Source organism: Corvus moneduloides, chromosome 25, assembly GCF_009650955.1.
Source record: "Corvus moneduloides isolate bCorMon1 chromosome 25, bCorMon1.pri, whole genome shotgun sequence".
NCBI classification, from domain to species: domain Eukaryota; kingdom Metazoa; phylum Chordata; class Aves; order Passeriformes; family Corvidae; genus Corvus; species Corvus moneduloides.
Window position 1 is genome coordinate 3,697,557 of NC_045500.1, and position 139,895 is coordinate 3,837,451.

The window sequence follows — 139,895 nt, forward strand, 5'->3', positions numbered from 1 at the left end:
CTTTCATTGTCTGCCTTGAGAAAACGCTCAGGGTTCTCAGATAATGAGGCAGATTTTCAGTGCAGAGATAAAATTCTGGATTTGGGAATGAACCTGCTGAGCCCACCCGTGGACAGCTGAGTTTGGGAGCTGTGTAAGGAAGTTACAGTTGTTTTACGCTTTCAGTTCTACTTTGCCTGTCAGTGATGCCACATCTCTTTTTATCCTCAAGATTCCTGCAGTTCTCGGTGGGATAGAAGCCTCAAAAGTGCCTTCCTGTCTCAAAACCTTCTCCCATCAGCAGCACTTCCATCCCCCTGTGCTTTTCACCGGGCACTTTAGCCCTGCAATTGCTGTGCTTTTCTGCGTAGGTTCAGTGATTCTGTCGGAATTACACAGAGCTGGCTTTTAACCTGAGTGTTTATTGTCTGGGGATAAAATCACCAGGCTGATTTCCCCTCTAGTTCTCATTCTGCCTTTCTTCCTCTCAGCACAGATGAAGGACAGTGCCAGACTGGGGATTGACAGGGGTTTGGGGCAGCAGAAGCCAAGGGGTGGTTGCATTATGATCCTTGGAAAACCTGGGTGGATCTTCCACTGCCACCAGCCCTGGTTAGGAGGCAAACTCCTCCTTGAAGCTTCATTTCCCCTCTCTCAGCCCTGAGACAGCCTCAAACCCATCCTCTGAGCTCTCCTCGAGCTGCTGCCAGGGCAGAGCAGAGCCTTTCTAGGATTAAATATTCTCAGAATCACCAACTATCCCAAGCTGGAAGGGACCCACGAGGAGTTCAGCTCCTGCTTCTCTGTGGCAATGTTGAAATCCCAGCAAAGTTTCCAGTGCAGACCCAACCTGGTACTCCAGGTATTCCCACTTTATCTCAGCTGAGCTGAATTGATAAAATCCCTCATCACCAACACATCCATCCCACTCCCGGATTTTCCACGGAGCTGGGTGCCAGCTGAATCTGGGCTTGCAGACCTGTGGAGAAATGGCAGATTTAGGCACAGGCAGACAGGATGAAGATGGGGAGAGGGGCTGGAGTGTTTTTTCCTCTCGCCAGTGGCAGAGGCACTGTGGAATGGGAAGTGGCTCAGCGTGAAGCACCATGCAAGGAACATTCTCCATTAAGCCAAGCTTTGTGTTCAAAAGCCCTGTCTCCGTGTTACGTGTGTGGCTTGCCAGCCTGGGCTCTTCAGCCCTCTCTGCTGCAGCCAGGCTCCCATTTTGAGCCTATCAAGGCTGTCTGTTTTTAATTTAACCCTTCCTTTTGGAGTGGATTGGTCTTGAAAGGCATGAAAAGGCTGAGCTCCCGAGCTACCTTACCTCCTCAAGAGCCACGGCAAGGTAAGTGGCTGTATTTTTAAACCGCACCAAATTTATCCCTAATGCAGCACGCTGAAATAAAACTGCCAGCATCAGTGTAGCTGCACTGACCTTTGGAATGACCCCCGAGGTTTTAAGTCAAATACATTTCTGTTTTCCTGGGCAAAATTCTCCCTGTGATATCTTCAAATGATCTTAAGTGTGCAAGTGATGATGGGCTGGTGTTTATCTAAGCAAAGCACGTGGGTTATTAAATCAGAAACAGGGCGTGCATCACTTCCACCAAGTTTATAAAGCTCTTGGAGCCTGTAGAAATCATTTTTATTTCATGGAAGGAGCAAGAGACCAACTCCACAGCAGTGTGGCTGTGGTTAGGTGTCAGTCATGAGCTCTGAGGTGTTTGGGCTGCCAGGCTGAGATTTACAGAGTCCCCCAACGTGTTCAGAGGGGGATGGAAAAGTGCAGCATCGAGGGGTAATTCTGGCCCTCCCCCCTGGTTCCTCCCAAACGGGGAGGGAAACACCCAGTGAGTAAAACAGCTCAAGCTGCAGCTTCTCCCTGCCTTGTCCTGATCCCGATCCCTCTGCTTTTCCCTCCTGGATGTGCCCCTCAGCCCAGCAGGAGCTCAGCTTCTGCCCAGGTTTGGGGCAGTTTCTGCTGTGGGACCACCTCCACAGGGCCTGTTCTGCTGGAGTTTGGCAGCAAAAGGAATGGGGTGTGGAGGGAAAAACCTCTGCTCGTGTCCATGTGTCTGTCCAGCCCGGAGAAAGGGCTAATCCAGGATCCAGGGGCTGGTCCTAGGGAGGGCACAGCCAGGGCTGGGAGTGTTTGGGGGTCTCTGGATGAGATCCATAATCCTGGCTCCCCGTCAGCCCAGGGACCTGCAGAAGAGGGACAAAAGGGGAAAAAGAGGTAAAAGAATTTTGGGGCAAAGAGGGACCCTGCCAGCCACACCTGGCACACCATTTCTGTCACAAAAAGCTGTGAAACGTTAAATTTAAAAAAACGCCCTGGAGGTGAGGACTGCAGTGGAGAGGTCCCCCCTTTCTGGAGTTGCCCTCCTGTCCTTTCTCCACAGATGGGGTTTATCCCTCTGCTTCTTGCCCCAAATTACCAGCAGGGAGAGGCTGTCGTGCCTGAAGTGCCACTGCACAGTTTGGGGACGGGTTTTGCTGCGAATTAACACCAAGACACAGCCTCTTTCCCCTCTGCCTCATTTATCTGTCCCCTAAATAAAGAGGAACTCCAAAAATCAGCCCCTGTCCATGTTCTTGCCTGAGTCCTAACGCTGTGACCCAACCTGGCTGAAGTGACACAGCTTTAATCTTCCAGCTCTGCCTTAAATACCCACATCTACATTCCATCCCCCCCGCCCCGAGTGCCGGGTAAAGCCCCAGCCCCCCCCCACCCCCCGGCAGAGCCATCTCAGCTGATGAAATGGCCCCTGAAGCAGCTTAGACACTCCTCATTAACAGGGGGGCATTAGCCCCGTTTCATCACTCTTAATTCATTGACTCATTGGCTCCATCAGAGAAAGTTGGATTTTTAAATCCTTCAGCCAAAAACTCCTAATGGTCATTTCAGGAGGGGCCACTGCAACAGAATTATTGCGTTTATCCATTTTTTTTTTTAATCTATCTATTTATTTATTTATCTAATTAATTATTTTTTTATTTTTTTCCTAGGGAAAAAAAAAGGGAGAGGAGAGGACAGGAGGGAGAGAAGAGCTTTTCCCCCAGTCCTGGGGGGGCTCCTCCTGCTTTCCTGCATCGGGGTAGCTGATCCATACTCGGCAGGCGAGGATCCGTATGGATAAATATATATATATATATAAAAATACATATTATATATTAGTATAACGCACTATGTAAATACAAATATAACGCAAGAAATATAAAAATGCTTATATATTTAATATACAGAAATAATACGCTGCTGAAGTGTGTGAGGACAGGCGCTACGGCACAAAACAAAGTGTGGGTGTGGCTGCAACAGGGCACAAAACGCTCCCGTGGCTTTTCCTGGTGGCACGGGGAGCTCTCTGTCCCCCTCTTCCCGAATTTTGGCAGCTGCTGAAGGAGCCACCTCTGTCCCCCGCCCCCTTGGCTGTGGCCGGCGCTGGCGGGGAAGAGCCGGCACGGCTGGAGAACTCGCGGGCCGCCCACTCATTAAAGCCCGACGGTTGCCGTTTCTATTCTTTTAAAGCTTTTTCCTCATCTATTTACCATTTACCAGCTCATCCATATGGAAGGCATGGCTTGCACTTCCCTGAGAACTGTACTTTTAGGACTAATTGATTCGGGTAATTAATTTGTTCTACCTGCTGGATCAGATGGAAACGCTGTCCGTGTGCCCAAGGATTAGCACTTGTCTTTCTAACATCTTTCTTAATTATCTAATAGCATGGGTTGTGCGAATTCTGGCTCTATTAGAACACTTTTACTATTAACGGTAGTGATTGGAATTGTGATGACAACTCGATTTCAACAAATTAGAGCTTAAAATCAGGAGATGAAGGAGAAGCGCCTTCTTTTAATTTCCCTGAGTTTAACACCAATAATTAGAGCAATTTTCCGAGATGCGAACCGAAATTATCTCAGCTATGATGTGGTGTATCACCCTCATTTGAGCAAATTGACTCCGGGGAAATGAATGGTGCAGATTAAGGGGGTGAGGAAGGGGGGGAAAAAAAAAAAAAGACAAAACAGAGGAAAGACCCCCAAATTAAAATTGTTGGCGCAACAGAGAGCGGGGAAGGGATGGGAACAAAACCGTGACGGGATGAGAGCCTGAGCGCGAAGGGCGAAGCTGCGTGCGCGGGGACAGGCTGGGAGCGGAGCGTGGGAAAGAGCCGCTGGTTTATTTTTGCCCCAAGTTTTTTGGTTTTGTTGGTTTTTTTTGGTTTTTTTTTAAGGGGAAAAAAAGGAGATACTCCCCGTGTTTGGGAAAACGCTCCAAGCGCCGCGCTCGGTGCGGAGCGGTGCGCGGGGGAGGCTGCGCGGCTGCGGCGCTCCTCCGGAGAGGCTCCTCGCCCCCTCCTCGCCCCCGGGGTGGTTTGGGTGGCCCGGCAGGCCCGTCCCCCCCCCGCTCGCCATTGGCTCAGCGCGCATCCCCCTTCCCACCGCGCCTCAAAGGCGCGCAGCGCCCCGCGCATCCCCGACCCGCCCGCCTCGCCTCCCCCGGCTCCACCAGCTTATTTCTGGCTGGGGGATTGATGTGGTTTTTTTTTTTTTTTTTAAATATTATCTTTATTTATTTTGACTGCGGATTTAAAAAACCAATTGTATTTATTTATTTTCATCATTACTTTCATTTCTTCTCTGGCGGCCCGGGGGTGCAGCCGGCCGCCCCCTCTCTGTCCTCCGGCAGCTCGGCGCGGCTCCCTCCCTTCCCCGCTGCCCGAGGGGCACAGAGCCGCCATGAACCTCAACTTCACGTCGCCCGTGCACCCCGTCTCGACGGCCAGGCCCACCTCGTTCTTCATCGAGGACATCCTGCTGCACAAGCCCAAACCCCTGCGGGAGGTGCCCCCCGAGCACTTCCCCGGCTCCTTGGCCTCCCGCGTGCCCCTCTTGGACTATGGGTACCCCCTGATGCCCACCCCGACCCTGCTGGCGCCTCACCCGCACCCCGCCCTGCACAAGCCGGAGCATCACCACCACCACCCCTATTTCCTCACCACCTCGGGTAAGTGCGGCAGCGCCTGCCGAGTTTGGGGCGTCCAGGTGGGGACTGGGGTGAGGACAAGAGTGACAGAGCCGCTCTGGGACGGCCAGGCATCTTTCTACATCCCCCGCCACCACCCTGGCTGCACCCCCCGGGGCAGGAGCCCCTCGCCCCGGGGCAGCCACTTCGTTAGCGGGTGCCCGAAACCTTGAGGGTTTCCCTCTCTTTGCCTTTAATTTTATTTATTTTTTTTTTAATCACTTTTTTTGGGGGACCGATAACGTCGCTTTTTCCTCGCGTTGTCCAGCCGGGTTTCGCTTTTCCGCTTCCAGCAGCAGCGCTGGGGCTGTGCCTCTCCTCTTCCTCATCCTGGGGCTCTTCCCGTCCCGGGGCCCGTTCTTTGCTCTGCAAGGAGAAAACCCCCGAAGTTTCCCAAGCCATGTATCAGCGGGGCCGTGCAGGATCGCTTTCCCCTTCCCAACCTTTTCCAGGGCTCCCCCGGTTTTTTCCATGCCCATTTCGTTGTGGTTTCGTCGCCGGGAGGGTTCAGGTGTCCCCGCCAGCCTCGAGTCCCCTCCGGTGGCAGCGCTGCCCGGGCTCTCTTCACCTTCCCAGGGTGGGCTCGGCAGGGGCGAAGCGCTTGGGAAATCCTCCTGTTTTCAGCACCAAAAAAACCCCCAAATCCCCAAACCCAAACCAATAAATCGACCTCAAAAACGAAATAAACGAAAAAAATATCAAAAAATTAAAAGAGGCAGGGGGAGAGCCCACCCCGAGCCGCCGCAGGAAAGCTCCGACATTCCTGGGGGTTCCCCCGGATCCATCTCCCTGCCCCACCGCAGCGCGGGTCTCCGCCGTGTGTCCCCCCAGGAATGCCGGTGCCAGCCCTTTTCCAGCACCACGCTCACGCCGAGCTGCCCGGGAAGCACTGCCGCCGCCGCAAAGCCCGCACCGTGTTCTCCGACTCGCAGCTCTCCGGCCTGGAGAAGAGGTTTGAGATCCAGCGGTACCTCTCCACGCCCGAGCGGGTGGAGCTGGCCACGGCCCTCAGCCTCTCCGAGACCCAGGTACGGGCAGCAGGGACTGGCTCTGGCACCTGTCCCCACCCCTCATCCCGTCCAGCGTCCTCACATCCCGAGGAGCGTCCCCACATCCCATCCATTCAGCATCCCCCGGATCACTTCCAGCATCCCCACATCCATCCCCTCCAGCATCCCCACATCCCCTCCAGCATCCCCACATCCCCTCCAGCATCCCCACAGCCCCTCCAACATCCTCACATCCCCTCCGGCATTCCCACATCCATCCCCTCCAGCATCCCCACATCCCCTCCAGCATCCCCACATCCATCCCATCCAGTCTCTTTCTCCCTTTAATTTTTATTACTTTTTCCCCCCCTTCTTTTTCCAATCTTTCTCCCCCTTTCCCTCCTCTTCTCCAGGTGAAAACCTGGTTCCAGAACCGCCGCATGAAGCACAAAAAGCAGCTGCGGAAGACGCAGGACGACCCGAAGCAGGCGGGCGGGGAGGAGAGCCGGGAGCAGAGCTCCCCCGAGCCCGAGCTGCCCGAGCCGGCCGGCGCCGAGCCCCGCAAGGGCCCCCCCTGCCCCTTCCTGCTGCAGGACCCCGAGGACGAGGTGGACATCCTGGAGGAGGGGGACATCAGCGCCGGCCCCCACCGCCTCTAGGAGAGCCGGGGCTCTCCTGCCTCTCCTTGGCTCTGCCCCGGCCCCGCGGGGCGCCCCCGCCTCCCCAGCCTTGGGAACGCGCACAGGGAAGGGGGGCACGGCTCGGGAAGGGGGTGTGGGTGCGGGGGGAGCCCACTCCCCTCCCCGGGGCGAAGGTGGCGGTGCCCCCGAGGGGGCCGGGACCCCGCGGTGCCGCCGGTGCTCCCCAGCATCACCCCAAGCCTGGGCTGTGCTCGGAAATCTGGTGCGGGGAGAGTAAAACCGAGTTTGCTTTAGGTTCCCCCTTTCCTCCGAAAAGTGTCGGACTTTTCCTCGTTCCCCGAACTTTCCTCGGGTTTAAAATAAATGTATACTCGTGGCAGCATGTTGTGGTTCCTGGGAGCGGCAGGCAGGGCGACTTGCACCCTTTATTCCCCAAATCCCTAAATCCTCGCCGCTCTTTCCACGCTCGCCGTTTCCATCCCCAGTGCGGGAGGTCGGGCAGAGCTTCCGAGACGTGCATAAGTAAAAAGAATGGTAAGAAAAGCCCTCGAAGAAACAGGTAAGGCAAAAATTCCGGTTTATTTCATTCCGCTGTGGGGAAGGGGAAGGGGAGCATCACCAATAACTCGATCCTGCCACGGCTGCACGGAGCAAACGGCGCTCCCAGCCAGAAAAAAGGGATTTTCTACAGCTTGCAGAAGTGTCGGCAGCCTGATTCCTGCCCGGCTTCCAGGTGTGGATCCCAGATAATTCCCTTTTGCTCTGAAACAGCCCCGGAGCGGGTCCCGCGTTTGGCTCCTGTTCCCCCGCCTGCATCTCCCCCCTTCTCCCTGCGCTCCGTGTCGCGCTCAGCTGGAGCAGCCCCCGGCCGCGCTTGCTTTGCCTTTACCTTCCTGCCAGGGAAATGGGGCTCATTTCCAGGTAAATTCAGATTTTTATAATTTATTTTTGGTTTTGGGCTGAGCTGCTGGCTGGGAAATGCGCCGGGAGCGCGGCGGAGGCTCCGCATCTCCGGGGAGGAGATGGTGGGATTGGGAATTTCCCCCGTAAAAACCTGGAGCGGGGGCTGTGCTGGCTCAGATATTCCCTGGCAGCCCCCGCTGCAGCAGCAACACGGCGGCGTGGCGGTGTCTCGTTAGGTTATTTAATTTATTACCTTGTTTTTTGGTTTTTATCGGGAATTTCATTTGGTTGTCTGGCGTTATTAGCACTTTCAGGGCGTTTTGGATCATGGGACATGTCGTTTTGTGAGGAGAAAAACGTTTAATTTTCCTGTTTAATATATAAAATATAGACGATTGAAATGTGTGCGTTTGCTTCCTTTTTGTGAGTCTGCCCTTCTGTTTTTCACATGCAAAATAATAAAGACCACGCGTTGCGTGTAGAGGAAATCCCCATCCATCTATCCAGGAAAAGCTGCTCGGCTTTAAAAATCCTTTCAGGACAATAATTTCCACCAAAAAAATGCCACCCATCTCCCTAAAAATTAGGATTCAGAAGGCAAAGCAACCGCTCTTCTCCTGAAACCTCGGCGTGGTTTGAAGCAGAGCCGGCTGGAAATGCCGCTCCCAGCTCCGGGGCTCTTCCCTTCTCCCAGCTCCCGTGGGCAGGGATGCGATGGGAACTGGAAAACCTGGAAATTTGACACTTTCCCTGTGTCGCCCCCGGAGTATTTTGCTCTGTGCTCGTTGTCAGCCTCCCCTGAGCGTGTGTTTGAGCGGGAATCACTAAAAATGATAGCAGAGAAAAGCTCTGCACGAGATTTATGGGGTAACAATTTTTTGACCACGTCTGCCACTGCTGTTGCCAGGGTGGAGAGTGGCTCGGGGCTGGCCTGGCTCTGCTCTAGGGTGCCAGATCTATAAGAAAAGGTCAAAAATATGACTCAAAGAACCCTCAAATCTCTGCTGTGTCTCCCCTGCCACTCCAGGAGCTCCCTTCCCAAAGTATTCCTGCTGATCAATAAACCAAACCCCGCCACCATCTTCACCTCTGGACGGTTTTAGGCACCTTGGCTGACAGTTAAAGCTACAAATCGTATTAAAAACTGCACCCGCTGATCCCTCAGGGACAAACACAGGCAGAGCGGGAATGTTCCCAGCCCAGGGATGTCCCCATCCCTGAGCCTTGCAAGGGAACAGGAAGATTTGGGAACAGGCTGCTTATCCCACAAAGCTTAGTGCTCAAAACTCCGAAACTGAGACAGCTGAAGGAAAGAGTCACTGCCAGAGAAATTCCCTGTGTCACCAGCCAGCTCCTGCCCAGCTGGGAGCAGTGCTGGAGGTGGAAAAGCGTAATTTCCAGACTCAGCAATGTTTTGGGAAGAGGCTATTGGAGAATGGAGATGGTCCTGGGAGAAAGGAAGGGCTGGGCAGGCGGTTTTTTTCCTTCTTTCAGAGATTTTTCTCTTGGAATAGATGAAATGAGGTTCTATTCGTGCATCCTGAGTTATTCTGTGACAGCAGCCGAATTTTTCCTGCTCTTTCCAAGAAGGTTGAGGAGTAGGGGAGAGACTTAGAGCTGCTCTCTCTCTCTTTTTATTTTTAAAAAATATTTAATGTGCTAATTTGGGAAATGCTGGGGTGGAAGTGGTTTGCAGGGAATAATTGCTGGAAACAGGAAATATCTGTGGATTTCCTATTTTTCAAGAAGATTGATTTTGATTAAAATTCTTCAGTGAATTTTTCTGAAATGAAATTGTTTTCTGGTGATTAATTTAACACTTAATTAGTTAATGGTTTTTTTGGTTGTTGTCATTATAGAAAATCAAAGCCCAGTCGGTAAAATCCTGCCATGAACCTTCGCTTTCTGTTTTGATTTTGAGAGTTTTCCCGCGTGCTGCCTTCAACATTTTGAACTTTTATGAGTCTGGAAAACAGTTCCAACCCCAATTCTTTCATTCTGTGGCCAGAGCTCCATAAAAGCAGATCAGATATGGGTTGTAAGGACAGTTGTAGAGCAAGTAATTTGCAGTTTCTTGCTGTTAAACATGTGGGGGGGCTCAGCCCCGGGGGGAAGGTGTAAATAACCCACGGCCAAGCCCAGCAACGACCTGGGCATGATGTGAAATCCTTTCTAATCTTCTTCTCCTCATTTCTCTCTGCCGACTGATGGATTCAGTGCATTTTTGTTTTTATCACTGATGTCCTGAAGCGAAGCTTCTGCGGGTGTGGGCCATGCTGAGGAGCTTTTCCTCTCTTCTAGTCACAACAACAAACAGCATCACCTTAATTAGCTGCAAACTCCTGCTTGGATGGTCTTGGCTTAAAAAGTGGCTGATGTTGGTCTTGGATTTATCTTGTTTCTAGAGCTTGGATGAGACGCTGGTGGCGTGCCCTGGGGTTGGGACAGCTGCTCTCAGCATTAACGCAGGGGCAGCGGTGCTTGGGAAAGGCAGGAGGGTGTAAATGTGCGATCCTGACCCCACAGGTGGCTTTTCTACCCGTGAGGGCACATTTTTGTCAAGGCAGAAGTTGGGTTTAAGGTTTTGTGATCCAGGTTTGTGCTGCCAGGAGCAAGCTGGCCACGTTTCAGCTATTCCAGAGACCACTGCAGGTGCTTCCCTGGGCTGCCATTCCCTGGTGATGTGCACTCTGTCGGCTTTGTTGGGGCTGCAGAACAAACCCTGCAGCGCTCCCAGGACACAAACCCAGCTCTGAGCATCACCTGCAGCTCCCCACTCCGCCCTTGGGATTGTGCAAAGCTGAAGATGCTCCTTTAGCTCCAGGATTTTGGCTCAGCATCACTTCTGATCCACCAGGATGTTCTGCTTCAGCTGCCCGCCTTTACCCCTCACTGGGGTTCCGTGTCTCCAGCTCCTCCTCACACCAGAGTTGCTCCTTTGCTCACATTCCTGCTTTTTCTCACATGGAAAACACTTAGGTTTGGGCAACAAGGAAAAGAATGGATCCCTGGCAGGAAACAACAACAATCAGGCGCTTGGCTGGCGACAGCAGAGCTCGTTCATGGCTGTTTGAGGCGTTCAGTGACTGCTGGAGTTGGGCAAAACCTCATCTGGTTTTAGTCCTCACCTTTTTTTAGAGCTGTAATGATGGCTGTGAGGTTTCCCTTTATTTCATGTTCTTAACTGATAAACATTAATATTTTTGTGAGGTCAGCAGCCTGCTCATGCCCTTTGTGAGGTGCTGGGAAGCCAGCTTTGGTTATTTTTGGAAGGAACACAATGGGGCTGATATTGCAGCAGCACTTTGTGGGTAGGACTGAAGCAGACCTCAGCTGCGACACTTCCAGAACCTAAAATATTAAGAAATGATGGCATTGGAAAGGTGTTGCTAGGAAAAGGTCGGGAATTTCCATGGATGGAGCACACAGACCCCTCTCTGTGCTCAGTGACACCACGGGACCACGGCAGGTTCTGCTCCCACTCAACTCCTCCCTCAATATTTAACTCAACATTCAAGGCCGATTTCTTATTTAAATATTTTGCCTTCCATTAAATTATGGCCTTTGCTTTTAAGCAGGTGGGTGCTCACTGGTCCCCTTTCTGTGCCACCATGTCTGTGAAGTGCAGGGAAAATCTGAATTTGTATTGAGGTAGATCAAAAGATTTTCTTTCCATGCAAAAACGCCTTTTTCTGGGATTTAAAACACCCAAAACACCAGGACTAACAGAATTCCTAAACAGTTTGTGAGATGTTCATCAGTGTTTATAAAACAAAAAAATTATTGTGTGCTGCTCTAGTTGCAGCATTGTACCCAAGTGTAGCACAGGTTTTGTATTTAAATGCTTCCTAAAAATTCACTGTTTTTTTTTTTTTTTAAAAAAACCTCAAACCCCCCCAGAAATCCCCCTAATTTATGGGAGGAGGATGCCAGCGAGGGAGGAAGGTGATCAATTAAGACATTAAGCATTTTGCACCACATGGACACATCTGCATGGCAGCCAAATAATGCAGCCATCAGCTCATTTTCAGGGGGCTGTTGCCTACTTCAACTCAGTGCTCAGATCAAAGAGAAAATGTCTGCTTGCATTTTCTAATCAGAAAAGGGATGCTAATTTAGGTTCCTTAATGTGTGGCGATAAGAGACTTCTTCAATTAACTGAATTCTATAGCCCAGAAAATAAAAAAAAAGGGGGGATACAAAGGGAGTCAGGCTGGAAAGGCAGAAGTTCTCATTAAATCAAAGGTCCAATATTCATTACCTCCAGCATCTGGGGCTAAACACTAAACATGGAGCTCATCAAAGGGGGTTTAATGGGTTAAATTGAGAATATAATCTAATTAAAATATTAGATACGAGTAAATAGCTCTTTGATATTCATCTGAAGGTTTCATTAAAACAGGCACTTGAGGTTTGGATTAAGGGGGGATTATCACTTTTAAGCAGGAACAACAAGTTGAGGTGCCCTGATCAGAAATGCTTCAAAGTGTTACCATTTGGTTTGAAAAATAAAAGTAGGAAAGCAGAGCCTGGAACTATTTCCCAGCCTGGCAGTGCCCAAAGGAGTGGGGAAAGAGGCTGAGGAAGAGGAAGGTTCTGTTCCAGAAGCTGGAATTGGATGTTGAACGCGACAAAAATATCATGGAAAACATTCCCCCTGCAGCCTGCCCCACGTTCCCACACGGGATGATGATTCTCCCACCAAGGCTTCCCAAAATAGTCTCAGTATTTCTCAACATTCCCAAAAAATGCCCTCAACTTCCAGCTGTGAGCCCAAGCGGCTGATTCAGGAGGTGGAGGGGAGGTTCCTGCCCTCAGGGGTGTCAGGAGGGGTTTAAAGCAAGGCCCTGCCCCTTTGCCATGAAGAAGGGCAGGGTGGGGAATCACTTCTCCCTATGTTAAATTGGGAGCCTCCCATAAAAAAAGAGACCAAATAAACGGGACAAAGCAATTCCACACCATCTCAAGGTGGTTGGGGCTTTTTTTTTTTTCCCTTTTACCCAGCCTCTTTTCCAGATTTTAACTAACTCAAATTCCCTTGCTGTGTGCTCTAATCACATTTCATATGCTGGCTTAATTCATAATTTACTAAGTTAAAGAAATGGAAGCATCCTAAGAAACCCATCTGTTTGTTGCTATTTTTACAGCCTTAATCTGTTAAAAGCTCTTTCCTCTCAAACATGCAGCTCTCAATTATCCTTAGTTACCCAATATATTTTCCAACTGCTCCTGGTTAATCCCAGATTCTCTGCATGCTCAGCCAGGACTTGTTTGGAATTTTCCTGTCCCAGATGAAGCTTCAACATTTTGGGCTTGATGTGGAAAGTCTTCACTGAGAGGTAACAGAGTAACAGTTCAATAATTAACATTGTGTCATTACCAGCTGCTGCGTTTGGTGCATAATTTTGTTCTCTTTTTTAGTAGCAATGGGGTTTTTTTTGCCTTTATTTCTGGCCAAAAGTCTCATCTGCACTTCAGAAAGAGAAATACTGCCTGGGTTAAGATGATCAGATGAAACAGAAGTTTATTTTTAATGTTTTGTAGCTATGTCTGTATGCTTATATGTTTAAAAATGATCCAGCTGTGACAAGGCAGGAGCTGATTGCTCTGAAAGATGCAATTTCTGGATTATTTAGTTCAAAGAAAAAGAACAGAGGACCAGATTTAAAGTGCTATAAATGCAAATGGTCAATTTATTAAACAAAATAGGTACAGGTAGAACCAATTCTAACATTTAAAAATGGTTAGGCTTAAGGCAGTTTAAATTTCAGTGGGCTGGGAAATCAAGATGTGATGGTCATAATGGCTCAAAATAAAACAATTCAGGCATTTTTGCCTTGAAGAGATCGCTAAGATTTCCCAAACACCTATAAAATATGAAGGGCTTTGAAAGCAGCCACAACTTCCTTCTCCTTCTCATGCCTGTTCCACAAAGATTCCAGGGATGGGATTTGGGGTAAACTGGTTCCAGCTGGAGCCTGGGGCAGAGCCCTTTCCTCTTTCACCTCTTGGTCTGGTTGCTTCGTAACGAAGGTCTTTGGTCTTGGAATCTTCTTGGCATATTCCAGAGCCTAAAACCAGGAAAATTGGGGTAACTGATTAAGAGAAAACCTGGCCAACATTTCCAAGAATATTTAGGTGGGTCGAGTAAGGTTTCTCTGAATTCCTGATCTTGTTTCTGACAGAATTCCATCCCAGATTGCTTCAGTGGTGACTGCAAAATAACCCAGGCTGAGATTTGCTTCCTGACACCACTGAAGGCCACCTTCGACACTGAAGAAATGTTTTTATTTTAAAAAAGGAAGAGCAACAAAAATCTAATAAATTTATAAACATTTTTCCCCAGTCTCATTAAGCTCTGGTCCTCAGGCAGGAGTTTTGCAGGTGAACAGGACAAGCTCAGGCTCTACTGCACTGAACTATCAAAACTAAAAAGCAAAGTGATGCCTGGAACATGGAAGGCTGTCCTGGACAGGGAATGGAAGGAGTATGACAGAAATCCCAGAAGTGGCAGAGCCCTGGTTTAACCTGGGATGGGGTTTGGGATCTGTGTTTGTTGTGTGGATTTGGAAGCACCTCTTAAGTCTCCAGGGGGAGTTGCATTATCTCATGTTCCTGGTGGGAGAGTGTCTGGGAAGTCTCCTAAAAGAACCCAAACAATGCAGTTTTGTCTCCTTGTGGTTTAGGTTTGAGAACAAATGCAAGGAACTGAGGAATTCTGATACTGAACTCCACAGCTTTGTTCCTGGAGCCTGTGGCTGTCACTTGCCACCTTGCAGAAATACCCTTTAAAGGGACCCAGTTCTCACCTTCTGTCTGGACACCGATGACACCTGGGGTTTTGCAGGAAACCTCTGAACCACAGTAATATTTTTCATGTTATATTCATTAATCTGCCTGGAATATTCCTTTTGCAGCTTTAGCTTCTGTTTCTGAGAAAAGCAGAAAAGGGCTATGGAATTAAATGGCTCAGGGATCCATCAATGAAACCCTTTTCCCACCAATATTCCGTTCCCACCTCTGCTGCTGTTCAACCTGGCTTTGCCATTGATCCCTCAGCAGAACACAACAGGAAGCCCTGATAAATGGCACAGCTTTTTTTAGTTGCTTTTCCCTCTTAAGAGCTTTTCCCTGGACTGAATGGAGGATGGAGCTCAGCAGAAATGTGACAGGTCCATCTTTATTCTGAATGTCCTGAGCAATCTGTCTCCATTTCACCAGAGTGCAGCCAGATATTTTCTTGTGCTTACACAACTTTTACTTCCACTTTGAACATCTGATGCATCTTTACACTGGGAATGGCAACTCAGCCACAGGAGCGTGTCCTTTCCTGATGAGCAATTAGCCCTGATTAATTCCTATTTCTGGATTTTAAAAAATTAGAAGGTTAAAGTTATCCCCAGGACACTTGTCTTTCCTTCTATCTGAATTTTCCTTTAGGATCTCCAGCTAGCCAAGGATATAAAGTCCCAGATAATCATAAATTGCTTCTCAGCAGTGATTTCTTTGCCATTCTCCCCTGCTTGAATTCACTTTTGGGTCACTCACTTTCTCTTTGATTGCTTCATAGTCAGGTCCGAGGCCTCCAAGCTTCATATTCAGGTTGATGTAGAATTTTGAGCTACACACCTGAAAAACAAACAGCAAACAGATTTTCCTTGATGTGATTTCACAGAGAGATTCATTAAAGAAAGTCTTGTAGTGGAAACTCCAGGATTTAATTTGCAATCTCAGCCTTACCCCTGGCACGTCTCATTTAAAGTAAGTGGCCAACAGGACTGAGTTAATGGCACAAGTCAAACGACACAGAATTTCCTTTGGATCCAGGTGGGAAATTGCCAATTATCCAAAGCACAAACTGATATTTTCTCAATCAAGAATGACCTTTTGTGAGCTTTATTTTGAAACAGCTCAAAGCCACCCATTTGATGGGATTAGAAAGAGACTCCAAAGAAACTCTTGTAAGAGAAAAAGATAAAATTACCCGATTTTGGTGGCAAAAATTATCAAGTGATGTTGGTGACAGTAACCTTTCCTTGTTCTCAAAGCTGCACTGGAAAGTTGTCCACAGACAGCTGAAAAATCCATGTTTTGCTGCACAGCAAAGCTTGACAAGTGAAGGCAGGAGTGATGGGTGATGCCATTCCAATCCTTCAGGACATTACACAAAGGCCCCAGTATCTCCCTAATATTTTTATTCTCTTTCAAGGCCACTAGATTATTTTTGGAAGGGAATTATGTTTTAAATGCTTGTCAGTGAAGCTCATGGTGATCAGCTCTGCAGTAATTTCACCCACAGAATAATGCAGCAACACCAACTGCTGTATGCAAATAAAGTGGGCATTTCTTCAAAACACAGGTTCAAGCCGAACTCAACTGCAGAGAAATGAATTCTAAGCACTAAATTTCCTATTTGAGGGTTCTTTGTGTCAGCTATCCCTACTCTTACATGCTACAACTCACTAATTTTTGATTTTAGCCACTCTGAGGAGTACATTTAGCTGTGTCCCACAAAACCCGGGTTTTCTTGCTTTTGCAATGAGCATGAGTGCATTTGTTTATGAGGAAAAGCTGGATTTTCCTGGGAGACACAAACAGATTCTCTGTGCATTCCTCACATGTGAAGCGTGAGAAAACTGCCACAAACACAGGACAAGAAACAAAGGTTTGAACAGAAAGGGAAGGAAATCTGCCCTTCAGTTACCATCATAATCCTGATAATTCTTCTTAGAGGCACTCAGGCAGCAATACCCAAACTGCCTCCTGGATGAAACACAGGAATAATTATTCCAGCTTAGTTTGTCTGCCCTGAGACTTGAAGCAAACTTCTTAAACATTTAATTGGTCATGGACAGCTCTCTGGTGTCCCCCTGCAGCTGTGTTAAGTGCTGACACCAGGAAAAGTGGACACACAGAGGAGACAAAGAGATCCGAGTTTTAATAAGGACCCAAATGGGATCATCAGGACGCTTGGAATAATGTTTATGCTGTTAGCTTTACAAATCCTCCAAGTTTGGGGTTGGAATCCCTTGGAAAGCAGGAGATTTGAGCTGGCCAGCAAATGAGCATGAGCAGGATAATGGATGGCTCAGATCTGAGGCCAGGCTGCCTGCTGCTCCAGCCTGATCCTAAATAATTTTATCTGTGGATAACTTATGGGACAAACACAGCTCTGTGTGTCCCCGGAGCTAATCCAGACTGACCCAGGGAGAGCTGGTGGATCCATTTGCTCTTTGGACTAAAATGATTTCAGTGTCTGTTTCTACCTTTGTTCCATGACTTTTATTTCTCTGCTGGGTGTCCATGTGCTTCCTGTAACAATGAAATATTTCTCTGTTCTCATCACTTTTTTTTCACAAAGAACTTTGGATTATTAAGGAAAAATGTTAGAGGAGGCATAGAAATCTTAAACCACCCAACCCACATCTATTTTCTCACCTTCTTGCTGGCTCTGGGCTGGTTTTGCTTTTCCATTGGCAGGAGAGATCCTTCTGAGTTGCTTCGTCTCATTTTCCTCAGATTTCCTTCAGCTCTTCCTGAATCTCCCTGTGAACCCCCCTGTACCTGGGACAGGGCAGGTGGGAGCAAACTCCACAACCACTTGTCAGCAAAATCATCTCTTAAACCAGAAATTCCTGGCTGATGTTGCTCCATTTCTGTAAAGTGGGAGGTTCCACAAGAGGCTGTTGGCGAACTGTGAACAAAACATGGAAAAAGCCTTAAAAATGAGGGGGAAAGAGTAAAAAACCTTAATTTACACACAGCAGGGAGTTCAACAAACAACCTGAACATGGAATATGGGAACATGGAGATGGGAAGACAGGGATTTCCCAATAAATGACTTTGCTTGCACCCAAGTGTATGGAAAATAAATGGAAAAACTTGAAATTTCAACCTGATGCAAAAGTAGCTGAAGCCAACGAAAGGCTTTGGATCAGGCCTGCTGAGTACTGAAAGAATTATTTGTTTATGTGAAATAAAAACTTCATTTTTTTAAATCAAGACAGGTGAAATTCTACATGACTCAGGATTTTCCTGCTCTCCCCTTTAGGGACAGGATGGACCCTGGATATTCACCCTGAAAAGCCAATTTTGCTACAAACTCTCAATTTATGCACAATGCCCTTTCCTATCTGTATTTTAAACTTTTCCTCCCGGCCTCCTAGAAGGAAAATTTCAACTGGGGAAAATTCCATGTCTGGAGGACAGAACTGTCCTTTTCCCATGCCACATTTAAAAAGCAGTAGCTACAATGAATCTTCAATTAGTAGCAAATCATAACGGCAGGTTTGTAGCAAGATAACTTTATACTTCAGACTTTAAAGCATTTTCTTGTCCATTTGTTCATTTTTTGGGCATCACAGCGTTATGATAACATCATTTTATCACTTATATCCTTACCACCAACTGTGCTGATACCTGTTATCCTCATGAATATGATTTTTGAAATCTTGAAGTGGTGCTTGATCCTTCGCCCTTTCTTGAAAACTTGCATTAAAAATAGACGAAATACTCCTGAATTTTGGATGTGCCTGGCCACCAGTGCTGTTATCCCTGGAAAAATGCTGCCCAGGGATGTGGCTGGTTGAGTGTTGCCGTGGAATTCCATGTGGAGAGTCATGCTGGTGTTTCTTGCTCTCCTTGCTGGGATATTCTGGGTATAAATCCTCTGCTGGGTTAAAATTACGGAATATTGGGAGAAAACGATAGGTAGATGTGGTAAAATCTGGGTGAGTTGCATTTGGGAAATTATTTAAGCCAGTTTTGGATTTTTCTGCTGGGCCAGGGCCAACAGAAGAGCTTGGATTCAGACATTCCTGCAGCGCTGTGCTGCTGTCCTGCTCCACTGCACTGGGAGCAGCCTGAAATCCTGGGATTTGCTGGTGCCAAGACTTTGCTTCTGCTGCTCCTCCTGGGAGTTGCTGGCTGTCGTTCCTTGGAAAAGCTCTTCCATTGAGAGTCTGGTTGGATTCTGTTTTACTTGTCTGGGAGAACTTGTGCTGCTCCTGAAACAAGTTACCAACAGCTGGGTGAATTTCAGATTTCAGATATTCCTTAAGAAGTTTCATTACACACATCAAAATCCCTCCATGCTGCTTGCATCTAACCCTGCTCATGGCTGGACTTAACCCAAAATTCAAATCTGGAGGAACCCTCAGTCCAGAACAGAAGCAGAGACGTTATTCAGGTGCTGCACCGTGAATAATTCTGCATCAAGACTTTGCTTAATGGATAAAAACAGGTCCCTGCAGATGCAAACCAGATGTGGTAAATGTGGATTGAGGGAGTTTTATCTGCATGAGGTGCAAAAATAGGTGCCCTGAAGTGCCCAGGTCTAACCTTGTGGACTGGTGGTAGCTCCCTGTCAACCACTTGGAAAAAATGCTCCAAAAATCAAATCAGTTCTTGCTTTTTATGTACCAAATTTCAGGGAAAAATGGCTTTGTACACACTGTGAGACTGGCCCATGGTAGAACAGACTGATGCCAATGATATCAATAATTTTACTTCTAAACCAAGCACTCCTCCCTGATAAATATAACCCAGATGATAAAAATTCAAGAACTTAAGCACACCAGGACTACTGTTTAGAGCCAAACTGCCACACTCTAAACGCAAAATTCATTAAAATTCATCACTTTCCAATTACAGCATCAGGTGTTGCCCACTTGGAGGAAAGACTTGGATTCCACAAATCCATTCTCAGCCCATTAAATCTCTGTCAGGGCTGAAATCCTCCTCCCCACCCTCCTGTCCCTCTGGGGTTCTTTTGTGAGCAACCCTTGCAGTCAGCACGGGGCAAATGCACTCAGAATAACTGGTTAATGGTTGATGTGAAATCCACACAACTCCAGGAGGTTTTGGGAAGAGCTTTAGCCCTTGGAATCCTGACTCCTGGAGCTTCATGTCCTGGCACACTGTGGAATTATCTATTTTGGCCTGCTCCCAGTTTGGCTCCTGCCAAAATTATTATCTATTTAGGAGATTATATGGTTGATAATCTAAAATTACAAACTAGTACATGGTTGTGTTTGATGGTTTGGGAGGATTCTGAGCCAGAACTTCACTGTTTGTGCCTTATTTGTCCCCTAAAATTAAGGTGGAGTTAATTAATTGCCATAAACCAGAAAATGCAACCAAATAATCTCCTAAATAGATAATAATTTTGGCCAGAGCCCAACTGGGAGCAGGCCAATGTTTCCCCATTTAAACAATGAAATAAATAAATACCTACTTCATTCTGAAATGCCATGGAGAAAGCAAATCTTTCCCAGTGAACAGCAGCATAAAATCCTGTTTGTATTTTATAGCACTGCAAATCCCAGTCTTGAAATTCCAGAATTTAAACAGTGCCTGATCACTTCAGATCCTTGCAGCACACAGAGACTAACTGGGTTTGCCAATAATAACCCTGGGTTTTTTATCAGTGATGATAACCTGGTCCCTTTATTGCTCCAAAGACTGGATGACTGCATTGGTTTGAAGGCCAGTATAAATCAGATTTATAGATTGAGGAGTGTGGAGGAAGCGAGTGCAACTTCTGCTTGGAACATTTTCTGGTTTCTGGTAATTAATTAATTAACTCCCCCTTAATTTTAGGGGACAAATAAGGCACAAACAGTGAAGTTCTGGCTCAGAACCCTCCCGAGCCATCAAACACAACCACGTACTAGTTTGTAATTTTAGATTATCAACCAAATAATCTCCTAAAAAGATAATAATAGATAATAATAGATGCTGTGAGCTCAGAATTTCTTGGCATTTTGCTTTAAATGCATTCAGTATATAAAGCACACATGCATTAAATGATAGTGATTACCTATTGAGGTATATTTAAGGATTTCTTGTCAGTAATAGGGACTTTAAAAGCAACAAGATGACAGTTTTAAACATTCAAATTCAGTGCTTTTATAGATATATTTCAATTATTAAATTCTATTGAATTTCAGTTATCAACTTCTCTTGAAAAGGAACCTTGAGCTGCTGTCCTTTTGGGTACCCATTGTCTTCAGGCTTCATCTTCCCAGTCTGGAATGCTGGGACGCCCTGGAGTGGTTCTTCATCAGCTGGTGTAGGATCTGTAACCTAAAAACCAAGAATGTTCATGGTCACAGCACAACCAGATGAAAGGATTTCAAAATCTTGGGGGAAATGATGAGAAATGATTTGCATCCTATTAAAATGAAAATGCTACAGTTTGGCTCTGTAGAATGGGTAACAAGGAGAGAAACGGCCAAAAGAGAAAAAGAAGCAAAACCCAACTCACAGCTGGGAGGGAGGATTCCTTCTACTTTTAAGAGGAAGAAAGGAAAGGAAAATTGCAAGAAGTGTGCAGCACAGAAACCTTCTTGTACCTCTCAAATGCCTGGGCTCCTCCATTTCTATGAGAGCCACTGGATGCACCTAATAACAGAAAAACAACCAGAAACCATCCCTGGCCAGGCAATCAGACACATCCCAGGCCTCAACAAGAGAGGCTTGCAGGAAAAGCTGGCAAAACACAGTAATGGGGGGTGAAAAGCACAACGAGGAGCTGCAGAAATAAAGCATGGAATGCACAGAGCTCGGCAAAACAAGCTCGCAAACAAGGATATCTTCACGTGGCCACAGTTGTGGGATAACCACGGCTGGAAATTGAACTGGAGCAAGTTTTTGAGGGTGGTTGGTGGCACTGCACAAAGCCAGGTGACACCCTTGTAAATATAGCAATAATTAAAAATTTTCTTGAAATACTTAAATTTTTTTTTAATCTATAACAGTGCCGGAAATACAATTTTTAACGTTTTTTTAATTTAATTTTTTGTCCCAAACTATCTTGCCGAGTATTGTAGTTGATGAAGTGTGTTGGGCAGTGTCACTGTGATAGGGGACTGTGGCACAGGAACCTCTGCTCCCCTGCAGAGTAGCCCCACAGGAAAACCTGCACTGAGAACATATTTATGACCAAGAGAATTATCAACTGCAAATCATCAGTGGGAAGAAAATGTGGGAAGCTGAACCTCTCACTTTGGGCCTAAGAGATTAGGCCAGCTAAGAAAAGGTGGGCAGGGTTTATTGCTGAGTTTATGGGTGACCTCATAGCTCCAAATACATTGCAAATCCCATTAGTTGTGACTGGAAAAATTCACAAGAAAATTAAAAAATACCACAGAGGTTTTCCTGAGCTGTGGACAGACAGAGCTTTGCAGTGAATAAGATGTTTTTGGTGGAACCAACTGACTCAGTGCATGGATGGAGTGCTGGGCAGGTAAAACACACTTCTACGTTATCTCTTTGAAAGAGGAACAGGACACAACCTCTGCCAGCATTTTTTTTTTTTTTTTTTGTGAACCATTCTATTAATACCAATCAAATTGAGAAAATGATCAAATGAAATTGCATTTTGAGAATCATAAGCTGTGTAATGCCTATTCTGTTAAATTGAGGCCCATAATTGCTTCTCCACTGAAAAGATACAACAAAGACAGCAATCATGGCATGTCATTATCCCAGACTGGCAAACCAGCCTTTGCAGGGAGGACTTCAAAGGCTTGTGGTTCTCGAATTGCATTTGGCTGCTATTGTTGAAGCACAGGCAATCTTGATTAGGTGTTTACACCGAGGGAAGGCTCAGTGCACACAGAGTCTGAGTGCCTTGGTCTAGAGCCATTAAAAAATTGTACATTATGTTCCTGGCTTTGAAGTAAGGGGCTTGGAGGTAGGAAAGCAACTCAGATTGAGCACAGCTGAGCTAGATTGGGCCACTACTTCTCTTTTTGCCTCTCTCTCTCTCTCTCTCTCTCAGAGAAGCTCATCATGGGGTTCGTTAAGAACCAGGCAACACTGCAAAGAACTTGGTGCTATATAAAATGCTACAGAAATTAGTAAATATACAGATCAGCACGGGTTTCTGGTGTGTTTTGGTACATCCAGCACAGCTGTAAATCTTGCAGAGCGAGGCTGCAAATATTTTAACTCGTGTTATGTCAGCTGTGCACCAAGTCCTGCCCTCACAGTAAACACTCCCTCATCACCCCAGCCCCTGGCAGCCAGCAGTGAGCAAATCAATAAATCCAGCTTCAACCCCCTGCAAAGCTCAAAATAATCCAGTCTAGGAAACAACAGTTTGACTGGTGACATGTGGCTCATTTATTTCTGCACATACTTGGTGGTTTTGCACTTTGGATGCAGTTTTCCAGGTGAGGTGACCAAAGTTGGCACCTGGATTTTCATTTTAATAGGATGCTCCCCTCAGGCCTTTTTTCACCCCTCCCAACAAGACTGAGCCATGGATATCCTGGTTAGGGATAAGTAAATACTTCTGCCTGTGCTGCAGCAAATCCAAAGGTGGCTGACAGCAGGTGGTGATGCTGCTCGTGGAATCACACAATTATGGAATGCTTGGGTGGGAAAGGACCTTAAAGCTCCTCTTGTTCCACCCCCTGCCATGGGCAGGGACACCTTCCACTAGCCCAGGTTGCTCCAAGCCTGGTCCTGGAACACTTCCAGGGATGGGAAGTCCACAACTTTGCTGGAAAACAAGCAGTTGCAGCTGTATTGACTTGTCCAGGTAAGGAACTCACTTCCCTACCCACTGCCCGGCCCTTGCTGTGTCACACCTCTGCTGTCCCCATGGCCACTGCAGCAAGACAATCTCATAGCCCTGATTTTAACAGATTCCTTTGCCTATTTCATATTTTTGAACAGTGTCTGCACAATGAAGTCCTTATCCCTGTCTCCAGCACTTGGATAGGCAAGATTTCCAGAATTCCCTGAATAGAAAATATAATCATATCAACATAGCTCTAATCAGCATCCATCTACATTCATTATTTTTACCATCATTCAAATTAGAACTGAAAAAACCAAGTGCTCTTAATAGCTCTGCTAGAAAAAAAATCTTGTCCATCATTCCTGCCACTGGAATGTAGTCAGAAAATTCCCTCTAATGTTGTGTCAACTCTTCATTAGCCTTGGCAGAGGTGTCACTTGAAGCACAGAGTCCCTGGAGCTTTCCAAGGTAAGAATTTTCTGTGTGGAGTGATTCAGTGATCCCCCCCTTCCCATTCTGCATAATAAGTAGCAAGGGAAAGCAATAAACTCGTTTATAATGGTTCATTAGGAACTGTAATTACATTTCCACTCGAACCTTCCCACAAGTTGGCTGACACTGTGCAGCCGGTCAGGACTTCCAGACACAAGTGCTGATGTCCAATATCAGATTTGGTCTGGGATCGTGACAGGCTTGGGATATCAGCCCATGGAAATCTCATTGAGTTCAAGGCAAGCATGGTCCAGAGGAAATCATGGAGCTGCTCCATGGGCTGGAGCCCCTCTGGAGCCAGGCTGGGAGAGCTGGGGGTGCTCACCTGGAGAGGAGAAGGCTCCAGGGAGAGCTCCGAGCCCCTTGCAGGGCCTAAAGGGGCTCCAGGAGAGCTGGAGAGGGACTGGGGACAGGGGCTGGAGGGACAGGACCCAGGGAATGGCTTCCCAGTGCCAGAGGGCAGGGCTGGATGGGATATTGGGAAGGAATTGTTCCCTGGGAGGGTGGGCAGGCCCTGGCACCCTGTGGGGTGCCCCTGGATCCCTGGCAGTGTCCAAGGCCAGGTTGGATGGGGCTGGGAGCAGCCTGGGATGGTGGGAGGTGTCCCTGCCCATGGCAGGGGGTAGGATGGGATGGGCTTTAGGGATCTTTCCAACCCAATTTTGCATTTTCTCCACTGACCAAAACCTGGAATAAGCCATTAGCATTAGAGAGAATCATTATCAAACTCATGTTGGCCAAGCAGAAAAAATGAGAGGCAGCATAAAAAGAACCACTGCTGAGGGCCAAGGCAGATGCCAGGAAAGGAAGACAGAATTTCCTAAGCATCAAGATTAAAAACTAGTGTGAGATCTGTGCCACTTTCCTGGCCAGCAACAGGCAGCTGGAATGTGGCCATCACTGGGCTTGGGAGTAACTGGAGATTTGTCAATTATTCCATAAAGGGTGAAAAAGATTCTCCCTGGAAATCAGAAGTTGCCACTTGCATGGTGGATTTCAAATCTGCTTCTCTCCTCTGCACAGCTGAGAGTTTAACTCCAGACAAACCTTAGCCCATACAAATTAGGGAATATATAAATTTACCCACCTGCCTGTGAAGAACTTGCTGCTTCTTATTGTGCAGCTCAAGGTAGGAATTGCTCTTCTCTGACTTTAACCCTAAAGTCCGTTTATTTTTCTTCACAAAGTTTTTTCTTGCTCTTTGGGGTGGATCTTGTTGAATTTCAGGAGGAAAAGCACGGCCAGGATTATCTCTGGAATGAAATCCTTCTGCAGGTTCCCTCCTTTTGGCTTGTGGCCCATCAGGTTCATTGCTGGCCACAACATTTGCTCCATGAAAGCTGAATAATTCTGAGAGTGAATCCTGGGTCTTTGCCTCCTGTTGATTATTTTCTGAGGAGCCATCAGAATGGAGGTAAAATGAATCCAGTGAGAAGTCCTCACTGCTTCCTCCAGAAGCTTGGGATGCTTTCTCTGCCTTAAAAAATTCTGCTCCCTTTTTTGTTCTCTTCCAGTGAGGTTTGTACCTCAGGTTGGAATATTTGTCCACAGGCTGTTTTTTCCTAATTAAAAAACAAACACCAAATTATTTCTGCATAAATTGTACAAATTCTGTATTATTTCAGTGTGTAAACAGAGGTCCTGCTGTGGCCAAATGAATTATTTCAGTGTGTTCAGTATGGGATCAGGATCAGAACAGTTTTATGAAGTATTTTTTAGGAGAAAATTTAGGCAAGGCTTCCTCTTCCTTTTTAATCTTCATCATCAGTGAATGATAAATTGATCTCCCATTCAGATCACAGTGGATTACAATCATTATCCCAAATTTGGCATAGAAATTGTAAATCTTAGCAGAATCAGCTAAAAGGTGAAACGATAAATTGCATTATTTTGTTGTTTCCTTAAAATTATACAGTCTGCAAAAGGTAGCTTGTGTTGTTCCTTCTTCAAAGACTCTGCTGAGTGAAATAAAAGTGAAATTCCTGGTAAAATCAGTCTCTCAAGTGTCCCTTTGAGGCTGTCCAAGCAAGAATAGCCTCCAGCTCTGTATTCTTATTTTCTCTTCTCATTCCCATGAAACACCATGATGCTTTGATAAAAAACTCCGTCTATAAAAGACTTAATACCACTTTTTATTATAAAGCAAGCTGTGATTGAGATAAGAGTAGGAAAACACAAATCAGAGAGATCTGTGAGTTTGCCTATTTTTTTAAGGAGTTGCCAAATTCTTGCTCTGAATCACATTTGTCATAAAGCAAAGCCAGATGCTCTGCCTTAAAAAACCCCACAACTGATCCAATTTCTGATTTCAGATCTGATCCAATGGGAGGAAAACCAACTACAGGAGTCAAATACATCCAAATAGGCTTCCAAGAGATGTGCAGGCAGTGGCAAGAGGAAGGAATGAGGGAGAAAAAAGCTTTTAACACTGTTTTTCTCTTCCCTGGACCTGCAGCACAGCCCTGGTTTCTTGGTGAATCTGCCAGAGGGACATTTACAGGCACTGAAATCTGGTTGATTCTTCAGCTCCTATTAAAGAAATCTGCTGGATTCCCCATAGTGTGGCCTAGTTAATGATATTAACATTTCCCTAAATCATTTATTCCCCCTTTCTCAGTGAGTTCCATGCCTCTGCCTATGTTTCAAGTGGCTCCTAATAACAAAATAATCTGTTTGTTTTTGCTTTCCAGGTGAGCATTGGTGCCACGGTATCCTGGAGCTGATTTCCAGCAGGGAAAACATCATTATTCCCAGCTGGCAGGCACTGTAGGTAAACAGAACGAGGTGAGGCTGTTTTGAAGTGAGTACAGAAATATGTGAGCTAATTGCAATGATTGAAATGGCAGAGGATAATGCTAAAGAGCCCCTTTGTGCTGAAATGTGTGCACAGAACCCAATTGTGGGACTCAGCCCAGGTCACCGCGCGGAGACAAAATGAGTGTGAAGAGCTCCTTCATCCCTAATCATCCCCAGACAAAAAGGGCACCTTTTATTCCTGCCCCCAGCTCGATGGGGAGGTTAGATGGACTCTGTGCTCCTCAACAAAAGTGTGGTGAGCAGACAGCAGATGCAGCATTTCCTCTTCAAATTCCGAGGTTGGTAATGGATGTAGAGAGGGGGTTTCATATGTATATGCTGTGATATTTGCTCTGCTTAATGGACTGCACTGGAGTACTTACTGGGCTAAGTTCAAACAAAATAAAATCAAATTTCCATCTAATGAAGAGCCTCGCATTCAGCACAGTATTCAGTCCAAAAAAATTACTAAAAATTAGAGCATGTTTCTAGTACAATTAACATCATTTGCACTCACAATAAAATATTCAATAACTGGCCATTTTGCTTGTTGAGGAGGTGAATAAAAGCATGCTATTAATCATTTAGCCTTCATTTGTTTGTCATTTTATTTTAAGTAGACTATTAAATGGAAACTGCACATTGTTATTACTTCGGGTTTAATGTAATCCCTTTAAACTCCAGAATTATTCCCAATTTATCCAGGGTTAAACCTTCCACGCATATGACAGGATATTCAATTTTATTTTACGTACCGAGTTAATGCTTTCTGAAGAATGTTTAAATGTGGCATTGAGGAACACAGGGTTTTAAAGTGTCAGAATTATTCTACTCCACTGAAGTTTAAACCTTACCTTCCACTGCCATAATTCTTTTGTTTTCCTTTATAATTTGTGTCATGCTCAGCTCCTTTCTCTCCCGAACTCATCTCCTCCAAGCTGTCCTCTTCCAAGCTGTCATCCTCCAGGATGTCATCAGGATCCAGCCCTACCAGCCCCTCGTTTTCCAGGATCCTCTGTTGGAGTCCCAGCTGGTACTGCCTCTCCTCTGCCAGGCTCTTGGAGTCGGATTCCTGGGAATCATCCGAACTGGAGGCAGAGCTCCCATCCCTTCCAGACGCCCTTTCCCAACTCGCAGGTTGGAAAACGGGTGGCATGAGGACTTTTGGAGGGACATGGATGTTATTCATGTTGTAAGTGTGTGGGGAAGAGACTGAAATGTGTTTCACATTTGAAGAATTCATCCCGAGTTTGGCTCACACCAGCTCTGTGTTTGGAGAACACACAAACATAAAACATTGTTACCTTGTCATAATATTTAAAAGCTGAGTTTTGGGTACTGCCATTGGCTTAGGCTCAGAATTTGACCTTCTGTTGTTCAGACAACTCTTTCTTCTCATCTGTCCCACTGATTTTCCTTTAAGCAGTACTATCAAGGTCTCTACATATCAAATACAGGATTTATTGCTACGAAATCTCCACTATTGATGGCAATAAAGAACGCAGAACCAGCTTGCGACAAAGAAAATGAAGCTGAGGCAAAGCATCTGTTATCTGTGAACTTTTGAGAGTTAAAATGAATTTTGTTTGTTCTCTTTATGCAACTTTATACCCCCTGGACACGTAAAAGCAGCAAGAAGGTGTGACAGGGAACACATTGAGAACTGGAGCTCTTTCTGAATTAGGATGAGAGTTTTCTTTACACTCGGCTGAAGCGCTCAGCAGTCATTTGCACTGCCAGACATTCCCAAGGTGAAGTGGGAGGGAGGAAAAGGAATGTTTTGTGCTGAAATGTGCCTTAGTCACAGTCCCCTCTCCCGTGTCCCTGTCCCTCTCCCCTCCTGTTCCCCTGTCCCGTCTCCCTGTCCCCTCTCCCCTGTCCCTGTCCCTCTCACCCCTCTGTTCCCGGCTCATTCCCGGCTCATTCCCGGTCCCTGTCCCTCTCACCCGTCTGTTCCCGGCTCATTCCCGGCTCATTCCCGGTCCCTGTCCCTCTCACCCCTCTGTTCCCGGCTCATTCCCGGCTCATTCCCGGTCCCTGTCCCTCTCACCCGTCTGTTCCCGGCTCATTCCCGGCTCATTCCCGGTCCCTGTCCCTCTCACCCCTCTGTTCCCGGCTCATTCCCGGTCCCTGTCCCTCTCACCCGTCTGTTCCCGGCTCATTCCCTGTCCCTGTCCCTCTCACCCGTCTGTTCCCGGATCATTCCCGGCTCATTCCCTGTCCCTGTCCCTCTCACCCCTCTGTTCCCGGATCATTCCCTGCTCATTCCCTGTCCCTGTCCCTCTCACCCGTCTGTTCCCGGCTCATTCCCTGTCCCTGTCCCTCTCACCCCTCTGTTCCCGGCTCGTTCCCGGCTCATTCCCTGTCCCTCTCACCCGTCTGTTCCCGGCTCATTCCCTGTCCCTCTCACCCCTCTGTTCCCGGATCATTCCCTGCTCATTCCCTGTCCCTGTCCCTCTCACCCGTCTGTTCCCGGCTCATTCCCTGTCCCTGTCCCTCTCACCCCTCTGTTCCCGGCTCGTTCCCGGCTCATTCCCTGTCCCTGTCCCTCTCACCCGTTTGTTCCCGGCTCATTCCCTGTCCCTGTCCCTCTCACCCCTCTGTTCCCGGCTCGTTCCCGGCTCATTCCCTGTCCCTGTCCCTCTCACCCGTCTGTTCCCGGCTCATTCCCGGTCCCGGGCCCATTCCCGGACGTGTCGCACCCCCCCCCCCCCCCCCCCCCCCCCCGTTGCCACGGCAACCGCGAAGGACGCCGGCCGCACCTACCAAGCGCGGGGCCGGCGGGGGGAGAACGGTCCCGCCCCCCCGCGGGGACTGTGGTAGCGCCCGGGAGCAGCCACTTTCCCCTGAAAAATGGAATTGTTTCCATTGAGATATGGAATCATTTCCATTGAAAAACGGAAAACGCAGGGGATTTTATCTCATTCGATATTCAAACCCCATTTTTCACCAGTTTTTTGTACTTCCAGTGAGAAATAATAGGCTCGAATGTGATTTATTTAATGAGATTCATGAGATTTACAGTGTCCAGTTCTGGGCTTCTCGGTGCAGGGAGGTGCTGGAGGGGATCCAGTGGAAGCCAAAGGGATGATGAGGGGTCTGGAGCATCTGTCTTATGAGGAGAGACTGTCTGGGGAAGACAAGACTGAAAGAGGGTCTCATCAACCCATACCAATATATCCAAGGGGTGCCAGAGAATGGTCCCAGACTCTTTAGTGGTGCCAGTGACAGGATGAGGAGCAACGGCCATAAAATAAAACACAAGTTACACCTCAACACGAGGAAGAACTTTTTTCCATGAGGGTGGCAGAGCCCTGGAGCAGCTGCCCAGGGAGGCTTTGGATTCTCCCTGTCTGGAGCCATCTGGACACATCTGGATGTGTCCCTGTGTCACCTGCTCCAGGTGAGCCTGCCTGGGCACGGGGGTTGGACTGGGTGATCTCCAGAGCTCCCTTCCCACCCCAGCTGTTCTGTGAGTCTGCAAATGATAAAAATCATTGTGCTCCACATTTCCTTTATTTTAGGGATCTGCTTTTACCCTTCTGGAACAGGAAAGGTTCCCTGGGATGGTGTGGCAGAGCTCTGTGGCTGTCAGGTCCTGGGGAACTCGCAGCTCTGCTGCTGACCTCATTCCAGGATTTGGGCAGTCCCACGTGGAACATCCTCTGCACATCTGAAGACTTCACAGAATCATAAAATCATTCACTAATTTGGGTTGGACTTCTGGTTTTTATAAGCCTTTGGACATCAGGCAGCTTCCCAGCTGGGTTAAATCCAGCTGGAAGTCCAGGTTTGGGGTCACAGGAAGGAAATAAAAGCCACAGTTGGTTTGTAGGATTCCCTGCTCAGTCCCGTGATCACAGAGGAGGCGACCAAAGCAACACATAAATATCTTCATTTGGGCCTGGATGTCTTCACAGGACCCTGATTGCCGTGGGGTTGGTGAGCTGTTTCTGGCAGTGGTTGTAAAATCCCCTGAGGGTTACAGGTGAACCAGTCCAGGTTTCCAGGAGCACCAGTCCCATCTGCCTGTCCTGCTGGGTAACCAAACCAGCCCCAGGTGGCTTTGGGCTGGAGGGCAGCTCTTTGTCCTTCTGCTCCTTGAAATCAAGATCCCTGAAAACTTGAACACAAATATCAGGAAACTGCAGTTTCCTGCACGTTTTCCATTGTTAGATATCTGTCTCTCTTCCACACCTGAACATTTTCTCACTTATTGCCATGTTTTTGTCGCCTGGATTCTTCTCTGTGGTCTCCAGATTCTTCTCTGTGGTTTCCAGATTCTTCTCTGGGGTTTCCACATATCCTTCTGTTACATATTGCGTGTTGGATTTGGGACTGACAGCTAAAACAAAGCAATTATTTATTATTTATTATTTATTATTTATTATTTATTGTTATAATTTATTATTTATTATTTATGGTTGCCACCTGCTCTGGCCATGGTCAGCAGCACTTAATTAAAACAAGGATTAATTTATGTTGATTAAAGCTTTTTACCTTGCCCGTTCTTCTCATGGCCCGGACTGTCTTCGTTAGATCTGGATTTATAACTCTCAAGTGTCTGCTCTGAAACATCATTTTCTGTAGAAAAACCAAATTTAATTATGAGAACGAGATTTTTTCCCCTCATGATTCTTTCTCACCCTCTGCTTTGAGCATAAAAATCCTGAGAGAATGGTTATAAAGTGGGGGTTCTACCAGCCTGACCACCTCAGAGATGGGCTTGGGACAACAATTCCAAGGTCAGGCTTGGACAGGGCCATCCCTCACCTCTCTTCCACACTCCGTGGGCTTTCTTCAGCTTCACCATGAAAAGCAGGACAATGATGAGCAGCACGAAAATCAGGGCAGCCACCAGGACTGGCAGCAGGAGATTCTTCTCCTTCTTTAGGATGCCTTTGGATTTGGGATTTTGCTCTGTAACAGAGGTTTGTGTTGTTAAACGTCCTGGTGATTAAGACAAGAATGATATCACCTGGATGAACATGGTGAGACAGCAGAATTCACCTTTTTGGACTTCATTTTAGGATGTGAGGTCAAGTTTTTTATGGCATGAACAAGAAAAACTGATTGAACTCAGCAGCCTTGTGCTCTGGCACAGGAAACAGTAAAATTTAGCTTTTATTTTTTAGATGATACAAATGGTTGTGTCTCTGTGGTCTCCCCCAGGATCAGAGGATTAACCTGTCACAAGATTTGGAGGGGGTTTGTGGCCAGAGAGACCCAGGAAGCTCATGGCAGGTTTGGAAGCTCATGAAAGTGTTTGTACCGAGGGTGAGGGTGGAAATCGCAGTCACGTTTTCACATGGTGCTGGCACCTCTGTCCTGGGAGGTTCCTCTTCTGTGGCATTTCCACTGGCTGCTGTTTCAGTCCCTGGAGGAAGGGAATGGAGAACAATATTTCTCTGGAGGGATGTTCAAGAAGTGCTCATTTCCCCAGCAGCTTCAGGCCGCCAGGTGCTGCCCCTGACTCCAGGTCTGTGCTCACTTCCCTGACTCTGTGTTTAACTCTATTCTGAAGCTCACCCAAGCTTTATGAAGAGCAAATCCTCAGTCTTGAACACATTGTTAGAGAAACAATTAAAACCAAGCTGAGCTTGGTCATTTGGGGCTTTCCCTGGGCATCGGTTTGTTCCTCTTGCCTGAAAAACCAGCCACGAGCAGAAATCCTTCTGCTTAAAGCAAATATTTTGGTATTCATGTCCTTGACTACTCCTTTACTAACAAGCCCTGTCCCTTGCCACCACCCCCTGTGTCTGATGAGGTAAATTCTTACCACTGAAACCCCCAGAACTCGATGAACCTCCCAATTCTTCTGCTGTTGTCGTTTCTTCAGGCCCTGTGCAGACAAAGAGGTGAGCTCAGGTTTCTTATGGACACAGACAATACATCCTTCTGTGTAATTATATACATAACATATATAGAGTATAATTAGCTTGTGATTTGCAAAGCTGAGATGCTGGGGTGTGCTGTGTGTACCAAACCTTTGCATTAATAAGAGATTTTCCTTTCCTTTTTGCACGTGGTAAAAGCCACAGAATTCCAGGCTGGTTTGGGTTGGAAGGGACCTTAAAACCCCTCTGGTTCCATCCTCTCTGGAAAGATTCAGGCTCCCTTTCCATGCATGTTCATCAACACACGTGTCAGGATTTATCAGCCGAGGGTTTATCAGGATGGATTCATTCTGTGCTGTTTGTAACCACTGAAATATCACTTTCAAACCAATATAAACAAAGAGTTTGTGCATTTCTAAAGCAGCAGTTGATTTGTCACTGCAGGGCCTGTCGTGCTAAGCAGGTGCAAAACTCTTGGTGGGGTTTTGGCCAATTTATTTGGACTGTGGAGCTTTTAATTGTGCTGGAAAAAAACTCCCGAGTTCAGGAAGTACAGCCTGGTGCAAGCAGGGATGAAGAATTGTTGCACAGTGCCATCTAGTGCAGCCTACCCAGAGCATCCCAGCTTGGCTCCCACCCTGCTGCTGATCCTGATCCTCATCCTGATCCTCATCCTGTCCTTCTTCCTCCAAGGAGGGAGATTTTGGCTTCTTGCACGGCTGGGAAGCTGAAGGAACAAGCGGGAAGTGCTGTGCTCTGTGTCCCACACTTTTCTGGGGCGAGGGATGTAACTCCGTGCCTGGCAGCTTGTCTGTGTTTGTCATTTTGGGTTTGATAAATTCGGGTAGCTGAGACCAAACTCACCATTCGATGTGACATCTGTGGGGGTTTGCTGGGCTGGTGGTGCTGAGCTGGGAACTGCTGGATCCTCTGGGGCTGCAGAAGGGCTGGGAACTGCTGGAACTTCTGGGGATGCAGAAGGGCTGGGAACTGCTGGAACTTCTGGGGATGCAGAAGGGCTGGGAACTGCTGGAACTTCTGGGGATGCAGAAGGGCTGGGAACTGCTGGAACTTCTGGGGATGCAGAAGGACTGGGAACTGCTGGAACTTCTGGGGATGCAGAAGGACTGGGAACTGCTGGAACTTCTGGGGATGCAGAAGGGCTGGGAACTGCTGGATCCTCTGGGGATGCAGAAGGGCTGGGAACTGCTGGATCCTCTGGGGAACTGGAAGCTCCTGGGTTCTCTGAAGGGCTGGGAACTTCTGCGTCCTCTGAAAGTCTGGTTGGTTGTTTGGATCCTAAAGAACCCCCCACAAACATGACAAAAAATCAGAAGAGGCTTTGCCACTGAGCAGATCCTTGAAAAATGACCCCGCCCCGCTCCGTGCTCTGGGTTGTTTGGGTTCTCTGTCTGATCAGGGGTCACATTTACAGTCCCATCCTCCCACCCTCAGCTTTCCTGTCCTTGGAATGTATTCGATGCTCTGAAATGAGCAGTACAATGAAACACTTTGCTCTGGGGAGCTTGGGGCAGGTGCTGCTGCTCAGATCTGCCACCGAGGAACAACTCCAAACTCATTTTGCCCCAGGTTCCTCATTTAAAAGCAGATCCCACACACGGGGCAGCAGACTCTGGGCTTCTGTGTGTATCTGCCTAATTTTTACCACCTCAGGGCAGTAAAATGGGACAGGCAGAGCTGGAGGAGCTGCAGTACCCGTGCTGGGCAGGTCCTGGAAGTGGAGAGATGCTATCAGCCTCTCTCCCCTCAGTGCAGGGTGCTGGATGATGCAGCTGGCTGTCACTTTGGGGCTGTAGCTGAGGACTCTCAGGGTGCTGCTTGTGCTCCATTTCTTCCCATCAGCTCCCAGCTGGTGCCTGGTGTCACCTGCACACCCGTTGGGAGAAACAATGTGAGGACTTTCTAGTCCAGAGCAAGAAATAAAAGCATTTATGTAACCCTGAAATCCTGTTCTCCATCCTTGCTGCAGTGCAGGTTTGACTCTTCCCCTTTTCCAGCTGGGGGAAGTTGAACACGAGGATTCCCTGCCTTGCCACAAGGAGTTAGGGAGAGTCTGGTGTGATTCCCAGTCCTCCAGGTAATACTGATGATATGGGAAAATAAAATTGTATTTCATGTGACCAGAGATGTGTTTGAACAGCTCTGGTGGAGAGGGAGGTGTTTTGGATTTACCTGAAGTGCACAAATATTTCTGTTTATAATGCAGAGGTTCTGATGCTTCCCCTTGCTCTGTTACCCTTTAAATGAAAGAAACCCCTGATTTCCAAATGAACCTTTACAGATCAGCATTTCTCAGCCCTCTTTTCCACCCCCAGCAGGGCCCTGAAACAGCTCCAAAAGGATTTCAGAGTGGTTTTGCTGGGAAGGAAATCATCTTTGTCAGCACCAGCTCAGTAATTACAGCTGGTTTGCCCCTGCTGAGCCCTGGTGGAACTGAGGTGTTGCCAGTAATTAAGATTTATTAGCTGTTTTCTGATTAGTGTAAATATTTGCAGCAAGTGATTAAAGCTGGGAATGGAAGGGAGAGGAAGGAGAGTTACTCCAGGCCTTCCAAAAATGGAGAAAAACACATGCAGAAAGTTTGAGAAATAGTGCATTAGGACAATTATTTTTTATCTTTCAAACAATTAAATCTGTGTCGGCCACCTCTTCATGCAAACATTGCTGCTCTGAAAGCCAGCCCCAGATAAACCAACCCAGCAGACACAGCTCAGGCCCTGTGGGGCTTTCCTGCGGGGTGTGAGGCGACAGCTCAGGTATTTTCTCAGCTCCAAAGGCAAGGAGGAGATAAAGGTAAGGAGAGGTTTTTGTTAAAATGTTGGAGAAATGCGTTGCTGGCCTGAAGGAGGTGTTCAGTGTCTGAACTGTGCGTTGTGATGTTGCAAATAATTCACTTTATCAGGGTGCTTTCAGGCTTGGGGAATGCCCTGGATTTAGAAAAACGCCGTGAGAAACAGATATAAAAAATCAGGGGGGACACACTGAGGTTTTTACAACTTCCCAGCTGGTATTCCCCAGGCCCTCACCCTCACACACAGCCCAGCCCTTCCCAAGCACAGGCAGGAGCTCAGGACCTGCTTTTCCAACACCTGTGCACTGCTCTAGAGCACCTTTTCTGCACTAATACCCGTGTGTCTGCCAACCTGATTTCTTTTTATTACTAACTCTAATTTCTATCTATATTCAGGCCAGAAAACACAACTCTCTGTTGTTTTCTAGAGCTCTTATTTAAAAATAAACCATCTTGGGGCAGGGGAAGTTACAGGTTCAGCTTTAAATATGTTGCTTGGTGATGCAAAACACAAGTAAGAGCTTGTTGATGTGTGAAAGAAAGGACATTTGCATCTGGGAGTGTTTTTCTCACATTTTGATACAGACGTGCACTGGAGCTGATAAGGCAGTGATTTTTAGAATAATGCTATTTATAGCACTATTAGAATGGCAGTTTTTGGTGTATCAGGTTAAAGGAGAAGAAAGGCAGCTGGGGCTTTGAAAATTGTGGTTACAGGATTTGGGGTTTATTTTATCTCACTGAAATTTCGTGCTGAGGTTCCAGGATTTTGGGTTCATTTCATCCCAGTGGAATTCAGCGCTGAGGTTCCAGGGGTTTGGGGTTCATTTTATCCCACTGGAATTTCATGCTGAGATTCCAGGGGTTTGGGGTTCATTTTATCCCACTGGAATTAATGCTGTTCCCCAGACCTGCACCAAGTTGTAGGGACGAGGGGCAGACCCAGCTGAGGTTTCACCCCCCCCCGTATTTTTAAACACCCCAAAACTGATAAAAACAAATTTTAGTGCTCAATCCCTGGGCCTTGAACTCTTACCTGGGAGCTCTATCCCATTGTCCAACAGCCAGGAAATCTGGGGCTGGGGTTTGCATCCCCAGGTGTAGCAAGACAGTTTGACACCTCCTCCTGCATCCTGGGACACTTCCAGTACTGGATGGGAAGGAGCAGCTGCAGCAGGAAGGTTTAGGATCAGTTTAGGGCATTTTCTGCTCATTTTTATGAGCGTTATTGGAGGGGACTGAGCTAAGAGGAGGATGATGTGTTAAGCACCATAAATTTGCATGGGAAAATGCAGGTGTGGATTTGAGGAGCTGGCTCTGTCTGTCCTGCTCCTCTGGAAAACAAATGCAGCAGGTGGGGGAACTTACCCAAAATCTCAACATTCTGGCTCTTCCTTTTGAAGTGCCTGCTGTAGTAGAAGCATCTGTAAACGCCTTCATCCTGCACTGTCACGTTGGACAGCTGGATGGATAATTCATCCCTGGAATAACGGAGCAGTTTGTACCTCTGGTCTCTTAAAACTGCGAGGAAAAGAAAAGCCAGCATGCCATGGGTGTGGGTACAGGAGAGGGAATCAAAGCATGAGGAGAGGTTTTATTTTAGAGCATTTAAAAATTTTTAGTTTTTACTGAAAACATCTCCTAGGACATGTCTGCTCTCCTTTCTCCCTCTTGAATTTCTAGTCTTTATTTCTTTCCTCCTGCTGGATGATTTACAGGAGCCCTCAGGGTCAGCCCAACAAGTCCATGAACTTTTCCCACAACTGCAGCACAGAAAATGCAACTTTCTGCCCTTAAATTGAACTGAAACTGGGGGTTTGTACAACCATCAGGGAGAAAGAGACCTCAAAAACCCAGACCTCAAAAACTCTTTTTATTTTCATTTTTTTTTTGGCTGGGGTTTTGTGAAATACAGAGCTGGAAGGAAATCACAGCAATTTATGGATTAAATATGAAAGGATTTTGAGACCACCATGATGTAAGGCTCATAACTGCCTTGTCATATTTGTAGGCAAGACTGGAGGGAACTGATTCCCAAAGTGGTTCATTGGAGAAGCAACGTGACAGAGGCTCCCAGTGGTGACTCAGATGAAGAATGAAAACCTCCATGTGCAGGGTCAGGTTTGGTTTCTCCCTAAACACAGTTGTTTTTCTTTTGTATTGCGAAAGAGTATCCAGAGAGCCTGAACTTCTCCAGGATCCAAATGATTTGGGAACTCCAGTCCTTGTGGGTGTTGCTCCTATGGATCCCCAGTTCCTTCCCTACCCCTAATAAATTGCCTCCCTCTATGGCGTAAAATACTGGGAACATAAATATGTGTGAAAAAAGAGACATAACTGATGGAGAGGTGATTTCCTCCAAGGTCTTGTTAGTAAATAATCAGATTATTTGGCTGCAACAGGGGAGAGGAACTCCTCCCACAGCCTGCTGTGGATTTTGGGAGCTTGGATGTCCCAGCAGCACAGGGTGGGTTGCAGTAGCCCCATTTCCCACATGGGTTAGCCCCATTCCCCACAGGGGCTCAGCACTGCGTCGTTTTGGATCCCATCTGAACCGAATTCCCGTGCATTGCACCGGGAGTGCTGAATTTGGGATCCTGGATTGCACAGGCCCCGTTACACACAGGGCTGAGCTATTTCACGTTGCTAATGAGCACTCAGCCCATTTATTCTTGTAACTAAGTAGGAAAAGAGCTCCTCATGACATTTTCTGTTTAGAAATATTGGCAATATTTATGGGAAACACCATAAATTGGGCTGGTTTGGTGTGGGTGGCAAGAGCTGCTGGCTGTGATTCCTGCAGCAGCCTCAGAGGACCCTCAGCTCCTGAGCAGTTTCCATGGGAGCTGGGTACCCAATTTGGTACTTTATTATTATTATCATTAAAATCTAAAGGATTTCACAAGGAATATTGATTAGATGCAAAGGGGGAAGGCCAAGGCACTCCTCATCCTGCAGAGCTGTCGAATTTGGACCAAGAGGAGGAGACAGGACAGAGACATGAGGTGGAGGGAAGAGGAGGGGAATGCAGAAATTGCAACTTTGGCTGTGCCAGCACATCTTAAAATCACTGCTTTTTCCCCAAAATCTCCTCCTGATGCACTGCATCGAATTCCCTGAGTGGAAGAGTGCCCAGGGCTGTGAGGAACATCCCCTCTCGTCTCCCTTAAAGCCACAAGTGCCTTCTGTGCTGATCTCTGGGTGCTGCTGCGAACTCCAGCTCTTTCCTGGGAGCTCTGCTGCCAGACCCCTCCTGGGAGTTTCCATTTCAGCAGGAAATGATTTACCAGGACTTCTCTTGTGCTGGGAAGGGGCTGGAGCTCAAACCACCCCCTGAGGGAAGGAGTCACCCTGGCCAGGGTGGCAGCGGGGACAGCCCAGTGCCCCCAGCCCCAGTGGAAAGTGGCACCACGCTGGGGTTTCACACTTACCCTGCTGAGCGTTGAGGAAAATGGTGAAACCGTGAGGGTTTAACCACTGCAGGGTAGAGTTGCTGTCGCTGAGGGTGCTGAAGGTGCAATGTAGGTTTAGGTTTTCTCCCTCCTTCAGAGACACAGTGTCACTGGCAGCCCCTGGAAACCCCCCTGCCATTCACCGGGGGAAAAACAAGTGGGAAATTGTGACATGGAGCAAAGCACCGATGCTTGGCACAGAGTAATGTGCCGATTTTCCTTTTTTTCAAGGGTTTTTCTCTAGTTGTACATTGCCAGGATGGTTGTAGGGATATAAGCAAATCACTGTCATTGGACAGGTCTGTGTGGCAAAGGTTTGGGATTGTCACCTGCCAGCATGACCAGTTTTAGTTATTAAACCAGTTTTAGTTATTAGCCAATGAAATATTTCATTATTAGCCAGTAAAGAACTGATAGCAGACCCGTTTCATGCACTCCCTCCCTGTATTTAAACACAAACATTCAATTTTCAATTATTCCATTATTATAACTAAATAATATTTAAGGTCCCTTCCAACCCAAACCATTCTCTGATTTTATGTCCAATTCTGGAGCTGTTGACCCTGACTTGCTCAGTGTGTGACTGAGCAGTGAATGCTTTTCCAGCACCTCTAAAAATGAGGCTTTTTTAATTCAGAAACCATAATGCTACAGCTGCTTGGGAACTTCTTTTGAAAAAAACCAAACCTGGCCCAGCACAGGTTACTAAAATGAAATTTCATTCTCTCTTCTCCCAGTTCATTTCACAGGCAGGCAGTAAAATGTGTTTTTTCTCTCCAGACATTCTGAGACAGATAAAACACTTTGTGAAAACATTTGATGCCCTGGCATGAATTGCCTTCTCCAGACAAAATCCATGCCCTGGAGAATACTAAAAGTGGTGCCCGGGTTGGAGTTCAGTAAATGGACAGCAGGAGAGTTTTGTTTTTCACCCCTGTTCTGTGTGTTTTCATTTGATTTTCCAGGTAGCTGTCAGCTGCCAGTTCCCACTGCAGGTTGGGGAAATGAATCTTTCTGGGCTTCGGGGAAGATTTTCACATTCTTAAAATTTTAAATCCCTCAGAAATGAAGTTTTTTTCGGGCATTTTGCTGATTTTTTTTACTGCTCGAATCAGACTTAGCTCCCTGTAGGACTGCAGCTCCTCATGGGGATTGTGGCTGTGCCTGTCCTTGAGAGGACCTGTGGCAGGAGGTGAGAGTTGTTTGAGAGTTGTTTGAGAGTTGTCTGTGGTTTTCCACAGGCCCCTCGGGTATTTCTGTCCCCGTGATGGTTTCCTGTCACCAACACCAGCGTGGGGTCTGGCAAATCACACCTTTGGAGGTGAGAGCGGCGGGGCTGAGCAAGAAGAGGTGGGGGTGTTGCTTGCTTTTCCAAACCAGCACAGAAATGTAATTTCCGTGGGAGACCACTGGAAAATGGGCTTCATTCAGAGCATGACTCACAGGGCAGTTCTTCCTGCACGGGGGCTCTGCTCTGCAGCCACTGTGGCCCACGCCAGGATGGTCACTGAGCATGGGAGATGTCCCCCTGCCAGCTCCAGGGATGGGGGCTCTTGCACCATGCGGATCCCACCTGGAAAAGCCACTCTGGCATCAAGTACAGTGATAGATTCACTTTCTCAGCAGGGAAGGGCAACAATTTCGTGCTGGAAATTGCAGGTTGCACTGAGCAGAGTGGTTCTACTCTGGTTGCTATTAATGGAGCCCCCAGGAAGTGACAGAGCTCCTTGCACTGAACCTTGCACTCAGAGCATCGGTGCAGAGTTATCTGTGAGGCTGTAGCCCACAGAGCCACCCTGTTTAATGAGTTATTTTTGTCCTGGCTGCTGACCTGTGAATGGAGCTGAATTAATTCTGGCAGAGGCAGCAGCTACAAATTCATCCTGCAGGAGTCTGTGGCAAAACTGGGGGAGAGGGGTTGTTCTGAGAATTAGCAAATTGTCAGCAAGAACCCTGCAGTGGTTTCTGCTCCTGAGTCTGCCAAGGAGGGAGAGGGAATATTGCTCCAGCACCAGGATCGTGCACTCATTTCTCCTGCAAAGGTCAGGAGTGAAGCCTGCAGGGATCCTGAGTGTGGATTGCTTCTTTGCTCCTTCCCTCCTTGGATCCTTCCCTCTTTGACACAGTCAAATATGAATCTCTCACACTCCCCTGTGCATGAGAGGCAGAGGAGGTCGAAATAAGCTGCCTCCTCTAGCAGGAGTGAGGAGATTGAGCATCTAAAGTGCTTTTCTTTTCCAAAGTACTTTGCAAGTGCTCCCTAAATTACTCTGACTTCTATCAGCCTCTTTTTATGCAATGCATGAACAAAAGCACACTAAGCAGTGACACTCTGTCCAAATTTAAGGCAGAATCTTTTGATACCCCAATACTTTGCCACCTCAAGCGTGCCACCAGCTGCTGGAGGTGACTCGATCTCACTGATCCTGGGTTTAGGAGTCAGTGAGCTTTAGGAACGGGGTGCCAATATTTCCCTGTCACCCAGAGACCGACAGCACAGCCTTGTGCCCGGTGTGCTGGAGCTCCGGGAGCAGAGTTCTCCGAGCTGGGCTGGAAAGGGGAGCTGGGATGAGACAACCCCCATGGCTTACCTTGCCGCAGGAGCAGAGCCACGCTGAGCAGCACCCCGGGGACGCTCATGCTGTGCTGAGCTCGGGCTGGGCTTCCTCTCTCTGCGGGGCTGCTGCTGCCGCAGGTCCCTTTTCAGCACGGGGGGAGCACATTTACCGTGACTTCATCAGCACCGGGGTCTTGCCCCCTTCCCTCTCTCTCCTCTGTCCACACCTCGTGTTTGTTTCCTCCGTGTTGGCGACTGCTGAGAAACCAGAGACCTCACGGGTCCCTCAGACGGAACTGGTGGGCGACAGGACTGGTGGGCGGATTTTGTCTTGCACCCCTCCAGCTCTGCCTGCCTCAGCTCAGGGAGAGATGCACGGAGAGGGGAAAGGTAAAACATTCGAGAAATACGGGTTTGGGGTCACCCTGCTGCAGTGATGCCACAGGATTTAATCCCCCGTGGAGGTTTAATTGCCCGGAGGCACCCGGGAAGGGAGCACTCATATGGTGGATGTTGGCAAGGTTGCTTGAAAACCCATTTAAAATCCCTGGATTTAAACAACATCGCTCTTGTGCCACTCTGCTGCTGTCCCGGGAGGTTTTTGCCTGGCTCTGCCTGCGGGGATGCTGGAGAAAGCAGCAATGGGCGAAAGGGAATTTCTGCGAGCGGTTTGTGGCTCTGCAGGGAGGGCAGAGCTTGCTGAGGCGCTTGGGGACATCAGCAGCTCCCAGGGGGCACAGTTTGGGTTCCCCGTGTCCCCTTTGCAGGTCTGGTTATTCCAGTTTAGGGCCCCCCCGGGGTGTGATAACCACGGACATCACATTTATCCAAGTCTATTTTATGGTTTGTGATTTCCAGAAAAGAAGTTTTGGCAGATCCTCTTCTGGCCCTCCATTGCAGCTGCCCGAAGTTCGGTGTGGACAACTCTTACCATCAAAATGAACTGAGTTTAATGAGATAATTACGGTTTAAAACCCGTTTGCATTTGCAGGATGTGGGCTGGAGCAAAACGGACAAAATGGTTAATTATAAATCCATTGTGTGTTTGTGATTCATTCGGACCTGTTTCCATGAAACTTTCAGGTGCAGGGAAGGGCATCACTCAGTGGGCATTTGGTTGATAAAAGCTATGGTTTTATGCTCATCATCATTAATCAATTTTACTGGAAAACAGAGCTGTGGCTCACAAATTTAAAGCAGTTAGGTTGAAAGATAAAACTCTTGCTGGATTAAAAAAATCCAGATTAAGAAAAATGTGTTGGAAAAGTAGGTTTGGTTGGAAAGTTGTGCCTTCAGTTCCACACAACCAAACCTGAGACTGGAGTAACTCTGGGGAAAAACTGAATCCAGAGGGAAAACTCCATCCCTGAGCATGGAAAACCAGAGCCGAGAGAATTTTGTGCCATCTGCTGCCACGTGAATGAATTTCAGCCTCAGAAAAGGAAAAATTCTACCACGCTCCAGAGGAAATCTGAAATAGGAAGGGTGCTTGGCATCTTTATTAAATCACCTATGAGATACTTCTGTCTGACTTCCAAGAATTCCATTTAATGTGAGAAGCAAATTAAAATGCAGTGGTTGTTTTAACAGTTGTTAGCACTTGAAACTGAGATTAAAAACAACCACCCACCCTCCCTGCCTGCCCCACCCCCAAAATAAAAAAATACAGATGTCACAGGTAATCACAGCTATTTTTGGCAATACAATTATTGGGGTGTTTTTAACAGCAAACATTTTTTTTCCTCAAATAAATACAATCTGCTCACACTAAAAAAAACCCCCAACATAATAAACAGAATGATACAACAGGTTGAAAATGAAACAAACAAACAAAAAGGAGCCGTTGATAAGATCAGGTCTGAAGAGATGTGACAGAGAGAAAGTTTGGAAAATACATTTTAATGGGAAATAACGAAGGAAGTGGCTATTTTCTGTTGTGGGTCATGAGGATTCCCTAGGGAATGCATTTGAGGAAGTGGGGAGCAGCAAGAAGCGATTTAGAGCCTTTGCAGCCACTCGCAGCCACTGTTAATTGCATTTATTTTGTTCCTTGATCGCCATCCCAAGCTCGTCTGCTCCCCCGGCCCTTCCATTTGTGACTGAAAAATCATTCCTTCTGTGCCGCTTTTTAAAGAGACGAACCCAAACCACAAACCAAAGCCATCATTTGGGGATAAAAATGATCACTTTCGTTAAATTCACTGGAATTTAATAGCAGAAGGAGCTGCTCTCCGCCAGCTTCTGTCTGAAACTGTTCAGTTGGAGTGAAACGGGAAATAGCAATTTTTTTCTGAAGTTATTATGGTCTGGATCCTCATTTTGCATAAACAAGCAAAGCTCTGTTGATTTGGGTACAACGACAATTTAATTCTTGTCTTTTTCTAAGCCATAAATTGCAAATGATGAAAATGAAACATTAATTCTTGGCAGGTTTGCAGCTTTATTTCTTAATTGTGGAGAAAGGGAAAAATCTGGGAAATGCTGTTTGCCTCCTGGAGTAAAACCTGGGATGTGATGCAGCTCACAGTGAAGGAAAACACTCTGGAGGGATCAGGTTTAATGTTCTGGGACAAAACACTGGAGTGATGTTAAATCCACATTAATGAGCAGCAACGGAGTGAAAGTGAAGCAGCAATTCCTTTGTACTCTTGACTTCTCAATTAGACATTTAAAAGGAATACCTTTTTTCTCCTTTTTTCCCCCCAAAAAGCTTTTTCAACATGAGACTGCTTAACACAAAACCCCCAAGAAAACTCAAAATGCTGAAGAAAATAAGATTTTTCTCCCTGTGATTCTTGACACCTAATTGGAGACAAGACTACAGTTGTCAAAATATTTCCCAAACATCCAAAAATATATATATATATTTTAAAGAAGAGTATTTTAACATCTACCTCCTCAACCAGAACACTTTTTTCTCTATTACTATATGCAAAGAGCAGCTACCACCACTCAAATTGTGCATTCAGGTTTTGCTCCTTCTCTGTTTCACGCTTCTAAAAAAACTCCTTTTAATGTCACAACTCCAGCAGGATCTGAGCAGCCTCCACTCTTTCTACAGGCAATAAATATTAGAATATAACAACATTTATTGCCCCAATTTACACCTCACTGGCATGAAACAGAAAATCTGGAGAATTCATATGCCTCAGCAACCAATTTTTTTTTTTCTTTTTTGGTGTGATTGTCAAATATTTCATTTCAAACTTTTGGCATGGAGGAAAACAAGCCAGAAAATGCTCTTCAGAATGTCCGTACACAGCCAAAAATAGTTTAAATTACAACAAAGAATTAACCTGACAGCAATAAAACCACACAGGAGCAGGGTTTTTTTCCTGCCCTGTCCTAAACTTCCTTCCTGACTTTTCAGTTCCATCCCTGCTATAATAATGCCTAAGGTGTGTTACACAGTCCTCAAGGTATAAATAACAGAATATTCCTATGGATTGTGGGAATATCCGGGATACTGCCCAGGATGGGCTCTCTGCTGACTGTAAATATAGACAGGATGTGCTGTACCCTCCCTGGCGAGCTCAAACTTGAGCTCAACCCCTTGGGACTGGTTTGATCCCAATGGTTTTGCCTCGTTTGGGAAGAGGGAATTGCAGTTTGTCACTACTCAGTTGTTGTGGCAGCTTGGGGGAGGTGACACCAGCCCTGTGCAAGCGGAAAATCCACTCAAACACCACCCAAAATTTGACTTTTTAATGAATAATAAACATCAAATCTGGCCAGTGTTGACTCCTGTGCCTCTCACCCATTTCAAACGAGGGCATGCAGCACTTTGAGCAGAGGCAGAGCTGGGCAAGGACGGCAGAGAGTCTCTCCTGCCACATCTGAGCGGGCCTTGGATGCTGTTTTTTATTATTTCGTGTTTTTAATTCATTGCCCAGAGCAGCTGAGGCTGCCCCATCCCTGGAAGTGTCCAAGGGCAACCTGGTCTGGGAAAAGTGTCCCTGTCCATGGGACTGGACAAGCTTTAAGGTCTTTTCCAACCCAAACCAGTCTGGGATGATCCCATTTCTGTGAATACTCAGACTTGTGGCCCAAACGAAGAAAGGAGAGAGCCTAAATCTCTTTCATCCCATTTAAACACATCTTTAAGTACCTGCTGACAGCAAGTCTGCCCTGCTGAAGTGTCTGCAGCAACTTTTTGACCCAAGACTGGTAATTTTAGATAATTCTAATCCTAAAAATCCCTGCTCTGATGGCACTTTACGTTATAAATACCCACTGTGGTGTATTTTGTGGTGCAGCTGGTTTGAGCATCCTGCAGGCTCTGGCACCAAGAAGATCCCCCTTGTGATCCCAAACATTTTGGTTAGAGATGGAAACCCTCCTCTTCCACTTTTCCCCCGATCCCAACCCTTCCCCCAGTGGATAAATAGCATCTTAATAAGCCAAATGTTGTTCCTAAATTTAAGAGTGCTGGGTTTTTTTAGCTGCTTTGTCTTTATGACAGATGGCACTTGGGAATTAAGGGTAAGGAAGCAAAGCACTCTGCAGAGGCTGAATTCCAACAGTTTTTCATTCCATCATTCCTGGAGCAACCTGCTGGCTGCAGAATCCCACAAAGGGACACAAAGCCACCTCTGGGTTAATGGCCAGCACAAAAATCCCGGTATGAAAGGGGAAAACCCCTTTTCCAAAGCCTTCTGAAGGGAATTCAAGTGGCACAAACCTTTTAGGCTGTCTCTGGGCACAAGGGTGGATGTCAATAATCAAAGGAATAAAAACCCAAATCTGAACTTCCTAAATCTCTCAGGTTTGGTTGGAAAAGGCTTCTTTAATCTCCACTTCAAAGAAATTCCTCCCAGCTTTTGTTGTGCTGACTTTTGATGCTCCAACTTCACCTGGACCTGATGTGAAATCCAGAATTTTCCTCTGATGCAGATCAACACCAACCAAAGCACAACATCCAACAACATTCTGAGCACTCCCAACTCTGTCTGCTCAGGCAGAGCAGAGGAATAACCTGGTGCTGCCTGCAGAGGCAATGCTGGACTCTCATTTCCAGCGTTGGGGACACACTTTATTTTCATGGAAAGTGCTGAGGCTTTGGGGGCTGTGAGCAGAGCAAGCACGTGGTGCTGAACAAGCCTGCAGATGCTTTGCAAAAATAGCAGTGAGAAAACAGCCCCAGCATCCTGCCTGACCCAGGGCTCACTGTTCCTACCGTGGTGCAGTGAAAGTGTCACCAGAGCTCCCTTCAAGGTGGGGAAACCAACCTCGAGCTGACTCTGTGCTGTGCAAGAGCCTCAGGCTGGATTTTCATTTTTTTTCCCCCCTCAGATCAGCCCCTTTAGCTGAGAATGAGACTTTTTTTTATGGCTGTGGCTGTGTGAGATATGCTTGGAGTGACCCACTGGACAGATGATGAGGATTTTTCCCACTGTCAATAAAACACAAGGAAGAAGAGACATTCTCCAGCGCTTGGAAAGGCCATGGGTTGTCCTTGCTGGGCTTTCCCCTACTCCTGGAGCAGGGTTTCTCTCCAGTTAAAGCCTCCAGTTGGTCCATGTGTGAGAGGCAGGATGGGAGGGTCTGTGAGCTGCCAAACACCAGTGTCTCCCAGTTCTTCGCAGGAGCAAAACCCCAGGTAAGGAATCTGTGAGGAGAGAGATGGAATCAAGGCAGTGAGCAGGGACTGAGCTGGGCAATCCCAAGGGATGTAGCCCTGCTGTGCTACTCAAGGGTTTCACCCTTTTTTCTCTCTTTCCCTCTCCCAAAGTCCATTTTCAGGAAGTGACTGACTGACTGTGCACCACTGCTTGTGCAGAACACTGGGAAGAGGAGATTACACCCTTGGAATGCACTCTGAAAATGTAGTTTTAAATGGAATGTAGCTTTAAACTGAGCATAGTTTCAAATGGAATGTAGTTTCAAATGGAATGTAGTTTTTTAAATGGAATGTAGTTTAAAAAATGTAGTTTTAAATGGAATCTGGTTTTAAGTAGGGGCCACATCAAACTAAATGTGGTCCCAAACTAGCACAGCTTTGGAGGGAAATGTGGATGTTCCTGCAGCTCAGGTGTCCCCACATGAGCCCTGAATATGCGAGAGAGCCTCTAAAAGGCTGGCAGAGAGCAGGAAAGGAGAGAAAATATAAAAACCCATTATAACTTCCAGCTTTTGGATGGTTAACATCTCTTTAAATGAGAAGGGGAAGTGCTCTAGGGCTGAAGTGCCCTGCTCGCTGTGCTGAGGGGCTTTGGGGCACTCTGCACAGCTCCTGGTACCCACAAAGCACCAAACAATCGCTGCAAACCCATTCCAGGTGGGCACCTCACCCCAGAGAGCACCAAAAAATCCCTGCAAACCCATCCCAGGTGGGCACCTGACCCCAGAGAGCACAAAACAATCCCTGCAAACCCAGCCCAGGTGGGCACCTGACCCCAGAGAGCACCAAACAATCCCTGCAAACCCATCCCAGGTGGGCACCTGACCCCAGAGAGCACAAAACAATCCCTGCAAACCCAGCCCAGGTGGGCACCTGACCCCAGAGAGCACCAAACAATCCCTGCAAACCCATCCCAGGTGGGCACCTGACCCCAGAGAGCACAAAACAATCCCTGCAAACCCAGCCCAGGTGGGCACCTGACCCCAGAGAGCACCAAACAATCCCTGCAAACCCATCCCAGGTGGGCACTTGACCCCACACTCTGTCCCAGCCTCTCAAACCCTTCTCCTTCACCCTCCTGACAGGAGTAAAACTCACAACAAAGCCTGGTTCAGCAGATTGCAAATTGTTTTTCCTCTCTGCAAAGCCAGGGCTTTGCTCCTTGCTGGCAATTACCTTTCGGACCATCTGTACAAAATCCTTGGAGTTCTGAGGCGACAGCCCTTGGAGCTGGCAGGTACAGGCCTCCAGGGAGGATGCATGAGCCACTATCAGGATGTTATTTCCTGAAATAAAAGGAGAAACACAGGTTGAGGAGGGAGGCAAAGCCAGATTTAGGGGCTGGTGCTCAAGATCAAGCAGACATTTAAAGCACTTTATCATATAACAGCACATCATTAATGGGGAAAATGTGATTTGTTAACAGGTTTAGAGCGTTTCTTGGCTTTCAGGGTAATGGTTAAGCTGCTCCTACTTAGTTTAAAAATGCTTCCTGGAGATACCAAGAATTCCAGCAAGGTTTCAGCAGTGTTGGGAAGCAGATGCTTTCTGCCTGTGCAGAAATTAATTCCTATGACAACAAACACTTTAATTTCACTGGCTGGCTTTCCACAGTGGCAGCTTTATGTTGCCATTTCCATCCTCCTTTACAACCAATGCCCCACTGGGCTACTGAAGTCTGTGGGCAAAGCCTTAAAACCAAAGCTCAGAATGCAGAGGCAGGTCAGTGAAATGAAATCAGTGAAAACACCAGAATTTAGCAATTCCGAGAATGTTGTGAATGAAAGATAACAGCTGGGGATTTAAAAAAAATTTCAGTATTGTGTTTGGAGAAATGTTCTAAGGTCTCTTTGGAGGAGGAGCTCAGACAGGGGAGGGAAAATGCCCCATTTAATTCTGGGAACACATAGCAGAGGGCAAATAACTCATTTATGCCCTTGGGAAACAGCTGCCATTGGTAGGGATCCCTAAAAAAATTCTGCTATTTAACTTTATGGCCTTTTCTTGTAAGCTGAGTGTATCTAAACTCAGTTCTGATGAACACAGGGGTTCCCAGTGCTTCTGGGAGAGAGGATGAGAGATTCAGGTGTGGGAATTCATCCCCTAAACAGGGAAAAACTGGTCAGGAATATTAGAATCCACATCCCAGCCTGATTGGCTTGGTTTTCACCCCCTCTGCAGCACTCACCTTTGCCTTTACATTCACTGATGATTTCCTTTGTTACCTGGTAGCTTCTGCTTATGTAGGTATCATAAGACTCAGAAACCACCAACTTGCTGACAGGAATATGAGGTCTGTGAGCAGAAAAACGCATCCAGTGAATGGTAAAAATAAAGAATTCTAAGTGCAAGGTCTGTGAGCAGAAAAACACGTCCAGGTTGTTTTTCTTTTTCTTTACCTTTTCCTTCTTTTTTCAAAGTTTTAATGTTTCAATTGCTTATTCCACCTGAGGGTTCTTAAACACAGGGGTGCAACAGGACAAGGGAAAGACCAGGATTTCAGGTGATACCTAAAAGCAGATAAGGCCTGACACAAAATATCTGTCACCAAGGCCAAGGAGGTGGCACTCCTGTGTGTGTTAACTGAGCCCAAACTCTCGAGTTTTAGGAAAAGCATTAAAAATGCTTTGGGGGTTCCTTGGAAACACAAAAGATCCCAGGACAAGGAGTGCTGGAAAGAAAACCTCCATCATCAGGAATATGGCTGGAATTGCCAGGGATGAGGGAAATTTGGTTTATAATAGGCCTTTTTCAGGTCATGTTCAGCACAGCAGCCTCAAGCCTCCTCCAAGTTTATTTTGGGAGCCTCAGCAGCTCTTCCAGTCAGTGCCTAAACATCAAAACTCAGCAGAGTTTGGTGCTAAATCTTCAAATAGGCAACAGCAGACCCTCTCAGCCCCCTTTTGTGCTACCTGTAGGTTGTATCAACGCTTAGAGTAGCTGCAGCTAAATCCACAGGGGGTATCCAGGCTGGCAGAGTGCTCCCAGACACCCACTTGGTCCACTCAAACAAGCCTGGCTCTATCCGGATTTTCAGGTTGTTCTCCTGTTGCATACCTGGAAAAGAGGGAGAGGAGACCAGATATCAGTGGGAGTAGCTGGGGAGGAAGAAAGCAGCTTTAGTGCTTCAGTTTGACTGTTAATTTATTTATTTTCTATGGAAAATGAAGTACTGAGTGCATGTCTTTAATATATGCCAGGGAATGTCAGCCTCTGGCTGGCAGCTGGTGCAGTTAGAAAAGGATTCCTTATGGATTGTGCTAATATAAAATATATTCCTATGGAAATTATAGTTACCATCCACTTAGGCCGATGCTTTTTATCAGTTGGTCAGTGTTTCATGCAGAAAGTGAGGAGAATTCAGCCTCTCCCTCGTGGGTTCTTACCTTTCAGGATATTGTGAGCTGTCTGGACACACCGCAGGGATGGGGAGCTGTAGATGTAGTCTACAATGGTATTTGTTTCTAGCAAGGCTTCACCTGCAAGAAAGTTTTGATCTTTGTGAATAAATGCAAGTAAATGGCATTGCAAGGAGCTGCTTCTCATAGGTCTGGCCAAAAAAACACCCAGAAAAATTGTAAAGGTCTTGGATTTGATTTAATTTCATTTCATTTGTAAGCTGTAAATCAAATGATTCAACACAACTCAAAGCTAGCTTAATTCAACTGGCTGGATTCTCAGCTAGCATAAATCACCATTTCATTACACAGGTGGGAGATCACTGCAAACGAGATGAGAATCAACTCCACTGTCAGGGTTTTGAATATTCCTGCAGTGCCTCGGGGAACCAAAGGAGAGCAGGGATCTGCTCAGGCTTGTAGTGAGCAGCAGCCACATTTTTGTTCTGTTGGAAGAGCAGGACAAAGGAGGGGGAGCAAGGAGGGGACATTAACCCTGACAGTGGCTGTCACCATGGCAGGCTGACCTAGAAATCTCTTGGGAGAAGTGGGGTCATTTAGAAGGAGAGGGACATCTACCAGCCCTCTGTCACAGGGAAGCTGCTCACGGGCTTTGGTCATCACAGGAATTATGGCAGAAGCACCATCGAGGTCACACGGTGCCACCACAGCTGCAGCCGTGTCCTTGGACCCCTTCAATGCCACCAGCAAAGCATGTCCTTGGAACCTTTTAATGCCACACAAAGCCAGTCCTCAGACCCCTTTATTGGCACCAGCAAAGTTTGTCCTTGAACCCCTGAATGCTACCAGCAAAGTGTCCTCAGACCCCCTGAATGCCACACAAAGTGTGTCCACAGACCCCTCTAATGCCACCAGCAGTGTCCTTGGACCCCTGAATGCCCCACAAAGTGTGTCCTTGGACCCCTTTAATGCCCCACAAAGCGTGTCCTTAGACCCCTTTAATGCCCCACAAAGTGTGGTGTGACACTCCCAGCCGTCCTTCCGTCATGTGCAGATTGCAAACCCCGCTGCCATGTGGCCAGGAGTCTGAGCATCCTCCTCGTGCTGCTGCTGCTGCTGCTGCTGCTGCACAGTGATTTATTTGTGTTCAAAAAAGCCAGGATAATTTTAGCTGCCCTAGTTTGGATGTGACCAGCGAGGAGTGCTCGGAAGGATTTGAGCTGGAGAAAATGCTCAGTGCTGGAGCTCGTGTCTTTAAGGGGCTGGGCTCCCCTCATCATCACAGCTCTCAAGATGTGCTCTTTGAATGGCAAAGGATTTTCTGTCTGTACACAAACCAACAGGCTCAGCAGTCAGGGACAAGGATGGGGAGGGTGGGAGAACACTGGAAAAGATTTGGGCTGTGTTTATGACAATATAAAGCCAGGCAGATTGATAAACGTGTATTGGTGAGGCAAACTGGAGATGAAAAAAACGCATTTTGCATGAGGTGCCAGTCACACTGCTGCAGCTCTCCCCAGCATGGATAACAACAAAATCTTCCCAATGCACCCATCCTGCTGATGGCTCTGATTTCAGCCCATGTCCTACACGTCCTGCTTTGCCTTTTCCTCAGCTGCAGCAGCTGAAGGAAATGAGCTGAAGGAGATTTCCTTTGAAAGAGGGAAATTGCTGGGGAAGGTGAGGGGACTGCAAAGCTCCTTGAAACGTTTAAATCCCATTAGCTCAGGGCATCCAATCAATTTTTTCCTGCCTTGCACTTTACCTTTCTCTGATGGGGGGTGTGGGAGGAAGATTGTGAAGCTTCCTTGGGCAAGCTCTTTGTGGAATCATGGAATAATTTGGGTTGGAAAAAACCCCCATGGGCAGGGACACCTTCCACTATCCCAGGTTGCTCCAAACCCCATCCAGCCTGGTCTTGGACACTTCCAGGGATGGGCAACCTGTGCCAGGACCTCCCCACCCTCACAGGGAAGAATTCCTTCCCAAAATCCCACCCAAATCCCACCTCCTTCAGCTCAAAGCTTTGCCTGCTGAGCAGCACTTACCCACAAGCCTGGCCTGGGTGCAGCCCAGCACGGTGATGGGAGCATCTTTCTCGTAATCCCTGAAACCACCACTCCTCTGAGGTAAGTTGTGAGGCATATTCAGGTTACTGCGCATGTACCTTCCTGCAGGGACAGGTGCCAAGCTGGAATTATTCCCTCAGACAGAGGCAGAAACATCACACCTGATTTTCCCCTCTCCCACCACCTCGGCTGTGCTTTGCAGCTCCTGCCCAGGCCTGGCTCGTGAGCACTTTTTCCCATGTAAATCCATCAGGAATCTCACAGAATTAAATCAAACACCTTTCACCAGCTCAAAGTCAGCACAGAATGTTGTTAAGGTTTTAAAATTTTTCTTTAGAATCGATTCTCCCCAAGGCAAAGTCACTTCTCTCCCACAACAAATACACTTTTACAGGAGGCTGGAAATGTCAGAGCTCTTCAGGCACAGTTTAGAAAGAAGGGAGTTGTGAAATCATCCTTCAAGAAATTGGTGGTTTTGAACAGAAAAAAGACTTCTAGGACAAATTTCTGATCAGCTTTAAGGCCAACAGAGCCTGAAGTTATAATTTTTTCACTATAGTCTGAAACCCAAGCATAACACTGGGTTGAAAACACCAATTTGTGCCCCCAAAACCACTCTGAGCAGTGTTATTTTCATTCAGGACTGAGAGCCAGCAGTGCAAAATATTTTCTTGATGGTAGCAAATGTTTTCACTGAACACTGGCTACCAACATCATGCCTGCTTTGCTCTTTGGTGATGTAATTGTAGAGTGTACCGCAATATTTTCCCAAATATTGGCAAATGGAGTATTTCCTCCCTGGATTACTTTCTGCTGCTGACTGCCAGCACAAAAAGCATCATTTTATGCAAACAACCACAGCTTCCACCAGGCAGTGGCCACTCCTAGGAAACCCCCCGGGCTCACCTTTGGCATCGAAGCACTGGGACAGCCAGTACTTCCCAAAAACCACATCCATCCTCTCCCCGTGCCTGCAGACGAACAGGCAGCGCTTCTGAGGGCCCGGCTGGCTGCTGATTCTCAGCGGCTGCAAGGGAAACAAAAGCAGCTCTGACCTTCAGCAGAGACATCTGAGCGACCCACAGGAGCCAGCACCAGGCCCCTGCTGCTTTGCCCTTGTGCAAACACCACAGGGAAGGCTGCAGGATTTATGATTTTTATGGATTTATGGAGCTCTTTGGGTATTTATCATCCTGGTAAGTTTATGCTGCTGTAAAGCTGCTGAAGGGGGCAGAGGATGGGGCCCTAAAGGAGGGGGAATGATGCCTTAGGTTTTAACTTTTATATTTTTCAAATCTCGTGCTGCTCAGTGTGTGACTCTGGAGTTTCTTGTGGCCTGTTCATTTCTGCTCTCTCAGGCCAGGCAGACATAACAAAGCCTCTCCGGGCCTGCTCTCCAAGGACACCCAGACCGTCCTAGGCCAAAAATATAAACCAAAAGCCTCTGAGAGGGGGGCAAGCTGAAGGGAAATTACATCATTAACTGAAGCTTTAATTGGAGAATTAACCCTGGTATGCCAATGAACCAAACCTATAAGAGTGTGAAGAACTCGTGACCTGGGGTCCACCTCAGGGTCCATTTTGAGAACAGCCTCTGGCTCCCCAGGGGTACCTTTGAAGGCCTTTCAAATAAATTCCTACCTTTATTCCCTTACTCCTGTCTAGTCTCTGTTTTTAGGTGGCCTCTCAAGGCATCACTGCCACCCCATCCTCTGCTGAAGAGGCAGTTTGGGGACAGGGCTGATTGTGCCATTCAAAAACTTTGTAACTCGTGCTGCAGGCAGTGAAAAGAGCCCTGGGGATAAATTTTGGGGGAAAATCCATTCACTGGGAGCTTGTCCCTAATGATTTACGGCTGTGGGGTCCCTACCTGCACGTTCTGGCAGATGATGGTCAGTGGCCCTGCATCCCCTGGCCCTTGGTCTTCCTGCTGCCTTCTCTCCAGAGCTCCATCAGCGAAGGCTTGAAGGGATGGAGAAGATGTGGTGTTCAGAATGGAGTAGGACCTGCCAAAAATAGACAAATACTGGCTTTGGGAATGCTTTGTGTGCTCAGGCTGCTCTCAGGATGTTTCTGTAGCCTCCAGGAGCCGGTGGTAATTACTGTTGCGATGTTATTTCGTTATTATTTGGGTTTTAGTGCTGCCCAGAGAGCAGCTTGCCAGGTGATGCTCACACATGAGGAGGCAAATTCCATCTCCACAGGCTGTTTCCTTAGAAACAGGTTACAGAACAGTTCCCAAACTTTGGTCTGGGAAGCTCTCTCTGCCCTGGAATATTCTCATGGAAAATGCCAGGACCTTCCTGACGACCACAGGATGCTCACTAACATCACCTGGGCACCAGTTCATGTCACTCACCATGGGCGTGTGGTCCAAAGTTTGGGAATTAAAGGCTACAGGGAGTTTTCACTCACCTTTGTAGCACAAGCTGTGTCTTCAGCAGGAAGCTGGGGCCTCTCCCTGGGCATTTTTCAGGGTTCCTGTGCCCAGAACAGCTTCTACCCCCTGGCAGGGACCTGGCACACTCAGCCCTGTTGTTCCTGCATTATTCAGTGCTGCCTGTTCCCTTCCCCACCTCCTTGGGAATTTATTCCCCTCAGTGCTTCCTGTTAAGTGCAGCCAAAGGGATATTACAGACCCCATTCCCCCTCGAGGGCCTTGCCTAATGATGAATAAAGCTCTCACTCCCAGATCCTCAAGGACTTTGACCAAAACCCTGGGGACTAAACTGTGACAGGCAATTCCAGAAGCTGCAGCAACCCTCTGCTGACTCAGTTACCTCTGCTTAGTCATTAAAAAAAAAAGAACATTATCAGGTAATGGATGTGGTCATTTACTTTGACAGAAATAGTTGCCAGAGCTGGCCACTTTTCAGGGCCTTAAACATGTCAGGAGTTGCTTCCTGATAGCACGCAGTTAGGAGAAAATCTCAGAGGGGTTTCACAGCTGTTAAAATAACCTCGAGTGCCTCTGCCAGAGGGACAAAAATAGGTCACCTGCATGATTTATATGATTTAAAGGAGAAAAAAACCCACCATGCTGCTGGTCCTGATCTGTTATCTGGTGGAATTAGGGTGCAAGGGTGACACTGAGGTGCTGGATTATTCCTGAGTTCCCAACAAGGGCTGGCCCTGCCTCAAGGAATTGCCCCCCTCATTGCCCAAATGCAGGTGGTGCATTGGAGTCAGCACAGATCCCTCCTCACTGACCCCAAAACTTGAGTATCTCAATGTGAACAGAATCTCAATTCTTACTTAGGACCCATCTCTAGTTCAGTACAAAGTGAATTTCTTCCAGCTGTCAGCCCCTCCTCCCATTTCAGCCCTTTCCTGCCTTGCCCATACGACAATTTTTTAAGGACACTGGTCTGGAAAATAACAAGAAATTTTTTTGTTACCCCACTTCCCTTTGCCCCCAGGAGCTGTCACTCAATTTCTGAGTCTTTCTTTCTTTCTAAGCCTTTTAATAAAGGCCACGAGTGCTTCACCATCTATTTATAGATGGCTGGACTTGCTGGAATGATGCTGAGGCAAAGGCAAACTCTCTCAGAGTGCCTGGAGAAGAGCCACCAGCCTGTCTCCAGGGCTGCCTCCTTCCTGCTGCTGGAAAACAGAAACTGCCAGGCTGTTCCAGCTTAGTCATCTCCTAAGGACAGGTCATTGTTTGGAAGCTTTTCCCCAAGGCTCGTGGTTCCTCTGCTCAGCAAACAGGGACTGAAGGCAGACAACAACCTCTCCTGTCTTCTGGGTGGCGCCTTGTCTTCCCTGCTCTGCCAGGGATGAATGAGGGGTGAATGAGAGATCTCTCTCTGTGCCTGATGGGAGTTCTGGGCTGGGGAGGACTCAGGGCTGAGCTGGTTTCCAGAAGGGAGGAGGTGGTGGTGCCACATCTGGACATCAGAGCCGTGACTGCCCCGTGCCTGCTCTGTGTCTGTCCCTCACCACCTTGCTCATGTGAAGCCTGAAAATTCACAGCCAAGGAACAGCCTGGGGTGTCCTTTTTTGCTCTTTTGTTTCCTGCCTTTTGTTTAATTTGAGGAGGCTCAGTCTGCATTAAGTGCTGAGTTAGGTCAGTTCTGTCTGGCCTGTATCAGGGGTTACCAAATGCTTTTCCTTTCTGCTCAGACCCCTCCCCACAGGGCAGCTTTGCCCACTGAAATGTGAAATACAGACAGTCTGTGTTTTGTTCCATGCCCCATCCCTTCCCTGGGTATCTGACCTGCTGCCTGGTGTAATGTGACCAGATTTGTGTGATTTTATGGTGCTTGGAATGTGCCTCTCCCCCCTTTTTGTCACCTTTTCCTCTTCCATAGAAACAATTCCCTCTGCTCCAGGTTTGCCAAAGGTGTTTGGGTTGCTTAGATATCAACCCACCCCTCAAACAGAACTTTTTAAAACTGCTGTTTAACGAATTCCCACAAAAATCAAGAGGCATAACCTTATTCAAAGGTGAGGGCTGCATTCTCACTGAAGCCAGTGGCAGGCTTCTAAAAACCTTGCTGAATACCCTAAGAAATGTTGCTGATCCAAAGTCCTTTTCAGCAGGGTGTCAGGCACAGAAGATGCCTCTTCCCAAATTAACGCTCAAATTTACACCTCTCTGATCCCAGGCCCACCTCAGAGGTGCCTGCACAGCAGTGCCTACAGCAGCCATCTGCTCCAGCTCCATTAACCAGCAGCAGTCCTGGGAGTCATAAAGAGCTGCTGCAACATCTCAGCTAAAAAATCACCTTGTCCTCTAATCCCATGCTAAGGGAGAGCATCTGCTCCTCCTTGGCTGGTGAGACCGGGCTCTGTGTGCCAGCTCCTTCCCCTCAGTGCCCTTCTAAGCAGCCCTCCTCGCTTCCCAGGTGAAATCCCAGCTGCTGAGTCCCTTTTTGCAGCCATGGGAAGTGGGGTGAGCAGCTTTACCTACCCATGGAACACCCAGGTCCCACATTCATCCGCCTTGGTGATGTAGTTTTCAGGCAGCAGCCCCGAGCAGCCAGTTGCAAGGGAAATGCCGTAAATCCAGCCCTCACTTGTGCTGGTTTGCTCCACTGGAGACATGAAAATGAAATCCCCTGGGACCAGCTCCAGCTCGTCGTCGTTCTGGGGGGTGTAGGGGTAGATCACCTGCAGAGTCTGGGGGAGAAAAAGCACAAAAGGGTTGTTAATGGAAGGGAATCTTCAGCAGAGTGGGGCAGGAGCACTGCCAGCCTTTAACCTCAGCTCCTCTCCCAGTGCTTTATCCAGGAAAGCTTTCCTTCAGGGAATTCCTGCCACTCTTTTCTCTTGGAAAGCTTTTCTAGGCATTTAATTCTTCCCCGCTTGATTCCAGTTGTGGTTTTGGTAACCAGAAGGGCAAGGGGTAGATGATTTTTAAGAGCAAGCAAAGCCATGACTGTGTGTTTAAATCCAAACACCCCATTAAAAATGGAACTGAGCTCTGGAATTTAGACAGCTCTGGTGGTCACTGACCATTCTTGATCTCCCTACTCATGTTTGATCTCAAAGAGCAGTTCTGTTTGCTGTTGCCTTTGAAGACAGAGCAGAGACATTACTGGGGAGCCTAAAAGATTTGACATGCTGCCCTCAGAGCTTGGAATTCATGGGAATGCACAGCAAAAAGCACAGGTGATGAGAAATTCTGGGATGTGGCCACACTGTTTTCTTTGTGTCTCCTGACATGAACAGGATTAAGTTGAAAGGTGGGGGGAAATCAGTGAGTGTGATTCTGTAATTCACTTGAGCATGAGGAACCCACATGGATCGAACACCTGCAAGTAGCTTTCCTTGGAAGTGGCCACGGAAATCCTCCATTTAGGAGGAGAACTGACCTGTTCCCATCCCTGGACAAGCCTGACTTCTGTGGTGGCACCATGAAAGAAAAGCCACCATCTGCTGAGCAGCTTGGCTCTCCTGCTGGTGGCAGCCCTCACTAATCCTCCTGCACCATCTGTGGCATCTCCAAAGGAAGGTGGGAACCAGTCCCTGTCCCCTGATAGCTCAGGGCCACACCCTTCACACGGGGCTGCAGTGGGATCTGCAAAGCCGGGGGCTGGTTTCCATCCCAGCTCCCCGTGCCATCAGTGGAGCTTCTGAGGGACACGGCTCTCTGGGTGGAAAGGAGGCTGTCACACGTGGCAGCACAGCCTGGGCTGGCTCAGAGAGCTCTCCAGGAGCTTTGGCATTTCTGGTGTATCCTGTGCTGGGCTAAAAGAGCTTTTTTCCAGCTCGGCCACAGATTTTGTGTGTTGGTCCTGGGCAATGAACTTTGGGGAGTTAATTGAGTTGGGAGCCTGAGCCTGAGCAGGCATTTTCTGGAGGTTCCCTCCTCCAGACATTGATTCATCTCGTCCTGAGATGGACATCTGAGATGTCTCAGATGTCTCATATTCTGGAGGTGCCTGTTTTTCCACCCCAGGCCTCAGACTGGCTCAGACATGAGGTCAAACTTTGGGATATTTCCAGTGATGATGGATTTCACATGTGGCTTCTCTGTGCTCAATCTTCAAAACGAAATTAATATTTTATGTTGGAAAACAACATAATTAAAGAAACTATCTGATGAGGCTTAGATACTTCAGGTATAAGAATCCATATGAGTAATTGAAATATAAAGGCTGTGAGGGTGTTTCCTACATGATGAAACTAAATGCTGTGGTTAGGAATAAGGTCAAGACTGTACAGTAGAACTGGACTGGTCAGGTTAAAATGCTGGTCTGGTTCTGGAGAGATCAACCCAACTTATGCTGAGCTCACAGGAGAGTCAGTATTAGAATTAATTAATCAGCAGGACATTATTCCCACAAGAAGCAAGGAATGAGGTGGGTGAAGGACAAGTTTGGACAGTGTGAGTAAAAATCCCCAAAAAAAGGCAATAAGGTCTGTTTGTTGACTGGTTTGTTTGGAGTTTTGGGGTGTTTTTTGGGATGAAACTGATGCCTTTTCCTGGTCTTAAAATCAAGAGTCATACACGGTTAGAAGGGGAAAAGGGATTTTACCTCGGTATTTATTTTAAGGATCCTTAGGTGCACACGTCCAGGTCATATGCATCGAGATGCACCCCACCGAGCCTATCCCCTTCCCAACATTGGGTATATCATTATGGATGTTACTAATTAGCAGATCTATCAAAGATTCCCCAATGAGAGGCTCAAGTGAGCCCCCCTCCCCAAGGAACCTTCCCCTGGATGGTTCTATCTTGGTTTACAGAATGTGTTCTGGAGAGGACCTTGGGCTCTGGGGCACACTGATCCCAGGCTACGAAGCTTCTAAAATGTTGAGTCTCTCAGCTTAACAAACAAGTCCAAGAATGGAGGCAAAAAGCACTGGGAATACAGAAGCTGTAAAAAGGTATAAGAGGGGTATAAAAGAAAAGGCAAAAATCTTCATGGCATCAAAACAGCTCCAGGACTTTACCTCGTGGTTGACAAAGCGAATGTCCCGGGAGAAGATCGCGGCCACCCAGTCGCAGCCCAGCTTGACATCGATGCTCTGGGCCAGCTTCTCCAGCGTGGGCAGGTGGCTGCTCTGGAAGTGATAGGCCAGGGTCACGTGGAGCTGCTTCTTGTGGGGCTCCACGTGGACATCTGCGACGGGAAGAGGAGGGTTAAAAACCCCTTTGTGCTGGATTAGTGACTGTCGCCTCTAACGGGAGCTGGACTCCCAAAGGTGCTCAGGAGGAACAAATTGTAGTTCACTTGGGAAAGGCTGTGGGGTCTCTGATATTGCAAATGGATCAGAGGTTCGGGGTCTGATTCAGCCCTGAGTCACAGCAGGGTGCCCGACAAGGCATCCTTGCCAAGCAGCGGATGGTGTGACAGTAATTATTGCAGCTGTGAACACACTGCATCTCCTGCCAACAAAAAAGACGCTTCTCCAGATAGTGGGGAGGCTTTCATGAGCACCTGAGGATCTGTCCAAAATAAGCAGGTTAAAAAGCATAATTTTTACTCTCCCTCCATTGTTCTCTCTGCTGCACTAACAATTACAGATCCATGGAATTTGCAGGTTCGTGCAAGTTGATTAAATCGCTTCCCCTGACGTTAGCTGGATTATCAGTTTAGCCACTGAGGGTGAGCTATTCCCAAACTGTGGAAACATAATAACGATTCAAAATGGCCCAAAAAAAGAACCTGCATTAGGAAAAGATTCCAGGTGAAAGTATGTGAAATATTGGGGCTCTTCCAGCAGATGTGGAAATCACAGGATACATTGTTTGCGTGTAATTTATTCTTGCTTATTCAACCAAAAATTGCAATTAAATTCGACTGATTATTCAGTCACAATTGCAGCTATTCAGAGATTTGGCTCCAAGTGCCAGCCAGGGGTAGCTTTGCAAGCTCATCCATCTTTTTTTTGTTGTTGTTATTGTTGTTTTTGATCAGCAATAAAAAATATGTTCAGGATCTCTCAAAAAAACCCAGAGTCTTTAATGTGATAACCCACCCAAGCTGTGGCTGCAATGCAGCAATTGCCTTCCCCTAAAAACCCCCAATTTGGCCTGAATTGGAGCAGTCTCAGGGGCAGAAGATTGTTGGAAGCCACCAACGCTTCTTTATTCTGGGTCAGTGGGGGTTTTTTTGGGCAAAAATTGCACTTTTGGCTGTGCTGGTTTGGAGGGGAACACTGATCCTGCTCTCATGTGGCTGCAGTGTCCTTGGACCCACCCAATGTCGGCCTTCCAGAATCTTCTTTTGAAAGATAAAATTCCCTCCTTCTTCTAAAGGGAAGGGAAGTTCTGGGTCAGGTGAACGCAAAGCATTCCAGAGGTTCTGGACACTTCTGGATCCTTCCTCTGGAGCAGGGGCAGACTCACAGCATTCCTGCATGGTTGTGGGGTGCCTGTCCAGCATGGAAACACCCCAGGAATGCAGAATTTGCTGCCTCTTGATGCATTTAAACTCCAGGATAAGCCTGGAATAGCGAAGGACTAAACCAGTTGTGTTGTGGGCAGCCCGAGCTGAGCTCTCTGGTGATGGAGGGTGGGAGGATTAATCAGGGAGATGTTACAGTGCTCCTAGGCTGTCGTGACTTCCCAGTTTGGAGGTAACTGGGGGACACCCAGCGAGGTTGTTCAGCAGTGGAGACCATGGGAGGACGAGGTGTTCTGGTGATTTCTCCTTCCAGAAGCAGGAGAGGACCGTGGGGACAGCCCTGTGAGCACTGAGGTTGGAAAGGACACTTGGGGTCTTTTCTGGAGCCCTCTTTACACCTCAGACATGCAGTGAACAAACAAACACAGCCTTGAAATGGCCGGGGAAAGTTCCGTGGTGGTGGCTGGAGGCAGAGAGCAGGGCAGGAAACGCCGAGCCCCCTCAGAGCGGCTGTGTGAAAGGTTAAGGAACCACCAAATGTCAGCTTCCCTTTCAGAGACAGCACCGAAAACTGGGTGTGAGAGATAAAAGCACTGAAAGCCAAAGCACCGGGAGGGGTGTTCCCCTCACTTTTCACTTAAAGATCAGGGATTTGCTTTTGAGCTTTGCATCAGAGCTTTGGGCTTCTGAAAATGCCCAAACCGTGAGCTTTGGCAGCTGCTTTGCTCCTTCGTGGCATCAGAGCTTTGGGTTTCTGACAGTGCCCAACCAGGAGCTCCTGGCAGCTGCCAGAGCAGTCACTCACCTGCTTTGGAAGCCGCCTCTGCAGCGAAGTCTGCTGCAAACTTCTTGAGCACCTCAGCACTCTCCTCCTTGACGAAGAGCCCGATGAAGTTGGAGGACGTGTACAGCTCCAGGGGCAGCGGGGCCGGGAATTTGCATTTCCAGCGCATCACCGTGGCCTGCAGGGCTCCCGTGAGGGCATCGACCTTGCTGTCCTCGCACTGCCAAGGGAAGCAGGACAGGCATTGCTCAGGAAAGGAAGGGATGTGGGTGGGTGTCAAGGGTTCACCTTTCCCCTCATGCAGTGAGAAAAAGCACAGGGGCATGGAGAAAAGAAAAAAAAAAAAATCTATGTTTAGAAATGCTCAGCCCCTCCCTTGTCCTCAAAGCAGGATCAGCTATCCCCAAGTAACCTTCGCAAGCTCCCCCACCCATTCTCATGCTAAGGATCACTAGAGAGGATGAGAATTCGGTCTTCTGCTGCTGCTCTTCCCTGAAAACAACAGCTTAAAAAAACAATTACCTCCTCCAGAAGCCCAGGCATCAGCAAAACCTCCCCAGCCCCCCTCTAAACTGGGAGGAAGTCTCCAGGCTGAGCCTGGCAAGGGCTGCTCAGGAATGGCTAAAGGAGAGACAGGAGTCTCTCCATGTGCTTTACCATGAAGAACTGGCACAGGGTGATGTGTGGGAAGATGTTGTGAGCTTTGTTCTTGCCACAGATCTGCTTCGACTGCTGCCAGAACTCCGACAGCTTCTGTGCCAGGGGCCCGGTGGGGCGCAGGTACAGGACGTACTCCCGGGGCAGGGTGTCATCCAGGAACGGGTCACCCACGTGGGAGAAGAGCCTGGCAGGCAGAAAAAACTGTTCAATTGAGAGATAATGACAGATTTCTTTTCCCCAGCAAAAAAACCCCTTTTTCACCAGCTTCCCATGTGCTGGCTGTCATTCATTGTCCCTTTACGGGAAAAATCAGCTCTGGCGGGTCAGGCACTGCCTCGCTTGCAGCCCATTATCACTGCTAAGTAATACTGAAAATTGGGTTTGAGTTTCAGGCCGGCGCTCTGCAGGTCTAACCCAGGTCACTGCTTCTGCCTTTTCTGCCTTTCAGTGTGTGAAACACAGGGAGGAGAGCACCAGGAATGGCTCCACGCCTCTGGGAAGGCAGCTCTCAGCTTTCCTGCTCAGCTGCAGAGAGTGGGGGGGTTCCTTCTCTCACCTGTTCCTCTTCCACCAACTCTCTCAGGCCAGGCTCATTTCTGGATTGCTTATTTACAGCATCTCACTAATTCTGCAGGTGCTTTTCAGGCAATGCCCCTGTTTAAACATTCCACATTCTAATGGCTAAAATCCTGAATTCACCACTTCTTTTACTTTTTAACATTTATTACTTCATACCAACCAGTCGCATGCTGCTTGAACACTCCTTCCACCTGTCGATGCCAGCGCTTTTTGTCTGCAGAGAGAGCAAAATAAAGAGAATTTCAGTGCTGCTGGGTCCTGTGGCTCCTGCCACAGCTGCTGCTGTGTGTTTGGAAACTCGTGGGATGCCCTTTCCAATTCTCTCACCCCTGGGGCTTTTTTCTGGATGTGCCACCTGTCAAACCCCCATAAACTGTTTGAAGGGCAAAGTCACACAGCCAGGGCAAAATATGAAATATGGACCTCTGGGTTTTCCCACTTCCCCACTTTTTCCGGACAGAAAAACACCAGCATTTGATGGTCTCTTTGCTGGGAATTTCAGCATGAAACCCCAAAGGTTTGGGTCTGAAAGTGCAGGCATTGCACCGAGGACAAGAAAAATTCAACTGCCACGAGAGGGCACAAAGCAGAGATTTTCCAGGTTAGAAAAGTTCCCTTCACTCCTGGCTACACTCAAAGAGCTCTTTTGCTTCCCTCTCTTCAGGATGCCTCTAAATCCCTTTTCACTCCAGCTGGGAACACCCAGGTCTCCTGTTCAGCAAGTTTTCCAGAGCAGACCAGCACAGCTAACAGCTTTAGACATGGAATTGTGTTCTCCAAATGCTCGACACCAACACTGGAAAGCAGCTGTGGATCAGCTCAGCTCTGTGACACCAGGGACAGCCAAAAGGACGGATTCACCCAGAACCCAAATGGAGCAAGAACTGTGAGTGGAGGGGGCAGAAAAGGATGGAAATTTCATGGTCATGGGGCAGAGACAGGCTCCCAGCTGGGGAAGGTGCAGAATTCCCCATGAGTAGGTGATTTCAGAGCTTCCTACTTAAAGGAAAGGGGACAGACTGCAGGGTCCAGCCTGTAGCTCTGGGTTTAGAGCAGCTGGGACCCTCCAGGACTTGTGACCGTGCTTGTGTCACCCTTTCTGTCTGCAGTGACGACTTTCAAAGTGCTCTGACAACCACGGAGGATATTCCTGCAGCGTCACCCACCAGCGCCCAACCACGTGCTGTTGACTCAGCTGCGCTTCAGCTCTGCCCTTGCCGTCCCCACCCCTTGAATATACACATTTTTGCTTGTTTGGAGGGTAAGAGGAAGGCAGAAAGATAATGCTGCAAAAAAAAAATTTAAAAAGGGCTGTGTTGCAAACGTGTGATTATGAAAATACTTCCTCCTGAAGCCGTTTTGCTGCCCTTATCTGCCAGCATTCCCTCGAGGTCAGCAGAGTGCTGGGCCCAGCACCTGCCCTCTGGGAGGATGGATTTGGGGTGGTGGCCACCGTGGGTTGCTGTTTCTGCCTGGCTGACCTTGCTCTGCTCTGGAAAATGTTCGATGCAAAGCAGCCACTGCTTTGCCTTGGAAAGCAGCTCAGGCAAAGGCAATGAGCTAAAAGATAAGGGGGACCTCTCAGGGAGCAGTGCCTGTGGATTGTCCCTGCCCTGCTCCGATCATTTGTTGTGCTGCCTTTGCCCAGTTCACCTCCCCTCCTGTCCGGGTTGTTTCTGCTCTTTGAAACACCACTGGGATGTGACTCTGCAAAACTCTCCTCTGAAATGTGTGAGTTAAAACTGCCCTCCCAGAAAACCTCTGGCTCTGAAATGAGCAGCTTCTCCGGGATTTCCTCTGCCCAGACCGCAGCACAGGCCTCTGGAGGAGCTGTACACAATCCAGGTTCTGCCACCCACCCTCGGTGACTCTTTTCCTCAATGACCTGATGATTCCTTGGAACAAATCACACAGCAGAGCCCTGCTGGAATTAACTGCACCTCCTACAGTGCCTGGGGACCCCAAAGGGCGCCAGAGAACATTAGGCTGGACCCACACACGTTTGTTCATGTGTGATTTCCAGAGTTGCCTCCATCATCCACAGGGACAACCAGCTCCCTTTTCAATTTAATTTTCAGTGTGAGGAGGAAATGCTGCACAAAGCAAACAAAGCCAAGGGATATTTTTATCCCAGGACCTGTAACTGAGAGGTTCTTTTCTTTTTTTCCCCTCTTAGTTTTTAATTGAGTGCAGGGGATGGTGCTGATGACTGATAAGTTTCTGCATCCCTCCCAAAATTCCACCCTGGCCAAAACCTGGAGAGGACCCAACCTCCAGCTCCCGGGCCAGGATCAGATTTTTGTAAGTCGAGTACTCAAAACTGGTCACAGCCACACAAAAGTGGCCTGATTTTCACAACTGCTGAGTGCAGGGGGAGCTGGAAAACATATCCTGCTCCTGAGAAAATCAGGTCACTTAATTAGGTGACAAATTATGTCTTAGGTGCTCAGATTTCCTCACACTGGGTAGCAAGTGTTGGCTGGAGCATTAGACCAAACTGTGACTCAGATGAACCAGAAAAGAGGAGAAAGTAAGAGAAGAACTTATTTTTTCAGCATTTACTCGGTGGTATCACCCAGTAACCATTTCTGGTCACGCCAAATGGATTCAGGTAGGGCATGAGAAGCTTTGTGCAGCATTGCTGGTCCCCTGAGCCACCCAATTCCTCCATCTCTTGGCTTCTGCTGCCTCTGAGATGAAGTGCAGGGAAATGATTTAACAGCACCCAGCAACATGGAATAATAATTCTGAACAGCAAGGCAGAGGTTCTGTGCAACTGCAGGTCTGGAGAATTCAGGGAGGGGGAAAGAAAATCCTGATAGCGATGGCTTCCAAAGGCACAGCAGGTATTTTATTCATCAGGAAGAATTAGATGTGTTTCATTCTTCAGCCTCAAAGCCCTCCCCATGACAAGGCCCAAGGAAAACCACTCAATCACTGCTTAAACAGGATGAAATACTGCCAGGAAGCATCCCAGCTGAAGAGCTGCCCCCTTGGCCCAACACACGACAGCAGAATTGGTGTTGCTGCCCCGGCTTACACATTAATGTGTAAATGGTGCCCATTTTAACCCCAGCCCACTCAGTGGCAGAGCACAGAGCTCTGCGTGCTGCAGAACTTCCCTCCTTACTGCTGAAGGATTTTTGGCTTCCTGTCACTTCTGGTTGGGAAAAAAAAAGGGGAATGTCAATTCAGCTCGGAAATACATATCAATAAACATAAAATATAATGGCCAAATCCCATTTGCTTCAGAGGAAATGGCTGTAATGGGGAATGAGGCATTAACCATAACGAGAACCTCCAGCCTCAGAAGCACCACACAGAAATCCTCCCTCTGTTGAGTGCTCAGCCTTCTGTTTCTAGTCCAGTTTAAAAAGTGCTCAGCTTTATTCAGGCCCAGCTTAAAAAAGGAGGGGCTGCCAGTGGCAGTGAACACTGCAAACAGAGCAAGAGCAAGGCATGGGGGAACTATTCTGAGATAAAACATGATGCAGATAAAGACACTACTAAAAAAGTGTGCAAAGTTCAGGGGGCTGATGCCTCCAGCAGGGATTTCCATCGGCTCTCCTTTCATTTCACCAATTGTGCCATCAGCAGAGCTGAGCTGGCTCTGCCTGCGAGAGGGACCTGGATTTATTCTGAATTTCTGCTCTTAGAGGCTGCAGAAAACGCCAGCAGCAGCCTCTGCCTCCGCCCCAGCTCCGCAGGCACCGAGGGATTTGGGAATGAGCCCTGGAGGGATGGAGACAGTCCCTGAAAGAGAGGGAATGGCCAACTCTGCCCTTTCAGCCCATCCCTCAAGCCCACACAAACTCCTTCCCCCTGAGCACAACCCCTCCGAGGGGTGAATTCATCACCTGAGTCTTTGGCCCATCAAATATTTAGCTGTGTAAATGAAGATTTTTTTAAAAAATATGATGGAAGTACTTGGCTCTCCTGATCAGGACCCACTCCAAGGCCTGCCTGACAGGGTAAAATAGGAATTACAGCTCATAATTGATGCCAAATGAGTTTGAAAGAAGGATGCTGTCAAACAGAGCATTTTTCCTCAGGAATATAAAATAAGCACCTTCATTTTTGCTTGTTTGTGCCTATAAAACATATTTATATAAACATATATTCAACTAGCTCTGTGTATCTATTTAAAGCTTGGCTTTTTCCACCTCTGTTGGTTTATGGTGAAAGAATAGAAAGCAAAAATGCTGGCTGGCTCCAGGGAATGGGAAAAAATAGGAATTGTCTGGCTGCAGCTGCTGTTTGGAGCACATCTCTCAGTCCAGGTACAGGTCAGGAGCCCAAAATTTAAATTTCTCCTTGCCTTACATGCCAAAATCATGGGGTGGGAGGTCCCAAATTCAAACTCTGCTCTATAACCTACAGGAAAGCTGTTACAAAATCTCCACAAACAGTAAAATTCCCAGTATTTTCTGTGAGGTTTTTTCTCAAATCGTCAATCAAGTGACCTTTACAGATTCCTGAATTTTTGCAGGTTTAATCAACTGTTTCTTAACAGTCCAACAGTGGAAATGTGCCTGTTCTAGGCTTTCAACACACAATTGCACATTGAGGAACAGTTTTGCAAGGAAAATTTCTGTGCATTTAATGACTTGCTTATGTGGTGTAGGGAAAAACACCCGAATTCCTGGCTACCATGAATTCCTTAATTACTCTCCACACAAAAACAGCCACAGGCAGGTTTCTTCCCAAATGTGCTGTGCTCCTCTGAATTCATGCCGAATTCACTCGGCCACCCCAAAAAAAAATCATATGATGCTGCTTCTGTTCTTATTTGGGTGACCTTCCTGCTATAAATAGGGACAGGACAGGAAGATATCACCAGGGATCCAGTTCCTGTTTAGGGCAGGGGGTTGGGGATGTTCCTTTTCTGCACTTGAGAAGGAAAAAACAACAAAACCCCGGGTGTTTTTGCGAGGAGAACGACTCCGATATGAGAGCATGGCAGGATAATTAATTCTTCTCTCTTCACTGAGTCTTACCTTAACTTCTCCCGCTGTTTTCCTGCCTGATGGATGGCAGAGATAAATCCCTGCTCACGCTGAACTGAGTGACTCTAATTGCAGCCACATCGCCCCAGAGCACGAGCTGATTTTACACCCCAAGATCCCCTTTCGGAACGTGCCGTTCCCAACCACATCCCCGACCTGAGGTCAGCAGGGGCCACGAGCAGATCCCAGCCATGGAAAACACCCAGGTCCTGCCTGGAGCACAGGAACTTCCAGAGGGGCTGGGCAAGTGCCTGGGAGCACAGGGACTGCAAGAGCTCCGGCCGTGCTGCATCCTGGAGGTCACGTAAATGTTTATGGAAGGTGCCTGCTGGGGCTGGAAATTCCCTTCCTCCCTCTTCCCAAGGGCTGGCTACTCATTCCCAGATCTGGCATAGCCAGGGAAGAAAGGCAAAGGGGAAATGTGATCAGAAATCAATCTGGAAGCACGCTGCCGGGTGTTTGTAGTCTCCACAATTTAAAATGCTCCTTTTTTTCCAGAGGACAAGCAAACTGCAGCCTGGCCACAGGAGGAGGAGGAGGAGGAGATGATGATTTTTATGTGCAAAGAATGAGGGCCTGGGCATGTGTCTCCTGCTTTTTAGAGTTACGTAAGATTTTGAAGGCGGATTTCTCTCCCCACATGTGCACAGAGTCATTCCCTAATCCCCTGCTTAGCCGGCTTGCTAAAGCAGGAGGAGAGGGAAGCACAGACTCCTGAGAAGTGGCCGGGATAAAGGCAGGAATGTAGCAGCCATTTACCATTTCTAAAGAGACACAAGTTTAAAGAGGAAGCAGGAGAGTCCCTTCCTTAGAGCAACAACAGGGCAGCTTTTTATGAGGCGTGGGATTGCATGTCCCGCTCCTGCCAGCCACTCCGTGTCCCCGCAGGATGGAGGAGGAACAAGGCACAGGTTTTTGGGCTGATTTGAATTGGTCACACCCCATCAGAATTCCTCTGTCCTTTCATTCTCCCCTTCAGCTGCAAAGCCCTGCCATTAGGTTTGCTTATAATCCTGATATTGGTTTTCTTTTCAATTTCTGGTTTGGATGACATTTGCTGTCTGGCTTCCTGGTTCACTTCCTTCAGCCTCTCTCCACATGTGCTAATCTAGAAATGTATGGCTGCTCAAACAAGCTCTGAACAGGAGCAGGAGGCCCGAAGCTGGGAATTTAAGAAAATGATGCCTCACAATTCCCTAATAAACCCACAAAAATTGGCAGCACCTCAGCTGCCTGGTTCAGATTCAAAACCGTGATGCAGGGCAATCACTGCAAAATGGGGACTTGGTTAAGGAAGGTGGGAAATAACTGCTGCTCTTACAGGTATTGCAGCATTGTGACCATCAGCAAAACAGCCAGATAGAGTTAATACAAATAAATTCACTCAAAACTGGAGCACACTCAGCAGGGACTCATCCCCTTTGAACACCTGATTTTAACAGTGGCCAGAACGCTGCAGTGACCGCGAGTTCATTATTCACAGGGAGCAGGAGCTTTCATCTCAAAACTATTAATCCATTTTTAGCTAACCAGGAAGACAATGTCCTTGCAAGGAGCCAAGCTGGAGGTTTAAGGATGCTCCAATGCACCATCTGGAGGCTCAGTGATAGCCAGAAAAGGAAGCAGTTGTCACGCTGATTGGAAAGAAATTAAGTCCCTCACAGCGTTTGAGGCAAACACGACGATTTCTTCTCCCTAATTGCTCTTCTCCCTATCCAGGAATGAGATTGGCCACAGCTCTGCTTTTGGGATCAAGGTGCTCTCATTGCCACAGCCCCTTTCTCCCATCAGGGATGGGGTTTGGGCTGGTGGAGCTTCCAGGGGGATGGGAAGCGGGGCCAGGTGGCTGCTCCTGGCACCCCACGAGTCACCAATGTCCCGCTGCCACCTCGGCAGCTCCTGCCCCTCCATCTGTCACAGCCCATCCGCAGCATCCCCAGCGCCCAGCGCAGCTCCAGGACCTGCTGCCCCAAACCTGAGAGCCCTGCACACCCTAATTCAGGGAGGTGGAGCAGGTCAGGGATGCTCTGAAGCTCCCCGTGCCCTCTTTCTGCCCCTAGTCCTCAAGGCAGCCCCACTTTACTCCTCCGTACATCAAAATTTTTAGCAGATCTTTAGGAAGGGAAGAAAAAAAAACAAAAAGAAAAGCCACAAGTAGCACTTTAAAGTGCCAGTGTTAACATTTTCCAGCTTCTTGGGGTTTCAAAACAGGAAGTTTGGGGGCGGTGCAGTTGCACAATTTGCCAGAAAGCTGCTGTTCTGTGAAGCTGGTGACACGGGGCTGTACCAGGAACTTGAGCCCGGACGGCCACCAAGGATGTGACTTTCTGGGACTAATTCTCAGTAGGTTTTGATGTGCTGCTCCTGTTTGCAGGAGTCTGAGCTCCTCTTGGCTGCCAGTGGAGAGCTGATTTGTCCTCCAGAGCCCGAGCAAAGGCCGGTGCTCCGGGGAGGTTTCCCGGGCTGACAGAGGAAGCGAGCAGAGATAACACAGCCCAGGGCCAGCGTGGTACAGCCACAGCCTGAACACAGAGCGCTGAGTGCTTGGCTTGGATCTTGTGAGGAAAGCTGTGATGCAGAATTCCTCCTCGGTGAGAGTCCAGGTCTTGGTGTGATGGACACCCTCAGAGGGAGAGTCGGAGTGTTGGTCTGGACTTGTTGGCAGCGACAGGATTTGGATTGAGGTGCAAACAACAGGTTTTGGTCAAAACTTTGCCAGGTTGGGTCCTGCACAGCCAAATCATAGAGTCATGGGATGGTCTGGGTTGGAAGGGAACTTAAAGATCATCTGGTTCCACCAGGGACACTTTCCACTGTCCCAGGGTGCTCCAAGCCTGGCCTTGGGCACTTCCAGGGATGGGGCAGCCACAGCTGCTCTGGGGAAGCTCTTCCAATGCCTCACCATCCTCATGGGGAAGAATTTCTTCCCTAAATCTATTCACTCAGTCCCTTTCTATCCAGTGAAGAAGGGAATATCTTGTCTTTGCCAGAAATGGGTGAGTTCAGCCACCCCCATCCCAACATCTGGACTCTGCTTCATTTGGTGTCCTTTGCCCTGATCATTTTTTCCATTATCCCCTGCAACATTCATTCTGACCCCTTATTTTCTCCTCAAGTGGTGATTTTCCCTTCCTCAGGGGCAGCGCCTCCCCATCATGGGGACTCTCACAGGTTCTGTGTGCTCACGGACTCACAGCTTTGCTGAAAAGGCAAACCCTAGGGATGGAAAATGGGAAGTGGATGCCTGGCGAGAAGCTAAGCCCGCTCTCACACCTAAAATAGACTCAGGCAAAGCAGCAAGAAGGAAGTCTTAAGAAATTAAGGAAGGTGGAAGGAAGAAGAAGGGTGGGGTGCTGAAATAGTTGGGTCAAAGGCAGAAAGAAAGACTCAAAATAGCCTCCTGCTCTAGACAGCTCTGTTCAGGAAATTTTTGAAGCCTTGTCATTTTCAGTAATACACAGGTTTCACAATAATCCAAATCAGTATTGCTCACCTTTTTTTGGTTATCTAGAGGGGACCAAATGATGTCAATATCTATTATGTCAATATCCACGTGGGAGGTGTGGCCAAGAAGCCGAAAACGCTGTAGGAACAGGGGAAAAGAGGGTTCATGCAGCAGATGATGAGGGACATTTGCCACTGACTCAAGGCTAAAACACCCCCTGAAAGAGAATTGGGGCTGGGAGTCCCCTGGTACCACAAGCTCCATTTGGGGGTGAGAAAACACACACAGGGCTCGGCCTCTTGCCTCAGAGATTTTGAAGTGTGCGGTTACAGCAATGAGCTACTGCTAAAGTCAAAGTTTCCATCAGGGGAAAGAGAAAACAAGCGAGGTAGCAAGCTCTGCTCTGAATTTCAGTTTGGGGGGCTGTATTTGGTCTCCTTCAGGTCACTTTGGAGTCTTCAGGTGATACAGAAGTTATAAAAACGCACAATTATTTTGCTGTTATAACCATGGTAAGTTGTAAACTTGTGGCCAGACTTTAAACTCGAATTCCAGCTTATATATTAAAAATGACCCTGCAGTGTCTGGCTCAGTAATCCGTTTTTTTTTTTTTTTTGTTGTTGTTGTTTTTTTTTTTTTACATGAGGTCTAACCAAGAGACTCCAAAAAGTTTCAATCTTCACTAGGGAAGGGTTAAAAAAAGCCCCACATTAAAAATAAATACGTTTGAAGTCTAAAAGGGAACAGGAAATGAAGAATTGTGATAAACTGAGAAACAGTGAGATAAAGAAGGATCTAAGAATTTAATGAGAACACTTCACCACAGACTGGGAAGATTTCCCTGCATACTTGCCTGATTTTGTTATGGCCTGTCAGCTCTAAATGGAGAGCCTTTATTCCTGTATCTGATGCTGCAGAATATGTGAGTGAATTACAAAAAAAGCAAGAGGAAGACTTTAACGAGACCTGGATTTAGTAATTAGCCCTACACCAAAGAGTACTTATGCATCTCTTTAACTTCAAGCGTGTACTTACAGACTCCAGCCCTGCTCTTATGCAAAGCAGGTGCTGGAAGGTTATTGCAAATCAGGGCTTTGGGTCTCTTCTTCCTCCCAGCACAATTTCCAAGGATTTTAAACCAAGTGTTTGCCGTGATAAAAGGAACTTTGTTCAGCTCCCTGCAAACCTGGGGATTTGATGCTGGCAGGTAACACAGGGGTGTGTTTTTGCTGGAGCGTTTGCTCACAAAAATCCCCTCAAGCAGCAAAGGTCTGGCACAACTCTCAGCACTGCACATCCCCTGCGGTCCCACTCCATCCCCTCTCCACGGGATCCTCCTTGACCCAGTTCATGGCCTTTAATTAAAGTCTCCCAAATCCAGCGGGTATCACAGAGCACTGGTTACTCCAGGGCTTAATTCTCACGTTTGTGGGGGAAAAACGTCACCTTCCCGTGCCCCAAAATGTCTGTTTAACACTAAAATGCTTCTGCAGCTGTGTCAGAGGCCTCAACAGGGCCCAGCCATGGTATAGATCAGAAAATACCAGCTCAGCAGGTCTCTCCCTCCATCATTTCAGTCTCTGCTGAGCCACCTGGGTAAACACAAGCAGTGTTAATCTTCAAAAGTGCCCAGCACACGGTTTCCTCTGACCACAGAGGATGGGAATTCCCAGGGCTCAAGCCCTGCTGAAATCCTGCCAGTTTTACAGCACTGACCACAAAGGTGTTCCACTCCAATTCTGTGTTTTTCATATCCAGGATCAATGTGATGTGGGTACTACGATCTGATTAAACCTCCTTTTTCCTCTCCTCTCCTCTCACCATTGCCATTTTAATTTTAGACACCTAAGAGGTGGCAGCAATGGGGTGGGAATAGATAAGGACAAAGCCCTCATCCCTTTTTCCTGAGAAAAGCTTGCTTTGTGTGTGCGTGAGGATCAGGGACACAGCCTGGCCTGTCCTCCACCTCCTTTATCCCTGTCCTTGGCCAAAATTTCTACGGATGTTCTGTGAAGAGTGGGAGATTTGGGGCTTCCCTTCAGTTCAGACCTTTGCCCACAAGGATTCCCAGCTGAGCTGTGCTGCCTGAGCATGAAGCAGCTTTTCCCATGGTTTTTTCCTCCCTCCCCAGCCAACAAACACAGCTCACACCTCATCCTAGCACCTCACCAGCACCAGGGACACATTTCCTCCCATTGCCAGGGCTGTGTGGGAGGCCAGGCCTTGGATGCTTGCCTTGGAGCCCTCGTTATCCAGGCTGAGCTCTGCAGGCAGGTATTGTCAGACAGACAGACAGACAGACAGACAGACACCCCCCATGAGCAGCACCTCATTTCCAGAGCGCAGCTCTCCCCCGCACTGCAGCGAGTGCTGCTGTGGGGGTGTGCTGCTAAAATTATTCATAGGGGAAAAAAAAAACCTTTTACAACTGAGCCCCATCTTCTCTGGGTTTTCGTGTGTGGCTGATATCTAGAAAGCAGCCTGAGAGGTGCAGTTTGACTTTCCTGAATGCAGAAGGAGCCTCTTTTTCCATCTGTTCTGGCCTCTCTTTCCACCCTGCTGAGGAGGCAGAGTGTCCTGGGATGGAATCAGTGATCCAGGGACAATTCCAGCCAGGCACTGGCACTAACAGCAGCATTAGGAAGTAGAAAAACACCTTGCAGTGTTGCTACTTCAAAACAGTATCTGTGCTTACAGCAATACCCCTCCCTCCACCTGTCAGAGTGGGCTCCTGGGAGCTGGAACCAGAAAAATAAATAAATAAAATGAACGGCAGGTGCTTAGAAGGGTTGGTTGTAAAGCCCTCTTGGTTTCTAAAGATTAGCTTGTTCTGCAGGCTCCTGTGGCGATGGCAGAGCACCTAGACTCATGTGAGGTCCCTTTTTGGTAAATATTTAAGAGCTGCCTCGGGAAAAGTAGGCAAGGAAGGAGAATGTATCAGTTCAGAGGAATTCTTTGCAGTAAATTTCAGGGGCTGATAGAGCGATGCATGCCTGATAAGTCACAGAATCATGGAATCACGGAACGGTCTGGGCTGGAAGGGACCTTAAAGCTCATCCAGTTCCATCCCCCAAGCCTGCCATGGGCAGGGACACTTCCACTATCCCAGGGTGCTCCAAGCCCTGTCCAACCTGGCCTTGAGCACCCTTCAACCTTTTCTCTGCCTCTCTCAGGTCTGGTTCTCAAAGGAGCTGGGGCTCACAGGACTGTGCAGCACCCCTGTGTGTGCCCTTGGGTCTCTCCAGCTTCCTACAACAACCCCTGAGCCTGGGATATTTGAACCCAGCGTGGCAGAGACGTAGAGCTGCCAAGGGTATTTCATGTCTTGCAGCTTCTGTGTGATAGAAAAATCAAAACAGGCTCTTGGACAGCTCCAGGAGTGCACCATCTGGAAAACATTGGGAGGTGAGCTTCCTGGTGATCAGCCATCAGAGGATCCTGCCAGGAACAGGCCCTAGGATGGGCTGCAGCCACGGGAAAAGCATCAGCCCCCAGACAGAGGCTTTGGGAGTGGTCCTGGCACTCCCAGAGCTGCCAGGCCAGGTTCAGAGGCACCTCAGCTGCTCCGCACGTTCTCCTGCCATGGATCCAGCGGGGCAGGCAGGGCTGCTGTGCAGAGAGGGAGAGGACTGAAGGGCTCCGATCTGAGTGCATAAACCACACCAGCACTGTGATACAGCCACAGCTGCACAGGGAGGGGAAAGGTTTTGTAGGAAATGCTATCCTGGGAAAGCCAGAAGAGCAGAATGTGTGTGTTGAACAAGAACGTGTCAGGTACAGCAGCTGAGGCTTTGAGTCAGCCAATCCTGCAGGTAAAGGGCTCCCAGCTGCAGCTCTGCAGGACCCTGCCCTGCCAGGGCCAGCAGCTGCTGTTCAGGCTGTGCACAGACACAGGAGAGAGCACAGCCCTTCCTCAGTCCTGCTCTCCCAGCCTGCTCTCACTGCTCCCACCTCCCTGCACCCCCACAGAACACCCCTGGGAAGCAGAGATAAGCAGGTTCCACGAAAGGAGGATTGCTCTGTGTGTGTGCAGGTGTCTCTCCTGTGTCTCCCCTCACCCCCAGAGCAATACAAGATTTCAGGCTGCAGCTGAAACCAGACCCTTTTTCTCAGTGCAATCCTCTTTGTCCTGCAGTCTAACACCTCCTGCTTTCTCTCTGCAAAGCACAAATAAATCACGTGGAGTGAGGCTGAGGTGAATTATCAGGGCGAATTCTGTAGGTAGCAGACAGACCTCGGCACCATTTGGGAGTTTGGGGATCTTTATGGAAGCTGAGCGCAGTTCTGCCTGGATTCCTGCGTGGAAATGACTCCATCCTGCCAGGCAGGTGAACGTGCAGCTTGCTGAGCTGCATGGAGACCACGAGGCTTTCACAAGAGCTCAGCATCAGCCTAATTTTGCTCCCACTGGCATTGAATGAGGCAGAATTAGGCTGGAGCCGAGCTGCTGAAAGATCTATCCTATCTTCCTCTTGCTGTAGTTGCCTAAAAATAAGGAGTCCAATTAAATCTACAGCAGTACAAAGTATGAGGGAATGTATAATTAATTTAAAAAATCAAAGGCTGTCTTACAGCGCTGATCAGCATTTAGCAATGCTGCTACCAGCTCTTACTCTCTTCATTCTTCCTTTTTAATCAGTGATTATTGTTGTATCTCCTGACAGTGTGATCACATATTCTGGTGGTATTTCAACAACTGCATTCCCTGCGAGCTGTAAACATACCCAAAGGAGGAAAATGAGAGAGGGAAAAATTTATTATCCAGCCCAGCCCTGGTCCTGACATTTAACTGGAGCCCTGATTTTGGTGAAGGATGAAAATTTGCTCGCTGTGAAAGTCAAGGCTTTCATTTGCAGCACAGCCCTGACGAGAAACTAAAAGCTGAGAGAGAAGAAATTGCATCTCCAAGGTCATCTCCCAGAGTTATCACTCTCCTTATTGCTGTTTTTCTGTATCCAGCACTCCCAAAAACAAAAAAAGGGGTTTTTTTCTTGATCTACCAAGAGAGCGTCCGGTGGCCACCTGTGAGCACAGGGCTTTGCCACCTCCCAAACGAGAGTTTCACACTGGTACTCTGCCCGTGCAGCTGAGGGGAGCTGGAGAGGACGTGCTCCTCGCAGTTCTCCTGGCAGGAATCCCCAGGAGCTGCGCTGGATTCGCAGCAAATCTGCAGAGACTCCATCTGGGTCCCGCAGAGCAGAATCTGGCTTTTATTTTGGGTGCCAGCTGTTCGTGGGACAACACCGAGGGAGGGTTTGTGCCAGCCCTTCCTGCAGCCTCTTGCCCGGGTTATGCCCAGATTTCCCCACTTTTCCCTTATCTAGTGGCGTTTCAGGCTGAATCCCTTCCTTCGTGGCACCGTTTAAAAGCCTCCTGCCACAGCAAGGACAGACTTTTGCCTCGAGGAAATTCTGAGGGGAAATCTCTCCAGAAGCCGGGCAGGGAGGGCACCGATCGGTCACCCTGTGCAGGGAACGAGTCCTGTGGCCAGGGCACCATTCCCCTGGAACACAGACCTGCTCCAGGCTGCCCACACTCCTGCAGGGCACGTCTGCTTTGCCGTGGGTGGCTTTCCAAAGAGTTCAGATGGTTCACGGGCTGGAAGTGCCTGGGATAAGAGTGAGGTGGAGTCCAGACCCTGCTGCCACGCCAGGTTATGTGAAATTCCTCCTTCCCTCTGCCTTTTCCCTGCCTCTTGCTGTGCCCCATCCCTTTCTGCTGCATATTTAGCCCACGGATTCCCCCTGGCACTGCCAGCTCCTGCCATGGGTGATGTTATCCCAGGGCTCCTTCAGCAGCACTGATGCCATGAAGATTTTTGCCTTTTCTTTTATACCCCTGTTATACCTTTTACAACTTCTGTATTCCCAGTGCTTTTTGCCTCCATTCTTGGACTCGTTTGTTAAGCTGAGAGACTCAACATTTCAGAAGCTCCGTAGCCAGGGATCAGTGTGCCCCAGAGCCCAAGGTCCTCTCCAGAACACATTCTGTAAACCAAGATAGAACCATCCAGGGGAAGGTTCCTTGGGGAGGGGGGGGCTCACTTGAGCCTCTCATTGGGGAATCTTTGATAGATCTGCTAATTAGTAAAACCTATAATGTTATACCCAATGCTGGGGGGAGAGGAAGAGAAGAGAGACACAGAGACACAGGGAAAGACTCGGCGGGGTGCATCTCGATGCACATGACCTGGACGTGTACACCTAAGGATCCTTTAAATACCAAGGTAAAATCCCTTTTCCCCTTCTAACCGTGTATGCCTCTTGATTTTAAGACCAGGAAAAGGCATCAGTTGCTGGCGACCACGAAGGGACCCTAAAGACCTTGAAACTCGCAGTCTTGGGTTGGAACACATCTTGCTTTGCCCCTCTCTTTGCCGGCAAATTACAGAGGGGCCGGAGCAACAATCTAAGACTGTGACCAGGACTTCAGGACCCAGCACGGAAAGGCATCAGCACCGTGGCAAAAATCACAGTGCAAGGCTCTTTAATTAGCACAGGCAGACAGAAGTTAAATCAACTGTGAGACGTAACCTATTCCCAGTGAGGTCTCTGCACTCCCCAGGGGGAGGATCTCTCACCTTAAGCCAGGAAAGCAGCTTTTACATATGACTCACCATTTCTTTATCCTCAAGAAAATACCTTTTGTAAAAGAGCTGATAAAAGTTATTAGGGAAAGATCAGCCATCCCTAAGTGCAGTATTCAGTAGGAAGTTCTCTCCCTGCTGTAGGTTGGTGTAGAGCAGCTCAAGCAGGACAAAAAGGGATCTCAGAGTTCTCGAGGGACTTTTATTTGTACAAACATCAGCCCTGGGCTGCGTTTGAGTGTTTTTCTGTCAGTTAAGCAAAAAAAAAAAACCCTTTTCTTTTCAGTTTGAAACATAATTTCCTGCATTATTTTAATATTCTGTTCAGTGCACTTCTGAAGGATCACCCCTCCCAATAGATTCAGGGTTCCAGGATCCAGCTCTGCCACTGTCAGATTTAAAAATAAAGATCTCTACAGGAGGGTTTTTTTTTTTTTTATGTAAGGAAGAGTAATTTTTACTTCTCTGCTGCCTTTGCTGACTGGGCACTGGTTTCCAGCTATAGGCTGCTGCTCTGAACGACGCATTTGAAGTTATTTTTGAAATGTGTTATTACCCTGAAGTTGCATCTCTCCCTTTTTGATGCATAATTTAAGATTTTAGCCTCTCATAAATTACATGCCTAAGGAACAGCTGATGCTTCTGGGAAAGAAAAAAATAAAGCAACCCAACAATAATAAGACTGTACAAAGTATTCTTTGTGGAGCCTGTTCTGGATATGAACACATTTATGCTTCTCTGAGTTTTCCCCTATTTTTGTCTCTGGGATGTTTACACAAATACAGAACCTCTATTGTTGGGTGATTCACCAAGATCAGTGAATCTCATGAATTCTCCTGTCATCTGCAGCATGAAATCACAGCTCTTTGTGGGACCCAGATGGATGGATGGAGTAGAGAAGAAATTAAAGTAAATTTGCTTTTTCTAATGGAGGAGCTTCTTCCTTGCAGAGCAGGAAGGCCAGGCAGCAAAACTCAAGATAAAACAGGATTATTAAAGTCGTGAGGGGGCTTGAGCAACTCGATCTCGTGCTGGATTTGGTTCTATTCTGCTGCTTGATGTTGACAAATCCATTTATTTTTGGGTGCATTTTATCCTCTGCCCAAAATAGAGGTAGGGAGGTCTCTGCCTGTTGCTGCTTTTCTTTAGGTTACCATAGAATTTCTTCCAAAACCTGCTGAAAAAATTCCCAGTGGCTTCCAAATGTCTCCGGCCTTAACGTTTCTAATAGAAGGTGTGGGCATTTTGGACAAGTGTATGAAATGCCACAGCTCCCTACTGAACCTGGCTTAAAATTAGTAATGCCAGGTCTGAAGTGAATTAAAATCAGGGAAAATAAACCTTCTGTTGCAAAACAAACTGAAGATTTCTGAAGGCTCTGCACTGTACCTGAGGAATTGCAACTGAGTTCATCTGCTGCTCCTGAGGTTAAAAAGAAGAGGAAATTATTGCCTGAAATTATCTATCCAAGGAAAATTGAGATACAAGGGGGGATGGGAAAAAAAAAGTTTAAAATGGGATGTTTTTCTAAGTATTGGAGGCAACATCAGCAGGTTTTTAAGTGTGTCATTTATAAGGGAAGTGATTCAAATGAAATTAGGCACTTCAAAAAATCAGCGAAGTGTTGTGGACATAATAACCTTTGAAGAATTTTAAAAGCCATTTCACACTCGTATTGTTCGAGTTCCTCCTGTAATTTTACCTCTCGTTGTTGTTTTAATGGCACAGCTCCTAATATCAAGTGATTGTTTCAGAATCAAGGAGTTTCATTAGTAAAGGCAAAGTCAATCCATGCCCTTCCTGTCTGGCGAGAAAAGCTTAAGAAAACAACTTCAGTGTGTCCTAAATCGTAATAGAAAAAAAAAAAAAACTCAAGTTTTAACGTTCTGATAATTAAACCTCACTGTCTTTAAGCCTGGCCCAGGAGCTTCTGTCCTTAGTCAAGCCCTGAGTTTTGCAGATTTCTGCTGGAATAGGCACAGGATGGAGAGGAAAAAAGCTCAGAAACTCCAACCCTCAAACTTTGTGGCAGTTCCCCAGAATTATTACAAATCTCTGGCAGTTTTTAGCGAGGATGTGGCTGATTTGCTGTGTCCCTCCGTGCCATTAATAGGGAGAGCTCCAAGAGCATTTTTTGGGGCAATCCACCACCATTTAAAAACCTCCTCACTACACTGAAGTTCCCATCATTTTCCTCCTCTCAAATCAAGGTGGTTTGAATTATTTCAGACACTTCCCACACGGAAAAGTCTTCCTTGAGGTTTCTTTAAAGCCTTTGGCCTCCTGCACCAGCTGCAGGACCTTTGCTAAAACCAGGAATACAAGAACCTGGATAAAAGCCAAACCAGCGACAGCCTCACACCTTGTCCAAACCCATGAGGATTAAGCACTTTATGTAGCCTGAAAAATCAACTTTTCCCCCGTCTGAGAGCTACACATTTCCAAACCCAACACGCAACTTCTGTCAGCATTGAGAAGAGGTGAAATTTTCCAACTCGGATTTCTTTTTAGGGAGCGGAGCTTTTTGATGACAATAGAAAGTTCCGCTCAAGCGTTCTGCCGAACATTTCAGCCTTTGCCTTGCCTTTGTGGTGGAAATTTGGGGTTGCAGGGGGTTGCCGGGAGGTCACCTGGGGGCAGGTTGGGTTTATTATCCCGCAGGCTACCTCTGGGAGAAGAAAGGTAACAGCACTGCCCCAAACTCCGCCAACACCCTCCACAAAGGGGCTGGAATTTGCTCCGAAAGGGCTCAAACAATAACCTTTCAATGGATTCCATCACTTCCGTAATCAACAAAACATGATTCCCTCTCCGGCTTATCTGGGTGCCAAGTCCTGTGCCTGCAGTACAATGGCTGCATTGTTCTTGCAGGCTGCCGGCTAAAATGTATTTTGGTAACTGCTGCTCTTTAGAACACGATTGTCTGCTGACACTTATTCCAGCACAGCCTTAACTCCTTCCAGCCACAGCAACCTCTTCCAAGAAGGGGTTTGGGGTTTTTTTTCCTACTGAAAGGAACCTAAAGCTGGGACTCTCAGTGTTAGATAACATGTAAATGATGGTGAGTCATAGTGGAAAACCGTAGATAAAAATTGCACAAAGGCTTATTTAAGCTCCGTCTCATGATTTCTTCCCTGTGCATAAGCGTGTGAGATGTACTCACACACACACCCCAGAATAATGCTACTATTTGTCCATCCCTCTGCCCTGCAGCTGCCTTGGAAGAGATGAGATCCAGAATAAAAATGTACTCGCACATCCATGTTCATATTCATTTCCATCTCACATTCCCCACCGAGGCACGAATGAGCCCTGAACCAGCTTTAATCACTGGGACATTTGTGACGAACACCCCAATTCCCCCAGTTTTTCTCATGGAAAAGTTGCTGGGTTTTTGCTGGATTACTAATGGGATATTCCTGCTTCACAGCCTGGGAAACAGGCAGCTGCTGGGTGATCCTAAGAACCCAAAGGCTGGGGATGGATTCCAAGGGACAGCTTCCCAGATTTCATTCCTTGAGCTAAAAAAGGAGCACACAGGGCTAAAGAACTGCTTGGAAAGAAGGTCAGGGCAGGCAGAAGATCTGACTTGTGGCAGGAAACACTGAGAACAAGGTGCTGGGTTTTTTCACTGTGTGCATGTGGTATTTCTGTAATTCAAGCTGCAGCAGCAGCCAAGCTCTGAAAACAAACCCAAAAGAAGAGCCAAATATGTCAGTAGGAACTGGAGAGCAATTCCAGCAGTGACTGAGAGTTTAAGGATGGGAGATATTCCTTCCTCCTGAATCAGGAACCTGCGTGAACTCCTCTGCTTAAGGAACATCCAGAGAGGACAGAGGAAACAGCTTGGCCAAAAATATTTTCATTCCTGAAGGACACAGGTTGACAAATAAGTGCCAGAAACCGTGGCTGGATTTCTGGAGAAAGGCTGAAAAAGTGCATTATATTGTAGAGAAGGAGTTTCCATCTTACTCATCCTGCCCAGCTCCCCACAGCCCAGAACTGTTCCCGGTAGGATCCTTTTATTTCTCCTTCCAGCTCAGCGCTGGGAGGCTGAAGGAACAGGGCCAGCCGACCTCACAATTAGAAATGTTCTTCCTAATGCTCCCCCGTAATTTGTCTCTGCTCATTTTCATGCATTAGCCTTTATGAGCTTCACGAGGCCACCTTAATTGCATTCCCTTCTGCCTGCTCTGGGAAGGGCTTTTTCTTTTTCTTTTTTTTTTTTTGCATGGATTCAAAGCAGGGTTTGGAGCCAGTGTCCTGGGAGCAGGGAGCTCTGGCAGGGATCATCATCATCATCATCATCTCTCGTGGGGAACAGCACTGGGTGCCAGTCCCACGTCCCTGCCACAGGATGCTCCAGCCAGGGCTGGGATCCCAGCCCTGTCCCTCAGACAATGCCCATTTTATTCCTTTCATTCACTCAGGGCAGCTCTGGATTTCCCTGCCTTGTCCACAGCTCCCTCCTGGAGGTACCTCAGCAGAGTCTCGGTGATTCTTTTCTTCCTGAGCACCTCAGCTGGGATTTTCACAGGCACCCTGAGCTTTGGGAGCTTCCCAAATCCCAACCACCTTGCTTTGCCAAGGTCTGCCTTGCTCCACTCCTTCAGCCTCTCTGAAAACACCATCCCTGAAAGAATTCCTGAGTCAGAGCTCATCTGTGATGTCCTTGCTGGAACTGAGCTCAGCAACTCCAGAGGGAAATAACCAGTGTTGTGTGTCACAAGGGCTAATATTCCTGGTTTTTTAGGAATACTATGGATGGACAGGGTGCAGCCCTGCACTCCCACCTCTGTGCAGGATGAGGAAAGCAAACCTAAATTTCCCCTCTTTCAACTTGAATTTGTTAAGAAAAACTCTTAGCAGGCAATCTGACTTTTTTTCATTTCCCAACCATTTTTAGGAGAGGAAATAGAAGGTAGATAAGTGTGGCAAAACGGGAAAGTCAGGGTTGAGGTTTGTAATTTGCTCCTGCAGCAGGAAGGTTTGCGCTGCAGTGCTGAGGTGTGTGATGGATGGGGACAGAAACAGGCACCGAAATTTGGCTTCATTAAGGAACGTTCACAGGGCTCAGGAGGGATTTTTGAGTTTTGCCTGCAGACAGATGAAGTTTCACAGGAAAAAAGCCACGAGGATCCCACGGAAATGATCTGGTTTAATGCTTAAATGGAAAGTGGAGAAGCCAAGAGCCTGACAAGCTGCCTGGGGGCTCTCAGCTCATCTCCCCAGCGGGACAGGGCCACGCTGCTCTTGTATTGTCACCGAGTGCCATGTGCAGGGTGCTGAACTTTGATCAGGACCTGCTTCGTTGTCTGCATCAGGCTCAGGAGCTCAAAAGACCCAAAAAGCGCCTGTGCAGAGCGGGGAGAGATGTAAAGGCTAAAGGCTGCTCCAACCACCGAGTATCAACTTCGTCCCCCACCCACCTCCCACACACGACTAGAAATAACTTGAAATAATTTATTTAAGTGTGTCTGTATTGCAGTTACGTCTTTAATGACTTAAAGGCACGGCGTTTCACTTCGGAATAAAGGTGGGTTTTCCATCGTTTGAGGGGAAGCATGGCTCCTGCACCCGATTTTCTGAGTTTTTCTGGATGTTTTGCAGCGCTCGGTGGATTGAACTCCAGGCTGCTGTCTCAGGTAGTCATTACCCTCATTAACAGGGAGAAAACCACAGCACAAATGGGTTCAGCAGCTAAACTTAGCACACAGTAATTCAGTGAGAGAACAAGGAACAAGGTAATTCTCCCATCCTGCTTGCTGAATATTAGAAGAAAAAAAAATACATCTCATCTTCCTTCTGCTTCTGTTGTTTGTTGCCTCAGGCATCGTCTTTTTGTGGATAATAATCCATTCACGGCAAAGAGTTAAGGGGAAATGTTTATGGCAGAGTGCTGGGACATCATTTAGAAAGGAGGAGTAGAAGGAAGCACACACAGTAAAATCTCATGTTGGAATTAGCCAGGCTCATTGGGGACGGAAGCATCCGAGTGAGTCACGTTATGAATGCCATTAATATGGTGAAGAGTGCAAATCCCTGGAACTGTCTCTCCTTTTCCCTAAACACTTTTGCCTTGACAACAGCCACAGTTTAGTCCAGCTGCTTCCAGGAAATTCTGATTTTCATCAGTTTAGCATATCGGTACATCTGTAGAATTAATTTGGGTTTTATCAGCAGAGGAATATCCTTGAATGTGTTTTGTTTTTGTTTTAATGGGCTCCACTCATTTTGACCTTGCAAGTGGGCAGGAGAGCTGATAAAACCTTGTGTTTGTTGTTTTACCACAGCACAATGACTGAATTGTAAGGGAGAAAAAGAGCTGAAAGACCCAACAAACTTTGGTGGTTCCTGTGCTCACAGCTTGGTAGGGGACAGCACACCCCAAAAACAGGAGAGGATTTCACCTCATACTTTTGGCATCATTTTCCCCATCCCCTGAATCTGTTAGGCTGGAAAAGACCTGTGAGATCACAGAGTCCAACCTTTCCCCCAGCGCTGCCAGGCCACCACTGACCGTGTCCCCAAGCACCACATCCACAGGGACTTTTATAATTCCACCTGCTCCCTTCTTCTGGGTTAAAACCATTATTTAGTGTGTGGCATCCACCCGAGGGTTGGAACAAATGATCTTTAAGGCCCCTCCCAACCCAAACCATTCCATGATTCCCAGATTCTGGAGCAGGCAGAAGTCTGGGATGCATTGGGGGTGTCCCCATGCGAACATAATTCCCCTCAGCCTTGTGGTCTCCACCCGAAATGTAACATTTGGGGAGTCCTGCCCTGTGAGTGTTTCCTCCTTGTAGCTGAGTAGGAAACACTCAAAGAACCACTTCCTGTGCTGTCAGTGGGGCAAGATGAAAGTCGCTGTGAGTTTTGCATTTCTCTGGGCCCTGAAACAGTCAGCAGAGAGCAAACAGCACGTGGTGCTACCATTTTGTTACCAGAGGGAATCTCCTGATCTTTAAAGCACCATTTCCCCCCCGTTTACAGTGCAAAAAAGCCAATTACAGCCCCCAGGCTGACAATTCTCAACAACCCCCCAGCCAAACCCAAGAGCTTCTCCTTTCTGAGAAGCTACAGAAATGCTCTTTTAAAGGCACAACACCTGAGCGAGGTGTCAGCTCACATCTCAGCTTGCCTGGAACAAAGCAGAAAGCACGGAGGCAGCCGGGCCCTGGCAGCCTCTGAGGCTCATCCTGCTTCCATTCCCCATTCCTGGTGGCAGATGGCAGCTTTGCAGGGGTGTTAAATCTGCTCATAACTAATGGGGTGTTGCTTCTTCGAATGCTCCATCCTTTTCCACGGGAGCAAACCATCCATCTTCACTAAAACATGGCACAACCCAACAGTCAAGAGACTAAAATGTGACCGGGGCTTAAAAAAAAAAAAAAAAATTTTAAAAATTCGCACCACCTACATCCCCCAACCCCCTCTCAAACAAACAGGGCTGTTTACTACATTTTCTCATGTCTTCTGTCAGTTTGAGAGCTGAACCCCGTGTGCTGTTCACAGCCACGCTGCCCAGGAATGCTGAAATACGAGGGGTGGGAGATGCCCTGACCTCCTTCAGGCCCGGAGCTGCTGTTTGTTCAGAGGATAAGGCACAGTCCCTGCCCTGAAATGCTCACAGCTTAAACAGAGGAGGGAATAAACAGCCCATGGGACAGAGGATGGGACAAACAGTCTTTGGGATCTCCTGGAGGGAGAGGGGCAGATGTGTTGTGTAGGTCTCAGACCTTGTTTTGGTAAGTTTTCCACTCCCAAAGCAGTGTGGCTTCTGCAGCAGAACCATCATTTTGGATTTTCCCCTTTTCCATAAGCTTGGCTGTGTCTGGGAGGGTCCAGCTGGTTGACAGGCCACCAAGGAGGTAAATCCAGAATGGCTCCAGCTGCTGCGTAGAATTGAAAGTCAAGCTTGATCCAGGAGCTTGCAGCACTCGTAGGGACAGGAGGATGAGGATTTGGAGAGCAGCTTTCACCCAGGACACCCCACTCTGCACCCCCAGGGTGTCCCCCTGACACCCCTGTCGTGCACTGCTGGGAAATGCCCCGAGGTTTTTGCATCAAACACTCTTTTTTTCAGTGGATTGTTGTTAACAACACCCAGAGGGACTTTCCATGGCAAATATTGAGAGTCAGAGACACCCCGAAGCCCAGGTAAGGCGTGTGCGGGATGTGAGACTGGGGGTTGGGTGGGGGGAGCCAGCGGGTATAGGACTGCCCAATGTCTGGTCACTCACATGACTCTCGGCTTTGCTCCAGAACTGAAAATCGAGACCTGTTTGTGTGACTCTTTTTCCATCCCGTCAGCAGCTGAACCTTCTGTCACCTCCGACCGCTGCACCTGCTCACAGCAGAACCCCCAGAGCAGCCTCCAAACGCTGCTGAGCCGTGAGGTGGCCCGTGGCCAGATGTGATTCTGCCCTCCCAGGCCTGCAGGGAGAAATTTTGGTTTTCATCCCAGCATCTGGTGTGCATTTGGTTGCAGAATAAAGGTTCATTCATCCTCCATGTGCAGATCTTCACCATCAAAGTGCTTCTGCCCAAACCCATCTGGGTAAAGTCCTCATCTCCACATTCGTGCTGTTGTCCCTGAACTTTTTGGCCTCTCATAATTTTCTTGCAAGCCGTGGTCAGGGAAAATCCTCTTGCAATGGATCTGTTCTGAAGGAAGAGGGGTAGAAGGCAGCCGGCCGAAGTCCCTGGTGGTCACAGCATGAGCTGTGCTCACCTGGACAAGCTCTTGGAACAAGCTCTGTTATCAGGTGTCAGGAAGAATGAACAAACAAAAGAGGCACCAACCGGATGGAAGGAGTTTTCCCACCCACGTAGCAGATGCAGCAACACCTTGATCTGCCACCAAGTGACAGCCCAGCTGTTTATCCCTCTCAGTCACCTCTGGAAGGCTGTGACCTTCCCTTCCAGGTCGGAGGAAATCGGGTGGCAGGGATCCTAGCGACTTCACAGCTTGGCTCTGGTTCAGCTCTAGGCTCCCTTTCCTGCAGGGCTGATCCTGAGCTCCTCCCAGCTCCTTGCTGGTGCAGATGTCAGCTCTCCTGGGGCTCCTTTCTTCTGGAGAACGGGGCAGAACTTCCTCCCAATATTCCTGTATGGCTTCCCCTCCACCTCCAATTAACTGCTATCACCCACCCAAGAATTAGCTCAGCTAAGAATCCAAGGAATTAGGTGCTGGGATTTGCTTGGATCACTCTGCACCATGACTCTGTAAACTGGTTTACAGCTCTGCTCATCCCAGGGCTGGCTCAGAGCAGAGCCACATGACTGCTCTGCCTGATGATGGCTCGCTCCTGCTTTTGCTGAATAATTTCTGGGCTGTTCCACCAAGGCTGGGTTCAGCGGATTTAGAAGTGAGGTGTGACACAGCCACCCTGGCAGCCAGGAGAACAGGGGAATACCGGGCAGATAAGGCTCTCACACTGAAATGTTAAGATAATTTTTTTATCTAAAAAGCAGAAGGGGGATTTCCCACTTCTGCTAAATGCTTTTTGGCTTCCCATTAAAAGGGAATTAAGCTCAATAGTACCCACCAACCTCTTGTTTGCAGTAACTTGTGTCCTCAGATCTCTCCTTTCCTTCAAAAATCAGTAAGATTGAGCTCTAGATTCCAAGCTGTACTTGCTATGATTTAATTATGAGTCAGAGCTCTGCTCCCATTGATTTTATGTGTCTTTGCAATATTGTCTTTGAAATCTGTGTCACACTCCTGCCCTCAGCCTGCTACCTGATGGGCTCACAGCAAGCAGATGCCCAGCCCAGATGAACCATGGCTCTGTTAGTACCTCCTGCAGGCCAGGATTTAAATCTGCCTGACCCAACTGTAAAAACTTCTACTAAGATTAATAACTGAACTCTTCCAAATGCATTTTAAAGAGCTAAGGGCATGTCAATGCTTTCTCCCAGGTCTCTCAATAAAAATACACAAGCAGCACCCACACAAATGTTTGAGGAACAGAGGGCTTGGATATCTTTGGGGAGAGAGGGAAAGCAGAAGTTTGACTTTATTTTGCCAGTAAAACTCAAGTCCTCTCTGCTGAACTGGCTAAACTCAGGTTTGGATGCTTCTAGATGTGTTTAAGCCACCTAAAATAAAAGCTCAGGAGCCCTGGGCATCCTCTGGAGTTGATGCAGATGGTTCTTCAGACAACCTGAGATCTGAACTTCAGAGTTCTTGTGTTTAAAAACAGAAGCAAACACACTTGAGAGCTTTTAAGATGATGCACGGAGTGGTGGGACTTACTGGCACACGTTGTTGTGGTTGAAGTATAAACGCAGTAAGAAAAGGAAATTAAAATTAGGATTGGCTAACGGAAATGTTAATAACTCTGCAAAGGTGAGACTTTATTCACCAAGCTCCTATGAGCGTGGTCAGCAAGACCTACGAATACGTTGTAGGACAGTTTTGTGTTTCCAGTGGCAGCCCTTGCACACAATTTCCTTGTGGCTGAATCATTTCACCCTGCAGACCCTCCACAACCATTCACTGGGTGATTAAGATGCAATTTTCAGTCTTACTACGTGATGTTTGTCATCAGTCTTCAGGTTCTTTTCCAAACCAACAAGCTCTCATGGTTTGTGCTTCTAATTCTGATGGTTTGTATTGTAGGGGGGGGGGGGGGAATAAAGAAGAAAGCAAGCCACACACTGGCCACAAATGGCTGCTAAACTTCAAATACCCATTGTAGGAACATTGTACATAAATGTGTGCAAATGCCTGGATATAGATAGAAAATAGGTATTTTCTGTGTATTTTTACAGCTACCAGCCCTAAGGAAGCTCAGGGATTTTCAGCTTTACACATCTGTTGTGTTTGGATAAATTTTTAACTGCCTCAGGATGTTTTTGGGGGAGCTGGGGAGTTGCAGAAATGCTGCAGAGATGAAAGAAGCCATTTCCTTTCCCTCCTCAGGTTCAGAAGTGCACAGGAGACAAACTGCCCCTGTGCTGGGTCCTGACAGCTTCCCTGGGACTGGCAGGAGGCAGAGCAGGGAGAGAACCCAAACACCAGTGCTTGGGTGGAAGAAGGGACCTCCACTACCTTCTAGACACTCTCTTATGGCTTGTAAAGATCGTGGAGACACAGGAAAGTCAGAAGTGATCCAAGAAACCAGAAGAACACAACTTGCAAAAAGTCAGAGCAATTCTAAAACTTGCACACTTCAGGAGGGGGAGAATTACTGTTCCTCTCCTTTGAGTGCGTCACAAGGAGCGGGGGAGAGGAAGACACAACAATCCTGTATTTCAACATTTCTTTTCACCTAAGGTGGGCCAGCAGCAAAATCACCTGGCACCAGAGCAGTGCTGTCACCAGAGCAGTGCTGTAAGCAGAGCTGACCCCAGAAATAGCCACTGCTGGCAGATTTACAGCTCCACATTTCTGACCTCTGCTTCCTGCCCCGAGCAGAAACAGTTTCATGCTGTGCCCCGTCCGACGCTCCTGGGAGAGGGAAGGGATGGAGAGCAAGCCAGGGACTGTGTTTCTGGGATGTGTTCAGTGCTCCCAGACATCACATCAGGGGAATTCGAGGTTCTGCAAAAGCAGAGACCCTGAGTAGGGAAAAAATTTGTGCAATAACCCCGGCAAAGCTGAGGAGCACGGCTGGGAAGCGTTAACATGATGGGGAGGAAAGGTGGCCACGTGTTCCCAGTGATGCTGAACGACCTCTGTGGGGAGGGACGTGCTCTGCAGCTGGGTGGGAGGTCACAGTGGCCATGGCCACCTCCACATCTGCTCTTCTTGTTTCCCCAAACCTCTGCAAAGGTGTCCCCTGGCACGGGGACTGGGTGCTCACAGGGATTCAGGAATCTCCTGAAAGTCAAACCCAAAGTTAATTCAGTGCTCCCTGGAAACTTTAACCGGTCCCACTAAAGTACAGCACCCTCTGAGGGCTGGGTTTGTTGGGCATTTGCTGTGTGGAACCATTTTGAACACGTGCAGAGCGGGGAAATGACTCTGCTCTCAAGCAGGCTGTGCTCAGCTTGCTCAGGGAGGCAGGAACAAAATATTCCTTTACCTCAGTCCGTGCCATCCCCTGAGGTCAACGGCATGTAAATATATGTTTAGGGCTCTCTTAAATCAGAACCTAAAAGTCCTTCTCTGCATGCCCCAACAGGTTCCATTCAGCCACCAGCACAGGAGATTCACTGTCACCAGTTACTGCGAGCATTTACACATTCCCCTCCCAGCCTGGCCCTCTGACCAGCTGAGCCCTGCCAATCTCCTGGCCAGGCTTATCACATTTCCAGAGCTGACTTGGATATCAGCAGCACACAAGGCAGGCAGGAAAATCAATGCTTCCAAAGGCTGATGAATCCAAGGGAATGATTCCTCTTCAAGGCAGTGTGCTCTGAGTGAGGCCGGACAAAGGGAAGCTCTGATAGCGATTGATTTTTGCGGGAGAGGAGCTGCATCTTCGGCTGGGTTTGAAAATCAGTTGTTTAAAGGTAAAGGCAAAAAAATAAAAATCCATGCTGGCTTGGGGAAGGTGGTTGTGGCTGCGCAGAGGGTGCAGTGATGAGGCTCCATCTCTAATGAAGAGAATTGAGAGGGGCTGTGCTGCAGATACAGAAGTGCTCTGCTGTGAGAAACGAGACGAGGAGAGCTGATAACGAGAATGAAGAACTTCCTTCGATTATTGCCTCTCATTTCCTATAACGCAATCTACATCTTGAAAGAAAGCTCTTGTGTTAGATGTCAGATCCCTCTGCCTCTTCCGTGTGGTTACAAGATCTTAAGCAGCAGCATTGAAAGGGAAAGGTTAACCTGAATGAGGTAGAATATAAACCTCTTTTTTTTTCCCCTGAATTATAAGATGCATGAATGCAACGTAACACCACAGGTACAAGAGGAGCCAGTGCAGATATGCAGCCGAATCTGGCACGCAGCAGAGTGCAGAACTTGGCTGGGGGAGCAGCCAAGACATTGCTGAGAGAATCACTGAGACCGAACAGGAGGGGCTGGAATTGTTGTCTAGATGCCCGAATACTTCGTAAAATCTATCCCCACACACCACTGAAAACAACTACAGAATTCCTAGATTATGTCAGAATTCCTAGATTATGCCAGGTTGTGTGCTCAAACTGGACTGTTAATTCGCCTTGGGTGAAGGACAGGCTCAGTTTGCCACGAGCAGGTGCAGATTTTGGATGCCTCCATCTCAGTTGTGGAAGGGTTTCCGAGGAGGGCGGGATGCAGCTGGGAGCGCTCACACATGCCTGCTTTGCCATGTTGAAACCCGAAAAATTGACAGCCAGTTTTGAAAACAGAAGCTCAATCCTTCTGTCCTTGCAGCTCCCCTCGCTGCGAAGGGGCGATGCAGATAACACTTAGCACCCTGCTGATGGCAAAAACACTGCCGGGAGATTTCTCTGCCTGCCTCACCCTGCTGTGGGTGGCAGAACAGTCACAGATCTTCCAGGGCAATGCCTGTGCTCGAAACCCTGTTCCTCCACAAGGAGGTGAGGGCCATGGGCAGTGGGCACAGCAGTGAGCAGAGCCAGAGGACGGAATGGCACATTTCAGACCAAACAGGATGCGCCAGCACATCAGAGAAAAACCCTCCCTGACAAACACCCAAGAGGAAATGAAATTAGAGCCGCTAATCCTGATAACCAAATCGAGCAGTTCTAATGTGGGATGGCAGCTAGCTCACGGTAACACCAGCAGCAAAGGGCTCTCAGCAAAGCTCCACCCTGCACTGGATTTAAAACCAAAATTGTTTCGAGGCCGAGCTGAGTAATCCCAGTTAAAACCAACGGGGCTGCTCATGCGTTTGAACTTGAGCAGCACATTTGAATTTCTTGCCAGGTTGGCACCAAAATCCATCTGGGGCTCCTCCCCCGAGGTGGGACCCACATGTGGGGACCTGTGTGGCTGCTGAGAGTGCGCTGTTCAAAGGGTGCCGTTCCCTCTGCCCAGCTTTGCCCTAAACTTCAAAAACCACGGGGATGTTTATCCCTTAAACACCCCTCAGCACCTCCCAAACCTGCCTGGGATGCTGCTGATATTCTCTGCTTGTTTTACCACCACCACCACCACCACCACAAAAGCCACGGTTTTGAGGAATTTTCATTGCAACCAAAACCTTGTCTCTGCTTTGACTCATACCTTGAAGCAAAGGGACAATTATCTAATCACAACATTCAATCCCGTTTTGGTAAGCTCATCTAAATTGTTCAACTGCTTCAGCTACTTCAGTGATTAGAGAGATATTCCACAAATAAACTGCCTGCGTGCTCCTGACACTCAAAACTGATGTGCTGCAGGCAAGGGGAAGATAAAGCATGGAAAAAGGATTCCTTCCTCACCATCGCTTACACCCAGCCTAAGAAACCACAAAATTTCACGTCTATTACTGAAATGAAAGTCACATCAAAGGTCCTGCAAGATTTGGGGATGCGCTGCAGCAAAACTGAAATAATATCCAGCGGGTGCAAGGTTGAGGTGGATGCCTGGGACAGCAGCTAATTGCCACCTCAGAGCACCTTTTGGGGTTATTTATGGCCTGATGGCAAACCCACATCACCCAGCTCCAAACCCAGCGCTGCCAGAGACTCTCTTTGTGTCCTCAGGCAAAAACCTTAAAATGCTTTCATGCTCCTTGCGAGGTGCTTAATTTGCATAGACACTGAGCATCCCTTTGCCAAGATCTCCCAGAGTGGCTGCTGACTTCAGCTCATCCATTCTGGACTTCCAGAAAGGCCTTGGCTTCCAGACACAGCCAGGCCCTCAGGTTTCATAATTTAGTTCCTTTCAGAGAATAAACCCAAACCCCAGGAACACAACTTCCTCCTGTGTGCTGCTAAGTTAGAGTTTCAGGGGATTTTTTTTTTAAACTTTTGGTTATCCAAGGGGGAATCCTGCCCTTTTTGTGGTCCTAACACAACTCCTGTGGCCCATCACTATCACAGCTGGCATCTTTACTGAATTTAAACTCCAGAACACCTGTGAGACAGGGTGTTACTGCAGTCCTGAAGCCAAAAGAAGGCAGCACCCTGCACTTGGAGCTGGCTGTGGCTCAAGGAACCAAGGAAGATGCTTTTTCTGCACTGGTGGCTCAGTTGTGTTGCTCATTCCAGCTTCCTGTAAGATCTGACAAGGTTTTCTACTGACTTTTCGCTGTCAGAAAGGATAAAACAGCCCCTGTGAGTGTCCTCCTCACTCCCACAGAGGTACGAGAGGGTTTTGGGTGCTGGGTTTGGATTGGGTGCTCTGGCACTCGCTGCTCTCATCCCTCCCCATGCCTGCACAGCCCCCGTGGCTGTGAGGAGGGGCTGAGGTGCCATCTCTGCCATCCTTCTCCCCTAAAACAAGCTGCTGACAGCAAATACGTAAAATTCCTGAGCTGTCATCCAGGGAAATCCCATGACACCTCAGCAAGCTCCTGGTCCTCTGGCTGGAAAGCAGCAGTGGCAGCAATTATGGGAGAATTTTATCCCCATTTGTCATGGAGATTGGTGGGGGCTCAACAGAGGGAGGAAATATTAAGACACGGCAATCCTGTTCCCCTACTTTGGGATCCCAGAATTTACTTCCAAACCTAGCCCTGCCAACCTGGCCTCGGGCTCTTTGGGGATGACACATTTCTGTGAAAGATTCTTCATTTTCCCCCTCCTGTTGTCACATTTTCTCCGGGCAGCCCTGGCCCTACGCTTTGAAAGTTCCCCTTGCAGCAGATGGGCCTCGCTGAACACCAAGAACGAGCACAGGAACCAGCAGCTGGTCCCTGGAGCTGCCCAGGAGAAGACGAAAAGGATCTCAGCAGGCCCTGTGCCCTCGGTCAGGCTGACTCACAGCAGAAGCCTGGCAGGACACAGCCAGGGCCGAGATCACAGGGTGATGAACAAGTTCCCCCACGTGGGATGCACTTCCAGAGGAGTTACAGGCTGTGCTGATAAAAGCTGGCAAATGTTGGTAGGAATATGTGAGTCCAGCTGAATCCCAGGCACACTCTGCACTTCCAGCACATCATCCTTCCCCCTGGAATTCCCGAGGGCTGGAAGTCCTTTGATCTCAGTGAGGATAAGCAGCTTTGGGACAGGAAGTGGAGGAAGATGGAAAAGATACATGGATCCCCAAAGTCAGGGTGTTTGTAGGGAGTTAAATCCTCTCTGTGATAGCATCTGATGGGCTTCTTTGGGAAGCTGGATGATGAAATGAAGAATCCTCAGAAAGCCTGATCTTCCCATGCAAGTAGAAAATTTTACCTCAGGGAGAAAACAGGACCTACCAGGGGGAGCAGGTGATTTCCCCCCTGCAAATTGCACTGTTGTTACCAAAGCTAAGCAACACTTAAAAATCCCCCCTCACAGAGCTGGTTTCGGGTTGGTGTGAGGGGTTCTAATTGTGCAGCTCACCCCACACAGATTTCATGACAGAGATTAACTGGTGGCTGAACAGGACAGAGGATGGACTCTCCTGTACTTGCTGTGATCCTGGAGGGCAGCAGCATCACCACACGCTGTGGGGCTCTGTGGGCCCTCCCTGACTCATCCTCTGCTGACGTCTCTGAGACCCAAATAATCAGGGTTCCCATGGATCCAGCTGCCTGGAAAGGCAGTTTCATGTGCCCCAGCTCCAGGCAGGGAGCTGGAGTCACTATTTATAAAACACTCCACGGCCCCAACACATCAATGTGCTGTGAAACACCTGAGGTTTCTGTTTTCCTTCCCAGAGGCTTTGGTACTGACTCTTATTTATGCCCAGGCTTTTTGCATTCCCTGAACGGTATAAAATACCCATTTCTCTAAAGGAAACTCTGCTAGCAGTGAAAGTTGGGTTATTTCTGGGGAAGATGCTCAGCTGGTGTGTGTTATTACTGCTCTGACAAAGGAAATGGTGCTGGGCTGATTTACACTGCTGGAAGGCTTTGCCCCTCAGAGCACGAATGCATTTATGATACAGCCATGCAGAGACTGTAAAGGGAACAGAAATGTCACCTGTAAGGTGCAGCTGTAAACTCCATTTACTCCCAGGCTTGCTTCTGTTGCCCATGGACTGGTGTGAATATGAACCAGCTCCAAATCTGGGTTAGCTGGAGATTTCTTTGAATGGAGCCTGGGAGAACTGGCTCATCCCTGGCTAATACATTGTGATTTGACACTTACTGGTGCTTGGCAGCTCCTCTCCAGAGGAAATATTGATTGTGAGGCAAAAATCCAATATAACTGTACAACGAAGGAGCAGGACATCATTGACACCACTTAGAGCCTGCAGCTCTGGAGAGCCCTTTGTCTCGAGTGGATGGCAAATGTTAATTAAGGTGCCCTCTCTGGCACCAGAGCCTCGATGTATTGTCTCAGGCTACATTTTCCTGCCTGTAAAATGGGAATGGCACTTATCTGGGAGTGGCTGCTCCTCACAGAGCCGTTCTCAAGCAGCTGTGGATTTACCCATCAATCCAACTTGCTGTAACTATGGGTAACCACCAGGAAAAAGGGATTTTGGAGGCAACGCTGGGATCAGGGCCTGGCTCCTTCCTCTGCGGCCTCTCCCCATCCTCCCCTCTAGAGGCTCTTTCTGGCTCTATTTAGTGTCAGCTCCTGGAGCAGGAAGGATGTTTACCTTTCCTCCAGGGCTGTGGTACATAAAAATCAGGTTTCTGCTCCCTGGGGCCATGGAGGGGAAAAATGATCCCAGGGGTTTCATCTCAGCATCAACTCAGGGCCTGAAATTTGCATCACGAAACTGCAAATCGCTCTCGGTAAAATGGGGAACAGCTTAGAAGAAAAACAGCACCACCTCATCCATTTCAGGTCTTCCCAGTGCCATCTAATGCCTGCTTGGGTGGAAATGTTTGGGACATCTCGGTCTCAGCCGTTCCAGCACGTGCTCAGGGGCTTGGATGAATTAGGCCATTAATGGGATGAGTCGTGAAAGAACGTGCTGGGTTTCATTAAGCAGAGGGGAAAGAAAATAGTCATTTTTACAAATCAGGAGATGAGAAAACCTCCCTGAAACACCCCCAGCTCTACACTGGCAAATTATGTCACAGTCAGCAGCCCCAGATGATTAATTGTGCACAGTCATGAAGAGCGGAGCACCACTTCATGAAAGGGTGAAAAGTGGCACTTGCCTTGCGTTTGATAACGGCAGGGGGTGACGGGTGTGAGTGCAGCACCGTTAAAACCCTTTTCCATGCCAGGCTGTGGGTGTCTCTCAGAGTTCCCAGTCTTTGGGTCTAGCACAGAGGGAAGAGATCCCAAGGTTTGCTCAGCCACATCCTTCCCAGCAGCATTCCCAGGGGGTTCTCCTGCTGACAGGGACTGGCCTGCGAGGTGCTGGCAATGCCAGAATTCAGCCTCAAGGGCACAGATTTGGTGTCTGGGGAAAGCAGAGACATCAAACACACCTCCTCTCCCTCATTCCAGGCTCAGTTTATAATTACTGGTTTACTGTTTAAATTTTATTCAGGTCCTGAGCATACCTGAAGGATATTGTCACACCTGCACGTGCAACTGCGTTCTTTTGGGAATCTCTGTGAGAAATGGGAATTCTGAGGCTTCCCAGGGAATGGAGGAGCCCTCCTGCTCCCCAGGTGTGTGAGGCTGGTGTCTCTTAGCTCTGTACGAGTTGTGGGTGTTCAGGAGTACCTCAAGCAGCACTTTTGGCTGCTGGGACCTGCTAAACTTTAGGAGAAATTTTAGGAGAGTGGATTTGAAGGGTCAGCACCTTATGAACACGGACAAGAGGTCCAGGCTGTCTCAAGCACTGCTCATGCAGGCTGGCAGCTGCTTTGTCACGGTGACTTCAGCAATTCCTTCAATTTCTCACTGGGTTTTTTTTCCCCTCCACTTTGCTGCTGTCCAGACTCAGCCTCTGTGCACAGCCAGGCAGCTCAGAGCGAGGTGGGGACAGAAAAACGCCCAGGACTCTCCTCTTTGGGTGCTTATAGAGGGGGTGAGCAAGACCCAGAGTGGCAGTGCAGCCCATTGTGGAGCACAAAGGCTGCAGAGAGTCCCAGTGCTGGAATCCAAAACGCTGTCAGCTGCTGAACTCCAGCTCCTTTGATGACTCTGCTTGTTGAGGATAATTAGACTGGTGCAGCACAGACACACACACGGATGTCTCTATTCTTCGTGCAATTGCACAGCACATGCTGTGAATCCACGATGAGCTCTTAGTTAAAACCCAGGGCAGCGTTTTCAACTGTGAGCAGGATTTGGGAGTCCAAATTCTCTTTCAAAAGTGACTTAAAACCACCAAAGTGTCCTCAGGAGGCAGCAGGGTTAGCACTCGATATTTAAAAGCACCACATTTTTAGGGGTTTTTTTTAGAATTTTTTTTCTCATCATCTTTCAAAGAATGGAATTCCCCCCTGACTTCTGCCAGTCTCGAGGGCTTGCAGCATCCTCTGAGCACAGGCTGCTGCATAGCAAAGTGGCAGCAAAAATCCAGGGATGAACTTCCAGAGGGCTTCACAAGAGGCAGAATCCTACAGGAAACAGCCCAACACGCTGCCACCGCCACCAAGGGGGAAGGAGAATCAGCATTTAATGCCAACAAGGCTCCATTCAAACATGCTGGGTATCCGAAATCCTGAGCTCCTCCAGCGACTCTTTGTCTTGAGAATCTCATCAGTAAATTTAAACTGGCTCCTGACAGTGGTGTCAGGTCTGGAGATAGGTGTGAAGAGAAAGAAGAAGGGACAGAAGAGATAACACCGATATCTGTATCCCTGGAAGCTGATAGGAAGCTTGAAAGGGAATTGCATCCTAAGGATCAGGTTTTTAACTGCTTGGGGCTTTGACACAGAAGGCACAGAGCAATTTTTCAGCTCCCTCAGTGACATATGAGGTCTGGGTTGCACTTTCTGAGCTCCTCTCCTTCCTAGAGCACAGGGTAGGATCAAGTTCAGGACCTTGGCTCCAAGACAAGAAAATCATCAGAGGGACGGAAGCCCAAGGAAATGCTTTCTTGTCACCATGTAATTTTAATACCAAAACAAACCAAGCACTCAGGGACCAGGAAACTCTCTGACATCTCTGTCAGCGTTTGCCAAAGTCAGATAGCCTTGAAAACCCCATCTCAGCAATCCAGGGAATGCTGGCTGCTGGCTGACCCGGGACCTCCCTGCACGCGGTGATGCTGCTTAAACACTCAAATACGAGATCCCGGTGAAGTGTGGGGTGTGCAGGCACTAGAAAGGGGTTTGCTGTTTGTTTTCCTCCCTGAACACACACACGAGCTTGTTCTCTGGGCCAGCAAGTCCCACAGGGACTCGCTGACCTTGGCTGAGCAATCTTTGTGCAAGGGTGCTCTGTCCTTAAACTCTTTCCTCGATGTTTGTGGCAGAAGCATTTTCTTCGTGGATATCAGCCCTGAATATCTGATTGTTCCACATCTGCCAGCCAGCAGATTTGATTAATGGCAGTTCTCTGTCCAGCATCCTGAACCACTGAGGTAACACCAGCACTGCTGCTGCCATTATCATTTTACAGTGTGATCTTATCACGACTCCTTTGCCTCTGATAAGAGATCTCCCTCCCCCTGAAAATGTTGTAACCTGCCATGGAAATAGCTGTTGTACTTAGACCAGATCTAAATCTTGTCATGAATGGACTGAAACTCCACAGATTTAGGCGCAAATATCAGCCTAACTACAGATCTGGTATCTAAGCTTCTCTGTGCCTCAGTTTTCAGAATATACAGTGGAAATAAAGAGCCCTCTGTGCTTTATCGCTTTGGGTCTTTAAAGTAAGGAACATGGAGATCCCCCCACCCCAAACACACTGGAGCCGCCGGCACAGAACAACCCGAATCCTGCAGGAATCATCTCAGTCCCCCAGCAGAAATCTGCAGTAAAGGCAATGGAAAAACATTAAAAATCCACGTGCAGAGCAGCCACGGGGCTGAGTCCCAAATGGATGTTTCTGAAGGCTTTCTCCAGAGCACCTTCCTGGCAGCTGCTGCCTCATCTCACTGTCCCTGTCCCACCGCAGACCTGTTGGATCCCCTCCAGCACAGATGGAGAGAACTGTTCCGAGGCCTCAGAGCTGACCCAGGAATTGCAATACACAAACCAGAGCAGTTCATTGCTCAGACTGTTCCAACCTCATCCCCTAAACCCCAGCGTGGGCAGAGCTGAGTGCAGGGAACCAGTGGCTTTTGCGAGTGACCTCCCACAGGAGCACCTCCAGCCACTTCTGCCCCGGCCACCATTTGGAAACAGGTCACAGACTCTTCCCAGGAAGCTCCTGCTCACAAATGTCCTTGGGCAGCACTGGAAATGGAAGAATTGTCTTAGATGGTTTCTCTGCCACACAATCCACGGCTCTATCCAAGCCCCAGACTCGCTGTCTTGAGCGATCAGCACAGACAGAGCATTGGGGGAAGCTTTTCCCTTAGCTCTTGTGCCTACAACACCTGCATTTTCTATTCAAGAGTTCAAGATTTCTTCCAGTGCTGCTAAACTTGGAAATCACTTCCAAAGGAGCCTCCCAAGCTGCTGCTTCCACCAACATTTCTGTCCATCGGTTTCTTCCCTCCGTATGGGGTTTCCCTCCACACCCTGGCCCTGCACGAGTCACTGTGAATCAGGAAAACCCCTCAAATGCTTGGGCTCAAGTGGAGCTTGGGTCTGATTTTGGGCTGGGTCTTTGTAATAGGATGAATTTCAGCCAGGAGTATTTGCAGAAAACAAACACCCTGAAGGCAAGGCCGTGCAGGAAGGGAAACCACTTTGAAATCCAAAGATTATGAGCAGCACTTTGCTTCCATGCAGTAATTCCCCAAATCCAGCTCCAGCCCTAGAGGAAGGAGAGACTCCCAGCCTTGCTGTGCTGAAATCCTGCGATGTTGCTAAGTCTGTTACTAAGCAAAACATGTCTTAGCAGGCTAAAAACCCTTTCAAAAGGCCAGAGAAGCCTTTACTGTTTGTAAACTTGATCTGAGCTTCATTTCTTTGACGATAATGAAACCCTGAATACTTCTAAATTCTCATCGTTTCTGAGAAGGCAAATCTGAGTCAGACTGGTTTTATTCAGGTCCAGGGGAATTAACTCCTCTTCAGGCCAGGAACACAGAGTTAAACCCTTTTCCAGGCCCAGATGAGGGGAAGGAACATCCATTTAGTTTTGGAAAGCTTTGCCACCTGTGTCGTCTCTCCTGCTTATCAGAGACAGCACAGTGACAGAAAAAGCACAATATCTCTAATTTAAGTGGTCTGGTTACGGGCAGTGATTTACCCAGCCTGAGTAATGGCAGGACCAGGGAATTATCTTCATTTTCTTAGGCCTGGATCTCTTCTGAAACAGCAGCTCAGAGCTGTGGCTTGAATTCAGAGTTGTATGCAGCAACTGAAACATTTGAAATTTTATACATTTACATATTCATGCACAAATGTGAACGCAGAATTAAAACACAGAAAGCAGGATTAGTTCTTTTTCCTCATGGTATAATTTGAACTTTCTGGTTTTGCGGATGTTCTGGAGGAGTTTAAAGGCTGACATGAAACTTTTAAAACTTGCAGATTCTGGAGCTGCATTGATTTCTGCACCATGCAGGATAAATAAATTTCAACAATTTAAGTTTGGTCAAAGGTCATGTTCCATCCTGACTGAAACTGCAATCCATCACTAATTTTTTTTTTAATCTTAGCCTTTTATAGACACATTATGGATTTTTTTAAATTGCTTCTACATGCATAAGAGTTGTAAGTGATCCCCTGTAAATTACTTTGTGCTTTTTCTTCTCTCTACTCTCAGGGATATACAGGGATTAAACACAACAGGGAGAGGTGCTGGCAAGCAGACTGGATGAGAATTAGGTGCCAACCGCTGATGGGAAATTCCTAACAAGATGATAAATAATATTTTGGGGCAACTGGGAAATAATATTTGTATGAAAACTCTTTCTGGAGGAATCCTCTTGTTGCGTTTGGGGCATTGAAGCACTGGGGGTCTGGTTTGGCCTTTGTGTGAACAAGGGTGAAGTGTTTTTCTTGGTGCCCAAATTGCAAAATAGGAATTGTAACATCACCTTTGCCTTCCTTCCTTGCTTAAACCAGAGACTCCTTGGGATAGGGACAGCCTGTGGGACCAGACAGTGCGTAATCCAACGGGCTAATTGCAAAATAAAATAATAATGGCTGTGTGCTGGCAAAACCCAGCAAGGCAGAACAGCAGCTCATGGGGCTGCTTCAAAGGGATGACACACAGCAGCGGTCGGAGCAGGTGCCACGCTCAGGCAAAAGCTCCCAAAGGTGCTTTGAACATCACCCTGTGATTTAGAGGAGCCCTGAACTGGAGCTGGTGCTGGGAAGAAGGAAAACAGACAGCCCTGTGCCAAAAAATTCTTCAGAGGGGGGAACAGGGAGAACGCCCAAGGTCTCGGTCTGGGCTGGGGGACGTCAGCGCAGCCCCACTGATTTCAGTACCTGGGCTCAAGGCAGCTCAGTTCAGAAAGCACTTTGGTTCAGAACTTAGTCCAGAAAGGAAGGACATGTTCTTTGGTGGGCCCTTTGTCCCCAGTCCCCCATAAATCACCTGCAGGATGGACAAGTAAAGGCTCACTTAATAACATACGATCCACGGCAGTTTTGCACTCCCTACCTGACATCCTCTCTTGGTTCCAGCCTGGCTCAGCCCATTTCCTCCCCTCAACTCACCTAGTCTGCATTAACCGTTCAGAAACACTTGGAAATCGCATTTAACCTTTTACCTTTGATTATTTTAACATACACAGGGTAAAGCTAGAAGTCAGGCAATGTAAGTTCTCCCCAGGATCTCACTCCTGGTTCAATACCACACCTGAAAATTCTGATTCCAGCTCACCCCTGTGTCTGTGACCCTGCCCAACCTGCTCCTCTCTGTCCCCTGCCCCAAACGGTTCCCCCTGGCTCTCCCAAAAAGCCAGGAGGCCGCTGCTGCCAGCAGCGATGGTGTTTTGTGACATGCCTGACAGACTTGTCTGACAACTTGGAGGTTTGTTTTGCATAAGCCACCCAAGCAGATGGTCACCACTTTTAAGTACCAGCCTGGCTCGTGTTCGTGTGCACAGAACTGAAATCCCATTTCACCGAATTCCGTCTCCTGCTGCAGCTGCGGCTTTGGGGCAGTAAACACAGGTGGGAGAGTTTTGGGGGAAAACTCACAAGGGCTTTGAGGCTACTTCTCCACACCATCTCTGGTAGGGAGATGATGTTTTTACCTCCCCGGCATCTTCATATTCTCTTTCCCACTTACAGAGAAATAAGCTCTGAGTTAAAAAGCATTTTCTGGACCTTTAGGGAATGTCCTTTTGCCATGCACTCCTTTCTCTCAAGCTCCCAAACCCGTGTTCTATTCCACATCCTACCCTTGGTGGCACTGCTTGGATTTTATTGGGTTTATTTCTGTTTTGCTTCCTGGCTGGATTTTAATGATCAATTATTGGTAGCATTTCCAGCTGGCTGGAACAGGGGCACTCACTGCTCCTCCAGATGGGATGAGGGGTCCCTCTCCCAGCAGAGAGCTGAGCTGTCACACAGGCTTACCTTGAACTCAGTATCAACACATCTGCCTGGCTGGATTTCCAATAACTACTTTTTGCACTTAGGGATATTTTACCCTTTTTCTGGCTTGCTCCCTGTGTTTAACCTCCTCTGCTCTGCACGGTGAAGCTCTGAGTGCATTTTAACAACTGTCAGTGCTTTCCTGGGCAGGAATGTGACCCATAGACACAGTTCCTGCATCAGGTAAGAGCAGGGCTGCCTGGCAGCCTTGATGGCACTGTTGTGCAGGTAAGAACCACTTTCATTCATAGGATTAAGCTGGTTTTTTATTCCAGCTCCACTGAAAGATGCACATCTTTTCCTCCAACCGAGCAGAGCATGAAGTCACCGCTCTGCTCTGCTCTTCATTTGCATTCGCTGTACCTAAAAGCTGTGTGCTGATCTCAGGAGACAACTGACAGCCACAAGGAGTGCAAAGCAGCACCGTGGAAAACAAAAATAAGATTTCCTGCATGTGCTGGTGGATCCATGCAATCCCATGAATCCACAAGGAACATATGTCCTTAAACTGCATGTGCCTGTCTCTATATTCATAAAAAAGCCCCCTGTGACAAGATAGGCTGCAAAACCCCGGAGTTCTGATTGGTATCAACAACAACCAGAAAACTTGAGCAGATCACGGAACCATCCCGATCCCCCCCGGTTTCATTTGCATCCTAAAGCGAGCAGTCGCACTTCAGGAGTCACTGTTCCATCACTAAGTTGTCATTAGTTTGCTGCCTGATTAATTTAAAGCGTAAGCACAGGCAAGGAGATTACACCAGGGCATAAATTGGACAAGGAAAAACCGAACCACTTCGGGCTACGTATGGAAATCTACTTCTGTTGTTCCGTTGCTTTTAGGGTGATTTGTACACGGATTAAAGAAAATCTCCCGGCTGTCCGAGCTACAGCAATTTCAGCCTGGGTTGCAAAAACTGCCTCCCTGGCGATCTCCAACTTCCCGGCGATTCGGGCGGGCTGCAGGGACGGGACCGGGTGTGCCCGGGGCTCCCGCCTGGCCGCGGTGGCCACCGAAGGATGAGACCCGAGCATCCCGCGGGTCCTGCAGCATCCGGGAGCGCATCCCCCGCTGCCAGATGAGCATTCCCAGCTGTCCGGGCCGTTCCGAGAAGGCATCCTCGGGCCGTATATCCCCCGCAGTCCCGGAGAGCATCGCCCCGCTGCCCCGGCAGCGCATCCCCCCGGCTCTGGGGGGGATTCCCTGCTGCCCTGGCTGCTCCGAGAAGGCAGGAGCGTGTCCCCTCGCAGCCGGGGAAGCACTGCCCGCTGCCGGGAGAGCATCCCCCGCTGTCCGGGCCGCTCCGGCAGAGCACCCCCCCCGCTCCGGGAGTGCATCCCCCTTCTCCGGCAGCGCATCCTTCTCTCCGGCAGAACATCCTCCCTCTCCAGGAGCGCATCCCCCCGTTCCGGCACAGCATCCTCCCTCTCCGTGAGCTCATCCCCCCGTTCCAGAAGTGCATCCCCCCGCTCCGGCAGAGCTTCCCCCCGCTCCGGCAGCGCATCCCCGCCGCTTCCCGGGCTGGATCCCCGGCTCCCCGACGCTCCCTCCCCGCGTCCGGCCCCGCTCCGGTCCGGAGCAGCGGAGCCGAGCGGCGCCCGCCGTTTCTCTCTCTATCCTCCGTAAAGCGAAAAGAAAGGAGGGGGGAAAAACCCCTGCGGGGCAGAGACTTACGCCCGTGCTTTGGGGAAGCCCATGGAGAGCAGGATCTCCAGCGACGAGCCATGTTTGATGGTCCCGGCGCGGTGCTGGCGGTTCCGCCGGGGGATGACTTTGCTGTACAGCTCCTCTCTGGCAGCCATGGCGAGCGCGGCGGGCTGGGCCATCAGCGCGCAGCCATCGCCGCCCGCGCAGGGCCATGCACGCCGCGGGCTCGGGGACAGCGCCGGGGGGTGGCCACACGGCTCCCCGGCCCCGAGCGACACCGCCCACACGTGCGCGCCCCGCGCCCGCCCCCGGCAGCGCCCGCGGAGCGACGCGGGGAGCGCAGCCGGGATGCTCCCGCCCCGCGGAGGGAGGGAGGGAGGGACACGGGTGGGTGGGTGGGTGCGCGGGAGCGGGCAGGAGAAAAGGAAGGTTTCCTTTAATTAACAAAAAAAAAAAAAAAAAAAAAAAAAAAAAAAAAAAAAAAAAAAAAGAAAAAGAAGGAAAAAAAAAGGGGGAAAAGGGAAAGGAGAAAGGGAAAAGAGAAAGGGAAAAGAAAGCACGTGCACGCGCGGTTATTTAGGGTTTTTTTATTTATTTATTTATTTGGTCCGTTTTGCATTTCTTACAATTATTATAATTGTTATGTTTATTTTTTTATTTGTTAATATTTTTCTTTTGCCTTTATCATAATTCCTGTACTATTTATTTAATTATTTATTCTTTCCTTTTTTTTTTTTGTCGTTAGTTTTTTCCTTTATTATAATGGTTATATTTATTTGTTTGTTCATTTATGTATTTATATATATACATCTAAAAATTCTGGCTCTTTCTTTCTTTCTTTCTTTCTTTCTTTCTTTCTTTCTTTCCCTCTTTCCCTCTTTCCCTCTTTCCCTCTTTCTTTCTTTCTTTCCCTCTTTCCCTCTTTCTTTCCCTCTTTCCCTCTTTTCCTCTTTCTTTCTTTCCCTCTTTCCCTCTTTCTCTCTTTCCCTCTTTCCCTCTTTCTATCATTTTTGTAGGAAATCCTCTCTGTGATCCCAACCAAACTTCACAAAGAGCAAAGAGGGGAGCTCAGGACCCTCCAGGTCTCCCTCTGCCCCGTAGTGTCACAGAATGGTTTGGGTTGGAAAGGCTCTTAAAGCCCATCTCATTCCAACACCCCCTGCCATGGCAGGGACACCTCCCACTGTCCCAGGCTGCTCCCAGCCCCAATGTCCAGCCTGGGCTTGGGCACTGCCAGGGATCCAGGGGCAGCCCCAGCTGCTCTGGGCACCCTGTGCCAGGGCCTGCCCACCCTCCCAGGGAACAATTCCCAATTCCCAATCTCCCATCCAGGCCTGCCCTCTGGCACTGGGAAGCCATTCCCTGGGTCCTGTCACTCCAGCCCTTGTCCCCAGTCCCTCTCCAGCTCTCCTGGAGCCCCTTTAGGCCCTGCAAGGGGCTCTGAGCTCTCCCTGGAGCCTTCTCCTCTCCAGGTGAGCACCCCCAGCTCTCCCAGCCTGGCTCCAGAGGGGCTCCAGCCCTTGAAGCATCTCCATGGTTCCTCTGGACCTGCTCCAGCAGCTCCACCCGACGCTGTTTGTGGTTAACCTGGATGTGGTTCGAGGCAGAGGAGCTCTGCTCCAAAATTTTTACCTCATCCTGGTGTTTCCAGCAGCTCCTGCTCCCCTCCCACACTGCAGGTTCCTATGGGCTACCTGGGACAGATATTTTCTCCTCCTTGTATTTCAGTTCATCCTTCTCCTTTGTCTTTTTTTTTTAATTTTTCCCTGACTTTCCCTTTTCCCCACTTTTCCTTTCACTTTTAAAGCCGGGCAGATCCTGCTACTGCTGCTCCCAGAGCAGGCCCAGTGGAGAACAGCCTGAAATCCCAATCCTGCCAGCAAATAAAAACCCATTAAGAGGCATTTTTAAAAATAGTTTATGTTGGGGAAGGAAATCAATACTGGCAATGACAAATCTATCACTGCAGTTGTTATTGTTCACATTAGGGAAAACCAACAGCCCATTTCCATTCTGTTGTATCAACGAAGGGAAAAAAATTCCCCTCCCAGCTCTCTGCTCACTCCCTGCCTGTGCCAGTTGATTTTCTGCCTCTTTATCCACAGGGAAAAGCCACCCCTGAAGCGAGGATGCCATGGAAATTCCAGCTCCAGCTCCATGACACAAAAAACCAAAACCAAACTGAAAAAGTGCTGCTTGCTCCTCTCTTAAAATCACTTTAAAGTCCTCTGATGTTGCTGAGGTTCTTTAATTTACCCCACCATTAATTGGCAAGGGCTTAATTACAGTCAGAGGGTGAAACCACGGAGAGTTTAGTCGTGGATTTCAGATGTGAAATCAGGATCAGGCATCCAATCTATTCCATTTTAATGCAGGAGGAGAATGAAGGGTGTTAATAGCAATATTTTCTATCCCATTGTAATTCAGGAGGAGAATGAAGGGTGTTAATAACAATACTTGTGCTCAAAGATGGATTGCCAGAAGGGTTTGTCACCCATGAACTCATTCCAGCCATGCTGGGAGCACCACAAAGGTGCTGAACCTGTGATGGGGAAGATGAAAATCCCAAATAAACCCCAATCCCACCTTCCCATCTCCCAGCCAGGCAATTCCCAGGGGAACAGAGGACCTGCAGCCAGCAGAAAATGTTTGGACTTTTCTCCCTGTGCCTCCTTCCTGTCCGTTTTGGTGCTCCAGCTGAATTACTCAACCAGGAAATAACAATAAAAATGAAATTTGCTATGGAAGCAGCTTCCAGGACTTTGCCCAGATGGGAATTTCTTTCCTCTGGCTGTGACAGATTCACACAATCAATTAAAAAAAAAACAACAAAAATCCACGTTAGAGAAGTTGCAATGTTGAAGTTTCATTGGTTGGACAAGTTGCTGCATCAAACAAGAAGGAACAGGAATAGGATTTTTTAGATGAGACTGGCTGGAAATTATTTTCCAAGCCTGCCAAGATCATGTCCTTGGAACTTTAATGTCCCTGCATTTGATCTGGCTGGGTTTTTTTACATGGAAACCTTTTCTTTGGGAAGCAGCCCTTTTTCTACCCCCAGCTATCAAGTGTGTGCCTGGAAATAAAGCTGCCACCCACCTTTTTTTCCTTTTTTTTTTGATTGTAGGCTGAAAATGAAAGCTGTCTCAGTGATCAAATAGGGAAAGGGAAGAAAGTAAAAGTAGAAAGCAAATTTTTTAAAAGAACACCGAGAAAAATGTGTTGCAGCCTCCAAAATTAACAATATTTTTAGAGAAAAATCAAAATACACAGAATGATTGGGCCTGTATGAAATCAGTGATATTCAGTTTATTTAAAATGCTGTCAGATTTTCACAATAAAACCTTTCTGGTTTGGTTTTTTAACTTTTTTTTTTTTTTTTCCACATGGCCTTGTGCTGCTGGCCTGATCCTTGATATTTCTATGTGTGCTCACCTATTGCTGCTCATAATTTTCCTGTTTAGTGCAACAACTCTTGGGTGCCCAAAGCCAGAAAAAGCGTGCAAATTCCTGCAACAAGAACCTCCTCTGTGTGCTCTGTGAGATTCTACAGTTTTCCTGAGTGAACTCCAAATATCATCCCTTTACCTACAAGAAAATGCATTTTTGGGGGATTATTTTTGTCACTTCCTTTGGTGCAACGCGGAATTGAGGGGGGAGTGTTTTAAAATGCCACGCTGGACAGGGAGGGGGGGATTCCAGTAGGAAGAGCTCAGGCTCCTGAGAAATTTGAGCCAAATTTAGCCCTTTTCCCAGCCTGATGCTCCCTCCTCGTGCTGCCATGGGAATTCTCTGCTCCCTAACAATGGGAATATTCTGAAATCAACAGCACAGCAGAGGAAATGGAGCAGGGGCTTTGCTTTCCCCCTTATCCCATATCCATCCTTTATTTCCCCTTATCCCACGTCCATCCTCCTTTTTTTTTTTAATTTCCCTGTGTGCTGAAGGGGTGTCAGTGAGCAGCTGGATGTGCTAAATAATTAAAAAGAAAACTCAGCCCACCCTCAGCACTTCCCCTCCCCTTCACACCTCCTTTTATTTATTTTTTTTTTCAGTCTCCCGAGTTTCCAAGTGTCAAGGAACGGTGATTTATGGCTGAGGAAAACCAACAGCTGCCTCGCACTCGATTCAAGACAGCACGAAAACGGAGGGAAAATGCTCAGTTAGGAGTTTTTGTAGAGCTGAGAGCAAAGAAACAGCAAACTTCAGCCCATGTGCTGTGCTGGGAACCGCTGTGGGTGCTGAGGCTCGGTGGAAGTGGAAGAACAACATTCCTGAGAGCAGCCTGGAGGCCTAAATCACCTTTGTCCAGCTTTGTTACCTGTTTGGGCTGGATAGCTGAGCTGGAAGGAGCCTTTCTTCCCAGGCCCATCCCGCAGGGATAATTTCCTTCCTTCCCATCCATCTGCCAAGGTACTTCCACGAGCCTCCCCTTCTCTCATCACCACAATATTTGAGTCCCCCCAGAGGGTTTAAAAATAGAAGGAGCAGCTGGTTTATGGAGCAGGATCCTGTGCTCTGTCCAGAAGGCTGCGAAAGGACTTTCTTTCCCCATACCTCCCTCACCTCAAACCTCTGCCACAAGATTTTGGGATCTGGGAGAGTTATTAGGGTTGGAGGAGCAGGGATTTCTTCATCCATCTCCAGCTTTTATTGCTTTTGGGGCTGGGACTCCAAATTCAGCTGCAGATGTGGAATTGTGAGGTGGGTTCTTGCTGGGTAAAGCACCACGAGCTTCATTAGATGGGCATTGAGAATTTGCTTTTCTAGCTCAGTTTTCCTTCAGTTTTGGAGCGTGTTTTCCTCATTAAAATAAATAAATAAAAAAATCCACTTTGATTTCATCATAGTCCCTTGACTTGGGCTTAGAGTTGTGGAGTTGAGCGGGAATAAGAGGCAAAATGTCCTTCAGGTATTTCAGGGCAGGACATGACAGATGTAGCCTAGAAGTAAAAGAGAAATAAAAGAACACGTTTATTTTAAAAGGCTTTGAGCTATTTTTGGCTGTGCTGTGAGAGGAAGGACTTTCTTGTTGGGCACTGACTCAGTGCTGCAGCTCTGCTCCTCCAGAGCTGGGTTCTGGGGGTCCGTGGAGGCTGCTCAGGGCAGGATTTGCCTTTCATGGGTCATTAGAAACCAGCCAAGCTGTGGGGGTGGGAGCAGTGAGTGGCTGAGGCTTTGTAAAGTGAGGCTTTACCCTCTCCTAACTGGCCAGGGCTGGCTTCTTTCATCTACGTGGAAAAGAGTTGCATTCAGCAAATCTTCCTTTTAATTTCTCCTGCCTTGGCACAGCAGCTGGGGGAGCTCTGGACAGTGAGCTGGGACAAACCTTCCAGGTGGGATTTAGCTAAAGCAGCTGGCAAATTAAAATACTGGTATAAAATCCACTTTTATTGGTATAAAATCCAATATTGCAAAATATTCTGGGCTGGAGGAGAAGCTGGTTCTGCCATGGGCAAGAACTCTGCTAGTGGGAGAAGAGTCGAGCAAACAAAACATCTCAAAGGCCCCAACTTCCAGCCCATGTGCAAGAAGCCTCTTGATCCTTGGCTGTGTTATCTCCTGGGTCCCTGGCTGGCCCTGCTGCACTCGTGTGAGCCCAGTTTATTACCACCATCATTTATTTGCTGGGGACTGAGCCAAGAAATAACGTGGTACAATAGAAACTGCTGGGATTTCCCCAACTCCCCCACACAGCGAAATGTGCTGAGCTGCAGGAGGTTGTGCAAAGTCTGCAAAGCCCTTTCTGCAAAGCCCTTTCTGCAAAGCCCTTTCTGCAAAGCCCTTTCTTTTGGGGCTTTTGCATTGCTTGGAATTATTATTTTCTTGTGGTGATTTGTTCAGCTGCATTCCTGGGCCCTCGTCGGATCCCTGGAGAAAAAAACTGCTTTTGTTTGATGGGATATTGGAAAGGAAGGGAAAGGGGTGCTTGTGGTCACTTGAAATCGTCCTGATTCTTTGGTAGAATTGGTTGAAATTGTAGAATTGTTTGGAATAATATGAGAATGTTATATGAGGATGTTGGAAGAATATGAGGATTGAGTTCATTTGATCTCAAAGGCAGGCAGCAACCAGCTCAAATCAATGGAGTGATGCTTTGGTTCTTTTTCTCATTTTCCTTCAGTTATTTTTGCTTTTTAACTTTCCTCTCTTTGTGCATAACAACAGCCTTTGAATGGAGAAGAGCCTGAAAGTGCTTCTGTGAAAATGCTCAGCCAAGTTTCACAAAGTTCATTGAAACAGAAATAATAAAACAGCACATGGTAGAGATAAGCAAAATCTGAAAAGAAAATATTTCTAATGTAGTCATCAACCTAGGGACACAAGAGACCGATTTTTAATGTTTATGATAAGAATTTTTTTCTGGAAAACATCACTTGAACAATGCACATCTTCTGATTGGAGAAGAGGATTATTTTACACGTACGTGTGTGTCCATTATCAACACATTTATGTAGCCTGAGAGGAACTTAAAGCTGTAATTTCAATATGAATGAGCACCATCCAACATCCTGCTTCTGCTGGAAGTGTCTGCAATTTATTTCATATTTAAATCTTCATTAGATGAATGGCTGCTCTCTGTAAATTAAATTCCACCGTCTGTGGCTGCATGTGTAACTCTTTGCAATCATTTACTCAAACGTTACATTCATCCTTTGGAGCATAAATTTCCATGGAGCTTTGATTTCAGCTGCTTCTCTCTTTGTGGGACTGATGCCGAGGATTAAATACCCTCAGTCCAAACTCTGATCTGGATTGATAATATTTAGCATAAACCTTGCTCTTGTCATCTGCAAAAAAAAAAAAAAAAAAAAAAAAGAGAATAATTCAAATTTCCTGATGAAGACAGCGCACACATATGCTTAATTTTGCTGCTCTGAGTAGCCTCGTTGTATTCCCAGCAAGGAAACAGTTCCCAGGATCTGCTGGGCTGGGGCCCAAGGTAAAACTTGCTGCCTTATCCCACCAAAAATGAATTTGTCAGTGCTCGGTAGCTCTGCCTGTGCAGCTCTGCTGGCCTGGAGCAGCTCGCAGTTGTTTTATGCTGCTTGTGCTCCGTGTTAGGATTTTCAGGGATAAACAAAACAAGGGAGGCAAACAAGGGAAGAAAAGAGTTCCTGTTTGCAGATCGCGGCCCATCTGCTCCTCATTCTGTCTGGCTCCGGGAGCGTTTCCACGCTGCGAACATCTCATTCCAGAGAGCACGGGCACAGCTCCCTCCTCCGGAGCTGCGGTCCCGTTCCCCCGGCACCTGCGGGTCCCTGCAGGACCCAGGGAGGTGACAACAACCCTGGGGAGGTGACAACAACCCTCGGGAGGTGACAGCTGAGCTCTGAGGGGCCGCTGGGTGCAGGAGATGCTCCCTGGAGAACTCCTGGTGAAGGACAGAGATGTTCAGGAATGGGAAAAAAAGAGGGGGTGAGGTGGGATGGCAGCAGGGCTTGGTGGCCACCGACTAATCAGGTGTCAGCCAGCATTTCCCTGCCTGGATGGAGGTGCTGCCTCAGTGACAACGAGATAATGAAGCACGAGGATCTTTAATCTTCTGACCGAAGGTCTTCTGACACCTCCTACTGACAACTCCTAGACAACTGACACCTTCTGACACCTCCTAGAGTTCCTAGAATGCAGATCTCCTCTGAGTTTTTTGGACATGCAAAGGCATCCTGCAAAAATCCTCTTTACAGCCTCAAAATAAATAATTAGAAATTAAAGAAAAAAAAAAAAAGGCTTTGTTCAGCAAGGTGTTTTTGAGTCATTCCATGGCATCGTTAAGATGGAGAATTGTTGTGGCTGTGTTCAAAGTACAGCCTGAAAGTTCATTATCCCCATCAAACCTGGTGGGATTTCCTGTATCAGCCTCTGAAACACTGGAGGGAAAAGTCCTAAAGCGGCTGGATTCAGATTCCTGCTCTAGGCTTGGAAATGTTGTCATTTTAGGGGCACCGTGACAAAGAGTAGCTGATGGAACAGTTGAGTTTAGATGAGGAAAAACATGGATAATTATAAACGTACCTTGATGCAGTCCAGTTGAACTTAAGCCTGGGTTTAAATGACTTTGAACTTAAGCCTGGGTTTAAATGACAGCCTTTGCTTAAGTATTTGGAGCGAAATAAATGGGATCAGCATCACTACAAGGGCAGGGGGAAGGCTCCACCAGGAAATGTCCCAAATCCTCCGTGCCCCTGGGTGTGAGCACAGACCTGAGCTGGATCCCGCTGCTCTTTCCCTGCACAGGGCTGGATTTTGGTGCTGCACTTCCCTCTTGTGTTGGCTGCTAAGACTGGATTTCCTCTGCCTGCAGCGTCCCCCTAAATCCAGCTTTAATTCGCCTTTCTGTGATTCTCCCCTTCCCTAAGATTTTCTGGGATAATTCAATAATTCCCCATGCCATTTTTCAGTTTCCCCCGTTTTTGTGCACTGAGTAGCACAGTGAGATAATTCTGCCCAGCTTGGCAACCACGTGGCTGAGGCTACAAGAAGAGGAGTTGCCCTGGAATGGTGACATTTTGACTTTTTGATGAACAAAAAGAACAGATTTCACCCAAAAGGGAGAGGTCCTGCCTGTCCTTTCCCCCTCCAGTCCATGGGGTTTAAACCAGTGCCAAAATCAGGGTCTGTCCCAGGGCTATTAAACCTGAAGTATGGTTGTATACCATGATTTTTTTTTTTTTTTTAGTTTTGATGAGTTTTTCCATCTGCTGTTGTGTTCCAGCCCTCGTTTCTAACTCTTTCCATAAGAAAAAGCATGGAGCAGTAGAAAAATCATGAAAACAGAAGCACAGTGACTCCAGTTCGTTGTCTCTCACTGGGATGAAGAAGGAGGTTGAAGCTACCTAATCCCAGTGTGACTAAAAGTGGCTTTTTCCCTGGTTTTGCCGTTCCTAAGCTTTTTTTCCCTGGAAGTTAAGGTCTCTGAGAGGCATTTCAAAGCAGGGATCTATGATTTCACTGCATTCTGCAAAATATTTGGGTGCTTTGGCAAATCCCAAACCTCCAACCAACCCAAACCTGTGGTTTTATGGCAGATGGGGTGCTTAAGACCAGAAACCCTTACAGACAGATGCCTCAGCTCTGGATGTGACACCATAAGGAAGGCAGGGTTGGGATCAGCTTCCCCCCCTCAGCTCAGCTGAAAGGGATTTCTCACACTGAATATTGTATGGGAATGTTTTCCTCCCGTGTCTCCACGAGCCTGGGAGCTGCTCTGCTGAAATTCATCCATCTCTGGGGTGAGAGGCAGTTGCTGCTTGGCAAAAGTTCTCCGTGGGTGTTTAAGTATGGAATTTCTTCCTGTTTTTCCCACACAAACCCAGTGCTCCTCAGTGTCCACCCCACTGCTCCCAGCTATTGATTTGGAGCAGGAGGAACTTCCCAGCAGGTCAGGGAAAAGAGGGATGAGAGCACTCAGTTTTAATGCAGCCCCCAAATGACTTGTTTCCATTTACCCTTCTCCTTGAAAGCCTGGTGATTATTTATGACAAAACAAGGAGGAGGGGGAAAAAAAAATGAATGGAGGTCCAGGATCTGCAGGCCAGGAGTGTGGCTGAAAATGAGGGTTACAGACATGACGTGAGGCCTTTAATGGGGCTGCATTAAGGTTTGGCTGGGATGGGATCCTGAGCTGCCTCTCATTCCTTGGAGGAGTCCAAGGTGCTCTGGGAGTGGTGGAGGAAGTGTTGGAGCTTGTTAGGGATGATTTTTCCGTCCTTGGAAAGTCAGGAGAGCTTTCAGTGTGGAAATAAGAAATCCAGGGCAAAGGGAATGAACTGGTTTCGTTCATCCACGCTCTGGCTCAGGTGGGAGGCAGCATCCAGGCTGTTCCTCAGTGGAGATTCCTGTTCCCTGCCTTTAAATTATCCCTGGTAAAACATTATCCTGGTCAGGAGCAGCTGCCTCTCAGCTGTTCAGGATGACGGTGAGGTGACTCATTTTTTGTGCTAAGTCAGGTTTTCTGTGCATTTTCAAGAGGGTTGGGAATGAACACCTTAATTTCTGTGCCAGCATTTGCACAAGTGTTGAGTGTAACAAGCACCAGGTGAAATCAGGCACCCAGCAAAGCTGTGCTAAATAAAGAGCTGCAGGAGCTCAGCCCCTCTTGTGGTGGATCAGATCTCCCTGGCTTCAGGGAGGGAAAGTTCCCAGTGCCTCAGACTGAGGTTTTGGCTTATTTTTCATGGAGCTTCACCAAGTTTTATCCTGTTTCTTGTGCTGTGGTCTCATAAAGCCTTAAAGAAGAAAAGAAGCCTTTGGAGGTAGGAAAAATTTCATTTATCAGCTGGGAATTCTGGGTGTGGAAAGGAGTCTGTGGTTATAGCAAATGATTGTTTTGTTATGTACAGTGGGAACAGTTTTTGCAAGGATTGCTTGGAGGAGAGACAGGGGATGATTATCCCTGTAAATACTTGGTTTTTGGGCACTGAACTGCTCTGGGATGGTGGGGTTTGGAACTACAGAGCAATTGGTAATGGGATTTCAGCCTGCAAACCCTCCCTGAGACCTGAACTTCACCCTCCGGGTGTTTTCTAGGAAGTTTCTGAGAAAGGACCATCCCAGGGTGTCGGGAACCTCCAGTTTCTCTTTGGAACATCAGTGGATGCTTCTCTGTAATTCTTACCCATCTCAAAGGGACCTTTTCCCTCCCCAGGGCCAGGTGAAAGTAGTGAAAGGAGCACCTGGAGAGCTTTTTTAATCAGAAAACGGCTTTTTTGCCCCATCTAGTGGGTGCACAATGTATTGAGCCTGGAGTTTGTTGTATTTTAATCCCAGCGTTGAGTTTACCCAAGGCAGCTCGCAGTCCCTGATTTCTGTTTTGCCTTCTGGCTGTTTGGGCAATAACTGTGTGTGGGAAATGCACAGGGAGAGGTGGATCTCACTCAGAAACAGCTCAAGCTGTTTGAGAGAAATTGTTGGGAGGAATGAGTAGGGCACACTTATCACAAAAGGAGCAGCTTGGAAAAGGCCAGGATTTTCTAGGTGAGGGCATGAGGTAGAAGGGGATGGGTGCCCAAAACCAAACTTGCCCAGCTTTGCAGGCCCTGGGGTGGAGAGCAGCATCAGCTGAGAGCTGAGCACAGAGAATTGTGTTTCACAAGGGGCTGAGGAACAGCCTTGAAAACCTTTCTCAGGGATGCTGTAGACCCCTAATTTTCTCTTTCTGTTTTTTCCTTGCAAATGAATGTGAAGAGAGGACAGCAGCAGTTACAGTGGCAGGATGGAAAAAGGCTCTCCAGCTTCTCTTGGAACACCTATTATTTTTTATTTCCTATTCTCTTTGGCTTTCCTCTGAGGTGGCAAGTTCCCTTTTCACCTGGTGTGACCTCTGAGGAAATCCCTGGAGCCAAGGGCTGGGAAAACAGAGCACTGGAGGATCTCTCTGTACATATCCCGTTCCTTCCATGCAAACCCAGTTATTCTCCTGTGCTGGAAGTTTGAGATAGGAAGGGAAATTTTGTTGTGTCTTAAGATTTTTGAGCAGTAGCTGCTGGTCTGTGTGTGGTGGGATGCGTTCATAACCTGTGGCTGCAATTGCAAACCACCCTCTGTTGGAAAAGGTGATGAGCTCTTCCTGGTGATGAGTATTCCTGGCTGCAATTCAAGAATGACAGGTTGCTTAGAGAAGCCTGTGGTTTTATCACTTTCTTCCATCCAGATGTTGAGCCCAAGCTGTGATTTTTCAGAGAACTTTCACAGGGAAATGAGATTCCTTGAGCAGAGCAGCTGCTGGCTCAGGGGGCCAAGTTCTCACCTGGGATGTGAAAGGCTCCGGTCTAAGCCTGGCTCAGAAAACAGATCTGAGCCTAAACGTGGCATTTTCGTAGAGTAAAGAATGGTTTGGTTTGGAAGGAGCCTTAAAATTCATCCAGTTCCACTCCCCTGCCTGGGGCAGAGTCACCTCCCACTATCCCAGGTTGCTCCAAACCCCTTCCAACCCAGCCTCAATCCCAAGGGAATTTGGCTGGATGGCTCCGTGCTCCATCCTGTGGTTTGTTCCTACAGGGAATATCTGACCCAACATCCTTCACATCTTTTTTTGTTGTTCTGGCAAAGTGTTTCTCAATAAAAGTTGTAATAAGAAATTCAGCCCAGCTGCTGTGGCTCCTGCCAACCCCAACTGGCCTTGCTGGGATAGGGACACAGCTGCTAACAGGAAAATAAATAAATCCACCGGGGAAGAGAGGCTGCACTGCAGATCTGCATTTAGGAACAGGCATTCTGGATTGGGACCAGCTCTGTTATATTGGTGGACAGTTGGATTCAGGTCATTTGAGAGATCTGTTGGGATTTTCCAAGGGTTTGGAGTGTATTTTGTCCTTAGACATCCTCGTGGAGCTTGCAGGGGGCCTGAAAGCAGATAGCAAAGAAGGTTACAATAATAATAACAACACCCTCTCCATTTCATGCTCTGATCGAACATACAACACTCAAGGGAGCTCCTTGGTCAAAGTTCAGTTCCTCACACTTCCAGTCAGCTCTAGGACTCAGGGGGAATTTAGAATATCTGCTTCACTCCTCATCAGGCACAAAATATCCAGTTACCCACTGGAGAGCTGCAGCAAAGGTGGGAAAAGTCACAATCATCAAGCACTGCTCCAAAAAATGGAAAGGAGAGGAGGAAATCAATGCTGTTGCCAGTGTCCAGAGGTCTCCCCACGGCTGGCATAGGCATTAATTCCCAGGTTTTCACAGGGGCTGGAGGGTGGTGTGAGGTGGAGAGATGTGATTAACACGTTAGCAGAGTGCTGGGACAGAATCTCTCTTGTCTGCCCAAGCAGCTCCGTGGAAACTTGCAGAAAACAACAGAAACAGCAGGGAAAAAAAAAAAAAAAAAATAAATTCCCTGCCTCAGAGCACGACAGATGGGTCACCTCTGCTGTAGGTCACTTCTCAGAGCTGCTGCCAGCGTGGAGCAGACTCAGAAATGTCAGAGTGAGGCAACTGCAGAGCTGCAGTGTGGAGCCACAGAGCCTTTTGTCACAAATGTTCCAGGTTTTGGTGCTGCCAGCCCAGGTGCAGGGTACCAGGGCTCCTCACAGGGTACAACATAGACACTGTCTGCTCTGGGGGGGCTGGAGATGAAGAGCTGGGCAGAAGGGGCAGCCTGCAGCTGCTGGAGGATGGAGGAGGGCCGCAGAGGTGGCTCAGGGTTGCCACTTGATGATGGAACTGCAGATACCTTTAAAGAATGGTGCCCTGGGATTTGTTCAAGGCTGTGCAAGGAGTTTGTAGCAGAGCCAGGACCTGCATCCAGCTCTTCCCAGCGTGATGCCTTAAGAATAAAGGCTATCTTTCATCTAAATTAAAACCCCACCATTTTCCAGAAGCTTCAGGGCCTCTGTCTAATCTATTCACACAGCATTCATCACCATGGCATCTAGGTGCCACTCTCCTCATCCCTTAACCTTGCCAGAGCCTGTCATGAATATTCCCAGCATCTTTTATGGGTTTCCAAATGAGCTGAACACACTCTTCCACTCTCTGCCTCCACCTCCACTGCACCCAGCCTGCCTGATAAACAACCCAGCCGTTAGACCCACAGAAGTATTTAAAAAAGAAATAAAGATAAAATGCCAAGAGGGTTTCCAATTAGCAAATCTTGCAGTTGGCCGTATTTTGGAGCGTCTCTGCTGCCCTCCCCATCAGAACTTGGGCACTCTAACAGCACAGCCTGCCAGCTGCATGAAATCAAGGCATCAGGCTTTTTTTAATTGAATGCATAATGAGGTGACTGGCAGGTTTAATTAACAAAACTCATCCTGTGTATGCACCTGGAGGTGAAAATAAGTTTAATCAAGAGGAGTTGGTAAGTGCCAACAGCTCTGTCATGGTTCCCCCTGCTCCCCCCTCTTATTTTGGTTTGTTTCAACCAGGCTTTATATTTGCAAAAATGGCTCTGGGTGCTGATTAATTATCTTTTGCCCAAGATTGATGAGTTGTTGCAGCCTGCCTCGTAATGAGAGCCCCTGCTCGTGGAAAAGCTGCACTGGAAGCTTTAATAATCAGGCTGCCTTAGATAAACTAGTGATGGCAAACACTCAAGGTGCCTGAATTACAGTAACCCTTGAGGACTTCATCCATGTGAGGAAAATTTGTCCTCAAAATGTGTTGGCTGGCACCCTGTTACCAAGGGAAGGTGGATTCCTGGTGAAGAGGGTGGTGTGGAGCCTCCTCAGAAGTTAAAGGTTGAGGGAGAAGCCATGAGGGGTCTGAATTACTTCTGGTTTGAAATGACATCATTGGAGGGACCCTGGCTTGGTAAAAAGTCATGGACAGAAGGTAAAAAATGCCTGAATGCCTTCCCTGCTCCTGCAGGCAAGGCAGGAGGATAATTCCCACATTCTGTGCCATCATTCCCCCCAAGACAGGGCACCCCCACCATGTCCAGCATCCGCCCTGGCCCTCCTGCACCCACAAATGCTCATCTGGGAGGGTGGGGCTGGAGAGATCTGGAGCCCAGAGGTGATGGTGGGTGAGTGGGTGTCCCTTGCCTGGCCAGATTTGGACAGCTGGTGGCTCTGGGGGTGCTGCTGGTCCCTCACCCCTCACCCAGCTGGGGAAGGTGTCTCCCAAGCCACGTTCTAGCAAAGGTTGTGGGCGTTGCACGGGGAGGTTAATGCATTCAGCCTGTCAAAATATTCTCCCTGCTACTCACCCACTTAACATGCCCTCTCTTTCTCTTGCCTGAAAAGGCATTTGCTATGGTGTTCTAACACATGGTCTGTGTTGGAGATGTTACTGACAGCTGTTGTATGACTGCGGGAAGGGAATTATGACTCCCTAATGATAACATGTCACGGCGTGTCTCGCTGCTTTTCTTCTCCTCTAGCTGTACATTTCTTCTGCCAGTGCCTCAGTCACTGCACGCACGCACTCTGCTGTGGAGCAGGGACGTGTGTGCTGAGAGCACGGAAAAATGCTCTGAATGCTTCCACTTCTGTAAATAACATGGATAAAAAAATCTCCCCCTCTGCTCCTGAGGCCCCTTCTGGAGTTCTGGGTCCAGGCCTGGTGCCCCCAGTGAAAGAAGGACATGGAAGTGTTGGAGCAAGTCCAGAGGAGGCCATGAGGTTGATATGGATGGGAGAGTTGGGGTTGTTCACCTGGAGAGGAGGTGGTTTTGTGGAGACCTTACAGCAGACCTCACAGTCCCTTTTGTGGAGAGGGGCTCTGCATCGGGAAATGTCACAAGACAGCGGGGAATGGGTTCAAACTGGGATTTGGGTTAGGTTTTAGGAAGGAATTGTTCCCTGGGAGGGTGGGGAAGCCCTGGCACAGGGTGCCCAGAGAAGCTGTGGCTGCCCCTGGATCGCTGGAAGTGTCTAAGGTCAGGTTGGAGCCCCCTGGAATAGTGGAATGAGATGAGTTTAAGGCCCCATGGCAGGGGTGGAATGAGATGAGTTTTAAGGCCCCTTCCAACCCAAACCATCCTGGGATTCCGTGGAGCTGTCAGAGGAGATGCCCTGTGGGGTAACCTGGCCTTTTGTACTTTGGATGCTGCATATCCCAACATCCCATCCAGCTTTCCTTGGAGCTGCTGGAGCCCCAACCTGCTCAGTTAAGGATCAGGCATTCAGAGTAATGAGTGTGTGTGCTCATGTGTCTTGCCAGATTAACCTCTTATGTGACTTTCATAGCTTTTCCCTGATAACCTCTGGAAAATAAATACATAAATGGCTGAAAGCTGTGGGAGAAGGAGCCTGTGAGACACATGGAGGAGTCTGTCCTGGTGGGCCACCACAAGCCCTTCTCTGCTGTGCTTGAGCTGGGCCCTCACACCTCCAGCCTTTGCAGGGGGTCTTGTCACGAAAATCTAATGGGAAGTGACCAAAAAAAAAAAAAATCTTTTACATCTGCTTTAAGGAACTTACTGGAGTGACAAGTGTGTTTAACCTAGATTTTAATTCCCCTGGTGTGGGAGAGTTCCTGTGCCCAGGCAGAAGGCCCAGAAGGGTTATGCATCATTTACAACCCCGTGCTCCAAATGAGGGGCAGGATGGGGGCAGCTGGGAGTGGAAACGCAGGTTCAGAACCCTCAGCTCAGCAGGAGCCCCTGTTCTGTGCAGGGGCAGAGCCCAGCTGATGAACAGCTTCTGGCAAGGGCAGCAGGGCTTGGTTTGCTCTTGCTGCCTGCTGGCACGACAGAGAAACTCTCCTTTCCCCATGGCAAATCCCAGCTGCTGTCTGCATGTCCCCTCTGAGCACCTCCCAAGCCATATCTGCGGGACTTTGAGAGGTTTTGGGGTCCCCTAGAGCCACCCAACAGGTAAAACTCCCCTCTGCGTGGTCCCTGCTGAATTCCTGTTTGTCCATCGGGGGTGTTGCTGCTGCTCAGGGTAAAAATCTTCTAATTCTGGGCTATTTTAAAGAGAATCCTGAAATATCTGGAACTAGGGAGGCACCAACAGGTGGCTGGTGATATCTGGAGATCGTGTGGAGGGTCAAACTGGGGCTCCTGGAGCTGAGAATTTGCTGAGCATCCCAGAAGGTCCCTGAGAGCGTGGCTGAGCTGCTTGTGCTGTATCCAGGCTTATCATAGTCCTGAATGGAGAAATTCCCGTTGGGATCTGCTGTCTGTTTCCTCCTGTGAGGTGATCCTAAAGCCCTCTCCATCTCAGGATTTTGGAGATTTGAGGCACGTGTCTTAGACTTTTTTTTTGAGTAGGAGTTAGATTTGATTTTGAAAGTGTTTACCATGGTGACCTTTTAGAACCACTTGAAAGTGCTGTGGGATTTCTTGGTTTTTTTTTTTTTTTTGTGGGATTCCTTGGTGGTTTTTTTTTTTTTTTTTTTTGTGGGATTCCTTGTTGTGGTTTTTTTTTTTTTTTTGTGGGATTCTTTGTTTTGTTTTGTTTTGTTTTGTTTTTTGTGGGATTCCTTGTTTTTTGTTGTTTGTTTTTTTTTTTTTGTGGGATTCCTTGGGGTTTTGAACATTCCTAGCTCATTCCTGGGCTCCAAGCTGCAGGACAGGCCAGCAAGATTTCTCCTGGACAATCTACCTTTGTCTCCCAGAAGGGATTTGTGTATTGTTTCTGGTTTAAGAGCATCAGCTTGCAGGAAGGGAAAGCACCCCGTGGAAGTTCTTTCAACACCTGGTAGCTGTGACAGCCACAAAAACCTGACCAGGCTGCTTTCCCCCTCTGCTGCTCAGGGTGGTGTCTATGGGAATGCCTGTACATCCTCACTCTTCCAAAATCCACTCCCAACACAGGCAAGATCCCATTTCCGCTTCAATTTAGGCAGCTGTGAGAAAGAACAGAGATTTCTTCCCCACTGCCACTGAATTTGGGGTGAAATCCACCTGTTTGTAGCAATTCCACAAGAGCTCTGCACAGCACCAGGCTTGTTCTGTAGGAATGCACCTCTCTGTCCCACTGCCAGGAATCGTTTGATGTCCTAAAAGTTGGTTTTCTTTCGGGATTGATGCCAGGAGCGGAGCCAAGCCGCATTTCTCTTCCTCCCCTTTCTGCCGGTGGACACATGGATGAGAACACAAGCAGATGTGCACAGGGCGAGTTTTTCAGGCTTTTTTTTTTTTTTTTTTTCCACCCCAGAATAATGTAAATATGGATCAGGTGTCTGGGAGAGGGGAAGAGCTGCTCTGGGGCAGGGCCGGGGAGCCGCAGCCACAGGAGGTCAGTGTTGCACTGTGGAAATGGCAGCGAAAAGTCAGCGTGGCCTTGGAGGAAAACTTGACCCAGGAGGGAGGTTAATTCCTCTCGGGCACCTGTGGGGAGTTTGCCACGCTGTGCTCGGCAAAGGCCGGTGCTGGTGGAGGATGCGCGGCTGGAAGGAGCGGGGATGGGTCACAGGTGGGGCAGGAAAGCGGCGGAAGGAGCGCGGAGTGGATGTCACACCTTGGGGAGCTGGGAGCAGGCACTCGATGGCTTGGGGATGGGCTGGACATGGGAGCTGCAGGCTTTCCCCTCCACATGCTGGCCCTGCTTTCGGCCCAGCTGGCCCCTTGCAGCTCTTTGGTGGAGGAGCTGGAGCTCCTCATCCCGTGTCCGGCATCCCTGCGGCCACGGCGCAGGTGGGCGGCTCGCCGGCAGCTTCGCTCCACTTATCAAGGCTTGAAAAGCCTTTCCATGCCTGATCCCAATCCCTCCTCCTGTGATTCCTCCTTCCAGGGTGGTCCGGGGGCAGGTTGGAGCAGGAGGCGTGAGGGATGCTCGCTCGGCTGCTGTCGGGGCTGGCTGCTGAAAGGGGATTTGCATTCCAGGAGATTCCAAGGGCCGTGTCCAGCCGCTCTCTTCCCTCAGGGCTCTGGCTGGGCCCATTCCTAGGGAGCTCTGGCAGCTGTTTGATGTGGTGGCAGCGCTTTTAGAGAATGGCTGGGCCAGTGACAGAAGTGAAACTCGAATATTCTCCAGTAGGCTCTGCGGTTCCTTCATTAAAAACAGACAGATAAACAAACAAATTACAGCCCATTATGAGCATGTCCTTCAGTTCCTCTTCAAACAGCTTTTTGCTGTTTTAAAAAGCCTTAAATAAGGACACAGCCTCCCCAGTCTTGGCCATAAACTGTTGGCTTTAAGCTTTCCTTGTGCCTCTGGATCCGTTGTCTTTGCTGTCTTCGGAGTGTCTGATGTGAGCTTTTAATTCGTTTGGCTTTTCCTGGTGAGAGGCTTCAGAACAGGATTCCTTGTGTGCAGTCTTTGATGTTACACCACAAAGAATCTCCCCCTTTTTCCAAATGCTCTGCTGAACCCCCCATTAAAAACAAAAGGAAAAAAAAACAAAAACGAAGAGTTTCACGTAGCCAGGCCGAGAGGAAGTGGGGTGACCCATGGAAATGGTTTTTGTGTCCCTCACAAAGGCCCCAGTGCTGTGGTGATGGGCTCAGCCAAAAGAGCCGCACTCATTTGGGCAGGGCTGGGCTGTCTTTGCAGGCTTGGAAACATCACGTGAAACACACTGGGAAAATCCAGCCAGAATCTTTCCTCCTCCAAAAGAAGATAAAGACCTGTTCTGCTTCCTCTGACACTTAGTGGCTTCTGCTCTGCTGGCACCGAGCTCCTGATGTTGGGACTCTCCTGCTCTCCGTGCCTCAATCTTTGCATTTGGGCACCTGGGATTGCTCCTGCTCTTAAAGCCGAGGGAGCACCATTGTCTGCACCCCAGACCGAAACAAAGCTCTCCATTTTCCCACTCTGTGTCTCTGCCTTTGGCTGCCTGAGGGGCTTTGGGACTACTTTGTTTGGGCCCCTGCTCGTGGACTGAACCCAGAACAGGTGCCTTGGGTGCAGCCTGTGAATCCTCGGCTTGGTTAAAGGGCTTTGTTCCCAGGGTGTTTTCGCAGAGGAGAAACCTATGCACTGACCCTTTTCAGGAGTATCTGATGCGTGCACTGTGATTAGAAAGAGTAGGGGAAGTTAAAAATAACCTGTGGAGGAGGCATTCTAATGAGCAATTATCATTCCTTTCCATTGACTTTTTGCAGCAAGACTCTCCATGTGTTTAGTCTTCTCCAAAGAACATGCCAGATGTTAGAGTGAGTGACTTGTTAAGTCCCTGAATTCTATAATTCTATTCTCACTGGTGTTCTGAACCATTGTCAGGTTTTTTTTTTTTTTTTCCTTTTTTTTGTAACTATTAAAATAATTGGGCCCTGAACATTCTGACCTGATAACGCTAAAGAATCTTGGCTGGCTTTCCTAAGGGTCAGGATTTGTGAATAGAAAACTCGGGGAGGGTTTGCCAGAACAAAGAAATGTTTCTGCATGCAAAGATCTTCAATAAGTTAATCTGAGGTGGAATCATCTGGCTTCAGAAATCGTGCCTCCTGGCAAAATCTGACTTTTGCATTTCAACGTCCTGAACTTTAGTCTTCAAGGAAGCTTTTGTGCTTGTGGGGCTCTGCTTTTCTCCCAAAAGAGAGCTCTTTAGAAATGATTGACGACAGGGCCGATTCCACCTTTGCAAAATTTTCATACGGGGGAAAAGCAACGAGGAAAAGCAAAGGTCTCTTTACAAAGCCACCGGAGCCCTTTGCCGTCCCCGTTCCCTCGCAGGAATCTTAATTGGATTAAAATACAAATCTGTATATTGTGATTTTGCATGCCATGGATCCCACCCTCTTGTTTTTAGGCGCATTGGCCAAACTCAATGAAGTGCACGGTCAATGTTTGAGCTCTGCCTTTGGTGTCCCTCGGTTGGAGCTCATTAAGCATTCGGGGAATAATAATTCTGGGACTTGAACTTTGATCTGAGGAATCTGGGAAAGAAAGGGCCGGAAATTGCAGCAGCCTGATTAGCTACCCCAAGTTGATCAACTTTTCTGCCAGATGCAGGCAGAGCTCCCAGAGGCTCCGAGACAATGGTGGGGGTGAGGCAGAGCCGCCGCAGCCGTGTTGTGTCTGCGCTCCCATCACATCCCATTACTGTCTGCCATGCAGATGGCACTTTGAACCACTCCCCAGCCAACCAGAGCCTTTGTCCAAAATATCTACTTGGCAAAAAAGTGATAATAATTTATTTAAATTTTTTTTAACCTTAAGCGTTTGCTGATTTTCACACATTTGCGAGTTGTGCGGTTTCGTTAGGGCTGGAAACATCGAATTATCTTGAGGAAACCTTTCCCTCAGAGTTTTGCCTGAGCTTTTCTTGAGCCTGACTCTGGATTTGTGGGAATTTGAGTGGGATGCTATGAACTACAGTGAGGCAAACCTGGGCTAGGCTGCATGTGCTGGAGTTTTACATGAGCAGTACTTTACTCCCCAGGAGGAAATTTAGATTGGGGTATAAAACCTAAAGTTCTTACATGTGGAACGAGGCAGGGGTTGCCATGTGTTTCCATTTCCCCCAAAAATATCAGGAGAATCTCAGCTGGAATTCAAGCACGTGTTGTGGCAACCCAAACTCGAGGAGGAACCAGCTTTGGAGCTCTGCTGTGTCTGGCTGGGGATTTTCTGACCTTGGCGACTGAAAACTCCCAGCTGTAACTGAGACAGGAGTGGAACGAAGCTGCTTCTCCCAGGGCAGAGCTGGAGACTTGGATATCTTCCTCCTTGGAAAGGAGATGTCCCTGCCACCACCAGAATACCTCGATAATACTGAAATACTGACCCCTCCATGGCTGGAAAACCTTCCTGAATGTTGTTGCTTTTCCTCAAAACTTTGTACACTCAGTTTCTGTCAAGAGACACATCAAATGTCTACCTCAATATCCAAGGGAAATAAATATCCACAAGCTTAGTGCCATGTTTCTGGATGCTTGGCCAGCTGGCAAAGCAGGAACGGGATGTGGAGCTTTTCCAAAAGGGCTTCTGATGAAGACAGGGTTGTTTTTTTTTTTTTTTTTTTTCTTGTTCATGCTAGAAATCAAATACTAAATATTGTAGTTGAAAACCCAAATGATTTAGGTTCCAGCAATAAGACATCCTGGTGCCTTGTGATTGCGGGGCTGTTTGATCCTTCTTTGGTCCCTCTCCCTGTCTCAGGCTCAGGGGTGATGCCTGGTCCATCACATGGAAATGTACTCAGGATGTTTTCCAGGAGGAAAATCGCTGTCAGAGCAAATAATATTGTTTGAAAGAAAGTTTCCTTTTCAAATGAAAAAACGTAATGCGATTTTGGCAGGCTCCCATCTGCCTCCCGTTGCAGACTCTCCATGTTATGGTTGTGTGTAGCGTCAGGAACTGTCTCTAATGTGATTTTGGAAATTCTGTGTTGAGTGGCTGGGTCTCAGTTTTCATGGTGGAGAGGTGTCTCCTTCTCAGAGCGCCAAACATTCTGTCAGATTCCATGTTTTCTGTCCCTATATAAAGCTGAGCTCTGGTTCCAGGCTCGGTGACGGAGGAAGCTGACACTATTCCAACATGTTGTTCATATCCTGAAGTCTTTTAATTTCCCCTGGCTGCTGCTGCAACAGCACCGTTTCACTGAATAAATTAATCACAACCTAAGATTTGTTGAATGTGAAGCCTCAAAACCCAGGTTCCACTTGTGACTTGGAGAAAGCTGTTCCAGGGGGGTGCTTTGGCATTATTTTTCCCCCTCCATGGGTGAAGTGGTTACAAGAACCTCTGCTATTGTTGCTAGAAAAAGTGGCTTCCTGTGATATAAAGTAATTTTTCAAATAGGAAACATATGGCTGGTCCCTAACGACAAAGTAATATTCAGGTGCTGATGGCATATGCCTCCAGTCCTGTTACAGGAAGCTCTCTTGGAAATCTGGTGGCAGAGGCTTATCCACACTGATTTTCAGGAAGTGGGGTGGGGGGATGGAATCTGAACCCGAGATCAGAAAGAAATACATTTACATTTTTAATTTTGCTGGGAGTTCTTTGCTGTCCCTACCGTAGGGGTCTCTGCTGTGCATCCCCTGGCAGCTGTAATAAACAAATCCAGGGGGAGGGCTGGGGTGCTCTGTTTAATACTCACCTGAGGAATAAAAAACCCTCATGATTTCATCGGGAGAGCCCCTCTCAGGGGTTGGGGTCCCACATGAGGAGTGACAGGAAATGGGGGAATGGCTCTAAACTGAAAGTGAGGAGGTTTAGGTTGGATAATGGGGGGGAAAAAACCCCAAACTTTACTGTGGTGAGGCCCTGGCACAGGTTGCCCAAAGAAGTTGGGGCTGTCCCATCCCTGGATGGCTTTTTGGGAGCTCCAAGAGCTGCTGGGGTCGTTGTTCTTTGAGCTACATTGCTGTTGTTGTGGTTCTCAACCTTACTACAGCCAGAGCTTGGACTGAACCATAGCTGGGGACATTTTTATCTTCCACTGCTGGCATTTTTGCTTCTAATTATTAATAATATTTACCTTTCTTTCCTTTGGGAGCCCAGCTTTTCTTGCTCCTGTGTTTTGGCTGAAAACTTGAATTTTTACTTAATTATTAAAGTGGTGTTCATCAGAGCCCAGATATTCAGGTCGCTTCTCAGCTTGAGCTTGGGTTGGGCTTGCAGCCCAAAGCAAAGCTGGTCAGAAGGGGCTGATGGGGATGTGGGGATTTACTGTCCCAGGGAGATGTGCCAGACAAACCAGAGATGTGTGGAATCAGCCCCACAGGTGCAGGAATCACATGCCTTTGGTGTCAAGCCACCAAACTTCACTGTGGTTTTATCTTCCTTCGCAGGATCTTGCATTCAGGGCAGTTCAGAGTGCTGCAAACCCCCCTTTCCCCCATCCTTGCCTTCATTATTGCTCAGTTACCCAATTAGTGCTCTCACACCTGCAGCTTCTTCATCTACAAACATGCCATGCCTTTAACCCTTTGGAGAGTCACAGCTGGAGAAATGTCAGGATCGGGGCGGGGGAAATCTCTGGATTTGGAGTGACTTTTGTGTCAAGAAGGGACTTTTGAGTTTGTTTTAGCCCCGTATTTCAGGAGCTGAGAGAGGGAGTGATTTTTGTTTGGCAGCGAGCTCTGAGGAGGCAAATGGCTTTGACTCCCAGCATCAGGAAATAAATAGACAAGCAAGAATGCCAAGGTTTCCTAGTGGAGATCCTGAATCCTGTAGGAATCTTCTCCAGAGCTGCAGCAAGTTGCAAAGAGACACAACAGCTCGGCAGGATTGATTAAGTGCCTGCAACTCTACGTCTAAGATAGTGCTGTAATAAAAGTGACAAATGGGGGAGAAGAGTGTGGCTGCTGGAAACTTAGCATGACTGAAGGAAAAAAATGCACAGGGTAATTTATTGGCAATGCAGAACCATCAGCAGGAGAGAGGGAACCTAATTCAGCCCGATTAATTAGGTATGGGACTGAAACCTTGGTCTTGCACAGCTCCAGCCACGGAGTCACTGGGGCTCTCGGAGGACTCTGACTGCAAAACCTTGAAATGAATTTTAATTGTTGGTTCAAGTTTCTGCCAGAACAATAACCAGGAAAACCCCTCTGGATAGACCTCGGGTGGGAATGCCACCATTATCAGCAGCTTCCAGAGGCTTCACCTGGGTGTTCTGTGTGTCCAGGGCTATTTCAGGGTTTTAAAGAGCTTGTGCTGTTTAAAAGGGCAGTGTGGGGCGGCACAGCCTTGTCCAGCTTTGTGTCACTCTGTCATCTCCAGAGGTCCCTTCTGACCTCAGCTCTTCTGGGATTCTGTGCCCTCCCAGACCCTCAGCACCACCCCCCCAAAATCTGCAGGTAGTTTAACATCCACCCTCCCCTCCCCAGCCCCATAAACACAGCGCCCTGCTGCTAACAAAGAGATCTGGGCTCGTTCCCCAGGTCGTTTTCCCTTCTCCCCAACCCTAGGAAGCACTAAAACCGTATGGGTAGGGTGGGATGGAGAGGGGAAACAGCAACACCTTCCAGGAAAAAAGAGATTCTGAGGGATAAAGCCCAAAGAAGATGTTTTTATGGGGCTGGGTGAGGCTGCTGTGCACAGAAGGGATCCCAGCGCGCTGATAAAAGGATAATTTCATGTGATGTCATTCCCAGCACTCCACTGAGGCTCCGGGCAAAGCCAGTGTGGTCAGCTTGGGGCTGGGGGGGAGCAGAGAGGAGGAGGAGGAGGGCATCCCAGAACGGGAATGTTTTTACAAATAAAGGAACACCACCACAAAAACCCCGCTCCGGCTCTGCCTGCCCTGCTCTGCCGGCAGTGCCTGGGCTCGTGTGTGCAGGCTCGGAGAGAGCCGGGAGCTTGTCCTACAAAAATGATTTGTTAGACAAGTCCAGCCGGAGCTGGGAGCAGGGGGAGGTGGATGCGAGGAGCTGGGGCGGACGGGGAGCCTTGGAATGGGTTCAGGAATGACTGATGGGCTCCGCTGAAAATTTTATCCGACTACTACCTTATGGAAAAGGGGGGGGTTGAGGAGGGAAAGGGGGAAAAGTGAGAAAAGGCAAATGGAGAAAGGCTGGGCTGTCTGCTCTCCAGCATCGTGATATTTTATTTTTCACCGCTAAATGCAAAATTGATTTTTTTTTTTTAATGCATTAAAAAAAAAAAAAAAGGGCAAGCAGCCTCTACCTCTCTCTTCTAATTCCCAGACAAAGGAAGCTGAAGCAGACACCCCAGACAATGGATAGTCCCGTCTCCCTTAAGCATTTGCCTTTCTCAGCAGTTAAGGTTAAAAAAAAAAAAAAAAAAAAAAAAAAAAGAAAAACCAACCAGAAAACCCTAATTGAAGGAATGAATTAAAAAGATGACCCCGGAAAACGTGGCAGCCTTTTTATTTGATGAGGAATCAAGTTCACAGTGTGTCAGCAGAGGTGCTGCGGTCCGGGCTTTTATTTGTTTCCTGGCAATAAGAACATTCCTTTTCAGCCTGATATCATCCTCTCATCTTCTCCCTCCCTCTTTCTATCCCTCTCTTCCTCGTCTCGCATCCTTTTTCCTTCCTCCCTTTTTTTCTCCCTCACCCCCTCGCCCTTTTTTCTCTTCGCTTGCCAGTTCAGGCATTCTCACATACATTACCCCTTCCTTTCATCTCCGGAATGACCTGAAATGACCTTTTGCCTGGCACTAGACGTGACTTAACTGATAATAGCAGATACTTGGGGGCCTCAAGCGGTGGCTTGTCTCGGCACGTAGAGGGAGGGGAAAGAAAGAAGAAGAAGAAAAAAAAATCCATTTTTTTTTTTTTTTTTTCCGAGGGAAAGCACGGGTTTCTCTTTGTAGCAGCATTTCCTGCGAGGTAGCAATTAATGACACTTTGTGCTGCTCGTTGTCCGTGAGATAAAATCCTTCAAAAGCTTCCCCGGGAGTGTCGAGCCCGAAGCTGTTGAGGAGCAAAAGGAGGGGGAGAGAAATCTGTCTGCAAGTGGTTAAAAACTCCACAGCAGCATTTTGATGCCACTGGCTACTGGTGCTCTGCATTGCGTCTTCCCCGTCTTTGTGCTCCAAATACTTGTAGGAACAGCACAAATGTCCTTCTGTCTCCAATAATCGCCACTTTTAGGTGACTAATCTGGGCAAAAGGTTATTATTTGGCTTCTTAATGTCTCTTGAAGCCATCGCGGCAGAGATAAGATTGCAGCCAGCTCCGCTGGGGCTCTGATTTTTTAATTTTCACTATTTATTTGGATACTCGGTGAGGCTGGGTGAGTTACCACAGCAACGACTCTGAGTCTTGAACATGAAAGAGCTCTTATTGTGCCATGTGGTGCCTCAGAGATACAGAGAAAGAAGGAGGCGGGGAGGAGAATTCCTCTTTAGGGAAACAATAGCCAGACATTATGTGAACTTTTGGGGCTTTATAATAAAGTTTGAAGCGGGGAGGGGGGGAAAAAGGAGCTGCGGCAGTCTGCAGTGAAAGGAAAATATGCTGACTTACAGGAGTTTGGGAAGAGAGGTGTATGTGTTTATGGAAATATTAGTTAATTAAGTGGGAAGTAAAAGCTTAACGTATAAGTTTGTATTTAGTTCTTTTCTCTGGCAGATCATTCAGATCAGAGCTCAGGGGCAGAAGCCGAGGGGCATTTAAAAAAAAAATTAATTTTATTTTTTCAACTTTGTTCTGCCCTTTCTCTGTCGAGAAAGCGAAAGGGGTGCCTGTTAGAATGTCGAGAAAGGTACCGGAGTGCAGCCTGGCTTTCATTGTCCCGAAAACAGAGCGACTGCAGCTCCAGACAATGGGAAAACGTGGATAATGGGGTTACTAAAGGGTGCAGAGCAGTGAATGGCTGCGTGTGGGAGCAGCTTTGGTGCCGGGGAGCTCATTAGTTCAGATTTTCTGCCACCTTGGCCGGGCCCAGTGCCACTCCAGTGTCCCTGTGTCAGCTCCCTGTGTCCCAGAGTGGTTTATTTGCTCCTGCGCTGAGCCCTGGGTTTGGCTTTACCCTGCGGGGTGAGCTCAGGGTGTCCCAGCTCTGTGGTGCACTCAGATTCCCACCTCGTGTAAAACTGGGTGCAAAAGTATCCCAAAATATGCAGGCATTAATCCAAATTCCAGGGTGGCAGCATTTTGTGGGGGTTAACATCCTGTTTTCTCCTCCTCAGCTGCCTTGACTCTGCAGAACTCATGAGCTCTGGCACCCTGTCGTCTGCTATAACTCAGGGATAACCCATTTCCTTCCCAAACACCCATTTGCAAGTCAAGTTGGATTTTTTTCTCCCAACTCCAGCTCCAGGCATGGCCAGAGTTTGGGGTGAGGGCAGAGAGGGGGGAATGTGTGATGGGGGAGCAGGGATGGACCTGCTGGAGATAAGAACTCTGCTGGTTCAGCTTCCAGGGCTTAGCCCGAGGTGGCAGGGAGGTGTTACCCATTATATTCTGGTTTTCCAGGATGTGTTGATGCTGGACAATCCCCAAAACTCCCTGGACAATCCCCAGAACTCCCTGTGAAAGTCATCCACATCTCCCATGCTCGGATATCATTCATTTGGGGTGAACTGCAGCTTGCCCTGCAATTTCCACGCTTCAGTCATCACAACTGAGCAAAGTTCTTGGAGTTCCCCTAAAATTTCAGGGAAATGCCAGCTTTTGATGAAGGAAAAGGGATTTCACTGGGAGTTAGCATTGTTCCCACAACTTTGAAACAACCCTGAGTTATTTCTCCAATGCTTCCCATTCCTCTCTGCCCTGTGGCGTTCAAATCTTGGTGTATTAATTGTCAGTAAATTAAAATCAGATATAAAAGTATAAAAATATGGCTGAGTTAATATTATGGGTGTAACCATCTCTCTGTGGAGTCTTTGGAATGTTTGATCTCATCAGCTGCTTCCAGGTTTGTCCATGCTTTGTGTATACATTGAATATTTGCTGGCCTGGAATATTTTTATATCAAAATTCTTTTCCCCACCATTGTGTGTACTTTAGGAACTTGAAATTTTGGATGATATTATGTAAGCACTTAGGATTCCTTTCCCTCTCCAGCACAAGTTCAAGCCTTCTTCTTAATTAATTACCTGGGTTTCCAGCTCTTCTTTTAAGAAGCCCGTTGCTAAATTGAGTGAAGTGGATTAAATTGCTGTTGCAGGTGGAGAACAGGGCCAATCATGGTTTATTGCCTGAAAAGCATCACTGCCTGAAGTGAGGATGATTGTACATTCCTGAGGATGTGCGAGTGTCAGCTGTCTAAATGTCTCTGCAGCAGAAAAGATTCTTGGTTCCTTTCATTTATGGGGTGCCTGGAAGTTAGGCTGAGATCTGTCAGGATAATACTGGCACTAAACCTCCCTCTAATTCTCCAGCTACACGTGAGTGTGAGATTAAGGGAAAGAAGTTGGGTTAAATCTCTAATCTCTTTGTCAATAAGAAAAAAGGATGTGGTGGAGAAGTGATTTGGCTTTGATGGCTGGTGAGGCTGAGGAAAAATGGGTCAGAAGTAGCATTTTACTGACTGTTCCTAAGCCAATGACACTTTAAACGTGCTGTCGTCATCTCGGTCTTCCCTGTGGTTGGACCAAAGGCCACATCCAGGCACCAAAATCCCAGAATTTCCTGCTTTTCTCTTGGCACAGCTTCCTCTGAACACCTGGAGGCAGCCAAGAGGGAACACGGAACAGAAAGTGGAGCTGAGACCACTCCAAAAACTCCCAGTCTGGATTTAATTCTGTGTTTGCAGAGTGTCTCTCACAGCAGGGCTACAGGCGCTGTGCAAGAGCAATAAGAACAGCATATAGGGCAAGACAGAAATGGTTGTAGGCAATAAATTGGCCTTTTTTACTTAAAAGATGTGGATGTGGCACCTTGAGGGCACGGTTTAGTGGTGAGCTCAGCAGTGCCGGGTTAAGGGTTGGACTGGATGATCTTGGAAATTGATCATTTTCAATCGAAATGATTTTATGATTGAACATAGAAATGCTTCTGTACAAACGTAGAGAATGAACCTATGAACTCCTCATGCACAGGCTTCATAAATAGAGAGATAAAGAAAGAAATGAAAAGGGCAGAAAGGGACGGGAGCAGAGTCCCAGCAAACGGACAGGAGCCCACAAAACCCTGCAGCTCACTTCTTTCTTGGTGTGGAACCCCCTCCATGCTCTGAGATGTGGAAGCTCTTTCCATATCAGACACCCAACAGTTGTTTCCTCTTTAATCAATTGCTTAACTCCTGCGAGTTAAAAACACCAACAATACAGGATTTAGAAAAGCTTGGGTTATTAGGAAATCTCTTCAGAAACTGGGGAGTAAATCAAGCATGTGGAAATGGCTGTTAAAAGCATCTGTATTGCTCGATAATTTGAAAATGGAGAAACATGAAAAGGAAATGATGTCCACGGCGAGTTGGAGGGGTTTGTGCATCTCAGGAGACGCGAGCTGGAAACTGGAGCGTTGCTTAAGAGTTCTGACCCATGAAAAGTTGTGTCTCCTTCCAGCTGGCAGGAGAACAGCAGTAACTGTGTGAGTGCTGGCCCTGCCTTGCTGAGTTCCGCAGCTTTTGAGAGAGAAAGGAGAGGAAAAGCTTTGAACCCTCTGCCTCTCCCCTCCCTGCCTGTCCTGCTGCATGGGATGCAATGTGGAGCCTGGCTGGTGCTGGAAGCTGGGATTCCTGATGGATGTTCCCATTGTTCCCATTAATTCCCATCCATGACCTTGAGCACAGGACTGCAAATCCTCATTCTGAGTGGGAGCAGGGGGTTTGGGGTGTTATAAAGTGAAGGCTCGCTGTCTGTGCTTTCCTGCACTTCACCCTCTGGAATACAGGAACTCCCGACTGGACTGGCCCAGTTCCCAGCAGAGGTGCTGGGGCTTGGCTTAGCAAGGCCAGGATGCAAGGACAGCCAATCCAGCAGCTCAGGTGAGGGGCAGGCAGGCAGGCTGAGCATTCCCAGGGCCTGGAGAATCATCCCCACGCGCCTTAAGGAACCAGCTGGAGCTGGGAAGTGCTTAGGGAAGGCTCTGTGAACTGAGGGTTGTGGAGCAGGATGGGATCTGCAAACTTCAGGTTCAACCTCAGAGCAAAACTCAGGCTGGAGCTGAGAGCTCTGCATCCCTCTGGGCTGCACGAAACATGTGGGCACTGGTGAGACAGGAGGCTCCTCACTTGCAAGGAGGCTCTGTTGGGAACTTTTTCCCCCTGGAAGTTGCAGACAGAAGGAAGAGAAGCTGCAAATAAAGAAGGAAAGCAGAGATTTATCCCTGCATTTATTTTCCTTTATTTTATTTAGGAATGATTTGCTATGAGAGGCTCTGGTTGGAGCTGACTCTGCGCTCTGCCTGCCTGAGGAAGGTGTTGTGCTCTGCAGAGGAGATTTGAAAGGTCACTCATCCAGGGAGAGGAAATGGGACTGGAGCTGAGTGCTGACACTCCCTTGGTGAGGGGGAATGCAGGTGCTGGTCCCTGCTCTAAGCACTTTCTCTTGGATTGTCCCACGGCTGTTTAATGCAAAGTAAAAAGATTTATTGTTGAATTAAGCCTGTAGTGTTTCCAAATACACAAGTGATAAATACCTGCCTGCAAAGACGCTGCATTTAAAATGTGCCTTCACTCTTTACTGTGAATTTCTGCTGAAGTTCATAAGGGAAATCTGTTTTCAACCCCACTTTGCAACTTCTTTCTTTCTTTGACACGTTTTTCTCTGTCTGAGGTACCTGAAGTGCTTTGATGGCTCAGCAGAGAGGTAAATGCAGCATCTCCTTGTGCATGGAACAGGAATGCCAGAGCACCGTCCCATGGCTCCTGCTTTGTTCAAACTGCAGCTTAAATAGCTGGGCTTCTCCTCCTGATGCATAGGTTTTACTCATTAATGATTTTAATTCAATTAAAATAAATAAATTCCTTGCTGGCAGAAGAGCAGGCCCCCAGCAGAAGTATGGGAAGAAGTCTGGAGTGGTTTTTCCTCTCCTACTCTGGGTACTGTTATTTGTTTCTCTAAACCTTGTTTGTATGTAATTGTTTGTTCAGACGGCAAAAAAAGCTACAAACACTTTACCACGAGGTGTAGCACTCAACAGCAAGAGTTTTAGTCCTGCTGGCTCTTTTACAATTGCAGGTTTATGGCAGGAACACATCTGAGAGTGGTTTCCAGGTAAACAGCAGACAAAGTTCTGCTTGATGGAGATGTTGTGGGTATTTACTGCATTTACCTCTGTAACAAATGAAAAGCTTTCACTCCTCTGGTAGGCACCAAGGCAGTTACTTCAAGGTCTCTGGTGATCTGGAGCTGTGTGAATTCACCCAGACACCTTAAAAACTTTAAAATCACTAAAAGAGCTCATCAAAAACCTAAAAAAACGAACTATTACGTTTGGTGCGCATTTAAAGGGGTGATGCAGCCACAGAGACAACAGCATTTGCAGGACAAGGGACTTTTAAATTCATGGGACAGAAGACAAACATCCCCTGCCACTCGCTCTGACCCTGCAAACTGCTTAAATGGGATAAGCCAAGTTACCAACAGGCAAAGAAAGGATGAGGGAGATATTGAGAAGAAAGGAGAGTTCTTGGAATAAATCAGCGACCAGGCCGTGGTTTGAAAAGGCAGGGAGTGTGTATTTGATAGAAAAAATCCTCAACAAAGAGTAAATGCATTCAGGTGAGAGTTAAAAATCAATTGGTGCAAGCTAAAGCTGTTTGTGAATTTCTGGATATAGAAATGTCCATCATTAAATGTCAATATATCCAAAATCGAAGCCTCCATCTCAGTTTTAATGACATTTTCCAGGAGCTCGTTCAGGTGGGATGATAAGGAACCCTGCTTTCTTTTTCTGTGGGCAGATAAAATACTGTTACACCATACCAAGGTTGTTCCAATCAAGGTGGTCCTGTTTAAAATGCTCCATCTGGGACCACCGTGGCTCACGGGGGTGCTGGGTGGCTCCTGCAGAGCTCCAGGGCTTGGGGACCCCTAAATCTCAGCTGTTCCTTGGGGGAAGGCTGTCGACTCCCACATTGTCCCACACCTTTGCAAAGTGCTTTAGGAACCCTTAGCAAAGGCAAGGTTTTACAACCCTGGGGGTGTGGGAACTTCAGCGAAATCTCGCTCAAAATTCAGACACTGCTCTGGTTCTGTTACTGTAAATCTCCAAAATGAAGGGAGGAAATGACACTGTCACCTTCCCCCCCAGACTGTGAGGAGTTCAGCACCGTGCTAGGCACAGAGATGAGTAGGAAATGCAGAGGGAGAGCTCAGCAGTGCTCCCAGTGCTGCAGAACTTGCTTTGTCAATCCTTGCCGCCGCTCTCCCCTCGCAGCCCTGCCCGCGCTGGCAGCCAGGGCTCCTTTTGTTGCAGGGCCAAAGTTGAACTCACCAGCGACTTGGAGTGGAAAAACTGAAACGGATCCCCTCGATTCACGGGGATGATGAGCCTTCTGTGAGGAGCTCTTGGAGCTGGGATTGAAGGCAGGCTGTGCTGACTCTCAGCCCAGGGAGATGATTAAGGACGTGGATATTACTGCCTTTTTTATGCCTCAGCTCTGTTGTGGTGCCCATGGACAGCTGGCATTTTCCTCTTACAGCCCTGCCCATGCTGCCAGCTCCTGGGAAGTGCTAAGTCTGGAGGTTTGCATGTGGGAATTCCAGGTTGCTGTCCAAATTCTGGCCAGCCACGACGTAGGGTGCTTAATTTAGGCTGGGAAAGTCCATCAGAGAAGTGAGCAGTTGCCTTTCAAAGAAATCTTCCAGCTTTGCGGAGGTTGTAGGATCATGGAGGCCAGAAAACCAAACTCCTGACCTGGTCTGGGTTTTGTAGAGCTGGTTGGATTTAGGGTCCAGCCTCATTCCCATGCCCCTGTGATGGCTGAAAACTCCTGCATTTTGGTGCTCCTGGTGGTTGTTTTCTGCTCTAAACTTCACGTTCAGCTCTGATATTCTCTGCACTACGTTCTGCTCAGCTGAGGCATCTCCACCAGGCTGGGATTAGGCACCAGAAAACTCTTTAATCCTGTAGGGATTGATAGCAGCAAGTCCTTTTATGCTGGCAAAAACACATCCAACCCACTCAGTGCAATAAAATGGCTTTTAGCTCTACTTGATCAGAAGCAAAACCCTAAACCTTGTTGCTTTATACCAGAAATTATGAACAAATCTTGATTTTTTTCCCCTCTTTTTTTTCCTTTCTTTTCTTCCCTTCTCTTTTAAAGTATCATGTCTTATTGAAGCTGAGCTGTTTTCAGCAGCACAAATGATGCAGCTCAGCTCCTTCAGAAGAATTGCACTTCAACATCTCTCCACAAGTATTTATCACATGTACCTGTGCACACAAAACATTTAGCCTTGAGACAGCTCTCTCCTGAGAGAAGAGAAAGATTAAATTCCCTCAGCTCAATGCTGCTGCTGGTACAGTTTGTCTTTTTCTCCTCCTTCCACCAACTTTATTTTGCCTGGAATATAAAAGCAGAGGTTGTCACAGGGAAGTGCCCACTGTCATTTATTACCCTACAACAAGACACGGATAAAAAATCATCATTAATCTGATTTGGGAAGCTGAGTTGAATCCCCTGGAATTTTGTGGCTGTGGCTGCACCTTTCCTGCATTATTTGCTGTGTCAGCTTTATCATAGCAATCTTTGATTACTTTTAATCAGGGAATGTGAAGTGCCTTGCCCAAAGTTGGGTGGAAGATCAGGGGGTGGTGATACAGCCTTGGGAACTGCAGTGCTTCCTGCTCTGTCCTTGCACCACCTTCAAAGCTGAACTTTCTTGTACTTTAACATTTAACATGCCTGGATTACCTGCTGCACCCTGGAAAATGTGCCAGCTACATTTGGTATTCCATCAAAGTAATGCAGTAAATCCTTCTCGATTTTAGTAGGTCTCGAAGTTGGAAGACATATACAAATATATATAAAACATGGATGTAAATATAAATATAGCGTCAGTTTGGTAAATTTTTGTACACTTCACACCCTTCCACTCCGTTTCTCCCTTTGATTCTGGCTACTGGGGTTTGACCAAAGAACCTCTTCAGCCAGGATATGCAACCTCAATTTCCTTAATTGAATTCCCAACAGCAACAGGCCCAAGGTCCCTTTGAGTCAGGCTTTGCTTTGCCTCTGGAGCCAGCTCTGAAGGTCCCTCCTCGGCATCCTTGGCTCTCTTATCTGGTGCAGCGCCAGGATCTCCTGGAGGCCGCTCTCTTGGGGACATTTGGGGACACACCTGAGTGAGTTCTTCCACTTGTCCATAGGAATAAAGGCTCCTGGGTCACTTTTTCCCTCAGTGCAAGGTTGGAATAAGCTTTGCTGGAGCAGCAGGGCCAGCTCCACCCACCACAATGGGCTCCAAAAGTCACCCCAGTTATATCCCACCCCCAAACACCCAGAGCTTCTCCCGGGGCTGTTAAAGGAGCCTGGAAAAGCCGGGATGTTTCTCCAGACACTCGCAGGCAGAACATGCTTTTTGCAGTTCCAGCAGGAGCCCAACTCCCGCTGAAAACCAAGAGATTTGAGGCTTCTGAGTCACTGAAAGCCTTTTGAAAAGCCCTTCTGCGGCCAAAAGCGAACATGACAGTTCAGAGGACCAGAAACCGAGCCCCACCCTTCAGAGCCTTGCTTTAATTTGTCCTTTCCCACCAAGAATTGAAGGATGGATGGATCTGAGCGCTGAGAACAATGGGGAAGCAGACAGCATTCCTGGGGAAATCCAGTTTTTTCCCTCTGTAGTGTTTCCAGTGGCCACAAGGAAGCACGGACAGGTAGGGCTGAGCTCGCCGTGCTGGCACATGCAGCAGTGCCTGCTGCTTGTATTTGGTGGAAAAATCGGGCTGCGTCTCCAATCCCCCCGGGCAAAGAAGATGCTGTAAATAGCATGGCCACGTTTCAAGCTCTCGCAGCACAATGGGAAGCAATCCAGGATTTTCTGGTGTCAGGAAGGAGAGCAGGAACGCGTTTTATGCGTCCTGGGGGGAAAAGAGGGAGGCAAAGCTGTCCCAGCTGGAGCTGCTGGCTCTGGGAGGGGCGGGGGTTGGCACTGAGCATCTGAAGGAACAATGGTCCCCTCCTGGATGTGGTGCCCGTGCTTGGTGGGCTCTGTCTGATGGGCTGATGCCACGCCAGAGCCCGTTCCAGGTCTGTGCCCCAGGGCACAGCTCTGCTGGTTAAACAGAACGTGTGGGCAGCAGCCCAAACCCAGAGCAGCTCCTCTGGCCAAAGCTTGAGCCGCTCGCTGGGGGCTTTTCACTCACCCAGGCTTCCCCCAGCCCTGCTCCTGGCTCATGGATGCCTGGAGGAGGCTGTGTTCTCCTCTCACTGCTGCTGACTGTCCATCTAATAGCTCCTAGACGTGGGATATTGCCCTTTTTTCCTGCTCTTTTCCACCCTGCCCAACTTTCTGCCACTTATTGCAGAGCCCAAAAGGTGTTTAAGCACCTCGGTCATTGGATGGAGTTACCTGTCCCAGCTGCAGAGTCAAAGGTAGGACCGATCCCAGTTTGAAATGAAATTACTCTCAAAAACGTGTGATTTGTGTGTCAGAACAGCATATATATATATCTATTAAACATATAAAATATGTTTATTTTCAGATGGAGATATAAACATATTTCTGAGCTCATTTTGAGGTGCAGCAGCCACCCTAACTTCGGCATCCAGTGCTCCATATAGTTTCCCCTAAATAACTCAGAGAAGAGTTTTGTGGCCTCGGATGCCCTGGATGATTTTCCTTCCAGCAGGAAAACGGGAGGGAGTGTGTTTTCCACTTGGACACGGGACCCGTCTGAGAGCTGGGCCAGCGCTGTGCTAAATAAATCATCGTGCCAGGCGCTCCTGGGTAATTAGGCATGAAGGGAATCAGCAGTCTGCTCCCCCCGGTGTGTGACACACACGGCACATTTGCCATGTGCCTGCAGCTCTCAGGCCTGGGGGATCCACCAGGAAAATGCAGCCAGCAGCTCTGGGGTGCTGGGGAGCTGCGGCAGCGGCCGTGGGAGGATGGGATTTGGGATTGGTGAGGGTGGGATTCCGGGTTGCAGCTTGGATGGCTGATGCAGTTCTTGTGCGAGTGGCAGCAGGGCTGGGATGCCTCAGCTCT

The 139,895-nt window shown here is 47.9% G+C and overlaps 4 protein-coding genes and 1 long non-coding RNA gene across 8 annotated transcripts; 2 read left to right on the forward strand and 3 right to left on the reverse strand.

Annotated features, from left to right (window-relative positions):
* Positions 1–4,480: 4,480 nt before the first annotated feature.
* On the forward strand, positions 4,481–7,946 carry BSX (brain specific homeobox). The gene is made up of 3 exons (XM_032133944.1): positions 4,481–4,990; positions 5,840–6,036; positions 6,411–7,946. The coding sequence occupies exons 1-3, from the start codon at positions 4,723–4,725 to the stop codon at positions 6,654–6,656; spliced, it is 711 nt and encodes a 236-aa protein (XP_031989835.1). The 5' UTR covers positions 4,481–4,722; the 3' UTR covers positions 6,657–7,946.
* A 4,848-nt stretch (positions 7,947–12,794) lies between these two features.
* LOC116455744 lies at positions 12,795–28,035 on the forward strand. Its single transcript, XR_004244462.1, has 3 exons — positions 12,795–12,880; positions 26,256–26,349; positions 27,268–28,035. It is a non-coding gene; the product is annotated as an uncharacterized LOC116455744 (long non-coding RNA).
* Positions 13,217–29,061, reverse strand: JHY (junctional cadherin complex regulator). Of its 2 annotated transcripts, none has more exons than XM_032133975.1 (9): positions 29,010–29,061; positions 27,216–27,627; positions 24,653–25,127; positions 20,517–20,627; positions 17,961–18,547; positions 16,980–17,235; positions 15,090–15,170; positions 14,351–14,473; positions 13,217–13,612 (listed from the first exon to the last, which is right to left on the reverse strand). In XM_032133975.1, the coding sequence occupies exons 2-9, from the start codon at positions 27,602–27,604 to the stop codon at positions 13,409–13,411; spliced, it is 2,226 nt and encodes a 741-aa protein (XP_031989866.1). In that variant the 5' UTR covers positions 27,605–27,627; positions 29,010–29,061; the 3' UTR covers positions 13,217–13,408. The 2 variants fall into 2 exon arrangements, with proteins under 2 accessions (XP_031989866.1, XP_031989867.1); XM_032133976.1 differs by lacking the exon at positions 29,010–29,061 and adding an exon at positions 28,308–28,332.
* Positions 29,062–29,337: 276 nt separating this feature from the next.
* CRTAM (cytotoxic and regulatory T cell molecule) lies at positions 29,338–41,291 on the reverse strand. Of its 2 annotated transcripts, XM_032133978.1 has the most exons (12): positions 41,054–41,291; positions 38,442–38,594; positions 36,379–36,531; positions 36,047–36,178; positions 33,915–34,085; positions 33,415–33,497; positions 33,063–33,378; positions 32,141–32,203; positions 31,634–31,738; positions 31,135–31,281; positions 30,862–30,945; positions 29,338–30,706 (listed from the first exon to the last, which is right to left on the reverse strand). In XM_032133978.1, the coding sequence occupies exons 1-12, from the start codon at positions 41,100–41,102 to the stop codon at positions 30,534–30,536; spliced, it is 1,629 nt and encodes a 542-aa protein (XP_031989869.1). In that variant the 5' UTR covers positions 41,103–41,291; the 3' UTR covers positions 29,338–30,533. The 2 variants fall into 2 exon arrangements, with proteins under 2 accessions (XP_031989869.1, XP_031989868.1); XM_032133977.1 differs by having other exon boundaries at positions 33,063–33,497; positions 41,054–41,290.
* A 4,185-nt stretch (positions 41,292–45,476) lies between these two features.
* Positions 45,477–104,375, reverse strand: UBASH3B (ubiquitin associated and SH3 domain containing B). Of its 2 annotated transcripts, none has more exons than XM_032133722.1 (14): positions 104,119–104,375; positions 63,052–63,105; positions 62,310–62,496; positions 61,674–61,872; positions 59,472–59,641; positions 56,983–57,191; positions 53,938–54,073; positions 52,974–53,094; positions 52,047–52,169; positions 50,026–50,118; positions 49,552–49,696; positions 48,828–48,934; positions 47,816–47,925; positions 45,477–46,627 (listed from the first exon to the last, which is right to left on the reverse strand). In XM_032133722.1, exons 1-14 carry the CDS (start codon positions 104,268–104,270, stop codon positions 46,490–46,492), a joined length of 1,944 nt encoding a protein of 647 aa, XP_031989613.1. In that variant the 5' UTR covers positions 104,271–104,375; the 3' UTR covers positions 45,477–46,489. The 2 variants fall into 2 exon arrangements, with proteins under 2 accessions (XP_031989613.1, XP_031989615.1); XM_032133724.1 differs by having other exon boundaries at positions 63,048–63,105; positions 104,119–104,265.
* Positions 104,376–139,895: the final 35,520 nt, after the last annotated feature.

What these genes read in the sequence shown, in the direction of transcription:
- BSX (XM_032133944.1), top strand. Translation starts at nt 4,723, where the DNA reads ATGAACCTCAACTTCACGTCGCCCGTGCACCCCGTCTCGACGGCCAGG. An exon ending in CTATTTCCTCACCACCTCGG is followed by an intron (nt 4,991 to 5,839) that starts GTAAGTGCGGCA and finishes GTGTCCCCCCAG; the next exon opens with GAATGCCGGTGCCAGCCCTT. An exon ending in TCAGCCTCTCCGAGACCCAG is followed by an intron (nt 6,037 to 6,410) that starts GTACGGGCAGCA and finishes CCTCTTCTCCAG; the next exon opens with GTGAAAACCTGGTTCCAGAA.
- JHY (XM_032133975.1), bottom strand. Translation starts at nt 27,604, where the DNA reads ATGAATTCTTCAAATGTGAAACACATTTCAGTCTCTTCCCCACACACT. An exon ending in AAGAATTATGGCAGTGGAAG is followed by an intron (nt 25,128 to 27,215) that starts GTAAGGTTTAAA and finishes TTTTTTAATTAG; the next exon opens with GAAAAAACAGCCTGTGGACA. An exon ending in AGCAAGTTCTTCACAGGCAG is followed by an intron (nt 20,628 to 24,652) that starts GTGGGTAAATTT and finishes CTTGGTTTTTAG; the next exon opens with GTTACAGATCCTACACCAGC.
- CRTAM (XM_032133977.1), bottom strand. Translation starts at nt 41,102, where the DNA reads ATGAGCGTCCCCGGGGTGCTGCTCAGCGTGGCTCTGCTCCTGCGGCAA. An exon ending in GAGTTCTGGGGGTTTCAGTG is followed by an intron (nt 31,739 to 32,140) that starts GTAAGAATTTAC and finishes CCCTTCCTCCAG; the next exon opens with GGACTGAAACAGCAGCCAGT. An exon ending in CCATGAGAAGAACGGGCAAG is followed by an intron (nt 30,707 to 30,861) that starts GTAAAAAGCTTT and finishes GCTTTGTTTTAG; the next exon opens with CTGTCAGTCCCAAATCCAAC.
- UBASH3B (XM_032133722.1), bottom strand. Translation starts at nt 104,270, where the DNA reads ATGGCCCAGCCCGCCGCGCTCGCCATGGCTGCCAGAGAGGAGCTGTAC. An exon ending in CAGTGAATGTAAAGGCAAAG is followed by an intron (nt 47,926 to 48,827) that starts GTGAGTGCTGCA and finishes CTTTTATTTCAG; the next exon opens with GAAATAACATCCTGATAGTG. An exon ending in TTGTACAGATGGTCCGAAAG is followed by an intron (nt 46,628 to 47,815) that starts GTAATTGCCAGC and finishes CTCTCCTCACAG; the next exon opens with ATTCCTTACCTGGGGTTTTG.